We start from the raw sequence: 144,179 nt of genomic DNA on the forward strand, positions 1-144,179 counted from the left end.
TCTGCCTCCACCCACCTCCTCTGTGGCTCTATTCCCCGCAGTAGCATCAGGAAGTAAAGTTAGCAAGACAATTCGGCTGGGCTGGGTCCTAGACACGAGTGTTTGTTATAAGTGATACTGTGGTAGAGTCCCGTGCAAGCCCCCAAAGGCTTCACGCTCCTTGACCGAGAACTGATTCTCTAGGCTTTTCTCCAGATACTTTGCTGGAACAACAGCGAGGCTGCAACATCTACAAGAACTGTTAACGTCATGGTTTCCAATCTGATGACCGCAGACAGTAAAGAGGAGCCTGGAGGCATCACATATGTTTTTACGTATTTTAAAAAAAGGACCCTTGACCATCGTCCTTCCAAATATCAGTACAGAGTTTAGCAGCCTGAATCCAAATCTTCCTACCCCTGGACGGTGAGCTTCTGGAATTACCAAAATAATTCCCTCCCATTCCCAATATTTGGATAATTGAAAGAAATTCAGATAACTGAACCGCTCGTCCCTGTGCTTCATACATTGACACATATCATACATTTCGATGTAGTTCTTAAGTAAGGCTCAAATTGTTAGAAGTCCCAAATGTGAAACCCTACCTCTAAATTTTGTCAAGTGGAGTAAGAGGTCAAATTTACCTCAACAAAGTCAAAGGTTCCTAGGTAATGCCTAGTGCACTACAATCTGCTCCATGATTAAATAGTTTTTTTAAATACGTGGTTACCACTTTGTTATTTTTTTAAGATTTTATTTATTTATGTATTTATTTGACAGAGATCACAAGTAAGCAGAGAGGCAAGCAGAGAGAGAGGGGGAAGCAGGCTCCCTGTTGTGCAGAAAGCCTGATGTGGGGCCTGATCCCAGGACCCCTGAGATCATGATCTGGGCCGAAGGCAGAGGCTTACCCCTCTGAGCCACCCCAGCGCCCCCATGATTAAATATTTGTAAGTCAATCATTAAATTTTTCTTAAAGTTATTCTCTGTTCAATATTACTTTTTACCAGGTAGTACTCACTCTTTGGGGGAAGATGATCTATGGTTTCATACAAAGGTAACATAAAAATAACTGCTTTGTTTCCAGTACTGTCCCTTGATGGGGCCCAATATCTTTTGGAGTGTATTTTTGTTGGTGATAGCTTTTCGGGCTGTTTTTTGGGCTTTTGTTTTTGTTTTCTGCCCCAGCCACCACACTGAACTGAAATGCTCAGGGAACAGTATTTCCCAAGTCTGTTTCTTGGTTAGTAATCCTTAATGCAAAGAGTAAAGAGCGTGGTTTCTCAAAGCTTGGCACCACTGACATTTTGGGCTGGGCAGTCTCTTGTTGTGAGGGCTGTCTTGCCCACCGGAGTATGGGTAGCAGCATCCCTGGCCCTTACCCACTCCCGATGGCATCCTTTCTTCCCCATTGGTGACAACCAAAACATCTCCAACAGGCAAAACTGCCCCTGGTTGAGAACCAGAGCCCTAATACATCATTACCTCACTACGGCCTACATCAAAGTTTGTCTGGCCATTTCTATCTCCCTACACTGTAGCCATGAACCAATTCACTCAGTAAATATTTAAAAACATGGGTAAAGTTAAATATTTAGTATTGAGGGTATGACACATGTCAGGAAATTGAAACCACAGATTGTAAATTTAAATTATTAAGCTTTGGTGGGCTCAAAGACAATGTCTAACTTCACTGACTTTGCTTAATCTGTATATGAGCTTACTTGACTTACACAGTTATTAAGTATTCATAGCCACTCAGGTCCCGACCGACAAGCAGGTAGCAAATCCACTCCGAGGTACAATCTTGCATTCTATGAGGCTACCAAAGAGCATACGATGTGGTGTTTCCCCTCAAGGAACTTCTTCCATCAAGTTGTGGGAATACATGGTAACATATCATTCGACTCTGGGCTGACATTTTGAAGTAAAGTATTCAAGTGTCCTTTTTGGTTGGGGGGTAACAAAATCACACATGAATTTCTTGTCATTTTATTTAAATTAAGAAATATAGAGCACCTGGGTGGCTCAGTTGGTTGAGTAACTGCCTTCAGCTCAGAACATGATCCTGGAGTGCCAGGATTGAGACCTGCATTGGGCTCCCTGCTCAGCAAGGGGTCTGCTTCTTCCTCTGACCTTCCCCGCCTCGTGCTCTCTATCTTATTCTCTCACTCTCTCTCTCAAATAAATAAAATCTTTAAATTAAGAAAAATATATGTATATATGAAAAAGCATAACCAAACCACAAGGAACTCCATGTCACAACTCAAATGATCACGATCAAGTATAATTACGACAACAGATAATTTCTTTAATAGCAGTGGACCTAAATAAGGGTCAGAAAGTTTACTAAGATTTCAAATGCAGTGTTTTTAAGGAAATGTCTCATAGTTCAGGTCTCAAAATTTAGCATTCGGTCTTCCACAGTCTGGCTCAGAAGGACGTCAGGGAAAGTCACTTCTCAGATAGGTGTAAATTCACTTATTTATTAAAATTACACAACTCACTCTTAGGCACTTGGGAAATTAAAGTAACTGGAAAGAATTTAGGACACAAAAAATTAACAGTGTAACATATAGTAAAGTGAACAATTTAAAGATTCAACAAGAGCAGTGACCAGGAGGTTAGCCAAGAATCAATTAAAAATACAGTGGACCCATTACTAGCCTAGCACTATACTAACCTCAGTGAACAATTCAAAGGAATCATTCATTCATTCATCATTCATTCATTCAACAAATATCTCCTGAGGGCTTATTATGTGCCACACACTCTTCTAGGCTCTGAGGATACAGCACAGAACAATCCAGACAAAAATATTGCCTTCAGAAAGCTGACGTTCTACCTGAAAAATTTCTAGGTAAGAGAAGCTGGATCTCTGGCCTCAGGGAGTTAATCATCTTGTTGGGCAGACCAAACAAATGAAATCCATGAAATAAGAAGAAAGAACTACAATGTTGAGCACTACTTCCACCAATATGCAAGAGGAGGAGTATCGAAGGAGGATCTGGAACAATGAGGAAGGTTCTGTGGGGTTGGGACTTGAGATTTAGACCGTTGCTACTCAAAGAACCACCTGAGAATCACCCGCACTGGCACCACTTGGGAAACAGTTAGCAATGCAGAATCTTGGGCCCATCCCAGACATGCTAAATCAAACTCTGCACTTTAAAAAGAATCCTAGGGAACTTATTTTTTTTTCTTTAGGATTTTATTTATTTAGGGGCACCTGGGTGGCTCAGTGGGTTAAAGCCTCTGCCTTTGGCTCAGGTCATGATCCCAGGGTCCTGGGATGGAGCCCCACATTCGGCTCTCTGCTCAGCAGGGAGCTCACCTCCTCCTCTCTCTCTCTCTCTCTCTCTCTCTGCCTGCCTCTCTGCCTACTTGTGATCTCTATCTGTCTCAAATAAATAAATAAAATCTTTTTTAAAAGATTTTAAATCTTTTAAAGATCTTAAAAGATTTTAAATCTTTTAAAAAAGATTTTATTTATTTGAGACAGAGAGAGAGAGCATAAGCTGGGGGGGAGGCAGAGGGAGAGGGAGAAGCAGACTCTGCTGAGCAGGGAGCAGGATGCAGGGGCTCAATCCCAGGACCGTGGGATCATGACCTAAGCCCAAGGCAGATGCCTAGTGACTGAGCCACTCAGGTGCCCCCAAAGGCAGATGCTTAACCAACTGAGCCACCCAGGTGCCCCGAGAATTCTAGGGAACCTATAAGGACATTAAAGTTTAGGTGGCACTACAGATTTCTGGCCAGGCTAGCATTGTTAAGTGTGAGCTGGGCTGGTGGAAAATGGCGAGTGGATTGGGGCCTATCATAAGGTTAGAAGTTGTGAGGGCCTGGACAGGGGCAACTAGGAGTAAGGACAATGCAATTATATCCTTTATCATCTGAATGGATAATGAAATGTGATGGCTCTACATGCAATGGAATATTATTCAACCTTGAAAAGGAAGGAAATCCTGCCATTTGTGACAATATGGATGGACTTCGAGGGCATTTATGCTAAGGGGAAGAAGTCAGAGAGAGAGAGAGCGTGTGCCTAAATACTGAATGATCTAAAAAAATACCAGACTTACAGAGAGAAGACTGGTGGTTGGCAGGGGCGGGTGAGAGGGGACATAAGTGAAGGTGGTCAAAGGGTACAAACTTCCAGTTAGAAGATGAGTACGTTCTTGGGATGTCATGTACAGCATGGTGGCTATAGTTTACAACAATATTGTATCCTTGACAGTTGCTAAGAAAGTAAATCTTAAAAGTTAGAGGGACTTGTGTTTGGATTCTCAGCTCTACCACTTCTTAACTGTGTGATATTTGGATCAAATTATTTAACCCCACCGAGGCCTTTTCATCACCTGTAAAATGGTGGGGGAGGCAGTATGACATCAGAGGGCCCTTGTAACGATTCAATCCGGTAATGCATATCTAGCACTAGCCCAGCAGTCCGGGCACAAAGAAAATGACACCCATTAATAATAATTATATTGATAACAATAAGATGCTATCTTTTGAGAAAGATTCAAAAGCACCAAAACCACCACCACAACAAAACAAAAGAAACTTTTTAGCGAGTGTCTACTAGAGCCCCAACACTGTGTTGGGTATAGACTTATAACAACCTGCAATGTAAGGAACTTCACCCTTGTCTTAAATTGGCACTTGGACATGACATTTTTAAATTTAATTAACCCCCGTTGGTCCGCAAAGGTGCCTTCGTGATGAGATTTCTGTAATTGTTACTATTATCATTGTTACTGTTACTATCATTAGGGTAGTCTCAAAAGGACTCCTCTCCCTGCTGGAGTGGAACTTAAGAGCGAGCAGAGGCAAGGAATTGCTGAAACCACGGCGGCGTGTGTGTCGAGTTCAGTAAGGCATACTGCTAATGATCCAGTCTCGTCTTCCATGCCTCTACCATCCTCATTAATTTTCTGTTGATGTACTATCTGTTTTCCAATTTCCCTCTCTCTCTCTCTCTCTCTCTCTCTTCCACGTGCAAACTTGGGAAGAGAAGCCCCAGTCTGGCCGCCTTCCACGAACTGACAGCCCAAGAGGCAGGGGTAGCCTCAGGTTCAAGTCACCTGAAGCATGTCTGGGGGCGGGGAATCCAGAACGCGAGCGAGCGGCTAAGAATCCGTCCAGAGGCGCCGCTCCCCCCCCCCCCCGGAGGGGTGGGGGGGCAGGGACCCGACTGCGGGGATGAGTCGGGGTCGACCGACTCGGTGGTTTTCCGTGCCTCCACCCTCGACTAGATCGGGGAACCCAGAGGGACTTCCAACACTCCCCAACTTTCAACTCAAGTCGTCTCCGAAGCGGCGTGTGCCCCAGCTTCGAACGCCTGCCTGCAACGTGGCCGCGTCTGGGACGCCCTCCTACCCCCAGGGTCACCCAGCCTCCTCCATTCCCTTCCCAGGCCGAGCCGGGTGCCGGGTGCCCCAGCCCCCGGCTTCTCCTCTCCGTGTGCGCGGGGGGAGCCCGCCCCTCCGCGGGCAAGCCCAGCCACAGCCCTGCACCGCGAGCAGCCCCGGCGCTCCTGACACCGCCCGGCGGCAGGGCGGGGGCAGGGCCAACGGCGGAACCGCCCCCAACCGCCTCCCGGCCCGGCGGGCGGGCGGCTTGCTGGGGCTCCTCCACCTCCTCTTCCTAAAGCGGCGAGGCGCAGACGGGCGGCATCACTCGAGCCCAGGTCCCGGCCACCGCCACACGCTGTGCCCCGCGTTCGGGAGGAGGAGCGGCGGCGGAGGCGGCGGCAACAGCGGCGGGCGGGCGCCAGAAAGGTAAACTGAGTCCCGGGCAGCCGCGCCGCCAACCGCCCACCCCCCCACCCCCAGGCCGGGGCTGCGCGCCACCAGCCCCGTCACCCCACTTCTGTGTGTCCTTCCAGGCCCTGGTCGAAAAGCCTGGGAGGGCCGCCGAGCTACCCCCGGAGGAGGAGCCAGTCCGAGCCCCAGGCGCCGCCGCCGCAGGAGCAGTGCGGAGCAGCCTTCGCCTTCATGGCCCACTCACCGGTGGCTGTCCAAGTTCCCGGGATGCAGGTGAGGAAGCCCAGGCCGCCGCTGCCGACCACGTGACTGCTCCGGAGCCCCGAGCGCGGTCCCCGGCCACCGGAGGCGGCCCCGGGACTCCCCTGAAGGCAGGGCCGAGCGCAGGGGCCAGGTGACCCTGGAGTAGGGCTCGAAGCGTTTCCCGGCGTTTCGGCTAGCTGGTGCACTGCGCGGGGGTGCACTGCGCGGGGAGGGCGGGGAGGGACCCGGCGCGCGGCGAGGTGCGGGGGGAGGGGGCGGGGGAGCATAAAAATAGGCCAGATCCAGACACCTGCGTCTGCAGAGCTCGGTCCGCCTGGGGAGTGGAGGTGGGAGGTCTTAACCTGGGAGAGATGGAGGTGTCTCGGAATTTGTGGGGTAAAATGCAAGTCGTGCCCCCCCTCCCCGCACACACACAAGTTGGGGCGGAGCAAGACAAGGGGGTGTCGGTGGCGGCGGCATTGAATTGGGCTCTTCCTGTGTTCGTAGAGTGAAGAGCGAGGTGGCTTCTTTTCCCCTTTTGCTGTTGCTTCTTAAGGGCGAAGTTCTGTCTCGCTCCCCCCACCTGGCCCAGCCCATAGTGTGGCGTGAGAAATGCAGGGTCCTGTGTCAGAGTGGCCAAGGTGATGACTCCCCAGACACCCCCCCCCCTCGGCCTTTCCCACAAGAGACTGTTGCATGTGGTTAAAGGAAGCTTTTTGTCCTGGACAAGGGACTAATGATTGGGACCCACCTCCTTACTCCAGATTTACCCAGACCCCTCCCCCCGTTATATTTTTATTTTTGTTCAAGAAGAAATAAGCGATGTGTCCCTACACTTTTTACGCGGTTAGGTTTTTAAGTTGGTGCATTTCAAGCCATCTACTAAATGTTACTCAGATCTACTAACTTTTTTAAGAATTCACTTTTTTTTCCTTTGCTAAATAGTCTAAACAACCCATTTGTGAACAGATCAGAGACTAGAAACCCTAAAGCCTCAGTCCCTCATTATCTTCTAAAAATGTGAAAGCAGACTTTCAAGTTCAGAAAACACATTTAGAGTAGTAAATAGGCACCTTATGTTTCTAGTAAAAATAAAGCGCTGTGGATTGGGGACTCAGTTTACTAATCGATGCATGGAATTCATCCTTTTTTTTTTTTAGCAACAGGTCATATTTTATGCATGGTCACAAAAAAGTAATTTTAAAAATACTTCATCACAAAAGGACCATTTGTGTGGGACATACATCAATTCTAGGACTCCCGTGTGTACTAAGCACCAGGCCTTTTAGCTGAGTATAGAGCATGTCTGTGTTGAGTCCCAGGAAGTCGGTGTGTATTTAATAAAAAGAGAGAGAGGGAGGGAGGAAGAAAAAGGGAAATGAGAAATATTGGGGCTTTTTAAAAGGTTAATCCATTCAGGCTTTACAGAATGCTTCAAACTTTTTTCTGAGGCCACCCCCCTCCCCGCCTTGCTCGGTCCCCTATCCACCCTGCCCCACACCCCATTCATTCAGTCTGCCTTTGGTTGTAGCCAGAGATTAGTCGTTTGCAATACTAACTCCCAGTTTTGCCCCGTCTGATGTGGAAGAAGTGCGAAAAACTTCTCACCCTGCTCTGCTTTCTTTTATGTGGAGAGTAGAACGGTACAGATGGAAAGTTTGTCTCTGGGGGTCTCCATGCTTGTCTCCATTGTGTGCGCCTGCGTCAGCACAGAGAGTGCCTCGCGTTCATCAAGTTTGCGATTCTGGGGAACTCTGTGTGCTAAGGAGAAAATGGTTTCTGGTCCTTACTTGATTTGTGTTTATTTGATTTATATGGTTTAGGACCTACGTGCTGTTCAGTATTTCTTAATGTTCCTGCTTTGTTTAGTTATCGGAGTTCCCTATCTCTTGAACTTTAAAATCTTAATTAAGGTAGTTTAGAATGTGAATCACATCTTTTAATTTCCAAGTTCTGCTGTTCACTGTACGCCTTCTCAAGGTTGTGGTTACTTTGTCCCACATTATTTGGGGAGGGCATCATCTCCATATTAGCAAAGAAGAGAGGGATATTTGTCACTTTCTCCATTGTAATGAAATGGTAAATTATTAGCTGCTTATTTCTACTTTATTTGTAGATGTAGTCCTTAAGCATTTGAGCAACACAAAAGTTTTCCACTGTTAAAATTGTACGGTACCCTAAAAATAAATTTGATGGCCTTCAGTGTGACTCTTGAGCCTAGACTACTTTGACTATTCTTTTGTTCCCAAATACTGCAGATGATATGCAGAAATATATCATGAGCTTGTAAAATTCTCCTGGACTTTTGTTCAAGACTTAGGAGCAACTTTTAAACTCTTAGAGTAGTAAGAAAACTTGAGTAAGCCATGTGTTCTTGAAATTAATGTCTAGTATTTCCACAAGTCAGGGTGAAGTGGTTGACCGGCCTATAACTTTTTAACAGTTTATTTTAGAGAATTATGAAGATTGATGGAAAAAATGATTTTTCCAGAAATAAAAACAAAATTACTTTATCCGCAGTGTTTTTCTCCCCCTGAGGAGAGACATGAAGTAGAAGCTGAGCTACCTGTTCTATCACTTAAGACTTCCAGCATTCCTGACTTTCGAACAAAGAAATTTCTGTTGCCACTAGTTTAAAATAGAAAAGAAACTTGGAGTGACGAAAGAAAATCCAGGATTTGGTCCAGTTCAAACTCTTCCTTATGAATTAGTTATTCAAACTCATATTGTTGATGTTTCTTAATATTGTGGGAATGAACATTTTTGCCCTATTACACCAAATGTTGAGGGTATGAAGTTGTTTTGTAATTTGTGCTTACTTTGTTAGTGTGTACCTAAAGGAATTTTCCATACCAGGAGCTAAACTCTTGAAAAATATTTAAAGCACAACTTTAAAAAAAATAATAAACCAATAAACCTGTTTCTTTCCACTCGAATATTTACTCTTTAATGATTTAAAACATATTTTTCTTTGAAGTTTTCAGTTATAAGTTACACTTAAGTTTAAGATATTTTCCCTTAGAACCTGCATTAGTATTTATTAGGCAAGTATTCTAAATTGGTTGTTAAATCTTCCATAAAATGTAGGTGGGAGAATAAAGTTAAATGTTGACTTGGAGTACTCAGTGGTATTATGTTATGCTTTATGTTAGGTCTCTTGTGAAAGCTTTTTAAAGTGTCTATTAAAGAATTTTAAAAGTAGCCTTCATCTATCCTTAAGTATGATAAAGGTGGTATGGTTTTGGTTTTTGGTTTTGGGGTTTTTTGCTTTGTTTTTAAGTCCTCTCCACACCCAGCATGGAGCCCAGTATAGGGCTTGAAGTCAATGACCCTGAGATCAACAGTCAGATTCTTAACTGCCTGAGCTACCCAGGCACCCCTAGGTGGGACAGTTTTTAAGTGGTTATTAATTGAGATGTGAAATGGAAATGAAGTTTAAGAATTAATGAACACTTTATTAAAGACTTTTATCTAAGAGATGGAAAACACTGTCTTGCATTGCTGAACCTCATTATTGGGTTCTGGGAAGGACACAGAATTATACTGCATGATCTCTAGCCCTTGAAGGTCTTATGGATGTTGAGGAGTTAAATCTAGTACATGAAATATAAAATAATAAAAATTATTCTAGAATAGAACTTACTGACTGGAGGCGTTGAAGGCTTACAGAAGGTAAACTAACCACTAAGGATTATTGGGGTTCATATTGGGGAGGGTGTTTCCAGGCAGGGACGTATCCTGAGCAAAGGCATGTAGACAGGGAAAAGCGCACCCCCCCCAAGTGTGCATGCACCCAGAATCTTTGAGAGCGACATAAAATCATTTGGATTATGATGAATTCCTCTAGAATAATAAGAGTTGAGATTAGAAAACATGACTGGGTCTAGATCATGGTGGTTCTTGAATGCGAAGGAAGGACTCTGGCCTTTGGACTGGCTGTGAAACTTCTCCAAGTAAAGGAGGCTCAGTGAACAGTTATATATAGAAAGAGAAATCCCAAGATGGGGTGAACTGATGACATGGAGGTTTGAGAGTCTTGAGGCAGTTGGATCTGCTGAGGCTGTTTCAGGGGGATGGTCATCATCTGTACAGAGGCAGTGGACCTTGCATTGACTGATTGCTTTCCATATGCCCAGTACTATGAAGAAAAAAAATATGATTACTAGACTTAATAATTAGCTAATTACAGAAGGAGGCATCGAAGGTGTTATGGTGTTGAATATGGGAAACTGGGAGTTACAGTACATATATGAAAGAAATTGGAAAATCAAGAGGAAGAGCCAGGTCTGGTAGGAAGCTAATGATTTCTGTTCTACAGTTGGGAAGGTTGAGGTAACAATGAGATGATGAAGTGAAAATGTGGAACATTCGTCTGTTACCTTGATTGTGGTGATGGTTTCACAGGTGTATATGTATGTCCAAACTCATCAAATTGTATGCATGAAATATGTACAATTTTTTTGTACCACAGTATACCTTAATAAGGCTGTTTTTTAAAAAATGTCCCGGGGCACCTGGGTGGCTCAATTGGTTAAGCAGTCAACTCTTGATTTCTGTTCAGGTCATGATCTTGGGGTTCTGGGACTGAACCCCGCATCTGGCTCCACACTCAGCGGGGAGTCTGCTTGAAACTTCTCTCCTCTCCCTATGCCCCTCCCCCCAATAAATAAATAATTTTTTTAAATGTCCAAAAATTATTTGAAGATACAGATCTGGAGCTTTAGTCATTAATCAGGCATTTACTGAGCATTTATTATATGCCGGTCTCTTTACTTGAAACTGAAGAGGAGCCACCAAGAAGGGAGAAGTTGCTAAGGCCAGAGAGAATATGTGGCAGGTGTGGGCCCTTGGGAGACAGGAAGTGTAAGTGGGGTCTAGCTTGTAAGAAAAGGAGGGGTGACTTCAAGATCCATGGGAGGATGAGAAAATGTGTCAGCACCAAGAAGGGGTTCACTGGGGCAATGCTTTAACTAACTCTGATCTTGAAGAAAGTTGGAGAGGAACTCAGCTTGGTGCCACAGTCTAGTATGTGTAGTTCTTACCTCCCTCACACCTTCGGAAGGTGTCATTTGAGCTTTGCAGTTTGAGGTGGAAAGAGTTTTGAAAGCATTGGCTTGGACTGATAAAGCCATACCAATGTCCTTATTGATGAGTGGTTGATACAGAAAAGTTGAATATACTAATAATAATGGCTAAGACCAACTGGAACAGAATAATCGGAAACAACTATTCGCTGGGAGAGTTGGAGGTGGGGGAAAGGTGTGGAGGTAGAGGGCCAGGGGCTAGAGGGAGAGTAACAGGAATGGGGGTGGTAGGATACGTGTCTTGAACACTAATGAGGGTCTGGAAATGGCACTTGAGGACAGAGGTCCATCATGTGCGTCCCTTGCTTGAGTCATAGAAAATAAGAGAACATAATTTAACTGGTACTTAGGAACCTATCGGCATCATGATACTGTGTTTTTTATTCTGCCTTTTATTTATTCAGTGACCTTGAGCAAATCATCTCCAAAATGGGACTAATAAAAGCTGCATTTCCTTCGCTTCAATGAGCTGTTATTAGGATGAATTAACTGTCATCTGTGGGGTATATTTCGAGCCCCTTTATAAAAGGTGTTATGATGTATACGGGCTGTTCATCCTGCAAAACAACGCTAGACTAATCACATGAAAACACTCTCATTATCTTATCTCTCTCCTGCTTGATAAGCCACATTTTTCTGCTGAAATCCTGTCTTCCTCTTCTCTTCCCCACACGACCAGTACCATACCCAAAGTCTTCTGCTCAGCTTTCCAGACTTTTCCGTTATCTGGCTCTGGTCTAGAGATGCAAACTTTGCATTATCACTATTTCCCCGGCAAGAAGTCCCTTTTGTTCCACCATGCCACTTACCTTTTAGCAGTTACTGGCTGACCAGATCCTACCTGATTCTCAAGGTCTGCAAACTTACTATCTCTGTGAACTATGCCTGAGTGGTCCAGGCTACAGAAATCTCTGGTATTTCCAGGCACCCATTATATCTCGTCGGTAGTATGCAGTCCAGTCCTTGGCTTTATACACTGCCTTGGATTTTCTCTAACATACTTGTCTTCCAAACGGGGTTGTAAATTTCTTGAATTTTACTTTTTCATACTTTATTTATATTATACTTTACTATATTTATATTTTACTTTTATTTATGCCACTAGGCATGAATTGTATGTAAAATTGTTGGCTAATGAGTCCCATATAGACTAGACTTTTCTAACTTTTTTTCCATTCTTTGTCTTTGAGTATATTGTGTAATGCTTGAATTCTTAACAGGTCACGGAGGCTGATTTATGTGTACACGATGTAGACTTTTTATACTCACTAAAATGATTTTAATACATTATATGTAACATGTCTGACAACCTATACTTCTAACTAATCAGCTGTCCACACAAGGAAATTCTCATTTCTCTTTTCAGGGCCTTTGAGCGAAAAAGGAAACTCGTTGCTTTTCTTGTAACTCGGGCTGATTGCAGACAAATTTGTGTCTTTATGAGAAATTAACCATTTGTCCCTTCTCTCTGTTCCTCTCCCCACCCCACCGTCCTCAAAAGGCAAACAAATAAATAAAAGAAATTGTTTTGCTTCTCTGTCCCAGCTGTCATATTAGAAAGAATCTGATAAATTTCATATTAAGGTATTTTTGATTAATGGCTCAGTGAATGACCTCTCCCATGGATGTTCACATTTTACAGGGGATAATGTCTAAAAAATAAAAAAAGGAAATCCAGTAGTAGCACTTTAGATAGCTTGATGGTTGTTTTTGACTGAACCGTGTCTTCTGAATGAGGGCTGGTTTTATTCATCTTAATTGTTGCTAGAAAATGGAATTAGGAGAACAAAATTAACAGCGGCAACTGCTTTTCATTTCTTGTCATTAATTTTCACCACAGGTACATGTAAAGAAATGTCTCTGGAAGAAAGCTGTGAGGTAATTTCGCTTTTAAGAGAACAAAAATCAATAAAATAGGCACTACTAAAATTTGGACTGTTTCTCATTTTGCCATCTGCCATTTTAGACTACAGGTGTTCCGTGGTCCTCTTTGAATTAATGCTTGTGAAATCAAACATTTAAAAAAATACATTGACTAATCTGGGGCGCCTGGGTGGCTCAGTCAGTTAAGTGTCTGCCTTCAGCTCCAGATCATGATCTTGGGGTCCTGGGATCGAGCACCGTGTCGGGCTCCCTGCTCATTGGGGTGTCTGCTGCTCCCTCTCCCTCTGCTTCTCCTTGTACTCTGTCTCTCTCTCAAATAAATAAACAAAATCTTTTAAAACATATATATTGACTAATTCCTCTCAGTAGTCCTGTGAGCTAGGAAGAGCTATCCAATCGGAAAATGCCTTTACATTTGGATTTTAAAGCAAACCACATTGCTAGCCAGCTCTACCCATCATCCTCTTCGATGTCACTCCCCCAGATCCCTTGTAATTCAGGCGGTTTACTTGACATGCCCATTCAGAGAAGCCAGGAAACCTAGTGCAGCCTGATCGGATCCTTCTCCTCCATTCCTGCCTCTGTCAACGCACCACCTGTCACCAGCATTTACCTAACTGGGGATGGAGCTACGCACCCCCCTCAGCCTGTTCTGGGCTTGTTCCAGCATTTCCCTGACTGTACCCTGCTGGCCTTGCTTTTCCTTCATTTATCATATATACCGTCATGGATTAAAATGATCCGTGTCCTGAAATATCAGATCAGTCATTGGTATGGCATAGCTTCGGCTCTTCTAGCAAAATGAGAACAGAATTGTGGTTCATACTTCCTGAGAAACTAACGCAAGCAAAATTGCAGACAGCTTTAGGTGAAAGAGTTGAAGATACTCTTTCTTTAAAGATTTTATTTATTCATTTGAGAGGGAAAGAGATGGAGAGAACACAGGCACGGGGAGAGGTGGTGGGAGAAGGAGAAGCAGACTCCTATCTGAGCTGGGAGCTCAGTGCGCAGGACTCGATCCCTGGACTTAGAGCTCATGAGCTGAGCTGAAGGCAGATGCTCAAACATCTGAGCCACCCGGGCACCCAGAAATACTCTTTTTTTTTTTTTTTTAAGTGGCTACTTTCCTCCTCTTCGGTCAAGTCACTTCGAGATTGTGCTGCTGAGGAAATGGAAGACATTATATTTTTGTCTTTTTCTCACGAAAAATGTTTCCAGGAAAACTTTTCAGTCTTTCTTTGTGATCCTGGTAGCAGATCGTGTGTTCTTTGTGGTGTTTTTCTGCTCTTCCTCCTTTCACCTGTTCAAAAAATACGTAGGGAAAAGAAACCTGTGTAAAACCCTATCAATTTTAAATGCAAAGGACAGAGAAAAGTAGTGTTCAAATCAGCCACCATTGGAATTTTCAGTTTGTTCATTACAGAACAATAGGGTGTCTAGCTGAAGAGTAACAGTTGCGTTGAATTATAGAAACAGCTCACCAGTACCAACTTAATGAAGTTTTACTGGATTTGAAATCCATACCACACTAGATAGGTTAGGGAATTTCAAAGCATACTAGTGAATTACTCTACCAGGTTTCAGTAGTGCCTGGTAACACAATCCTAGGAGTGAATTTTTGGCAGGTGGAGGAAATACTTTAAGGACATCTAGACGCATCCAGATTTTTTCTTTGAAAATGCATTTTTGAGTTGCTCTGTTAGTGCCCGTTTTATCCCCCTCCCCCCAGCTTTCCATTAAACCTTTGGCTTTGCAACATATCACTTTACAGTATGTTATATTAAGCTAGGACTTCACTGCTTGATGCAGTGTCGTATAAATAACACAGCAGTGGGTGACAGGAAAGGGATGGACAGCACAGATCATCAGGGGGGGGCACAAGTTGTTTTTATAAATTCAAGAAAATTTGGGGAAGCCAAGCCAGTAGAAACCATAAAGTCATTATTTCTTCCCAGAGCCTCTGCCTCCTCTTTGTCACTGCCCACTCGACCTGGGAAAGTTTCTGGACTCCCTGGTCTCAATTTCCTGCTGCCTGCCTTCACTCTGAGCAGAAACACAAAAGAAACCAATCAGCAAAGCATGCACACATGCTACTAAGTATGGTGACAGAAAATAGAACTTTGACCTCTTGTGGTTAAGGAGACTACAGTCAGTGTGTCTGGCGGCCTCAGGGAAAGAAGCATTTTTCAAATATATGCTTTTAAAGTGCTACTGACCCCATGGGTAGAACAGTAAGCAAGCTCATTAATTAGGGTCCTGTTTGTTTCTGTAGTTTTAGTTTAAATCCTTTGTTCGAACTTTTTAACTCTGAGCTTTCCTATGTGTTAATGGTAACATATTAGACTTTCCCAAGTTGGATACTGATGATCCTGGTTTAATGTTTTTAAATCACACAACTGGGTGTGATTTAAGTTCGAAAATTATCAGCAAACAAGTTTGGAAGGCCTACTTTGCGTTGGACACGGTACTTGAAGCCTATCTTTGAGGTACAGAAAGTAGAAAAAAGAATCGCAGGCCTGGAGAAGATTTTGCCATACCTGGAGAGACTAGACACTTACACTTTTAGGAAGCTGGCAAGGTGGAACAGTGGCGATGAATCGCAAATGGGGTAGAAACTGATTCAGGAGCATTCCAGGGTAGAGAAGACTAAGGAAGGGAACGGTCATTTACAGGATGCCATTAAAGGAGAACAGGATATAATGCAAGGGAAAAGCTACAAAGGGAGAACGCACCAGGTTCCCTGCATCACAGATTTGAGGTAGGTGCCACTGGCATCAAATCTTAGGGCCAAACTGTGATAGGCCTTGAATGCCAGACTGAGACAGTTTTTTTTTTTGTTTTTTTTTAAACTCAGTCTACAACAAGGACGTGTTTTCAAGAAAGTGAAGTGATAAAAGCAGTGGTTATTTCGTTTGTTCTTTGTTTTTTTGGAAAGTTGCGTTAAGCTTCCAACCCAACAGGATGGTTTGGAGAGGGGGAAGGCTGGATATAATCAGCGGATGTTGAAATAGCCCAGGCTTTCGTTAGCAAGGGTTTGATTTAGGGCAGTGATGGTCCCACTTGAGCATGCAGCAGAACCACCTGGAGGGTTTGCTAGACTGCCGGGCCCCATGGCCAGAATTTCTGATTCTGTAGGTCTGCACTGGGGCCTGTGTGTTTGCATTTCTAATGCATTCCTAGTTGCTCCGTTGATCTGGCGACCACTCCGAGCACCACTCAAGACGAACAGACCTTGATGAGTGACTTGGTATGGAAAGGAGAGAAACATGATGGGAGGAGCTGAAAGCAGCTTTGTGTTGGAAGTGCTGCAACTTGGCAAAATCTCAGTGTCACCCGTCACTTCCTTTTCCCTTGATCTAGGTACATTTGAAAACTCAGTACTCTTATCTTCAAATGCAAATACGTTTATCAAGAACATGAAACCTTTTTATGCTTGTAGTTGTGAAAATGCAACTTGTCTGAAGTGAAATAAAATGCCAGTTTCCCAAATGCTAGCAAATGGCGATATTTCCCCCCCAAAGATTTATATTCTTAAGAATATGGATGCAGGGGCGCCTGGGTGGCTCAGTGGGTTGAAAGCCTCTGCCTTCGGCTCAGGTCATGGTCCCAGGGTCCTGGGATCGAGCCCCACATCAGGCTCTCTGCTCAGCGGGGAGCCTGCTTCCTCCTCTCTCTCTCTCTGCCTGCCTCTCTGCCTACTTGTGATCTCTCTCTCTGTCAAATGAATAAATAAAATCTTTGAAAAAAGAATATTGATGCATCATATCAATTTTTATTGTTCGGAATCCCCCTTTTTTCCCCACCCTGCTGCTGTTGCCCCCTCCCCTCCCCAAAAATACCCTGCTGGATGTAATAACTCCGGACTGCTATTATGTCAAAAAATGCCCATTCGCGGTCCTGACAGTCCAAAGCCAACTTGTGCTTACATATGTAAATTCCTGGGGCGGGGAGAGGAAGTTACTTCTGAATCGTTAAGGAAATACCAATTCCTAAATGGCCTTTCTGGGTCCAGCTCTTGCTCTCTAAATTGTTCTCTGTACCTGTCAGATTAATATATTCCCATTTGCCAACAGGTACCATGTAGAGAAGCTGAGAGCTTAGTTTAAACAAAGGATTAGGAATGAAAATAAGAGAAGCAATTAGGGCCTGCTTAAAGAGTTTGCCCACACCAAACAATGTGAGCAAACTTGATGGTGCGCCTCATTCTGTGGCCTTGGATCTAAATCACTTTTCAATTTCTAAAATGAACCCAAAGCCAACAGAAACAAAATTATCCTTCAGAATCAAAGATTTGCCCCCAGTGCCCATGTTCAAAAGCATGTACAGAAGAAGTATACCTCTGAACACATTTAAAGCAATGATTATCATGAAGATAAATTGCTTGGGTCCCTAGGTAACTTGCTCCCCCTTGAGGGAATTCAGTTTCTTTGGGTGTAAAAATTCTGGTACTTTTACCTTATACTTCTTACGTCTTGTGTGCTAACTATCTCTTTTCCAGGATACTTAGTTACTCTTGTGACCCATTTTTTTCATTGTTCTGGGTAGTAGATTAACTTTTTGTTGAAAATTGATAGGGGTTGTATATATGCACTCACAATTTGTATTGTGCACAAAGTGTATTCTTCTCTTCAAGAAGATGAGGCTCAATGTTTGCCATGGAATTTTTAATCAGCGATATCAATTTTAGACATAACTGTTTTAGAAGGTAGAAAAGTGGGGTATCCGGGTAGCTCAGTTGGTGAAACATCTGACTTCCGACTCAGGTCACAGTCTCGGGGCCCTGGAATGGAGCCTTACCTCAGACTCCCCACTCAGCAGGGAATCTGCTTGTCCTTCTCGCTCTGCCCCTGTCTGCCCTGCTCTTCCATATAAATAAATAAAATCTTTTTAGAGGGTATGTGCTATGGTGAATGCTGTGAAGTGTGTAAGTCTGATGATTCACAGATCTGTACCCCTGGGGCTAATAATACATTATATGTTAATTTAAAAAAAGGGGAAAAAATAGGCAATAAATTTTAAAACATAGAAAGTAGAAAAGTGCATTGTTGAAATAAAAAATGAATACATGTTAGGATGGTCACTAAAGCCAAAAAGCAGGAAATTATTATTTGGCAATATCATTTAAGAGGGTCTGTGTATAGGGCACCTGGCTGGCTCAGTTGGTAGAATGTGCCACTCTTGATCTGAGGGTTGTGAGTTCGAGCCCCATGTTGGGTATAGAGATTACCTAAAACAATTTCTTTAAAGAATTAAAAAAGTTCTGTGTATAAGGGGAATTCAGTAAAATACATATAAAAATTATGTGCTCAGTAACATTATGATGTCCATGGATTTGCTAAATATTTTTTTAAGATTTTATTTATTTATTTGACAGAGAGATCACAAGTAGGCAGAGAGGCAGGCAGAGAGAGACGGCAGGGAAGCAGGCTCCCCACTGAGCAGAGAGCCCGATGCGGGACTCGATCCCAGGACCCTGAGATCATGACCTGAGCCGAAGGCAGCGGCTTAACCCACTGAGCCACCCAGGCGCCCGCTAAATATTTTTATTAGATAGAAAATACTTAGAATTCTTTACCATCTTTCAAAATATTTACTCTAAGGTAAATACGTATATATATGTGTGCCTTTGTCTGTATATGTAACAGGGTTATCAGGATGCAACACATGCTACATTTTTATCATGCCTAGTTCTTTCTGCCTTTACTGCTAAAACTATTATTATTCCTGAAGAAATTGGGCTCACAGCAGTCTGTTCCATATAGGATACAGATCATGGGAAGTGACTTCTAATGAAATCCAGTACCAGTGTTAAGCTGTTTTAGTGAGTTAGGGTTGAGTTGAACATTATGAAGGATTATATTTATCAAGATTCTCAGTTCTCTGCTTAATTTCTCCCATGGAATAGTTTTACAGAGCATCATTGCATCAAAGGAATTGCTTAGGATAAATAAATAGCAGTCGGTTTACCTGTGAGTAAAATCAGAGTCGTGTGGATAGTATGCAAATGACTTCTGGTTAACAGAAACTTGTGATCGTTGTGTGTAAGCTCTTATTTTGAAGCTAAAATTGCTATAAGTACTTTACACTATAGATTTTAAGATGATAGGGAACAGAGGAGATGGGACATCGGATTCTGTTTCAGGGACCAATAAAATCTTGTACCCAGAGAGCTGCCTTTTTTTTTTTTTTAAACTATTTATCTCTTCATGAAAAATGTGGCTGTCATTGAAAGATCTTTTTTCTTCTGTCACAGCTTTCCAAAGGGCACATAAAATGAAAATGTGGGATTTAACTAGTTAAATAATGAATCAGTTTCGAGGATTTAGCATAAGTGACACTCCATGGTCGTCCTTTTGGACTGTGATTTCTGGTAATGGCAAGTGGGAAAAAAAAAAAAAAAAAACTATTAACCGCTGTTGCTATGGTTCTATCTGCTGAGTTTCAGGCATCGTTTTGGAGGCTGCAGTGCAAACCCTGCTTGAGGAAGGTAGAATTTCATAATACCAGAGGCTTCCTGCCGCCTCACGAGCAGACAGAAAATATAGGTGAGGGGAAAGGTGTGGACTCTGGAAGAAGAGAAAGACAGTGTTTCCAAGGAAGGGGAGAAAAGTAGCCTCTCGCTTTAAAGATTGCGAATTCTCTCTCTGTTTTTGAGAATGGGAAATTTCTCTACTTTCTGCAGAGAGGAGAAAAAGCAAACAGAAAAGGAAATTGGGGAGGTAATAGTCATTCATTTCTTTCTTGTTGCTTATGACTTCTGTGATAACAGTTACATTTACATAATTGATTCGCTGTGGCAAGGGACCGTATGTAGAGTCTTTGGGGTCAGGAGAAAGCTTGGGAAAGATCTGGGGGGGAAGGCATAGGGAGTTCAGCTGCTTTTCTGTTTAAGATGTGCAATTTTGGTGGCATGTGTACTGGGCCAGTAAATGGTTTCTAGATACTTGGAGTCGTTTTGCGTGGCCTTTTACTTTTTTCCTTCTGTAGGCAAAATGAATACCTTTCATTAACAAGGAAAAGCACTAGATTATCACTGGGTTATATTTGGCTCATTTGGACTGTTATTTGGGTGGGGCGGGGAGCAAGGCTAAAGAGAAGGAAGCTTTCTTTGAAATGACTGGCTTTAATATTATTGTTACTTTTCCAGTAGGTGCTGGCCTTAAAAGTCTCCTTCAGAGAATGATTAAAACAGTTCTTTGGAGTATTGCGAGGCTGAGTGGCATCTCAAATTTACTTTAAAATAAGTTTGCTTAATGACTTTTTAGCACTATTTGATTTATGTCTTGGCTAAGAGAAGAGTTCTAAGTGGTATGTAATCCAGTTGGTTTTTTTCTAAGAACACTTACTGGTACTGAATACCATGTGTTTCTATTGTTGGCTGTTAACTTCTCAGGAGTTTAAAAGGTATAAATGTTCTCCTACCTAAAAACCCAACGAAGATTGTTTTCTGCTCAGGGATTACAACCTCCCCCCACCCCAGGTTCCCTGGTTCACCTGCTTGCCAAGGTTCTTGGGAGAGTCCCATCCGTATAACCAGGAGCTTTTTCATTTCTCTTGTGTGTCACACAATGATGGTGTAAGTATGATCCTGATTCAAAGACGAAGCACAGTTTTAAATGATTTTTTAAAAAAACTCTAACTGGAAAGATGATCTGTATATTGTGAAAGAATATTTTTATTTCATATGGGCAGGGGGTTCCAGAATTTGAGAATTTAATTATTTTTTTTCCTGGTAAGACACGAAGTCATTTCCTCCTAGGTACTAGAATGAGGAATGTAGTGTATTCTGTACTATGAAACCATGCCTGCATGCCTGTCCTCGAATGTAAAGTGAGATCTGAAACTGTGAGTGTGAGGGATTCTGCTCGGGAGGCTGGACTAGGTTATTGTTTACAAAGATAAAGCATGTGTGACTGTGTCTATATAGAAGGGATCAGGTACCTGTTCCAAACACATTTTGAATTAGATGTAATTAATTTTCTACTGAGGCAATTAATGTGTAATTACTTCGCTTCTGTGTGTAATTATAGTGAGGGCTGTAGTGTTTCGCTTATGCTTTGGACAAAAGTTTCTAGAAACTTTTGGATTTAACTTCCCCGCATTAAATATTTTTGAATGCCTGTGTCTTTCGAAAATAATAAGGATCATCTTCTTCCAGTAGTGTTTTTGGACCTTTGTTAATGTAATGCAGCCTTTCTCAACCAGGGTTGTCATCTGAACCACAAAGCCGAGAAAGGGATTTAAGTTAATGTTTTCTCAAGCTAAGACCATTCTAGATGTGGTAGAGCAGAGTTTATGTATTACATACATCCAGTGGATTCCTTAAAGCAGCTGTCGGAGAACTGTAGCCAAGGGCCAAGCCCCGCCTCCAGCCTGTTTGGGTGTAGCCTCCAACCTAAAAAATACTTTTTCATGTTTTTAAAGAGTCATTGAACGAGACAAGGCATATGTGACAGGGGCCACAAAATGTACCTGGCCCACAAAGCTTGAGACATTTACTGTTTGGCCCTTTACAGAATAGTTCAATGACCTCTGTCTTAGGTTATGGGACCACACTGAAATTGCTGATCTAAATAAAGGAAACGTTTTATAGCATTTGCTCGGAGGTTAGGGATACAGTAAGATAATAGGAAAGTTGCTCTTTATGAAAGTAACTGACTTATGTATTGGTCCCATTACTGTGATGCTAAATAGATAGACATTTTTGTTTGTTTTCTAGGCAGAAACTTTTGTGGTTGAATTATATGGAAAGTTGTACTGGTAATGATAATACAGATTATATGTAGGTGTGTACATATACAGATAGATTTTAATACTTTTCTTCGTTTCTAAAGCAAGAAAATAAAAGTGGGAGAATTCATATAGGAACATCGTAGAAGGCACTGATTGCTTTCATCACTATTTTAAATTAAAGGGTGGTATCTGTTAGAGAAAAAAGTGAATAGAGTGCTGAGTGTCAGACATAATCACATTTGTTTCCTCCTTGTACTGAATGAGTGCCTTCACCCTACAATTAACGTCTCAGGTTTGTCAGCAGTAAGGAGAATAGTACTTAATCAAAAATGCATTAAAATTATTAGATCATAGCATATGAAATAATCAGGCTCTACCAAATGCCGCTTAACTGCTTGATTTAGTGGGGGAGGTGCTATTGGCCATAAAACTTATATTGGTAAATCACAGAATTATCAAGGGAGAAAAAGACTAGCAGGCACTATTTGTAATTTGCTGCTGATTTCTTTTATCTCCATATTCAGTTAATCATGAAGGTCTATGAGGGCTTCCCCCCCTCCCCCAGAAAGTGTCAGACATCATCTCGTCTTTTATCATGGCACTCTAGCCTTTGTCACAAAGTAGGCTCGGGGCTAGGTGCAGACAGGAGGGAGCTACCTAGAACACAGACTTGATTTTTCCACTTGTCTGCTGACAGCTTTGGGTGACTCCGTCCTAGCCTGTCCAGAAATTCCTAGGAATGATGTGTTAAACCAGCCTGCGGGGATGGTCAGGAAAGGCATCCCTGGGTAGCTGAGCCGGCTTTAAGACTGGGTGCGAAGAAGGGAAAGGAAGGGAAAGAAATTTGCCAAGGCAGGAAAGGACAAAGGGTTAGAAATTTTTCAGAATGTTTTATGGGTCCTTTCGGGGTGGGCAGTGAGGATTTGTTTGGTGAGTGGTACTTTCTCTCTGGTTAGGGCTGTAAAATGATAGGGTACAAGTCAGCTCAAGTTGTAGATCACAGGTCTTTTTGGGTAGCACACTGTTCAAAGCATTTTAATGACCTTGAATTGCTCATCAAGCTTATTTTGGCTGTGGCAATTCAAGAACTAATTAAGGAACTTTGTCATTTGTCTCCGTCTTGAGGTTGTATGTTTGTTTATTGTCCCTCCCCACCCTGCCCCCAGCTGGAAATCACTCGTTATAAAAATCAAAAACCTAAATATTTTATAAGGGTTCCTCCCAGTTCTAAAATAAAATGACACTTTAACATTCCTAAAGAGACCATATAGCATATTTTTTTGGAGGAAAAACGTTCAGATTTTGTACATGTGTTGAAATTTGGTATTGATGGGGCGCCTGGGTGGCTCAGTGGGTTAAGCCTCTGCCTTCAGCTCAGGTCATGATCTCAGGGTCCTGGGATCGAGCCCCACATCGGGTTCTCTGCTCAGTGGGGAGCCTGCTTCCTCCTCTCTCTCTGCCTGCCTCTCTGCCTACTTGTGATTTCTCTCTGTCAGATAAATAAATAAAATCTTAAAAAAAAAAAGAAATTTGGTACTGGATGTTGATTCTCCTTTTTGGAGAATTGCAGTGTTGTTGATTGGTAAATGAACAAAGGCTATAGATTTTAACTAATAAAATATCCCAAACACAGCTGTGTCAAGAACACATAAATAGCCTTATGTTTATAATGGTATTCATTAAAAATTAAAAGATTCAACTCATGTTCGTAGTAGCTCCTTATGTCAGTAGCATTAACCCCCTGTCTTTGAATATTGAGTTTGTTAAATGTTTTGCTTCGGTAACATGAACAGGTGTCAGCAGGGTCAACACAAATCGGTGGGGGTTCAAACTGGTAAGTTTGTACCTTTAGGGATAGGGATTAGGATATTCACGCGGGAACAGTGGAGTGTAGGGTAGGATGGAGATGGGTTGAGAAATTTCAGTTTGGGACAAGTTTGTAAACTTCAAGAGGAGATTAATTGACAACAAAAAGCAGAAGAGGTCTCCAAGCTGGAATCCTTTGGAGAAATGGAAATACTGTGATAAACAGGGCTTTTTTTTTTTCTTTTGGCAAATGAACTGGTATTCCCTATGTAAGGGGGAAGGAGTAATGGTAATAAAAATCCTCAGTGAGGATGTCGAAATCCAGCCCCTGTTTTGTTAGTGTAACAGATTTCTTCCCATAAGCTAATTTCTCATATATGTTGGGTGCACCACAGTGCTGAGCTCAGAGCTAACTTTTATGTTCATTTGTAGTAGCTCTTCTTGCCTTAGGTTTTCAGGTACAGCTGTGACCCACAAAGACACCCACTTTACTTGATTCCTGAATGTATTGTTTATGAATGCACTGCTTCAGATTCTTTAAGGACATAGATATTAATTAAGGTAAAATACGTAAAAATAACAAAGCATTATTCTTGTAGCCCTGCACCCATTCACACACACATAAACAGATGCTCTGATGATATTTCTCACTTTGAGGAACTACAGAGTGGATTATTGAAAATATTACAGACCATTCTTTTAGAGTATTCTAGAATCTTCTCTAGTCTTTGTATTGGCCAGACTTAAAATTCTTTAGTGTTGATACCCATCATCCCATCAGTATGATTTTCTTGGGATCATAGAATGTGAAAACCAGTAGGACCTAAGAGGTAATTTTCCTTAGTCCTAAGATTCCATTGGGTAACTCCTTGCAAATACAATTTGATTAAATCCGTTCAAAGTATAGATTTGATTAAAGAGAAAAATGTTGGAGGGAAATTATACTGCAGCCACTTTCTCATTAAGAATGAAAAGGTAAGTCTATGTAAAATTCCACTTTTTCAATCAGTGTTAATTTTCTAAAAGAACTCGTGGTGTTAATAATTTAGTACTGTGCTTACAAGCTTCAGACCTATTGATTTTAATTGGAGTTCCCCATCTAGAAGGAAGATAGGCAGTGAGCAAATCAATTTTGTTTTAATCTGATGCATTTTAATAAGTGTGCTAAAGATTCACAGTAATATTATCTGCAATAGCTCGATATTTGCTATACGTTGTCTCTGCCTTAGATTCTATCCAAAGATGTGTATTTCTGAAAGTACTTGAATGGCATCCTTTTATTTTACCTCCAGGATGGATAGCGTAAAATGAGGCTCTCAGCGTCCATCATGTTAAAGTGCCCTGTGTGTGGGTTTGATTAAATAATGGCCTGAATAAATTAGGATACCTGTTTTATCATTTCTGTATTAGCAGAATCTTTGTCTTCCTTTCACTATATGGCCTCATCCCCCTTTCCAAATGAATATTTTATAGTAAGAGCTTGTTATCAATCCCAGGCCATATTTATGTAACATCCTGTCTAGTAAGTAATAATCCCTTTACTTTAACATTCATGCTTAAGGTTAAACCTGATCCCTGATGGAATTGTGTATTTCTATATGTGTTTAGCCCAGGTAAATTAAAAGAAATATACAGCAGAATGATACACCGACTGCCACTCTTCGAGACCTTTAATCTTTGCCTTGGAGTATGAAATTGTGCTACTCTCCAGGACACACAGTCATATGGCTCTCATTAATAGTAATTGCGGATGTGCTTCCAGAATCATATTTGCATATATTAGTGACATGCATCCTTGTGGGTATGACTACTACCTACTCTCCTTTGGGTATGGCTGCATATTAATTAAGAATTGCTATTTTGCAACCTAAAGAGCTCTCCAAGTAAGAAAAAAAAAACTCTCAAAGTTGTCACTTTGGAAAGTTTCTATTATGTTAATCACATGCAACAATAGCGATTGACACAGAGAATTTCATACCTGTTTTAACATCCTTCAAGTGTACCGAATGCACTCTCCCTTGCACCAAAAGTCTGAAATCAAACTACAAATGAAAGGATCGCTTCATGCCAAAGATTGCAGGTAAGTTGCACACACCTTGCAAATAACCAAGGACTACAGCCAGTATGCAAGGCGCTGCCCTGGGTGCTGTGAGGGTACCTGGTGCTTACTGAGACAGAGCCCCATCCTTAGTGAGCTTATTCATTTGAAAAAAGAATGATCATGGCAGGGAAAGAGAACACAGAGATAATGAAATGTGTGCTGAGTCCAAGGCTCCAGCAAAGAGCTATGGGAGGGCAGTAGATGAAGCAGTTGATTGTTAGGTGATCAGGTTACCCTGGGGAGTTGGGAAGGTGTTTTGTATGTTTGTTTGTTTTTAAGAGTTGTGGTATTTCCAGAAATGGGGGGAGAGTGAGGGTAGTATTGTTGGCAGAGAAAATGGCATGACTCAAAGGCTCAATAATAAAGTAAGGGGTGCCTGGGTGACTCAGTGGGTTAAAGCCTCTGCCTTCGGCTCGGGTCGTGATCCCAGGGTCCTGGGATCGAGCCCCGCATCGGGCTCTCTGCTCAGCGGGAAGCCTGCTTCCCTTCCTCTCTCTGCCTGCCTCTCTGCCTACTTGTGACCTCTGTCTAATAAATAAATAAAAATCTTAAATAATAAGAATGTAAAATTGTTCTCCAATGGAGCATTGCCTTCAGATTTTTATGTCCAAGCTACTACTCACTGAAGCTTTGTGTTCGATATATGGGAAGCTATCCGTGACGTTTTCCCCTTGGGCACTTAGTTTTGTTGGGCGTTCTAGTTCTGTATATGGGCAAGTACAATTATGTTACTTTTCTGAATATTACTTTGGGAATGAATTTACAATGAAAGGAGAAGGCGACGAATATAACCTTGAGTCCTGTGTTAGCTGAGCTTCTGGCTCCCCTGACTTCCTTAGAGCAGTCGCTCATACTCAATGGGACCTGGTCCCTGTGAGAGGCGAGAGGGCAGTCTGGACAGTAACTCATCCTATTGCTCTCCGTCCGCCCTCGGCTTCTGAGCCTACTTGGTTACGGTATCAGCGAGTTGGGCCCTGAATGCAGTCTGCGAATGAGATTCTGAATTGCTGGCTGCAGCAGTGGGGTAGCGGAAACTTCCCATTTGAGCCATCGTATACCACTACAGAATTGCCAGTTCACCCCCTGCCTTTACGTGATCGCTTCGAAACTAGAGTTGGCAATTGCCAGTGATGCAAGGAAGGGAACAAAGCGACTTGGCTTTAATACCTCACAGATTCGCAGTGTCAAAACAGGAAGCGATCTAGAGATCACCGAGTCCTCTTTCCCTCATTGTACAGATGGTGAAGCCAACATCTAATCTCTGAGTTCTCATAATTTCCAGGATAAGCAAAATGAGGGCAATTCTGCCTGACCTCTCTGCTTGCTTTACCTCTGCAATACTTGTAAGAAACCAGACCTCCTTTTTCCTCTGGATAGCTGTAAGGTCACAGAGAAATGAGCTAACTGATGCAATGGCATTTTGCATCCAGCATTTATTGTGATGATAGCCTTAGACTTTTTGGTTTATTGAGAGAAAAATGTGATTGGTTGCAGAATGTCTCCTTCCCCTTACCCGTGGTTATAATTAAAGGCTTAAGGGAACTGCAAATCCCAGAAAGTTAGTCAAAAAGACAAAATTAGTTATTTCCTTCCATTTAAGTGGCCTTAGACCTGAAGGTGATTTACCTGGCTGAACAGAATAATCTGATGTTTCTACTTTCAGTTAAGATGGCAGGAATTTCAAGATCTATCTAAGATGGAAATAGAACTAATAAAAGCGCCTCTGGCTAGGATTCTGTTTCTTAAGGATTTCGAAGAGGGGAGAAGCTACGGTGAAATTTCTTTTCATGCTTTTCTGCATTTAATTTTTTTTTTCTTTAGAAAAAATGTGGTACGTGGGAAAGTGACAGTGGAATCAAAGAGATGTTTTATTCTTCTTTCCCCGATTGTAAATTGAACTGTCTTACCAACATGTGTAAAGAACTTCATTCTTCACATCCCAGAATGTGTCCCGCTTACTCCTTTGTTCTCTCCCTCTGCTCTGAGCTTAAGTACAAAGAAGAAAGCACGTTAGGAGGACAGAGGAAGCTCTTCCCTTACCCTCTCTTGAGTAGGAGGAATTCAGATGGAGTATTTTCAATTATTCTTTTGTTCTTAGAGGTGAAGTAGACTCAAAATTAATAAGGAGAAACTCCTCAAACTGCTGTGTTATTCATGCCACCGTGTCAAAACCTTTTGTAATAATTTCAACGAATTTATCCTTTGCTACAATATTTTCCAAGTATTTTTGCTAATGAGGTACATTTAAAAATAGGAATAATAAACTAAAGGAAGGATGAAAAACTACTTATAAACTTAATTCTATTTCTGCCTTATGAACACATTCTTCTTCTTGTTGTTGTGCACAAAATTGCTGGAAGTTTAAATTGTTGCTTAAGAGTACAAAATAATACTGTATGAGACCTTCGACTTCGTGCTTTTTGCCAGTGAGACCAGGGCTGCCTCAGCTGTCTCAAAACTTCCTTTTAAGTGGTAAGAAAAGAAGGAGACGCCACTGTGAGTTGATAAAATGCCGTGTGATGACCACAAGGAAGACCGGGGTTGTCGTAACAACTTTTTTTCTTTTTTTTTTACTACAGTTCATTTATTTTATTGCATATACATAAAACTGGGCAGTTTGACATGTGCAGTATGTTGGCAAAGCAGATCATGACCTTTGAGAGAGAGAAAAAAATGTGAGTGTGGCATAAAAATAGGCAAACTAGGAACATTTTCTGTATGCACTTAGATAAATATTTTGAGCTCTCAGACATGGAAATAAAAATTCAGACGACTGACTACCTCAAGCCCAACTCTCCATGTTTAATTTGAAACACATACAGACATACCAGTTATTACCTTGGTTCTTATTCTGTCACATACAGAATACAGTGAAGCTAAATATTTTACTCCAGAAATCTAAATCACAGAGGTCTCTTAAGAATTCCATCAACTTTGTTATCAGATACTTGTAATATGAACCTGAGGTTGTACAAAGGAGGAAAACACGCTGCTAACATCACATCCTTCTAAAGTCTAGAAAAAATTATGAGTTTCTTTTATTCTCATTATTAAAGTAATCTGAGTGTTCATATGGTCATGTGAACAGTCTCTGCCCTGTATAAAACCTAGCACAAAAATAGTATTTTTATTCTTGGACCATTTCATCAACCTCAGGGTCTTTTTTTAAAGGAACAGAGCTGAAAGCCCTAGTGTTAAGGGTTATGAAAGTGTTAAGGGTTACAGTAAATCACTGATAAAGCTGGAATTGGAGCTCTTGGTTTCCGGACATTGGATCCTGTGGGACTCATGGTATGGAATACTATCACTACCTTGCCTCCCACACTCCAGAGGCTAGCCCATCCCAGATTAGTTATTGACATGGGAAAAAATGGGCCAAATACAGTACCCTTGCCTGAAAGTCAAGATTACATACAGGTTACTTCTCTGTGGAATTGTAGTATAAAATATTTGGTAATCATGCATATCTGCAGGGATCAGTCAATTGCAGAGTAATTCCAAAATTGTAAGAAATCGTATCATTTGGAGGAGAGGAAAATTCTACTTTTTTTTTCCAAAATTTTTGATGTTTAAAAGTTTTCAGACTCTTTAAATGTAGGGATATTCCAAAGTAGACCTTCAACAGTTACGTGCTCTGTGTGTGATGGAAAATAATTTTGGTTTTATAGCAGAAGAGTATAATTTAAGTTACAAATTGGTCCAAGCTGTAGTGAAGGAACCTTGCACTTAGGAGTCAGGGGACCTGGGTTCAAGTTGGGGCTTTGCCATTAGTTAACTACCTTACATCCTTGAACAGTTTCTGACCTCCATAAGCTACGGAGTTTTTTCCCCGGTAAGAATAGATTTTGGGTCAGATGTTTGCTAAGTTCCTGTTCATCTCAAAGATCCCATCATTCTTTTAGTTTCAGGATTTCTGTTTCCCTTCTTAACCTTTCCCTACCTGTGCCATCATTTTGACTTAGGTGGCCTTAAATTTCTTAGCTTCCATTTGGTGGTATTAGCCTGGGACCCAGTGGGCATACGGTAAATGCTTGTTACTAATGGTGGTGATAAGGAGTTGGTGTGCATGACCTACACACTCCCTTCCAGCTGTAAAAGCCTGTGACTGTTCTATCTATCTAGGGAGCAGTCAGCTGTGCCTGGATAATATATAGCACTTTAAAAAGATAGGTAGTGTCCTGCGGTCTTGAACACAAGCAGTGCTAAGAGATGTGTGGCTGTTGATTTTAAATCTTTACATATTTTTTTCTGGCAGTATCTTGATTAGGAAGCATTCAGTATAACTTTTGAGGCAATATTGATAGGTAGTTGACGAATCTTAACATAGGCAGGCATCATAGAACTAACTGCATTTGAGGCTCATGGAGCCCCTAGAAAATGATTTCTATGCATTCTGCTTGTTAGATGACAAGTAATAGTGTAGACATGGAAGTATTCCAGAAAAGCGTTTCCTCTCTAGCTTGGGAGAACTAACCTGAGCAATTTCAATGGGTAGATTCGAGTCGTTAGTATATTGTTAGGCTACAGTTTTTAGTTACCCTCTGTGACTGTCCAGGCTTCCTGAGTTCACTGCAGGTCACTCATGGTGTTGCACTTGAGACTTTGAAGAGAGTAAGAGGTCTTCTTTTCTAAGCACATTCTTTGCTCATTATTTCCCGTATACCTGTCTTCATCCGTGAGTCACTGGTAGGCCTCTACACAGATCAGTCTTTATAAAGTGCAGAAAGTATCATATAACCAAGAGCATCCATAATATGGCTTTTATTAAGGTAGGGAGGCAAGTGCAAAACCTATGTTGAGGTCAGCTTTGCTCAGCTGGGTTCTTAGTTCTTGAAGGTTCTTCACTTGAGCTCTACCCTTCCTGGTCAAATTCTCCGAGAAATCTACCTTCTCTTCCCTAAATCTGTTACATTTTTACTCTCAGCTGCAGACTAGAGGTTTTACTTTGACTACCTCAGATTCAAAGAAACTAGATTTTGTACCTTTGGGTTTTTTACCGCACCTTTGGGGGTTTTTTTACTGCACCTTTGGCTCTCCAGGTCTCCATTCTGTTAAAACCTCAAGGTTAATTCTAATTCTGTCCACAGTTTTCTTGTTTCTCCAGATTCAGTTATTCTTAATGCCCCTGATGGGGTTCAGGATATGCTACCCCAAAATATAGCACCTTGGCATATTGAATATTTTAAGGTGAAGGTGTTTGAGGAAATAGAAGCAGGAAGGTTACTCTGACTGACTCTCCTCCTTCATTCCCCCCTGCCCCTCTCCCCTGAAGTGGGTCTTAAGACCCTCATGTGGGAGGTGTTCTCATAGTACTTGGAAGAAAGGAGCATCCATATCTCCAAGGACAAAGGGATGCCAGGAAGAGTCTGAACAAACAGGCCTTGCTACGTTTCCCCAGTTTGCTACATTTAGTTCATACTCTTTGCCCGTTTCCACATTTTTTTGCTCTTTTGTCAAACCTAGCTTTAAAACACACCAGTTTAGGGGCGCCTGGGTGCCTCATTCCGTTCAGCATCCAACTCTAGGTTTTGGCTCAGGTCATGATCTTAGGGTCATGGGATCGAGCCCCATGTTGGGCTCCATATTCAGCTTGGGGTCTGGTTGTCCCTCTGCCCTCTGCTCCTCTCCTGCTCATGCCCTCTTGCTCTCTCTTTCTCTCTCTCCCAAATAAATAAATTATTTATTCTTTTTAAAAGGACCCACCAGTTTAACCATTTCTTTGAGTCTTCATTTCCTTATGGAGGATCCAGTATCTTGTAAAACTTATATTAAATCAATATGTATGCTTTTCTTCTGTGAATCCATCTTTGTGAGTTTAATTTTCAGACCCAGCCAGGGACCTTAAGAGGGTCAAGGAAACCATTATCCTTCCCTCCACCCCCTCCACAATTTGTACCCATTTTCTACTAGCTAAACTTTTACTCTTTGCCAGAGTTGACTATTAACTCAAAACGGTCATCAATTAGATCTGAACCTGTTATGTACCCTATTATTACATAGACCATACTGTGTTTTTTTTTTTTTAAGCGTTCAAAGATATACACACCAAGAGTAAGGGAGGTTGCACTTTGGTCTATCCTGCCTCAGTTTTTTGGCACTTCCTGGGGCCCTGGCCTCCAGGTAGTAAAGGAATAAACTGAAGTAATTACCCAAAAAAAACCCAAAAAAGTACAGGATACATTTTGTGTTTTGGTAAATATTACTTTTCTAGCCTTATTTGAGGTTCGACATTAATTTTAGAGATGTGTCATTAGAATTATTACAGACTAAATTTTTTAAATACAGCTAAGTATATATATAAATACCAAAGTCCCTTTGGTTTACTTTTTATCTCTTAAGTTGTCCACCTTCAGTGTGCACAGTTAGAAGAGAGCCAGAGGTTTGTCTGGGAAAAATAGGGGTGATGAGTTCCCTATAATCAAGGATAGAAATTTCAGATGTCTGCTCGGTAGTTCGCAATGCCGATGTCAAGTCTTGTGCCAGAATGACTGCATAGGAAGCAGTTCAGAGTACTTTAAAACAAGAACTTACTGCTGGGCTCTAAGCTCAGAGATTCCCAAATCAGTACTTTGGGGATGAGGCCTAGGTATCTGCATTTTAAAAGTTACACTGCCAGCTCTACTGTGTAGCCAGGACTGGAGAGCCCTTAGAGAACCCTTAAGAATCTTTCCAGCCCTCTTATTGTGTGATTAAAGTGTGCAAGAAACCTTGCATCTGCCCCTGACTTTCCACGGTTAAGATGTCCCTTTTAGAGATACTGAGTATTTCCATACTGAAAGCTTGTTGCTGTCCTTAGTTACTGTTTTAGTAGTAATGACAACTTCTAAGACTTAAATATGTAACACTGTACTTAGAGCCGAAGAGTTCAGATCCAAGCACAATTCACTGAAAATCCTGAGGTGGACCTGTGAGGTTCCCATGTGAAAAGACCGGTTTCCGTGGGGTCATATACAAATTGTCTACCATTAGTTGTAAAAACCATGAGTTAACGTAGCCAGTCCTCCTGTTTGCTGCTACTGACCTGAGAGCTGCGTCCTGTGCCATGGCTTTGAGAAGGCAATGCAAATACGGATCTAGAAGTAAACTGGAATTTTGCAGTAGAGGTGGGAAGATTAGGAGATTTTAATATTCTTTGGAAATGCTTAATATTCTCTAATATTTTAATGTTCTTAAAATTTGATTGGGATGCAGAGGGAGCCGACTTGGTTTTCTTAGAGACTCTGAAGAAGAATGATGTGAACAAGTGGGCAGTTCCATTTCTTCATACAGCTTTTATCCTACTGCATTGTTTGAGATGCTTACCATGTATTTGCTCGATTTTGCCCTTGCACCAAAAAAAAAAAAAAAAAAAAAAAAAAAAAAAAAGAAACAGGAAGAATACCTGTCCTAATAAAGATTTGGTATACTTTGGCTTAAGAAGCTAGTGAGATAGAAGAGGAAGAGATGGAACTTTGGCATTATCTAGCCAAGATTCAGGACTTGATAAGCAGGGCAGGGACCCCTAGCCTTCTGAAGTCAAAGAGGTGAGGTTCTACTCGGGAAAAATTGTTTTCATGATCTCCCCCCACTCTAGATACTGGGGTTCTGTGTGACAAGTTTTCATCTCAAGATAAAGGAGTAGAAAGTGCAAGCTTTGTGTAAAAGCTTTCTCTTTTCCTTTCTCCAATTTGGTATTCCTTGATTTAAAATCCGAAACTATCCCTGAGTGAGGATTCACTTCAGAGCTTGTTTAAATTGCAAAATGTGACTTGATGTTTAAATCTTTGTTTACATACTCTCTGGAACCCATTTTATTATAGAACAGCTGTGTTCTCCCAGGGGTGGATTGTTTCAGTGAAATCCTTTTAAAACTTGAATTAAGGAGATTAGGATTTAATCTTTGTTGCTTACAACAACAAAGAATCTTGTTACAAAGTAAACGAATACACTTCCTAGTCCAGAATGTGTTATCAGAGAGTGCATACTATGTAGTTTTTAATCAGTGGTATGCTTACAACTTTCAGATTTGTTTTGTGATTATATCAGAAAAATGGAAAGATTTGTTCCTTTTATTTTTCCAAATCCACTGTATTTAGCAACTTACAGAGAGGTGAATCTGTCACCGACCTTGGTGAGTATTTTTGCCACAAGATACTGGAAAGACAAGAACCATCACCAAAAGTATGAAGAGGTAACTGGTGGTTTTGCTACTATGTGATATTAATCACAGCAAAGTATAGTGTCTTGCTAAGAGAACACCAAGGAAATCAGTAATGATGGTACTAAAGTGTTAGAGAAGGTATATAATAAAATGTAAGTAGTAAAAACACATTTGCAGCCTACTGGAAATATAAATTATTTTTTTTTAAGATTTTATTTATTTATTTGACAGACAGAGATCGGAAGCAGGCTCTATGCTGAGCAGAGAACCCGATGTGGGGCTCAATCCCAGGAGACTGAGCCGAAGGCAGAGGCTTTAACCCACCGAGCAACCCAGGCACCCCCTAAATTATTTTTAAAAGCCCGTATGGGAAGCTCAACATACATTTGTTCTATGTGGGTACTGGAGATGGGCGGGGATAACAAGTAGCTCGCAGTATCAAGGAGACTACTTCTTGATGCTGCCAAGGCTACAAGCAACTTGATGAGAGACAAAAATAAACTTCGATGATCTTGTCTAGTAACAGAAAATCTAAGGGACCACACTAACTCTATAGTTGTCTCCTGAAATTGTTGATCAGGTGAAATTGTAGTAAGTGAACAGATAAATGTCGGTCCAATGGACAGACTGGATATACAGCTTACCACACCTAGCTAGCAGCATCCTTCTGTATTTTGAAGCATTTAAGTACAAATTAATAACGTGCCTTTTGGGGGAGGTTTGGAAATCCTGTGTTTCTTCTTGATCAGCAGTACGTATTCAGCTATAGGAGTTTTAAGAAAGGACTGAGTCTTCAGTTCAGCTGTATGAGTTTTAGGTAAGGATATAAATACCGTCTCGCGAGAGGAACATTTGAATTCTGAATTGTGGAAGACACAGGATATTTCTGAATCAGGAAGGGACAGTGAATTTTTGAATATCCAAAGCATTGGTTCACCTAAAAAACTATGCTTCATTCCAGATTTTTATTGTAGCAAAATGTTAACTTACTCTGGATTTCTGCTGCAAGATGAGTTGTGGGAGCTCAGCCTGTTACCATTTCCAAGTGCACTTCAATGTCATACAGATAGGATCCCAAGCTAAGAAAAAAGACTCCGAGATTCTTGAGTCTTTTGCATTCCGTGATTACATGGTGGTTCAGGAGTACAGGTGGGGTGACTAGGATGTCAGAGCTGGAAAAGAGGAGAGTGAAACAGTAATGTTCTGCTGGCAGAATGTTAGAATTTTAAGCAATTCACGTGCTTCCGGCTCAAGTTAGCCATTGTGTCACCATCCCTACCCTTGCATTAATGTACAAACTCTTGTCTAGTCAGCTGCTTTATTCTAAAAAGTACCTGCCCCCCTTTTATGGGAGTATATAATTCACATACGATGTTATAGTAGTTTCAGGCTTACAACATAATGATTCATTCATCACTGAGTGCTCACCACAGTAAGTAGAGTCGCCATCTGTCACCAAACAGTGTTACTGTAGGATTGTTGACTCTCTTCCCTGTGCTGGACTTTTCCTCTCTGTGACTGATTTCTTTTATAACTGGAAGTTTGTACCTCTTAATCCCCTTTATATCTCTTTCCCCTGCCCCCAAACCCCTTCTTCCCTGGCAGCCATCCGTTTGTTCTCTGTATTTAAGGGTCTGTTTTTTGTTTTGTTTTATTTAGGTCCCACATATAAAGGAAATCATACGGTATTTGTCTTTCTCTGTCTGGCTTATATCACCTAGCAGTATACCCTCTAGTTTCATCCATGTCGTCACAAATGGCAAGATCTGGCTGTTTCTTTATGGCTGTGTAATATTCTATCGTATATAACATCTTCCTTGTCCATTCATCTATCAGTGAACACTTGGGCTGCTTCCATATTTTGGCAATTGTAAGTAATTCTGCAATAGACAGAGGGGTGCCTATATCTGTTAGAATTAGTGTTTTCATCTTCTTTGGTAATTAACCAGTAGTGGAATTACTAGATCATATGATACTTCTATTTTTTTAAACTTTTTGAGGACCCTCCATACTGTTTTCCACAGTAGCTACACCAATTTACATTCCCACCAACAGTGCACAAGAGTTCCTTTTTCTCCACATCCTCGCCAACACTTGTTATTTTTTGGGTCAGCCATTCTGACAGGTGTGAGGTGATACCTCATCACAGTTTTGATTTGCATTTCCCTGATGATTAGTGATGTGTTGAGCATCTTTGCACGGGTCTGTTGGCCATCGGGATGCCTTTAGAAAAATGTCCCGCATGGGGCTCTCTGCTCAGTGGGGAGCCTGCTTCCTCCTCTCTCTCTGCCTGCCTCTCTGCCTATTTGTGGTCTCTCTGTCAAATAAATTAATTAATTAAATCTTTGGGAAAAAAAAGAAAAATGTCTATTCAGGGGTCACCTGGGTGGCTCAGTGGGTTAAGCATATCAGACTCTTGATTTCAGCTCAGGTCAACATCTCAGGGTCCTGGGATCAGAGCCGGCATTGGGCCCCCGAGCTCAGTGGGGAGTCTGCTTGAAATTCTCTCTCTCTCCCTCCCTACCTGTTTGCGTGTATGTGTATCCGTGCACGCTCTCTCTCTCTCTCTCATAAATAAATCTTAGAAAAAGGTCTACTCAGGTCCTTTGCCCATTTTTAATCAGATTATTTGTTCTTTCTTGGTGTTGGCCTGTATACGTGTTTTAATGTAATTTCAGTATTAACCGCTTATCTTAGGCATATCATTGACAGATCTCTTCTGTTCAGTAGTTCCTTTGTCCCTTGGTTGGTGGTTTCTTTCCATGTGCAAAAGCTTTTTTATGTTGTAGTCCCAATAGTTTATTTTTGTTTCTGTTTCCCTTGCCTAAGGACGTGTATTTAGAAAAAAAATGTTGCTAAGGCCGTTGTCACAGTAAAAAGTACCTGGCCCTTTGGCAGGCAGCAGAGACAGCATTTGTTACAAGGGACTGTTTGTGGTAACAGGATCAGCTAAGCCCAGTTAGCGTGGGTGACCCTGTAGAATATGGACTAGCTGGCTGTTTGGGATTGTAATTGCTCTAACAAAGCACATGCGGAGAGTCAGGGGAGTTTGTATGCTTTTAAAAATGTGTTATTGTCTTATGTGATTTATTTTCCTTTCATGTAAAAAAAACTTGATGCAAAACATTTGTGTTCTTTCTTTCTTTCTCTCCCCGCCACCCCCCCGCCCCTAGAATAACATAGCTGATCCAGAGGAACTCTTCACAAAATTAGAACGCATTGGGAAAGGCTCCTTTGGAGAAGTTTTCAAAGGAATTGATAACCGTACCCAGCAAGTGGTTGCTATTAAAATCATAGACCTCGAGGAAGCCGAAGATGAAATTGAAGACATTCAGCAAGAAATAACTGTTTTGAGTCAGTGTGACAGCTCATATGTAACCAAATACTACGGATCATATTTAAAGGTAATGTGTGTGTTATATTATTTAAGTCATAAGGTATTTTCATTAGAAGTTTTTCTTCCTTTTTTTTTTAATTCTATTTTTTTGAAAGGCAATGTCTTAAATTAGGATTTGGCAATCTTTGGCCTCCAGGCAGAGTCCAGCTCCATTTATAGTGCCAAATAGACTGTTTTTAGATTTAGCAGCTGTATCCTGAATGCATCCCAGCACTCGGCTGCGCCGTTACTCCACACCTGAACTCCGGGTTGACGGGGGAGCAGAAATGCAGCTGGTCCTTGAGACGTATCCTTTGTCAGGAAAGAGCTTTCCCCCTGGGCTTTGACACATAATTCTCAGTGGTCCAGTCTGTCTCAACCTAGAATTGATGGAATATAGAAGTATGTCACTTACTCCGTTGAGCTATGGTGGTTATATACACATCTTTCTCTCCCTCCAGATTATGAGCTCCTCGATGGCAGGGAATTTAGCTCAACAAGGCTTGGTTTTTACATCACTTAGCACAGGACATGGCACATCGTAAGTCCATGATAAATATCTGTTGAAGTAGAGTCAAATGGAATACTCTCTGTTCTCCCCCCCCGCAACAGAAGTTGGAATTTTAGTTTCCAGGATCATGGAATTAGCAGACACCTGAGGTCACGGCAGGTGGAGATGTGATGGCATAACACAATACTCTGGTTAGTAAAACCCAAGAATTCTTGGGTTCCAGAGTTAGAGGTCAGGATCTGGGGGCGCCTGGGTGGCTCAGTCGGTTAAGCATCTGCCTTTGGCTCAGGTCATGATCCCACAGTCCTGGGATTGAGTACCCGTGTCAGGCTCCCTGCTCAGTGGGGGGTCTGCTGCTCCCTCTCCCTCTGCTACACCCCCTGCTAGTGTTCTCTCTCACTGTCTCAAATAAATAAATAAAATCTAAAAAAAAAAAAAGGTCAGGATTTGTGTCTATTGAAATGTGAAGAATAAATCGAAAAATCTAGCTTTGGGTAGAGATACAATTACTTTAAAATTAAAAATTTGTATCCCCATATTTTAATTTTTCAGAGGAAGGCAGTATTATTTAGTTCTTTGCTTTTCAGGGTTTACGGGGCAGGGCAGAGGAGTCTGGTTGGTTGGTTAGTTGGTTGGTTGGTTGGTTAGTTGTTTTTTTTTTTTTTAAGATTTTATTTATTTATTTGCCAGAGAGAGAGAGAGAGCACAGGCAGGCAGAGTGGGAGCAGAGGCAGAGGAGAAGCAGGCTCCCCGCGGAGCAAGGAGCCCGATGTGGGACTCGATCCCAGGATGCTGGGATCACGACCTGATCCGAAGGCAGCAGCTTAACCAACTGAGCCACCCAGGCGTCCTGGTTGGTTAGTTTTATGTTCACCTATCTCTGGGTCAAAAAGAGTGTATTTATAATTCATCAGGCTACTGGCCTGAATAAGAATTAATGCTATCTTTTTTTATTCTGCTGACCGAATAAACCCTAGAATAATCTAGCTATATTAGTTATTACTTGTTTAGAAATCAAAAATTTCACTGCCTTTTTACAAAGCCTGTTTATTCTAGTATTACATGAATTAGATGAATGTGGAATGAATGCATAGTAGAAGAAATCCTTAAACAGGCTGTCACTATGTGTCATACACGGCATTAGGTGCTGGAGATAGAAAAATGAAGAACCTGGGTGGCTCAGTCAGCCGAGCCTCGGGCTCTTGGTTTCAATCCATCAAGCCCTGCGTCTGGCTCCACGCCCAGCAGGAGTCTGCTTGCTGATTCTCTCTCCACCCCTTCCTTCCCTTCTTCTCACTGATAATAAATCTTTTTAAAAAATGAATAACTCAGTCCTGCCTTTAAGGAGCACACAATCCCACATTGCACTAACAGAGTGCAGATTTTGTGATTACGTATGTACAACGTACAGACAGCACAAATAAGCATGTAGTCACTTTTCTTATTTGGAGGGGAGGGCGGTGGCGGTTCCAAGAGGAGATGGTACCATTCAATTCACTTCTCAGTGTTAGCCTTTACTCTCTCTAATCGTACACACAATTATTGGATTCTTCGTGGCATATTTTGCTTGTGAATTCTTACCTACAAAACTTACTTAGCAGGTCAGATTCTTTTTAAGAAATCCTGAAAGGTCACTCAGTCTCAATATATTCAGGTCTCCCTCCTGATTCCCATAGCACACTTGGTTTGAGGCAGCCTCAAGAATCTGTTGTTGTTGTTGTGTGTTGTTTACAGATTCTGGTTTACTCTTTCTGGATTGAATCCTGGTGATTCCTGATCTACTCTAGAGCATGTCTGGTTTACTCTTTCTGGATTGGACTCTGGTGATTCCAGACCTACTCTAGAGCAAACCTAAAGGTTTGCTATTCTTAGGCACTTGTAACAACAGATAAGCTCCCTTTGGTGACTGACTTAAAATATTAAATAAGCCCTATTCCTAATGGGTTATTCTATATTATATTGAAAATGGGTACCAACATGGTTTTGACTGTTTTCATTGGTTGCTTATAGCCTTTGTTGAATCAGACTCAGTACTCTTATGGAAAATGAATTATAGCTCTGTTTGTATTATTTATTCCTAGAACTTTAAAAAGTTTTTTAAAAATTCCCTTCACAGTGTACATGTACCAGTCACCCAATGACTACTTAATATTTAAAGAAACAGATTGTCATGCCCAAATCTTGATTATAGAATGTTTTCAGACTAGTGAATGAATCAGGGCCATTATCCATGATGTCTTCTTAAAGGATTAAACTGAATAATTTTTATCCCCTTTACCATCATTAATTAAAGTCTACTTTGAAAAAACATGTCACTTCTTGATAGAATTGTAGAAATCCACAGCCGGCTGATACTGATTATTCATATCCTGAATTTATTCACATTAGATAGAGTAAATAAATGCATGTGTATTATCTGTCTCTGTGCATATATACACACAGAAATAGCCTATGATTTTATAACCTTGTAATATTTATTTAAGTGACCAACTTAAATTGACCGACTTCTTTATTTTCCATTTATTTTAAAACAGTGAGAGTCTGTAGGCTTGCTTTTCTTTAAACTAAAATCACATCAGATGGAACAGGGTTCTGTTTAATGCAGTCAATATAACTCAAGGCTACATCCTCTAAGTACCATCAGGGGCCTGCATTATCAATCGACTTAGGGTTTATTGTGGCGCATCCTTCCATTTCAGAAGACATGGGGGATTTTGTGAGTCAGGTTAATTGGGTACAGTAGGATAAGGGTTTTTCTCAGGTTGTCTTTACACAGGATATTATACATAACCAAGACCGCACTGTAAGCTGGAGGAAAAGTTACTGCATTTGAGAGAAAATTATATGCTCTCTGAAACTGTATGCAGTTGTAGTGATTTCCTTGAAACATGCAGAAATGTACAAGGTATTCATTTTGACTGAGCTCACTGTATAACTTCATTTTTAAAAACAAGAGTAAAAACCAGACAAACATCAGTATAACCACAGTATTTTCCTTTAATTTTAGTTCACTGCAGATTTTCTTGAGAGACAAAGTTGGTCTTTATGAAGAGTGCTAAAATAAGCAAACCCTTCCCTTCTGATCTCATAATATTGGAAAAATCTTTTATAATCTTTAAATATTTTTCTAGTTCGATGTAAATCTTAAAATGAAGCTCACTCAGGCATTGACTAGAATTTGAATCATGCCTTTATTTGCTGCTGAAAATCGCCTTTAGATTTCTGTTTATGTTAAGGAACTATGCCCCTCCCCCACCACCACCTTGATACCCAAAAAAAAAAAAAAAAAATGATAGAAGTAAAATATTCCAGAACAGAGTCCAGTTTTGTGGCCTTCTCACTGTTTTTCCTGAGACTTTTGTGTGTGTTTATTCCCAGCCTATGGTGAATGTTTCTGGAATGTTCCTTAGTTAAAAATTGTGTTTTGGAGTTTTCTTATAAAACTTAAAGGAAATTGAAGAGGGAAAAATGTTCTCCTCCTTACAGTGTTTTTTTTTTCCTCAAAACAAATACAGCCTTAAGCTTGAAATAACACAGCTCTAAGGAGCCCCCTGTTAGATTCAGTTTCGCAGACATTTGCTTTTCGAATGCCCTACTATGTGTATTCCTTTCATTCTGCATATTTGTCGTGGTCCATCTCATCCACTCTGTTGTGACAGCTTCTTTCTTTTTTTAAGATTGATTGATTTGAAAGGGGGCACGGGCAGAGGGAGAGAATCTCCTGCAGACCCCATGCTGAGTGCAGGCCCCATGTGGGACTCAGTCCCACAACCCTGAGTTCATGACCTGAGCTGAAATCATGAGCTGGATGCCTGACCGACTGAGCCACCCACGCGCCCCTAGGGCGACAACTTCTGAATTCAGGTCTCTGGTTCTAGCCTCTCTACTTAACCCCAGATAGATACATCTAACTTGCTTCATATTACCCACGTATCTATGGGTCCATGAAGTACAGTAACCCTGACAAGGAGGAGTAGCATTTGAACAAGAACTTGAGCGTCATTTTGGTGAGGGTGGAGGATAGAGATGGTCTTCCAGTTTGGAAAAAAGGAACTCAGGGGTGGTAAGGCATGTGGCCAGATGATCTGTCCTGTCCCTCATGGTTCTATAAAATTTTATGTGCTGTTTCTTCTTTATTGCGGTAAAATATACATCATAAAATTTACCATTTTGACCATTTGAAGTGTACATTTCTGTGGCAGGAAATACCTTCCTGTTGTGTAGCCATCACCACCATCCATCTCCAGAACTTTTTCGTTTTCTTCAACTGCAACTCTGTACCCATTAAACTGTAATTTCCCATGGTCTCCTCTCCACAGTCCATTCTACTTTCTGTCCCTATGAATTGGACGACTCTGGGTTCCTTATATAAGTGGAATCAGACAACATTTGTCCTTTGATAACTGGCTGACTTCAGTTGTCCATGTTGGATTATGTGGTCAATGTCATGATTCATAGACCAGCCCATTTAATTCAACATGTACTTAATACATAGTACAATAATCATCTCTCAGATACATACAATGGGTATTCAAAAATTTTTTTTCTATGAACAGATGAATCCCAAATTTCACAGTAGCCCTTCTCCCTCCTTGCTTTGGCCAAATGTCTATTTAGCAGCAAACAGTGGGGTTCGGGGGCCTTCTTGTGGGGTGGCAGAGATAACTTGTTAACACTAGGCTCTAAGTTCTCCCCAGTAGATAGTACGACTCTGGAGTCCTTACGCTTTAGGCATTCTGAATTTTGGATCAGAAAGCCATTTCCTAACCCCTGACCACCCATGTTGATGCAGGACTTTAAACTTACTCCTCCAACCCATTGTGAAACTGTGCGGGTCACTTTATTAGTGGAGAAGTGGAGTTTTTCCTTCAGGGACTTCCTCTGCTTCAATGTGCCGGATGTACGGGCATGGTTTACAGTCCCTGGCTCTTTTGGAATTTTCAGCCGGTATGTAGATATCATCTCAGCCTTTTAAATTATTTAAAAGCAAGCCAAACATACTGATTTGCATTCTCCAACACAAACATCTTTTCACAGAAATCAAAGGTAGAAGTTGTAGTCCTCCAAAAGAACACAAACAGAGAGTCTAGGCTTTTCAGTTTTGTTTGGTTTGCAATTGGTGTTTTCCCTGAGGCCTGCTGTGGACAAGGAACCTGTCAGAAAACGCTCTGTGGACGAAGCTTCCTTGAGCAGAGAAGAGCCCCACGAGCCTCACTTCAGTCCCCACACCTGCGTAGCAATCTTCTGAAGGGCCAGACCTGTGGCCATCATCTAGTGAGACTTGTCCCCAGAAGTGGCAATCAGAAGGAAGCAGGCAGAAAATTCTGTCTGGCAGCTCCCCTTCCTTCCCTGCTGTTTCCAGAGAGTCCTGGTCCCACCCAGTGGCTTGCTTGGGAGGAGGAAGCCGCCTTTTTCAGATCTGGAAGTTGCTTACTCACAACTTTAATAGCATTTTGAGCTCTCTGTGAATATGCTTAAGTGGAGAACAGATGGTAAGTTTCTGTTTTGAGTCAGTAAACCCCCCCCCCCAAAAGGACACACATTGTTTCAGACTCGGAAAACAGATGCTTTCATTCATGAAGAACTGTGTTTAATAAGATCTTTTCGTTTGCCTTGTTAAGTATCAGGTGAATGGGAAGCATTCTGAGCTCATGAGGTAGAAGGTAGGGCTGATTAGAAACAAACTGGCAAAAGAAAAAATTCCACAGGCTGTGCGGCCTTGTGAGAACCACTTCTTTCTTCTCTCGAAAGTCAACTATAAAGACACATGAGGTTGACAATTTTCAGGTTCTGAGGGCCTGATTCTAGACATAAAAACAAGTTACCTGAAGCACTCCCAGAGCTCTTTCTCCTTCCCCACTGTTAAGAGAACATACTTCCTCTCTTTCCTACCCTAGACACCTCCACCAGCAAAGACTCTTGGGAGTGGCTGGTGGCTGTCAAGAGGCACGGGGTGGGGGAGGGTGTACATTGTTGCCGCCCAACCCCCACCCCCCGCTGTGCATCCTACGTGGTGTCAGCATCCAGAAAGAAAGGAGGAATCCTTGCATATTGATTTAACCGGAGCCCTTCCTCCCCCGGCCCCAATACTAAGCCTCTTTTCCAGTCCCTTCACTATAGTGTCACCCATCGTCCTATTACTGGGGTCCATTCTTTTGCCATGCTAAAGCCCCAGCCTCATGGGGACATGTAGACATTTTGATTGGAACTCTTGAGTACTTCCTGAGGAGTTTAGAGTTTGATGGCTCCTGGCAGTAGCTCGAGCATCTTTATCCCACAGCTGAGGCTGTAAGGGTAAAAAATGTGTCCCTGGCATCCCAAGCTGAAGCACAACACTGAATGTGTTTTTCCCCTGGAAACATTATGAGGGTGTAAACAGTCATTTCTTTGGCATTCCTTCTGCTACACTGTGGAGACCGTCGTGTTCAGCTCTCTCTTGTGGGGGACTACCCTAGGAACCTCGACATTATTTTTTATGGGAAAAGTGCTTGCTTTTCAAATTTGAAACACCTTACTTAAAATGGACTTTTAGAACACCAGCCATTCACAACTTGGCCCCTTGCCAGGATAGTAAAATCAACCATTCCACTTATAGCCAAATCTGGGGTCCCACAAAAATGCAGAGAATAACACTCATGAAATGATTTGGGGAGAGAAGTGTCCCTCGTATTTCAGGCTATCGCTGAAAGAGGTTTAATGGTTGATTCCAATTTTTATCTGACAGAGCTGAGTGGTGCCTGTGTGCACGTGTGTGTGCACCTGATTGAAGTTTACATACTTCAGGTAACTTGCCCCATTCCTTCTGTACAGCTCAGAATGAAGTTAATTCCGGAATAATCAAGTAATTCTATGCTTTTCGAGCTACACACTCCCTTTCTCTTAGCCATGTACCTCGGCAATAGGAGTTGGAGGCCAGGAGGAACAATATCCTTTCTAGGTTCCACATGTGTCCGAAAAATGCCCAGTAATCATGGCTGATAGAAGTGGTACAGTACATGAGAACAAAAGCCAAAAACCGTAATAAGGCAAACTAACCAGTGTACCCAAACTGTTAAAATCACATGGGAGGTACCCAGAAGCTCCATTTAAAACTTCTACAAGTCTCCATATACCTCCTCATTCCTTAATGTGACTCTTTTCCTTTCAAAGTCATCCAAAATAATAATTTAAGGCTATGGTTTCTTTATTCCGGGTTTTATAAAAATTGCTAATAGTTCAACAGTTTAAAAAAATAATAATTTCTCTGTCAAATAAATAAATAAAATCTTTTTTAAAAAGGGGGGGGCGCCTGGGTGGCTCAGTGGGTTAAGCCTCTGCCTTCAGCTCAGGTCATGATCTCAGGGTCCTGGGATTGAGCCCCACATAGGGCTCTCTGCTCAGCAGGGAGCCTGCTTCCTCCTCTCTCTCTGCCTGCCTCTCTGCCTGCTTGTGAACTCTGTCAAATAAATAAATAATAAAAAAATAATAATTTGTTCTTCATTTAGCCGTATCACAGGCTGAAAAGGTTGGGAGGAAGATCAAGACTCAGAACTTTACTTTTATTTGTAATGTTCTATGGAAAAATATATGCTGGGCTTCAAACAACTAATTTTAAACTTGTGTTTTAAGACCAGTACGTTAGTATGTCAGATTTAACATATTATGCTAGTTATTTGGCTCAGGTTTACAATGATTAAATTGTTTCATGGATTTTACAGGGTTCAAAATTATGGATAATAATGGAATATCTGGGTGGTGGTTCAGCACTGGATCTTGTAAGTATTTTTAAATACTTAACATATAAATACTTAACATAACACACTTAACATATCTATACTTTAACTTTTTTCTTTTAACTGGCATAAGCAGTGGCTTTTGGGTGAGCTGAATGGTTGCTCTGGTAATATGTTCAAGTTAAACTCTTACTTCGGGACCCCTGCCCTTATGTAGATTGAGCTAGATTGCAGGATTGAGCATATTGCTGATACTCTTAGCATGTGAATGAAACATGAATATCTTAATAAAATAAAGCTCTGCAAATTAGCAGTGTATGTGGCCATTGCTATCAGTTTAGAGTTTTACTTCGCAAGGATTTCCCTGAAAAGACCACGTTCTTGGATTTTTAAAAATGTGATTAAACTGGTTCTTGTGTTCTCACCAAAGAGGCCTATGGACCCAGTTCCCTACAGAACTCTCTGCCCCTCTATAGGCCATTTGGAAATGTGATGGTATTTTTGGTTGTCATAATGACTTGGAAGTGCTAGGGCCATTTTAGTGGGCAAAGATCAGGGTGCTGAAATCCTCCGATGGGCAGGAGAAGTTTCACCCAGTGAAGCTGTGATCACACACATAATGCCTTTGAGAAACACAGGTGGTTTTCCCTAAATTGGTGTGATTCTGTCATTGCTGTCTCCCCCTTTTAAATCTTTATTAATATGACATTGTATTTAAAATTCAGTATGCATTACTAAAGGCAACTTTGTGTAGTAAGATGACCACTGAGCTGGCCTATAGGAATTTGATCTTATGGGGCTGTCTTCATAACTAAATCTGTGCCTGTGAACCAGACACATAAATTCCTTAGACTTGGATATCCTATAAAACGAAGAAGTTATTTCTAAGTTCCCTTCTGTCTTGAATATTATATGACTTATATTTTCTTAGCATGCTTCTGCTTTTGAAATTATAGAGTGTGATGTTTCTAAAAATAAAGTGTTTTCATGATTAAGATCATCAAGTAATATTTTAACTCTTATTTTCAAGTGGAGATGAGTTTTCCCAACCGTGAGTGATTAAATATTTCTAAAAGAGTTTAATCCTCCCTGCTAATGACTCCAAAGTTTCAAATAATCCTATGAACAGAAATGACGGTAAGAGATTTTCTGTCCTTGAAACAGAACCAAATTTAAAGCTTTCTAAAGAAATGGTAATTAAACTTGACGGAGAGTCTCATCTCCTTCTAGGAATTCATCTCATTTTAATCATTTGCTGAGTTAGGTATTACCCTCCTTGTATCTAATCTAATTCTTACACCCCAAAGCTGGAGGTCGTGTTTTCTCTCTCTCCTCTCTAGTGATAGAACACAACTGGTGTTTCTTTGTATAATAATCCTTCACAATAGTGTTTTCATTAGGGCTACAAGAAGCCTGCCAGTTGCTCCACGATCCTCCTCCTTCTACTTTTCATATAGTTAAGAGCCCTTTTCAAATTGATCACAGTTACCTTATCTGGTCCCCCAAGGTGCTCACCATATCCCTTCCCTGTGCTGTAAAAAATTAAGAAACCTGGGTCCTCGTCCTCGTTCTACGATTGACTAGTTGGCTAATACTGGACAAACCATCATTGAACCTCTGTGCCTTGATTTCCTCAAATACTGAAAGAAGAAATTCAATTAATAATTGCTCGAGGTTTGTTTCTCAATTTCAAGAACGCTGTGATTGAATGATAAAGTTCATGTAACTGGCCTTTGTAAGGAGGGCGCATGATGAGAAAATGTGCTGTACAGAGGAAGGCTAGCATTTGGGGAATGGAAGAAAGGATTAGGTGGCAGGGAGGGCACTGCTGTTAGGGACAAGAGGAAATAAGAGGGATGCTGGGCAGCGAGGATTTCTCACTTTAAGGTGGTGCCCAACTAAAGGAGCATGATTACAACTTGTAACTGACATCAACATTTTAGAGTGTATACCTCAAGATTCTCTCCCATTGGAAAAACAAAACGAGTTGTGTATGAACAGACTTTGTGCCTATTGTAGGTTATTTTATGGAATTGATCATATCTGACTTCTTTCCAAGAATTGCGGTGGCTTACAACAAAAACTCATACGATAAGGCTAATAGAATAAAACAGGAGCACCAAAGAAAAAAGTTGGAAACAATATGCCAGCCTTAAGAGAAGACATAATACAATGTACTGCCTTGGGACTGGCTGATTAGGACCGGCTGGAAGTCTAAAGGAGTGGGGGAGAGCCCCAGGCCCACAAGTATATAGTCTGTGAAAGAGCAGATGTCCCTCTATTGCACGCTCTCAGCGGACAATAGAGGCAAAGTACCCAAGGCCGGTATGCGGCCCCAAAGGCATGGGTATTAGCTATTAGAGACATTGTCACCGTCTTCAGTCATTGAGGAGAAGTTCAATTATGCACTCCAAGGCCAGTGAACCAGGATTTCATCATGATCTCTCCCAAGGTCGTATGGCAAAAAAAAAAAAAAAAAATGTCTCTGTTGCATAGACTTTACCTTCGCTTTCTTTCCCAACTCCCTTTTTTTTCTCCTTTTCCCATTGTTGTCAACATGGCTAAGGAAACATTTTAACCACAAGCCTTGAAATAGTTTTATGTCTGATAATGAACCAGAAAAACCCAACTGCAGCACCCCATTCCCAGTTCCCTGCCATGGAGTCTCCCCCTTTTAGCCTCCCCCAGTAGCCCGTTCATTGAGAGTCTGTATTTTAAACCGGTCCTAAATATACCCAATAAGCTAGTGGGTCTGTAGGACCCCTTTTTTGTTTTTGTTTTTGTTTTATGGAAATATATATTTTTTAATTTCTTACTTAATACACTGGCTTATCCAGGCCACTTTTGGAAGTCCTTTAGAATGACAAGTAGTATCCCTTACAGATCTTGCCTGATTTCTTTAACTGAGGATATACGTCTTCTGCCCCCGTCAGCATATTAGGATCAGTGATACTAACTACGAATCCTTAGTATGACCTTGGTCTCTCACTTCCTTGGTAGTCCCTCAGAATTTCATTGCTAGTGATCAGTAAAATGCCATTTTCACCTTTGAGAACAACTTTAATCACTCCTGTTTAAATAGAAACTTTTGGGGTGGAAGTTGATAGATTTATAAGTAAATAGATAATGTTACCTAGGAAAGGCACCTATTGAACTATGGACATCCCCGGAGTATACTGTATATCCAGCCCACAGTTCCTATTCAATGGTGAGACTGAAGTACAGAGTCTATTTTAAGCTGTTAAATTTCAACATGAAAGTGCCCTTTATTCAGAATAAATATGGTATTCATGAAAGATGAAATACACAAGGTGCCAAAGAGCTGTGAATCCCTCCCAGTGTGAGGCAGAGTGGGCGATGTTTGATTTTCACCACCTCGTCCCTCCTTCCAGCAAACAGACCTCTACCTCAGCTCTGACTTTAGATTCCCACCCTTTCCTGTAATAATATTGTACAGTCCACTGTTTGTGCTTTATGAGGTACCAGAACTTTAAAATAACCATTTATTTTAAAGAGAGATTTTCAGATATTCCATTACAAGTTCTCCTGAAACCTAATCATTGCTTTCCTTGTATTCCAGTTGGAACGACTGGCTTTGGTACAGAGATGGGGAAAGAAAGGCAAATGTGTTACATTTATTTGAAAAACCGTATCCCTTCACAATTTGATCTTTTTTTTTTTTTTTTACAGTGAAAGTCTGAATAGATTAATTATCATATTCCTGGCTAACTTTTAAATTTCAGTCTCAAAAATTCTCTCTGCTTTCCAAAGTGATTGAGATCACAAAAGTTAAGAACTGTACTCTGGGCCGACTTACCTCAAAATCAGTTCAGTGTAAATAGTTAGTCATTGAAATAGCCAACACCAAAATTTAAGTAGCTGATTTCTTTTTTTGTAGCCAAAAAGGAAAAGGAATCTAGTTCTGTCATTGTTTAAGCATATTTCTTAAATCTTGGAGGTAAATATTTAGGAACCCTGGAACTTGGAGCTAGTACAGAGGTCACACTGCTTATATTATCTTTCAAGATTAAATCTAATCATTTAAAAACCTTTTCAGGGGGCGCCTGCATGGCTCAGTGGGTTAAGCCTCTGCCCTCTGCCCAAGTCATGATCTCAGGGTCCTGGGATCAAGCCCTGCATTGGGCTCTCTGCTCGGCAGGGAGCCTGCTTCCCGCCCCCCCTGCCTGCCTCTCTGACTACTTGTGATCTCTCTCTCTCTCTCTCTCTCTCTGCCAAGTAAATAAATAAAATCTTGGAAAAAAACGCTTTCCCTTCGACTTAACTTATTTAGTCTCTTCCCTCACCTTTTAAATTATTTCCCCCATTTGTTTCAGTGTTAGCTTAATAAGCAGAATTGCTTCGTATATCTAAGTGATTCCCTGATTTCACAGATAATACCAGGTTTGAACTAGATTGTTCAGTTGTGTATAAAAAGTGTGTGTGTTTTCCCTCCTCAGCTTCGAGCTGGTCCATTTGATGAGTTCCAGATCGCTACCATGCTAAAGGAAATTTTGAAAGGTCTGGACTATCTGCATTCAGAAAAGAAAATTCACCGAGACATAAAAGGTACACAGAAATCTTATATGACCCTGAGAAACATAGCTATATTCTAAGGAAGCTGAGGGGTTTTTGTTTCTTTTTCCCCCCAGCTGCCAACGTCTTGCTGTCAGAACAAGGAGATGTTAAACTGGCTGACTTTGGAGTTGCCGGCCAGCTGACAGATACACAAATCAAAAGAAATACCTTTGTGGGAACACCATTTTGGATGGCTCCTGAAGTTATTCAGCAGTCAGCTTATGACTCAAAAGTAAAGTGTTACCTGTATAAAACTGTTTTGTTTTTAATAATAGCTTTTATATCACATGCTATGCTATGTAAAAAAAAAAAAAAACTGCCCTAATTTTCCTTCTTTTAAAAGTATTTCAAAAGCTAGTATTTTATCAAGTCTTCTGCTAAATCATAAGTTCCTGTATTTGGACTCGATTTCTTCCCTTCAGTAGCCTTCCATCCCACTTAGAATAAAATCCAAGGTCCTTACGATCACATACATAGTGGTCTATGATCTGGCCCTTGTCTGCCTCTCCCGCTTCAGCTCCTTTCACTCTCCTCTATATTCTGTCTCCTTCAACCACAGGGGCCTCACTGCTGTTCCTCAAACCTATCAAGTACTACTCCGGCCTCAGGACCTTTGCACACACCCTTCCCTCTATCTGGAATAACCTTTCTTCCAATCAGGTCTCTGCTTAAACCTTACCTCACAGTAGGGGCACCTGAGTGACGCAGTCAGTTGGATTTCCAGCTCTTGGTTTTGGCTCAGGTCATGATCTCTGGGTTGGGGGATCAGCCCCATGTTGGGCTTGGAACTTAGTATGGAGTGTGCTTGAGATACTCTCCCTTTCCCTCTGTCCCTCCCTTCTAAAATAAATAAATAAATCTTTTAAAAAAATTACTTCACAGAGCAGTCTTCCCTAGCCATCCTGTGTAAAATTTCCAGCCCCTTGACCCCATCATTCATTATTCCCTTACCCTAATTTTACTCTCCTTCACAGAACCTAGCACCATCTGACATCATACTATTTATTTACTCATCTGTCTCTTCTGTTGGAACACAAGCCCCTTGAGAGCAGGGATTTTTTTTGTCTGCTTTATTCACCACCTGAATTCTCAGTGCTTAGAATGTGGTATCTGGCAAACCATAAGGAAATTTGGTCATTTAAAAAAAATAAATTAATTCAATTAATAAAAACGTATTACGTTACATTGCATTTCTTGAGATACCTTGTTTTTTGTTTGTTTGTTTGTTTGTTTAAGATTGATTGATTGATTTCCTCTCTGTCCCCAACGTGGGGCTCAAATTCACGAGCCCAAGACCCAAGACTCACACACTCTTCCAACTGACCCAGCCAAGTGCCCCTCTTAAGACACTTAACGTCTTGTGACCCATAGGCTATTTCATGGCAGTCTGTTGGAATGGAATGTCAGGCTAATTTTTTTTCTCTCTCTTACATCAGGCTGACATTTGGTCACTGGGCATCACTGCTATTGAACTAGCCAAAGGAGAGCCACCTAACTCTGACATGCATCCGATGAGAGTTCTGTTCCTTATTCCAAAAAACAATCCTCCAACTCTCGTTGGAGACTTTACTAAGTCCTTTAAGGAGTTTATTGATGCTTGCCTGAACAAAGATCCGTCATTTGTGAGTATATATTGCTATTACTACTATTTGGTTTTGATTATTAAATCTGCATTAGCAAATGGGGTTTTTCTGCAGTGAGGAATACAGTGACTGTGAAAATTGCCTAAGATCCTTCTAGGAACCTGATTCTTCCTTCTCTCTTAATAGTTCTGTTCTTCCTTTTCTCCTTCCCCGGTGTCTTTTGCACTTTCTCATGGTCCCTAGCTCCTTCATTCTGTTGATTATTTCTTATTTCAAAGGGAAAGAAATTTGAGAAATAAAGTTCCTGTTATAGGAAGTCATTATTAAAGTACACTTGTAACTATCCACAGTGGTTTTTATTCAACTGTGTTTTCATTTTTCTTGAAAAGTGATGTGTGCATTTCACTTCTTAAAGAATTTAATGTTGAGAAATTCCAGCATACGGAGTCATACGCTTTTACTGAAGTCTAGGGGACTCTACTCATTTACCTGGCAGAATTGATCACAGTTGCTTTACTGTTTCTAAAATAAAGCTGCCTGGTGACTTCTAGAAGCTAGAACTGTACAAGAACTAAGTTCTTGATGTAACTGTTTTTAAATTGAGAGTGAATATTCTAATATTAACAAAGCCCTAGGGGAGAAATAGCCCCTATAGCCCCTGGTATTTGCATTTAGATGCACTTTGAATTAATGGGTGATGGAGAAAGGGTTAATCTGGGGATCATACGTGTGTAGTTGATGATCAAATTACAGCCTTGCTAGTTGTCATCCTTTTTTCAACTTACAGTAAATATAATAAGAGTACTTGAAAGCACTATTTTGAAACATTTTTCAGTTTTTAACTTATCTTCAAAATCCTGCCATGTGTTTCTCTGGTTTTGAGAGATTTCCTGCCTGCCAGTTTGCTGGTAGGTAGGCTACCACCTTGCCCACTGGGCTTGAACAAATTGGTACCAAGGTAGTAAATTTAATTTGGTTGCCTTGAACCACTTCAAAAAGTAGAATTAGCTGTTTATTGCCCTATAGCATTTTAGTTGTCCTCATGTTTGTAGACCTCCTTTCCAGGTGTACCTTTCCTGCTTAATGATTGAAATAATTTTTTACCACCCCTTGTAATCATAAAGAGCCTAGAAGTATTCATGCATCCTTATTTTTTTCCCCTAGCGTCCTACAGCAAAAGAACTTCTGAAACACAAATTCATTGTAAAAAATTCAAAGAAGACTTCTTATCTGACCGAACTGATAGATCGATTTAAGAGATGGAAGGCAGAAGGCCACAGTGATGATGAATCCGATTCCGAGGGCTCTGATTCGTATGTACAAATCATTTAATTTTTTATGTAGGTAGCTCATTCTAATATTGCCTGTCTTTTAGCTAGTATCCACTGTGCCTTCTCTAGCATAAAATACAAACCTTATTTTAGAGTTTTACTTTAGAAACTGTGGAAGTCTTTTAAAATCACAGTCTGTGGAGTAAGTACAATGAATTTGGAAACTTTTTTTTTCTTAGAAGTGAATTGCTCTTGTTTTAAATGGTCTCGGTCTAACCCCTAGTGGATACTTGAGTATATTACAAAATTTGGGGGAAAAAATCGATCAAAAGTATTACATTAGTTTGCTTCAAGTGATAAGGTGCTATGTCTTCTCATACTTAGCGGTGGTGGGGGGCAGGGAACCTGCAGAATCCTTCTGGAGAGTGACCTCTGGGCCTTTCCCACCCCTTGGCCACATACTAAACTGTGATCAGACTGATACATTAAAATACTCATCTATATATGATTTCTACCCCCCTAAAAAAGTTCCACTGTTTTTCTAACTGCAGCATTGACATTCGACATCTGAGATGCTAAGTCCATACTTAATGTAGACCAGGGAAGTCTGTAGGTCACACCAGAATTTACTCTTCTACTGGCTGAATCAGCACAAAGGCAACACGAAATTTCTTTCGATAATATTCTCAGAGTCCTGCATTTATGAGAAATTGCCCTACTTTTGAAAAGAATAAAAAATAGCAGGCTGATTCTTGTGCCCCTGTTGGTTTGTTGGCCATGGTTGTCCATGAAAGTGGCCCATGGAACTTTAAAAAAGAAGCAAAAGGCACTCCAAGAGATCCTGATCTGGTCAGTGCGGAGGGGGTGGGGGCAGGCCTTTCTATGTGGTGAGAGGTCTCCACATGCCATTCTGATGCACGCTTAGGATTTGAGGATCACTGCCCTTCGTCAGTAAATAGTCTCCACCCAAAACTGAACGCAAATGCTTTTAAATACTGTGATTTTTTATATATCGGAACAACTCTTCAGAGTCTGGCTGCATTGATTTGGTATCTTCACCAAGCTGAATAATTTAGGAACTTATATCAGTATTTTGGGCCATCTCTTTAGGGAATCCACCAGCAGAGAAAGTAATACTCATCCCGAATGGAGCTTTACCACCGTGCGAAAGAAGCCTGATCCAAAGAAACTCCAGAATGGGGCAGTATGTACATGGCGATGATCACTTTCTCTCGATAGGACTCTTGTGGACTAATACAGTGAGATTGTGATGGCCAGAAATTACTAGAATTTAATACCCCTAAGTGCCCGTTTACCTCATTGTGTCCATAGAATGCTTCATGTGCCGTTAGCTTTGGGCTCATTAAAAATTACTCATTATTTAAATTATTAAATTATTAAAAATTATTGCCATTATTCATGGGAGTCATTTAAGTGGCCATCAGTATGTTTTTAAATGCAACCTAGACATGCATAAACCCAGTGGAATCGTGGGTATCTGTTGTAATCCTAGAGGTTAGAGGTCTTCTGGATGATGATGGGAGAGAGGTTTCCAGTTAGCCCTCACTTGTTAAAGAGTAAGAAAACCGTGACTACTTATGTCAGTTTCATCTGCATAATCTATATTGTTTGTTCCAAGGAGCAAGATCTCGTGCAAACACTGAGCTGTTTGTCTATGATAATCACACCTGCATTTGCTGAAGTAAGTACAGATTCATTAGCTTTGGATATCTATGTTAAGAAGTCTGGCGATTTCAAATGTTATTACTATTGATCTTCCACAGCTTAAACAGCAGGATGAGAATAACGCTAGCAGGAATCAGGCGATTGAAGAACTTGAGAAAAGTATTGCTGTGGCCGAAGCCGCCTGTCCTGGCATCACAGATAAAATGGTGAAGAAATTAATTGAAAAATTTCAAAAGTAAGCTTGAAATGTCATTTAAGAAATTATTTTTACATTTTTCTCTGGGATGTTTATTTTACAATATGATTCAGTCATTTTGGCTCTTCTTCATTATTAAGTCCCTTCTTAATAGTTGTATGCATAAAACTATTTTATTTGTTGCTCATCTTAAACACGAGCTTTTGGAATTGTTATCTTTGGGTATTACAAGGTACTTTGCCCCCTGAAAGAAATGGCCTGCTTTGTCTTTTTTCTCCTTTGCCCGCTAGTTTGCCGGCTAGTAGGGGTACAGACAAAAGGTCATGGAGTGTATTTTTATTTGGGCCCTTATAAATACCATTTAGGAATGCTTTCATTCTTGCCAGTACCCTCATCATACTACTATTCATGCAGTTTGCAGTGCTGAAGTTCTTACGTTTAGCCCCCATAAGAAAAGTTAAGGGAAGGATTGTAGGTAGAGGAAGTCAGTACAGCCTACAGAAGGTTCTTATGATTGACTTTAGTTTCCACACTGTCTCAAATTGTTGGTTTAACTTTGTTCCCATTCAGTAAAGTTCATACATTTAATTTTTAAGTTCTCTTTTGAAACCAGACTTTTGTTTGCAAGCACAAACATGCATACACCTCCTTAGCTCCAACGGAGCCTGAACTCACAACCCTGAGATCAAGACCTGAGCTAGGATCAGGAGTCAGACGCTTAACCACCTGAGCCACCCAGGTGCCCCACAGAAGAGATTTTTGAACTTCTTTATATTTTAACTTCTACTTGATAAGATTCAGTAAAAGAATTAGTTTGCTGAATCAGTACCTTATTGCAGAGTTCATACAGATGAGAAATACAAATGTGTATTTGTATATAGGTTTAAGTTTTTCTTCATTTTATAGGTGTTCAGCAGATGAATCCCCCTAAGGAACTTCTTACTGGCTTCTATTTCATACGGACCCAGAGAAACCCACCAAAGCTACTTCAAGCTTAACAGTGCTTAACTCATGAGCTCCATGTGCCTTTTGGATCTTTGCAACATTGAAGATTTGGAAGAAGCTCTTCAACTATTTTGTGATGGTGTTTATCATTTTATATTTTAAAGAGATTATTTTGTAAGGAATAACTTTTAATACTATAGTTTCACCTGTATTCTACTAAATGTTGAGATACAGTTTTGCTTTTAGGTATCATTATTACTTAAGTTACTGGGATGAATACCTTTCATGTTTTGATCTTTAGTTAACTGTACACTCATGAAACGTACAGGTCTTTCAAAGTCATCCTAAATACCGAATGTTTGCAAGTCATCAAGCATCAAAACTCTTTAAAAAAAAACAAGCATATTCTAAAAATGACTTTTGGTGGGGAGGTAGAAACAAGTCATACTTTCTTAATTTTCTTTTATAAGCTCTTAGAAATGAAACCTGAAAAGTATTGACTCCCTTTACCAACTTGGGATGATTTTCTAGGCAGCTCAGTGATGATCGCATTTGAGAGCCCTGTGTTTGAAGCATGTCTAGGCAACATGTAGCAGCGGAGGTACCTCTTGGTGTGTAGTATTGACCTTCTCTTGCGGAAGAGGCGGTTAACCCTTATTTAACATGAATGGAGATTTCAAGCAGTGCTCATTAACCAAGGATGGGTTTTTGGCAGTCCTGGAGGAATCTGTCAGGCTTCATTTTTAAAGTCTTCAACTCATATCACATACTATATGCTTGGATTGGGGGAGCTTAAGTAAGAGCTGTTATTCGTGTGATTAAGTACCTGATCAACAGGTGTGAATATACCTTAGACACCAGCATATTTTCATTATGGTAGTGAAATGTCCTATAAACTATTTATACATTTTTGTTCTTCGTAATTATCCAGTACAAAAAGCATCATTTGTTCATTTTTGAAAGGGTATTTAAATAAGCATTTTCTAGTTCATGTGAAAATAACCATAGTACGGGATGACCTATGTCCGTAGAGAAGTTGTTAGACTGTACAGTTAATTTTCAGTTATATTTATGGTACTGTTACATGGGTAATAATACCTTTTTTTCTTTAAAGCCCAGTATATATATTACGCCTGCCTAAGTTCCAAACTGGGGCTATATTTCAGTAGTTGTAGAATTATTGATATTAATTAGTTTTGGTAGTTAACGTTTTGTTGTTTGAGTCTGCACAGTTTGGTTTTTGCACCGAAGTCATTTCTAAAAATCTGAATAATTGCCAAATATTAGAAGAAAGGTGTTCTTCAAGTAGAGAATACCGTTTTTACTCAAAGTGGCCATTACCTCTTCTCTTTCTGTAATAATTCAGACACTTGAGTAAGTCGTGGTCATGTCATATGCCAAGAAAGTTCTTTTCATTGGTGCCTATACTGTAACAATTACTTTTAATGCGTTGTATTTTGAAGTAATGGTTCAGTTGAAATTTTCACCTTCTATGTGACTGAAACACAGTTTCAGTTCGTAATCTATTAGAGGTCTAGAAGTAATTTTTCAACTTATATCATGGGTTAAATGAATATTTTTGTAAAAACAAAAGCAGTGAATTTATAAATGGATTATTTGAAACTTTACAATACAGCTGCATCATGGTTAGGAATCATATTGCTTATTCATTAGAGTTATTAGTCCTATAAACTGTGTCTAGGTGAAGCATACTCCAGTGTTGTGGGGGATTTAAAAATAAATATTTAAATTTCATGGCCCTCAGCGTCTGTTTTCTCCAGGTGGGGGTATGAGGCAGAATTTTTATTGTTTGACATTTTGTCTCCTCTGCCTTTTAATTTGTTGTTGGAACTTGGACACCAACATCTCCATTGAAAACTAGAAGGTATTCTTCACACTGAAGCACTGATGGTATTTACAGTGCATATCTGTCCCCCTGTCCTGACACAATTACTGGTAGAGTCGTCTTTCGCTCAAAAATGCCCTAGGTTGGACAGTACATTGTATGGTCACCCCAATTATAGTTTTATTAGGAAGTCATACACAGATTTGAACCCTGTAGTTCTCTGGGGAAAAGGAATTTCAGAGACTTCCAGAAATTGAGAGCTTAAAGGAATTTGAGTTTTTCCTAGGGAAAAAGTCAAGGATGAACTTACTGTAGCTCTGAGAATCTATAGGATTAGGGCGCCTGGGCGACTCAGTTGTTAAGCATCTGCCTTCAGCTCAGGTCATGGTCCCAGGGTCCTGGGATCAAGCCGCACATTGGGCTCCCTGCTTGGGCAGGAAGCCTGCTCCTCCCTCTCCTACTCCTCCTGCTTGTGTTCCCTTTCTTGCTGTGTCTCTCTTTGTCAAATAAATAAATAAGATCTTTCTTAAAAAAAAAAAAGAATCTATAGGATTAACATATAGGTGACTAGGCTTCAGTATATTCTTAAGTTTAAATCACTTTTTTATATTCATGTTACTGGGTAGGAGCAGGGAAGAAAGTGCTAGAGTGTGGGAAAGGGCTAGAGAGAGGTGTATTAAAAGGAATTTTTCTGGGACGCCTGAGTGGCTCAGTTGGTTAAGCGGCTGCCTTTGGCTCAGGTCATGATCCCCGCGTCCTGGGATCGAGTCCCACATCCGGCTCCTTGCTTGGCGGGGAGCCTGCTTCTCCCTCTGCCTCTGCCTGCCACTCTGTCTGCCTGTGCTCGCTCGCTCTCTCTCCCTCTCTCTCTCTCTGAAAAATAAATAAATAAAATCTTTTAAAAAAAAAAAAAAAGGAATTTTTCTGATACAAGGACTAGGAAAGTAATACCATGATGCAAGCTATATATACATTTATATATTGTTATATATAATATATATTTATATATTTATATATATATTTACATATATTTATATATTTATATATTATATATAACAATATATATTTCTAAATATTTATTTATATATTACATAAATGTATATTGAGCTTGCATATTGGCACCTGGGTGGCTCAGTTGGTTCAGTGTCTGCCTTCAGCTCAAGTCATGATCCCAGAATCCTGGGATCAAGCCCCACATCTCTGGGCTCCCAGCTCAGTGGGGCATCTGCTTCTCCCTGTCCCTCTGCCCTTCCCCCTCCACTCCTGCTCCCTCACTCATTCTCTCCCTCTCAAATAAATAAATAAAATGTTCTAAAAAATAGCTTGCTTCTATAATTGCATCGTTTCTTTGAAGTTAGTACCTACCATTATCTTGTAAATATGTTGTACTTAACATTAAAATCAATAAACAAAAGTGCTCAAATGGAATATTGGACCTTCCAGGGGGAATAGTAGGGAAATTTTGAATGGTTCAAGAATGAATCTTGGTTCATGAACTCAGTCTGGTTTTAGCACTATCCTTTTTCTCATCAACTACCCCAATTCTTCATCTTCTCCTTCCCTGACTCTACATTTTCACCTGTCTCCTTCCTTTTTCTTGTTCTCTAACTGTCCCTTCCCTTGATAATAGACCAGAACCAGCCATTTCTGAAATTGACTAAAACAAAATGAAGATCATACTTGCAATTTATTTTTTTAGTAAATGGATTTCCATCACTCTTTATTAAAATACCATTCATCTCATTTCCTTGCCTACGTACATGCAAGAGATGGCAAAACAATAAAGTCTTACAGGAGAAAGTAGAGAAACCAACATGTAAACTTTTATCTGTCACTACATATCATAGTTAAGAGTAGAGAAGTAGTAAGTCAGACGTCATAATATCTTCATTAGGCATCTATCTGGCTTTAGAAATTGACCGATTCATGAAATTCCAGGGTTTAGAATGCTTCCAAGTCCTAGATGCATCTGATGGGAGGTTCTATGCCACCATCTTGTTCTTGAGGTATAGGATGGCCATGTTCCCCCTTACATATGTTAAAAAAAAAATTGAAGTCTTTACCATAAAATAGGACCATTTTTACAGGAACCTTTAGTCACAGTATGGCTTAAAAACAAAATGGCCAACACAGTCACAATCTACCAAATCACTAAAAGACATCAGAGGCCAATGCTATGCCAACCCATACTGTCAACATCATACAATGTTGACAGTCACCGATGTCTCTATGGGGAAATGTATAATGCAGGTGACAAGTAGCCATCTCGCCCCACCACAGTGCTGGTGAGGAGAGGGTATGTTCTAGAGCCCCTTCAGAGGAAACTGAAGAGGGGAGCTTGAGGAATGAGGCAGCAGCTGGATCTTTTCCTGAGCTAGGTGCCCAAACATAGCAGATCCCCTCATTACCAATGAAGGGTAACTAAAAAAATGGTTTGTGCAGAAGGTTCCTTATTTTTTACCTAAGTTGACAACGTGGAACTGGCCCAGAAACGTTCACTGAGTTCATACCTTCAAGCTAAAAAGTAATTACATGGTTTTAACAAAGTCCTGTCTTCAGCAGTTGGCGTATTGAAAGAAACACCTTCATCCTCTTCATCAAGCTGTAGACTACCAGAAGACAAGCGGATTCTGGCCATGGGCGACCTGATTCCTTTGCCATACAAAGAGTAGTAGTCTGGTTTAAGAATTTCTGATTCCGAATCACTGGATTCACTAGCTATGTACCTTTCTGCTGCTCCCTGATCCATTAAAACTGTTGGAAACTCCTGCTCTGCAAACATATATGTAAAAAGGTCAGTTTTACGACTCAGAGTAGGACAAGGCCCTAAAGGTCTAAATTCAGACCCAAAAGGAAAACGCATCGTTTTCATGTCTGACTGGCTCTGGGATCGCTTGGGGGTTTGGTCTTGAATGCTGTATGCAAATGCATCTTCTAAATTTGGGTCTTCCGCTTCAAGATCTACATTGATGTTGCTCCTCCCACTAGTCCTGGCCATAGCTTCTTGGAGTTCTTGAAAGTCTTGCTGAAAGCTCTTCATTCTGACATTCCTTGGGCTTCTTTTGGCTGGCTTCATTGCAGTGGGCTCTAGACAGCTATCTGGCCTTTCCCTTTCCTCTGCCATGACTGGGGACCGTCTGGGCACCTGGGGTGGTCTGTCCACATAAAAAAAGACTTGGGGAGGCATAATATCAACCTGCTGACCCGTGCAAGGAATATAGGGCACATCTGTGTAAGTTAGCTGCCTTGCTGGGCTCACTTTGCTTGCAAGGCCAGAAGATGTGCTCATGTGCTTGTCAGCAAACTTACAGCTTGGTTGGAAGGAGCTCAGAGGACTCCTTTCCTCAAAGTAGTCTCTGGGATCCGGGTCAGTACTAAAGACGGGGTCTGTATAAATAAAAGGGAAAGAGGAACTGCTTTGGGACTGGTGTAACAGTGTGGGATCCGCCTCTGGTTTGGAACGCTCCAGCTCTGCTGCAAACGTCACCTCCACTGCGGAGTTCCTCCTCCTACCATCGAGCACCGGCTCCGACGCGTGCCCTCCATTCACATTTCTGTAATACCCACCGCCGTATGCGAGTCTCAGATCTTCCACCTTGAGAGAAAGGACACGTTGGTGAAAGAAGAGAAAAGCCATTTGCTTGGGGGTGGGGCAAGGATCTCAACTGGCCTTGAATTTCACGAAGGTATTTTCACAAGGTCATCTCAACTCCATGTTCTATTCCAAGTTGATGAATGTATACAGAAAGGGAAATACCTTGTATCCTATCCTAATCCTTGTGCTAAAGAAGACCCACGACAGTCTCCTTTCTCACTGCCATCCCACTCCTTGCCTCCTGAGTTCAACATGTACTTCCACTGGCATGGTACTTCAGGCAGAATGGTGTAGTAGCTCATTTATAAATGAGCCAGGGGTTCTGCTTTCCGGTTCTGGCACTGCCTTGGGACTTGAGGTGGATCTCCTGACCTTTCTGCTCTAGCTTCCTTCCTATTCTCTGTAAAATGCTGGGAAGAAGGGCTACAAATGGCATCAGAGGGTCACTGATAGACCCTCTGATGGCATTATACCTCCGTGATGCCTTTGAGATTAAAAACTGCCTACGATTTGAATGAAGACATGAGAGGTGGTGGGAACTATAATTTTTTTTTTTTTTTTTTTTAGGGAGAGCAAAAGAAAAATAATTAACATGGTTAATGCTTACAAAACTCAAATGAAGCCATCATCTCACGGTTCCAGAATAGCACTTTGTTCTTAAATTAAGTGACAAAATTACACGACAAGAGTACTTTAAAACGTTAACCCAAGACCTTCAAGCTTCCTCTAAGCCTTAAAATTTTTCATTAGGTAAAAAAAAAAAGAGCTTTTAGTTTAAAAAATTCAAAGCCATAGAAATTCACTTGGATCCGCATTTTATGTGACATTAGCAATACAAGTTGCAATTTAGAGATGTGCCAGATCCTTTCAGTCCATAAGGTGCACACCAGTGGTAATTTATTAAACGGTCTTCTATTGGCTGGAAAGATTGAGCTAACAGACCTCCTGAGGAGGCTAGCCTACTCAGAGTCACCTTTTCACACACCGGGAGGTTTCTGGCAGAATCAATTCTTAAAAGCATTTGACATGTAGATGCAGTACATTTATCTAAAGAAGAAGGGATTCTCAGAAACCTTACTTGTTTTGACACATCAGAGAGGAGGTCTGGTGAGGACCGGCACTGTCGCTCATGGTACTCAGATGGGTAATGTTTCCTGTAATCCACAAAAGGAAGGAATTGAAATGCTCTGCAGGCACACAGGGAATACACAGAAATCTCTACATTCGGCTTCAAATCAACATGAGAGAGAGAAAATCCCGTACCTCTCAAAGGGCAAGCTCGTCAACCTTCCTTTCTTTCCATATTCCAAAAGCTGCCGTTGGGTCCTTCCACTGTGATTAAGAATGAGATAGATATTTTATTGACACCACTCCTAAGCCAGTAGGCTACTAAAACTCCAAAGCTTCAATTACTATTGAAGTCAAGCGTCCCCATGAATGACATATGCCCTGAATGGCTGACCATCAATCACAATAATGACAACTACCCGCTTTTTCAACTATTAGGCCTAGAGCAACCTCAACTACTCAGAACCCAGAAGATTTTTAAAAGCTTCAGAACAGGACTATATCACAGTTAAAAATTCTGGCCTTGAAAACAAACCGACTTTCCTATAAAGGCCTTTTCCCTACCTGCAAATTTATATACAATTTCTAATAAGGCTATTTAGCTGGTTTTCCAATTCCTGACAAGGAAAACAGCTAACTAAATAGTAGAAGACGTTTGCAACAGCCAGACATACACCAGCAAAGAAAGCCAGCTGACGGCGGGGAGAAACACAAGAGCCAAAAAAGAAATCAGGAAAAATAATAAAACCCAACAAGTCTGAGCCATTTATCACTGAGGTACAGAGACTGACATGCCTCCCCTGCCCTGACCCGGTGGCCATCACTGGACCACAGCTGCCCACAGAGGATCATAAGTGATGTTTATAATAACTCTGATCGTTAAGAAAAGGGCAAAATATGCCCAGTATCATCTGTTTAAGAAGGTGGGGATTTGTAAAAACACATTTTGGAAAGATTCCATCAAAAAATACCTATGTTTTTGAGATCTCAATTCCTAGGAGGGCTTTCACTGTTTGAAAATCCCCTATGGGAAACATTCAGTTAAGAGGGTTTTGTTTTGTTTTGTTTTGTTTTGTTTTGTTTTAAATCTTAGCTAAGAGTTTTGAAGGCTTCTTCCAAAGAATTCCTAGGCTGGTGCATTCGTGTAAAAATGAGATCTTATTTTGACCTTGCTTCCATTCCTCCAAAGTGTCACCTGCACCAAGGAGCCTCTGCCACCGTATAGCTCGGAGTTCGGCCTCCCTGAGCTCCTCCAAGACTGTCTCCCCACCTTTCTTGCCCAACCATCACCAAACAGATACCTTGCACGTAAGTTGCGATATAAGGAAAACTATAGGTTCATTAAATACATATTCTTAAACAGCATAAGTCCCCCCCCATCTTTGCCAATATTCTGATCTAGCCCCTAGACTAGGGTGCTTCCCTTCTCTGGCCTCCCCCTTAGGAAATATGGACCTCAGGTGTGACACAGAGAAGGAGCAGTAAAGGGGATTCTTTATTGCTTCTAGAATTTAATGCCTCCCACTGCCTTCCACGCTACTGAAAAGAAGTTGTGTGTCCTGTTTGCTTATGTGCAATATTTCATTACCTATAGCGGAAACTGGAACCCTTGCTGCACAGTAGGGTTTTGGGCTTGGATTTGGGCTCTTCGGAAAGTCTGAAGAAAGCATGGTACTCCACACAGGTCTTCCAGAAAGCCTTACAGGCATCTCGACTGGCCATGGTGAACTCCAAGGTGTCCTTGCACAACACCTGTGTAAACCAGTTTCCATCAAGCCAAACATCCTTCAAGACTATCAAAGAACTTCGATTCCTAATGTTTTCCAAACGATTGGTTCAGGGGCCCATGCAGCTTCTGATTTCCCACCTGGCTCCCTACAGTCTTCACACCTACTAAAACCAAACAATTGGCAACCTTCCGAGGAACAGACATGGCCAATGCTCAAAAACAGAGCCTTCTCTGAGAAGCCAATCTTGCTCTGGAGCCCCCACACCTCAAACGCGTTTTTACCCCCTCTTCTCTGCCAGGAACATTTTTATGAAGTTGTAAATTAGGTTAAAATGAACATCAAAGGACATCCTTTCAAGGTGACAAGAAGTTATAAATGACCAACAGGAAAGAGGGGGAGGAGGCGATTTCCTTACAGATGGTAGGCTTTATAGGATGATTACATGTATAGCAGTCTTTCCAACATACCAGCTAGAAGCACTTCGCCCTCCCTGTGCTGCCTTGTTCTGTGATGCTCTGTGTTGCTCATTTAGCATGTCTTCATCTGCTCCAGGGGAGCTTAGCCTTTCAGACCTAAAGGTTAAGTTTTCCCCATACCCCAACCCACTTTATGACCCCCATTTGCGCATGTGTGCATGCAGCCCTGTTTTCTGCTGATTCCCCCTTTCCCTCATTCCTTTCCAGGTTCCCACATGCAGCCCTGGGACACTCCCTGAGTTTTACACTGGAGACAGTCTCCTGAACTGCTCAAATGAACACTTTTGTGTGAGACTAAGATCCAGAGAATGAAGGCCATACTACAGCATCTTCTGGAAGTCAAAAAATGAGCTGATACACATGTTCATTTCCTTTAGAGTCACAAAGCATCCTTTCTAGCACCTTTGTCTTACCCTGTACAATCCAGCCTTGATCAATAAGAGCTGCTTTTGCCTAATCTATACCCCACCCCCTCATACCGCATCCTGCTTTGGCAAATAAGTGTTCAATTATTTGGCACGTACTCAGTGTTCAGTTGTTTTTGTTTAAGGAAAGGAGACGAAAATATAAAATGGGGCAGATAACAGCAATTAAACATGTCCGTAGTCCTAGATCTGGTCACTTGAATTTGACTTATCAAATCCCTGGGGGGAAAAACATGGTTTTTAAAGAGACTTGGCTTTCATTTCAGCCACCCCATTTTCCGACTTAGTTTACTCATTCTGAACTGCCGATAGGATTTCTTGGTGTTTTGCCTCAGGTAAAAATATGACTAATGCTCCGGTTTATTTATGTAGAGGCAAAAAAGGGAGTACCTCACCCCTCAGCTTTCACCACTCACATTCAGACCATTTGCTGAAACAACCAAGAAATCCCAAGTGAACAGAAAGTAAAAGAATTTATTAGAAACTACTTACCAAGATGTTGGCATGAAGTTTGATGAGAAAATGCTTTCTCTTAAAACTCAACTTGCGAATTTTAGCCCAGTTGAAAGTATTGATCTTGGTATTGCCCTGTAATGACACGCATGGCAGATTTCAAGGTGAATGTCAGCACAAGCTGGTTTGGAAAACAATGAGAACCTCGTAGAAAACGTACTTCATGCATGGGACCATCGTGCCTCTTGCACGGGATGATCCTATTGTACTAGGTAGGAGCTGTGGGCAAAGAAGGTATTCCAGGGGGACATAAGGCTGTTCTGAAATGCAAGCAAGAAGGGGTTCACGTGGGAAAGTTCTCTAGCCAGGATAGGGAGACCACGGGAGGAAGGGATGACTACAGTCAGTTCTCTAACTGCACCCCCTTCCTATGTTTCCAGATTCAACTGCCACCGCATTTACTCGAATACGTTCCAGAACTTCTCACTGCAGGCATCATCAAGTCTAAACACGTTTGGCTGGGGTGTCCTGCCTCAGCTGTACTGAACATCCAGCCTTCTATCCCACTGATCCTAGAAAAACACCCTTCCATCCAACTCTGTGCCTTCCCACCCAGAGGGTTCGTCATTCTCCTTACCCAGAATTGCCTTCTCCATAGTCAAGCTGTCTTGCCAGTGTGCCAGCACCCCCTTCTAAAATATTCTGTGTAACTATCCATTTCTAACCGCTCTGAACGCCTTGGGCTCTTCTGGTCTGCTCAAACCATTTAGCTCTTTTGGGTGGTTGGTTGGTTGGTTGGCCGGTTGGTCAGTTGCTTGATGTTTGTTTGTTTAAATGGTCCAAAAATCAAAGGTATACAAAAAATATACACATCGAGAAGTCTCGCTCCCACCACCATCATTCCTGTATCTGTCCCTCTGTACCCATCTGTCCATTCTCTATGGATAACCACATTTATTAGTTTGTTAGGTATGCTTGTTGTGCAGCTTCATGTGTGTAGGATAGATTAGCTTTGGATTACTTATGACTGATTACTGATATTGATCACTATTACTCTGGTCTCTCCAAACTGTGAGAATCTTAATGACCTGAGCCATAGGTCATGCTTAATGTTAGTTTGTTGACTGTGCCATCCTTCACCCTTCTCGGGGCCTTTGTCTTTGTGCCCTTTGTCTGGAATCCGCACCCCGCCCCCAGCCCCAGCCAACCCTATCTCTTTGATCTGGACAACTTCCTTGGGTCTTGGCTTAAATTTTTTTTAAGTTTATTTACTTATTTTTAGTAGTCTCTCCACCCAACATGAGGCTTGAACTCATGACCCCAAGATCAAGAGTCATAAGCTCTTCCAGCTGAGCCAGCCAGGTGCCCCCTTAGCTCAAATGTTAAACCCTTTTCACATGCGTTACCTTAGCACCCCATACTTCTTCGAAAACAAATACATGGCATTTGCTTAAAATTACTTGCTTCATTGTCTGTCTTCCCCCTATTAGATTGCAAGGTCCGTGGGGCGCCTGCGTGGCTCAGCCAGAAATCTTGATTTCGGCTCAGGTCACGATCTCAGGGTGCTGGGATTGAGCCCCATGTTGGGTTCTGCACTCAGCAGGGAGTCTGCTTGAGGATTCTCTCTTCTGCCCCTCCCCCTGCTTACATTCTCTCTCTCTCTCTCAAGTAAATACATCAAGACATCTTTTAAGAAAAGAAAGACTTTGTCAGCATCCCTCCTGTTTACCTCCGCAGCTCTAGTATCCAGCACTGGCTAGCTATACAGTAACTACACCGACAGAAGGATGAATGAATGAAGGAATAGTTGCCGCCAGACTCTGTAAATATACTCAAGCCCATTGAACGGAACAATTAAACCAGATGAATTGTAGATTATGCAAATTATATCTCAATAAAGCTGTTTTTTTTTTTTTTTTTTAAGAATAATGCAATACCGAACACATACAAAGTACTCGGTACACAAGTATTCTTAGACTGCATTTGGGGTAGGACAAAATAGACTGGCTACTTTATTCCACACTGTCCACAGAAGTGCTCAGGCTGGAAGAGCTCCCGACTAACATGACGGCCTCCCCTTCCCATTTTCTCCCACATAGTAGGAAACGGCAAGGACTAATGGGGGGCAGTTAGAGTAGAATGGGCCAAATTCCTTCCTGGGGGAACACTTATTCCTGTGACCCATTGGGTCTTTTGCCCACCTGTGTGACTCTTGTGCTGCAAAATTTACAACCCGAAATAGGAGAAGGCCAAGAAACTTCTAGCCGAGTCTGCACCTGACCTGTTTGGGACTTTCTTCGGAGCTCTCATTGGGTCTCTTTGGGTTGTTTCTGGTGGATCTGGACAAGGTGGGGGTACTTAGTGTCACAGCCAAAGCTTTTAGGATGCCAAAATCCATATTCATATGTAGGGTCTAAGAGTTCCAAAGGGCCTCTTGACTTTCTCCGCCACGCCGGCCCGATCCAGTGATCCTCAGAGTCAAATCAGTCCGTCAGAGACCACAAATGGAGGCAAAGCCCAGGCAGGCAAGAATCTGGACACGGGACACTCATAAGCATCCCCTCCCTTCCTGGCTGGTGGTAGGACTGAGGGGCAAGGTCACCCAAGTTGGAATCAAGATAACCCCCAAAGCCGCAGGACTTGGAATGAAATGGTTGTTACCCGTAACACCAGTACTCCCATGTGAGCAACCGCCAGGTGGATCTGCGTGCCTTCGCCGTCGCTGGCAGGGTGAGGCCTGATGCCGTACATATCCAGCTTCCTCGCTACATCCAGTAGCAGGATGTCAGATTCCGCGGGGCTCCTGCCACTGCAAAGGGAAAGAATTTATGAGCTTAATAAATGAAGCAAGAATGCCACCTCCTCCCTAAGGGATCCTGGAGGAGTTCAGTGTTTTCTTGAGCCCGGAGCTTCTCTGACTTAAGGACTTCCTTTTTTTTTTTTTTTTTTTTAAGACTTCATTTATCCACTTGACAGACAGAGATCACAAGTAGGCAGAGAGGCAGGCAGAGAGAGAGTGAGAGAGGGAAGCAGGCTCCCTGCCGAGCAGAGAGCCCGATGTGGGACTCGATCCCAGGACCCTGAGATCATGACCTGAGCCGAAGGCAGAGGCTTAACCCACTGAGCCACCCAGGCACCCCAAGGACTTGCTTTTAAGAGGCTGACCCCAGCTGTCCCATTCCCTGCTGGTAGAAGTGGGTACTGGTTGAAGGACTCACACGTGCTTCTGATGAAAGTGCACAATCTTGCTCTCTAAACAGTCCTGGTTCGGTAAGTAGCGGGTTTGTGCCAGGTGTTTCTTGTCTGTTTCTTCATGAAAGTCTCCCAGTTCTGCTGCATGATGGAGAAGTGACATTTTTCACATTAGCATTGGGGGGTTTAGCAACAGAGCACTCAGCAGACCCTCCAACCACCCCAACAGCCTTTTCTTTGCAGCCAGTGCAGCCCTAGGCCCCCCTACTCCATGCTTTATATGTATTTATGTTTTAGGATGGGGGGGAATTAACTGGGTCTTTTTCCTTTTTTTAAAGATTTTATTTATTTATTTATTTATTTACTTACTTACTTACTTATTTACTTACTTATTTGACAGAGAGAGAAAGAGAAACAGACGGATAAGCAGGGGGAATGGAAGACGAAGAGGCAGGCTTCCCTCTGAGCTGGGAGCCCGACGCAGGGCTTGAGTCCCAGGACCCCGGGATCATGACCTGAGCTGAAGGCAGACACTTAACAACTGAGCCACCCAGGTGCCCCATAACTGGGTCTTTTTCAAATCAGAAGCAGTGGGTTGCCATGAAGTGTCAGTATAGTAAATCATAGGCACAGTGTGTCTTAAAGGCTCCAGGATCACAGATGAATATTTCTTTGGTTCCTTCTTCCACACTCTGTTTCTGGTCTTTTTCTTCTCACCAGTGCCTATTATGGGTTGAACTGGGTGCCCCCACCCCCTGCCCACAACGGAAGTGGAAGTCCTAAACCCCATAGCTCAGAACGTGACTATATTCAGAGATAGGGCCTATAAAGAAAGGATTAAGTTAAAATGAGTCAGTAGGGTGGGCCCTAAGTGAGTTGGACCTGGTGTCCTTAGAAGAAGAGCAAACTTGACCCTGCAGAGAGAAACCAGGAACCTGGTACCTGGAGGAAAGGGCGGGTGAGGATGCGTCCAGACATTTCTGTTGTTTAAGCCACCTGGTTCCTGGTGTTTTATTATAGCAACCCTAGCAAACTCACACGGGCTCCTAATCTCACTCTACCCCGATTGTGCATTAACAGAAAAGGAGACTATGAATCCCAAGTACAAATGCAAGCCAGCCACAGCCTTTCATCACTGTGGACGAAACGAGTAAAACCGCAGCTATCCAGAATGCCCAGTAAATGAATCATTTTGGAAATCATTCTGGCTTTCCCAAATCACTGGCAGCTTATCCCTGATCATAATCTACTCATTTCTAGATGTCTCTAGCTTATTGTTATAAACACCTGTCACAGCACAATGCCTACAAAGGTGATTGAGGTATACAGGATTATCTGTTCCTATAGTTAATGGCTTCAAAATCTTTCAATTTTTGAATTACTGGGTCTTCCTTATAATTTTTATGCCTTTTCCCTCTCTGTCAGATTGGTATGAATCACTTCTTGGTTACTGACTTCTCCCGAAAAGGTTTCCACACTTGGTCATAATTAGGATTCCTAACCAAGATATAGATATCCAAAGCAATTGGCATTTCATGAATTGTAAGAGTAAATACATTCTCCATGGAATCCTGTGACTAAAATATATGGATATGGGACACTGATTTTGAGGGCTGGAAACTTACTTCCTCTTTTCTCTTTTTTTCTATTACATTTCTTTAAAAGAAATCCTCATAAACAAGTTCTTTTTAAAAAGGCCAAATCAGTGGCTTTTTAATTTATTTTTTGCCAAAATTGATAAATGTACAAATCTCATTAAAACACAATCAGGCCCATATGATTTCACTGATTCATTCTATCAAATATTCAAAGAAGATATGAAGACCAATTCTTCACAAACTCTCCCCCAAAATAGAAAAAATACTTACTAATTCATTCTATGAGGGCTGTATTACTCTGATACCCAAACCAGACAAAGTCATCATAAGGAAACGACGGATCAATATACCTCATGAATACAGAGGCAAAAATCCTCAACAAAATACTAGTAAACATTTGATTCTTGATTTCAGCTCCGGTCAAGATTTCAGCGTTGTGGGATCAAGCCCAGTATCCAACTCCATGCTGGACCCGGAGCCTGTTTAAGATTCTGCCTTTCCCTCTCCCTCTCTCTGCCCCTCACCCATGCTCCTGCTCTCTTTCTTTCTCTTGCTCTTTCAAGAAAAAGATAACAATAAAAAATTTTTTAAAATCCAAGAAACACAGAATAGAAGGGAACTTCTTCAAACTGATAAAGGTTATCTATGAAAAACCTACAGCTAACATCATAATCCTACTAAATGGTGAGAAACCGAATGCTTTCTCTTATGACCAGAAATAAGACAAAAACATCTGTTCTTGCCACTTCTATCCACCATTGTACTGGTGGTTCTAGTCAATCCAATTAATAAGCAAGAAAAAATATCAATAATTTGCACTGAAAAGGAAGAGATAAATCTGTCTTTACTTGCAGTCAACACGGTCATGTGTGTGGAAAATTCTGGGGAATCCACAAAAAACTTCTAGAATATAGGAGTTCATCAAGTTAGCAAAATAGATCAATATACAAAAAGGACTTGTATGTGCATACACTAGCAATGAACAATCCAAAAATGAAACTAAAAAATTTCCATTTCCAGTAGCATCTAAAAAATAAAGTGCTCAGGAATAAATTTAATAAAAAGATGTATAAGGCTTGTATACTGATGATTACAAAACATTTTTAAATTTTTAACAGATTGTATAAATGGAGAGACATTTCGGGTTCATGCATTATAAGACTCAATATAATTAAGGTGGTAATTCTACCAAAATTGATCTATAAATTCAATGCAATTCCCACCACATTTTTTAATAGAAATTGATAGATGATCTTAATTGATAGATTAATTGATAGAAATTGATAGATAATCTTAACATGGAAACACATGGATGCAAAATAACCAGAACGATTTTGAAAAAGAAGAACAAGTTGGAAGATATACACTTCCCTATTTCAAAACTCAATCCAAAGCTACAATAAATAAGACAGTATAATAATGGCATAAGGACATATAGATCAATGGAATATTGTTAGGAATCCAGAAATAAACCCTTACATTAATGGTCAATTGGTTTTTTATAAAGACACCAAGACAATTTAATGGGAGAAATGATAGTCTTTTCAACAAATGGGGGAAAATGGACAACCACACGAAAAAAAGAAGTTGGATCCCTACTTCACAACATACACCATACAAGCAGACAAAGAAAATAAAATAAAATAACTCAAAACATTATATAACTAGATCTAAGAGGTAAACCTGCAAAGGCTCTAGAAGAAAACAGGAAAATCTTTGTGACCTTAGGTTAGGCAAAGAGTTTTTAGGTACACTAAAAGCACGATCCACTAAAACACATTGAGAAATGGGAATTCTGGCAAAATTAAAATCTGTTCCACTCCAAAACCCAGGATTAAGAAACGGAAAGTTAGGTCACCAAGCTGGGGTAAAAATTTTTCAAATTACATATTTCACAAATGATTTTTAATCAGAATATATAAAAATCTGGGGCCCCTGGCTGGCTCAGTTGGGAAAGCATGCAACTCTTGATCTCAGGGTCATGAGTCTGGGCCCCACATAGAGATTATTTACAAAAATAAGTAAACTTAAAACAGAGTATATAAAAATCTCTCAAAATTCAATAAGAGGACAACAATCCATTTTAAAATGGGCAGAAGATCTGAAAGGCATTTTGCCAACAAAAAGGGACTGTTCATAAACAGATGAGAAGGTGCTCCACATCGTTACTCACTAGGAAAATGCAAAGTGTAATTGCAGTGAGATAGCTCTTCATATCCACTAGAATGGCCACAACCAAATAAACACCACACACACACACACACTCCAAAACTCAGATAATACCAACTACTGGTGAAGATGTGGGATGTTAGAAATGTGATACATTTCTGGTTTTACTGTTAGAATTTGGAAAACAGTTTGGTAGTTTCTTACCATTTTTAACATAAATTTACCTTAAGATGAGGCAATTACCCTCCTGGGAATCTATTCAAAAGATATGAGAACGTGCCCAAACAAAGACTTGCACATGAATGTCTATATCATTATTCATATTAGCTAAGCTGGAAACAATCCAAATGTCCACAGCCAAGTACAGAGATAAACAATATGTGGTATGTCCATAAAATGGAATACGACTCAGCAAAAGAAAGGAAGAAATAGCTGTGATTCATGGTGTAACATACATGAATTTCAAAAATATTATACTGAGTGGAACAAAGCCACATAGATGCAGAAGACCACATATTCTATCATTCTGAGTGAAATGTCTAGAAAGGGCAAATCTATAGAAACAGAAAGTAAATTAGTGGTTACTGGGGCTGAGTGTGGAAACAAGGAGTCACTGCAGATGAGCAGGAAAGGTCTCTCAGCGTGATGGGAGAGTTCTAAAACTGGACTATGGCCATGGTTGCACAGCTTTGTAAATTTATTAAAAACTGTTTAGTTGTAGCCTTTAAAAGGGTGAATTTTATGATAAGTAAATTATACTTCAATAGAGCTGTTTTTAAAAATAAATTAGAGGGGGTGCCCGAGTGGCACAGTCAGTTGAGTGTCCAACTTTTGATTTTGGCCTAGGTCATGAACTCAGGGTCCTGAAATCAAGCTCCCCACTGAGTGGGGAGTCTGCTTCTCCTTCTTCCTCTGCCCCTCCCCCCACTCATGCTCTCCTGCTCTCTCTCTCAATTAAATAAGTAAAATCTTTAAAAAATAAATTACACACACACACATACACACACACACACACACACATCTAACCCTACTGTTTATTAAGCACATGACCCTGACCCTATGTTGACCCTTGGAAAACACAAGAACACATAAGACTGCTAGTTTTTCACTCCATGCAAGACTATGACAATCTAGGAAGAGACCTATGAAACTCACATGAGTAAATATCAGCAGTACAAGAAGGTAGCAAATGTTATGAGCATATTCACTGTTACCACGCTGGCCCAAAGTACCATCATCTCTCTCTACTGCTACAGCCTCTTCTCTGGTCTCCCTACTTCCACCATTCCAGAATAAGGTTTTCACCTCGGCAGCCAACAAGTTCCCGTTAAAACCTAATTCCAATAATCTCATTCCTCTGCTTAACATGCATCAATGGTTTCCCATCTCACGTAATGTTCTAGTTCTTTAGTAGGTTTTTAAGGCCCTCCATGATTACTTTCCCCCCAGCTCCAGCCAGCCACAAAGTCTGCTTAAATGTTTCTGAACACTCCTGGCACATTCTCACCTCGGGCCCTTTGCACAGGATGTTATCCCCGCCTGGAACAACCTTCCAGCAGATTTCTGTAAAGCTTGCCCTCTCACCTCCTCCAAATCTTTGTTCACCTGTCATGTTCACAGTGAAGCCTACCCTGACTACTCTATTGAAAAATTGAGTATCCACTCCCTGGATTCCCCATCTTCCTCCCATATGTGATTTTTCCCCGATGCACTTACAACTTTCTAACATACATGCTATATTTCCTCATTTAGGTTGTCTGATTGTCCTCCACTGCCAAAAGGTGAGCTCCATGAGAGCAAGTCTTTGTGTTTGTCCAGCTCACTGCCCGGTTCCCCGTGCCTATAACAGCACCTGCCATGTGGTAGGCACTCAATAAGTTTTTGTTGAATGAATGACAAAGAAGTTACTAAGAGCGTTCGTAAAAGGGATGTGTAAGAGAGACTTAGGCAGATGAGGTCAGCATGTGGAGATTCTGGAGCGCCTAGGATGTAAATATCAGATGAATGACTAAATGGGCAAAAGAACGAGCCACCTGCTGATGTTCTGCACACTGCCCTAGCTTCCAGTGACTTGCCCTGGGAGGATTGGGACTCACTGAAACTTCAGATTTTTCCCTATGGAAAGAACTTGTATTGACAAAGTATTCTCTAGAAAAGCAAAAGTCCTCAATGCTATGCCTCAAATGGCCACTAGGGAATGCCCAAATCCATAATGCTCAGCTATTAAAATTGAAATCGGGCTCCCCCACAGCCATGAGAGGCTGTGGGGGAGCCCCAGTCATTAACAGGCTGATAATGAAAAAGGAGAAGTCTTCCAACATTGTTTTGTCTATGCGCCTTACCCCGCACCCCACCCCACCAGCAGAGCATTCAAAGCCCACCCATACAACGTGTAGTTCTCTGTTACTTCCCCTAAACAGACCCCTATGCTTGACCTATACCTGAGCTATGTCTCTGCCTATCAATACCTATGTGCTCCTTTAAGGTCCAGCACAAAAGCCACCTCCTCCAGAAGCCTTTCCTGATTACTATCGTTCTCACTGCCCACTGCATTCCTGATACCCTGGGGCTGTGGTCACCTATCCCAGGCAGGCATCCCTGAGATAAACAGCGATTTAGACAATGTCTCTCTCCAAGCACTTCATCCTGGTGCTCCCAGTGAAATCAGAAATCGACCAGCTCTGGCTTGTCAGAATGGTCAGGGACAGAGGTCAACACCGAACTTGTAAAACAAGCCAAAAAAATGATGTTATGATTCCGCAAAAGTGGTAAAGAACAGCCTGTTCTTGGAAGGCCTCTCTAGAAAAGGGAGAGAGTCCACTGGCCATAGGAGATGAAATACTGTCTCCAGCCGCCTCGACCCCGCTGTTAGGGGCGCAGGAGAAGACTGGCTTGCCTTGCTTTACCCCCTCCCAAGCAGGCCCCCGCGGTTCCCCCGGTCTCCTTCTCCCTGCCTTCATTATTCAGCCTAGTCCAGCTACTTGGCTGCCAGCAAATGGGGGACCCTAGTAGACCCCTGGGGCCTTTTTCCCTTTTAGCCTCTTTTACTTGCTGTACTCTGTGCTTGGTTCCCCAGACTCAGGATAAAGAGCAATGCAGAAATCCCATCAAACATGATGGTGTGCTACAGAAAGCACATACCAGAAATGTATCCCGGGGCAAGCAGAGGAGGTGGAGCTTGCCTGGCAAAATCCATGCCTGGACAGATGAGTCCAGCCCAGCTCCTGGACAGCAAGCCCCCGGTGGGGGTGGGGGGTGGGGGTTGGTGAGGGTGGAGGTTCCACCATGATGGAAGAAAACCCGCATTGGCTTTTAATCTACATAACCACTCTATGAGAAGAACCTCTTGTCACTATTGTAAAGACTAGGAAACTGAGGCACAGACAGGTGAGGGGACTTCACCCACGCCTACAACAGCTAGAACATAGCAGGGACTGGATCTGGAATCCAAAGCTGAGTGGCTATAATGACCAGCCTCTTTGTACTGGTCCATGCGGATTCCAGACACTTTATGCAGGCTTTCTCTCCTCTGTAAGTCCTACCACAGGATGGGCACAGGGAGGGTGCTCGGCTCCCTTGCTTGGCTCTCGCCCCGAAGCCGCCGTCTGCTACTTACACTGTAGGATGTGAGATACCATCAACGCAGTACAGTTCTCACTGCATGGAAGCCTTCCTAGAGCCAAATCCTTCTTTATCTGAAGAGTAAAAAGATACCTGAAAAGAAGTTGGGGGGAAAAACTCTTGAGAAAGAAACAGGAACAAGAGAGAATTATTTCCTTTCTCCCCGATCCAAGATGTTTCAAGAAAGAAACGGCGACCCCAGGACAGTGAGATGCCTTTTTGGGAGGGTGACTAAGGCAGAGGTCTGGTGCAGCATTTTGGCAGGCCTCCCTCACCCCGGGTAAATCCTCCCGCCAGCCTGGGGGAGTTGGCCAATCATCCTCTCGTGGTTTCTGCCACGGAGCAAAGCCACAGACCCAGGCCGAGAGAAACGGAGATTCAGCAATACAAAGCTGGCTCGGGCCGCTCTGTTTAGCAAATGCTTATCAAGCCCTCTCTATCAAACAGCTTAGGTTGGTGGGGCAGGATCGATCAGACCCATTTTACAATCATAGAAGGGCAGAGGTGAAGGGATTTTAAGCAAGGTGATTTTGCCCAAAGATAGCAAAATTGCGGCCAGATATCAGGTCACCCACTGAGTTGAGGCCTCCTCCTACCCAAAAGATTGTGTTGTGGAAATCAAGGACGTGAGGCGGGGCTTCACCTGTACCACTTTCTCTGTATCCTCAGAGCCCGGCCCAGCACTTGCCATGGGGCAGGTAGGAAATGCCAATGTTCTGAATGGAATGAAGCCACACTGCCCTTTCGCTCACCGAAGGCTCGTCAGGGACCCAGCAAGTACGGGTAGGTATCCAGCATTCATGAGTATCAAAACTGTGGGCATTTCCCAATATAAGATGAGCCTTTCTAAATAACATTTTTATCTGCACTTTTTAATTTAAATCAATTAAGCCTTGAAAACAATGTGGTAAATCAAAATTAATTGCAGGTGATAGGAAAACAGGCAAAATTAGTAGGTGATTATTCAATTTTAAACACACTCATCATTATAATCCTTCAAATTATGAGCTCCCCTAATGGGCTAGAAATGACTCAATTAGAAAATTTATATTTGCAGACCACTCTCAGAAACTCACAGATTGGCCCCAAACGAGGCATCCTTGTGAAGTCAGCTATGGTTAAGTATCTTCAACGGACCACCGAGGAAAAAATAAAGGAAGTCTAACCTTTGCCATTGCCTGCTTTCAAATATAGATGTGAATGAGAATAATAAGCCTCAATTGCTAAAGGGAAAGAGAATCTCATTTTGCTCCTAGCAAGCGAGAAAGGAAACTTCTTGTCATTTGACACGTTCCTCGCTATTAAGAGGGCAGCTGCCTGCTACAAATACCAAATCCTCACTCTGAACAGCTGATGAATCATTTATCATCACATTGATTTTCTCATTCCTTTTTTTTTTTTTTTTTTGGCGGCCAGGGGAGAAAGTTTATCTCCATTAAAATTGGTCATAATTTGAGACTCAAATGGGTTAGCTAGTGCAAGCCGATACAGATACCAAGATATCGGGTTATCTGGGAAAGTGGCCTACAACTCACAAATGTGGGGCAAGGGGCGAGCCAGTGACAGACTTGTGAAAGGTGACGTCTGCAGAGACCCCTCAGAAAACTAGGGCCCCTGTGCAGAAGGGGCGATCCATGTGGTGGGCGGGGCCAAGTCACTCTAGCTCCTGGAACTTTCTCCTCCTCTATAAACCAGGAGGGTTGGGCTAGATGATAACATGCATCCCTTGTAGGGGAAGATTCTAGAGTCTAGCAAGCACATTCAGGTTTGGAAGAGCGTTAGGTTGACAGTGCATTTTTGGAGAAACAGAGTTACGTTGTAATAATGAAGGGCATTGTATGTAAGTATAAATATACTTTTAAAAAATGTTTTATACTGGTGACTTTTTAACTTTTTTATTTTTATGAGTATAAAATATTTTACCTATCAAAAATTATGAATAATGTATAATTATAAATGGTTGTTAAAATGATATAAAACAATGAATAATTTATAATTATTAAAGAATTATAATAAAATTATCAATGATTTATATTATATATGATAAATAATTTATTTAAATCATTTTTTAGACTTTTAATTTTTTTACTTTTTAAATTTTTTATAAGTACACGTCATCATCACTCTCTACCTATGGGATGCACGCGCATGTGCACGCACGTGCGTGCGCGCGCACACACACACACACACACACACACACGGTTTTCAACATCTACGGAAATTGGCTGGTATCACACTTGTGCCATCAAGCTGCCCCCTGACCGGAACACAGATGCACTGAAGGCGAGTGCTCTTATTGTTGTAGCAATTAATGGCAGAACCCCCAAGTGGGCATCCAGGCCGGCTACCCTGCTAGAATGCCACCCTTCCTTCTCCCTGAGGTCCCCACTCTTTGCAAAATTGACGCTTTGGGGACCAGGTAGGCCCACCTTCTCTCCAGCTCCTCACGATCTCCCAGAGAGTGAGAGCCAAGCTTTCCAAAGAAGTCTGGAAGCCCGTTCTCTGATAAATGGAGAATAACAATTCTTAAGTAACAGCATGCAGCAGACACACAGGAAATTTACTCTACCTTGTAAGCTCTTCTCGAAGATGTCCGGGGTCCACTGGGAAAAATTTCACCATAAATTTGAAAACAACCTCCTTAGGATCTTAAAACACAATATCTCCATAAGTTTTATTTAAATGTCCATCACAATAGTTACAGGTTTTTACACACACACACACACACACACACACACACACAGATATGCTTCCCCCCTGTCCTTTCTGCACCCCAGCCCCATCACTTCCTCCCTCAGACTTCTCTTTTAAATTTCAGTCTTCCACTTTTCTAATATGGTGCTATCTCTGGATTGTGTCTTCATGTGGCTAGCAATCGGGAAAGTTCTCCTGCTCCTCTTTCTACCCTCTTTCCCTCTGAGTTTCTTTCTGTAAAGTTGGCGCCTCTCTCCGGAGCCCTAGTGGGTCCTCTAAGAAGTGTCCCATTTAAAAAGATATACACCACTTGCCCCTTGGGCTTCTGCACTCCCGGCTGAGAGAAGAGCTCAGCTTTAGAAGCAGGTGATTATCATCTGGCATCAAGCATCTTATAAGGGGAACTAGAAGTGGACGGATGCTGCTTCTTTGTTGCTTAAAATCTGCTTTAAGAAAACACATCAACTTGCCTTCACTCCTGCTCGGGTTTGAAAAGAAAAAAAAAGAAACTCTTTGCATCAAAAGCAAATACATCCATACACCATTAACACCATTTGTTCAGCAAATATTTGTCAAATGCCTATTACAGGTCAGGCATTGTACTAAGCGGGCACAGGCACCGGGAATAGAAAGACAATTAAGCCCTCAGAAGAGGCAGCCCGGTGAACGGCGGACGGTTGAGAGCACGGAGCACCGAGCAAGCACGAGAGGGAGGACAGAGGGCTCCGGTTAGATCGAAATTGGAGATAAACAATCATAACACAAGGACGTACTTACACCGAGAAATTTTCTTTCTTAATTTGAAATTTCCAATTTAGGTGGACATGTTTTCTTTTCTCCGAGGGCCCTACCCCTGAAGTTAGTTTTGCCGCAGACAGGAGAGGTAGGCATTCGAAGGGGTCAGTGGCAGAGGGAAAACTAGACCGGCAGGAGCTCTTGTGGCTCAGGCGAACAAGTTTGGACTCCATTCTAAGGGCAATAAGGAGCCACAGAAGCCTGTTGAGCCAGAGCGTGATGTGGTCACCTTTGTATCTGCAGTAGTTCCCTTGGGAAGTAGGGGAGGTGACGGATCAGGACAGCCAGTTAGGAAGCGGTTGGAGTAATGTGACAGATGATTACAATGCGGTGGGAATAGACAGAACCAACACGGAGAGGGCAGGTGAGCCAGGGGACACCATACGACAGCGTTTCTCAAAAGTGTTCACTGAAACCCCCCTGCGTCAGAAACACCTGTGGAATTTAACACGCAGGTTGCTGGCCCCCCAACCCGGGAATGAGGCCCGGGAATCTGCATTAGAACAAGTGCTCCTACTCCCCACGGGAATCTCAACCGCTGCACTAGGTGCTGAAAAAAGGGGCGGGGGTGGGGGGGAGGTTTCGTACACTGCGGGCACTCGAATGTGAACTGAAACAAATGGACAATGTCTGTAACATGATAAAACTAAAACATCTTCAGGCCGAGCGTGAATGGCATTATAAGTGGCAAGGTCAGATTGCCTAAAATGGGCCAGTTGGGAATTAAGATTATGTTGCATTAAGGAGCACCTGGGATCGCTCAGTCAGTGAAGGGTCTGTCTTTGGCTCAGGTCATGATCTTGGGATCCTGGGATCGAGCCTGGTGTCAGTCCTCTTGTCCCTTCCCCTCTGCTTCTCCCCCTGCTCATTCTTTCTCTCTCTCTTTCTCAAATAAATAAAATCTTTTCTAAAAAGAGTATTCTGAATTAAAAGCAATCAAAACCCAGACAGTTCAGGAAACGCTCTTCACCGCCCAACCCCAACAGGCTAAACCTACATTGCAAAGGAGAGCCTGTACCAGGAAGAGAGCTATCACCTTAGATAACTACATTATAATATGAACTAGGTGTGGTAGACAGGGAGGGACCTCCCAAGGCCTGTTTGATCAAAGTCCTCCTGTCCCATTGTTTCTGAGTGGCCCAGCAAACATTTGTCTACCAAACATTTACTTCTCCTTTTTCCCTGCGAATTGCTTTCTTTGCTCAGGATGTCTGACTGTCTTTTAATTTCCAGGTCTGTGTGGCCTCCCCCTATGTATGAGATTAAATTTGAATTTCCCCTGTTTATCTGTCTTGTGTCAATTTGATTCTTAGTCTGACTAGAAGGACCTTGAAGGGCAGTGGAAATTCTTCCTTCCCTGGGAACATCAAGGATGCTCCTAAGATCTGAGCCAATCCCCAGGATGCTGTCATTACCAGCATTCTTCCAATCTCCCCAAAGATCCAGCAGCATGATTTTTTCTTCATCTTGGACAACATTACAGTGATTTTTTAAATTGCTAAATTCACTGGACTTGTGAAGGATTAACACGATGCTTCGAAGCCCTTTTCTCCGCTTATATTTGGCGAGGAATAGCATGGTGTCACTGAAACATTTTCAAGTTGTAACTGGGAATTAGATACCTTCGGTGATTTCCCATACTTACTTTTCACTTGCTTTGTAATTGGCTTCAGCAGTTCCAACCAGACCTGTGATAAGAGTAATGAAGAGAAATTGGTAGAACATCGCATTGAGTACAGCTTTTTTTTTTTTTTTTTTTTTTTTTGTAACAGAAGTCAGCACAAAATAATCAAATACCAAACTATTTTGGCCCCCTTCTAAAGACAGTTAGAAACAGCCGTGTCAAAGAGCTGACGTATCTCCACCACACTCAGTTAGCCCCCTTGTATTTTTCCAGTGACAGTGAACGCTGTTGATCTATAAATTCTTTGTTGTTGACGTTTGAATCACTGCTCCCTTGCCTAAGTAGGGTGACAAAGGTGTCACATCCAAGGCTCATTAGTTACTACAAAGACTAATGAAGGCATTTGGCTCTGCATTTGAATCCTATATCCCCCAAATGCCAGCTTAATCGATCTAATGAGCCTTTCTGGGAAGGTGCCAGATAACAGATATGCCAAGGCAGGACACAGGAGGAAGAACACAGAGAAAGCAGGGAGCTTAGAGAGGGGAGGGAAGAATTCACTGAACCCTCACTGGTGAGTTAGGAGTCTTCCTGGTAGAGGCTGAGTCCAGCCTCTGGGAAATCAGAACCGATAAAGCAGAGGTTCTAGTTCTCCGGGTGACGAAAGAGGAGTAGAGGGGAGAAAAGTTGGGGAAACTGAGGTGATTTTAGATAGGCAAGGAGGGAGGAGGGGAAACTTCATTATTAAATCCAGGCACTTTGCAAGGGTTCAAACGCTTTTTGATATTTTCAATCCGATTTGAGCCCTACATCCCTAGCCGCAAACCGCATTTTAGAGGCTACACACAAAAAAACCCTGTAATGAAACCAACTTACATTATTTCCAGAATGGCTACAGAATTCTAATCCGAAATACTCCTTTTCAGCGAGATTTAGGTGGCTGCAACTCAGGTTAAACAGCGCCTTCCCGGATGACTTTTGCTAAAGAAAACAGAGAGATCATAGCACAGTCTGTGTTCCTAACCCGAGATTGTCAGGCCACGTGGAAGAAAGGGTGGAAGCCACCCACCTCTTGGCAGACACCGTTTCCTCTAAGCACCCTTCAGCCATCCTGCATCCTCTCAAACCTCTCAAAAGTTTTACGAATAAATACATGCATCTACCTGTAGCTTGTTTTAGCCCTCCTGCCCCCCTCCAAAAAGCCCCAGACTCATCACAAACCCTCTTGGAAAAAGAGAGCCTTGCATTGAACTATGTTGGCAGTGTTACCCTTTCAGTGGAATTCTTTAATCAATTCATCCCACGGGCAATTTGAATGATTTCCCCCAAACTGACAGTTTAATCAAGAAGCAAATCTGACCTGCTTAAAAATCGTTCTGTGGCTCCCCTCAGTTTACAGTCTAGGCTCTCCATCGGGCGGCTGGGCCCTCTCTCTCTCCCTTGGCCCTGCCCGCCCCTCCAGCTTCTCCTCTTGCCCCTCCCCCTTTCTAAGAATCGAAGCCCACTTGCCCAGGTTCCCCACACCTGTCAAGTGGTTTCGCGCCTCATGCTTTTGCTCCTGTCATTCCTTCTCCACAGACTGCCCTTCCCACCTTTCTTTGGTTTGGCTTACTCCTACTCAGCTTAAAGGCTGTCTTGCCTGGAGAACTTGCCCTGATCCTATGGGCGACAGGTTGAGACAAGGGCCACCTCTGTGCTCCCAAGCACCCTCGCTTGCCTCACACGTGATACTCTCAACTCAGGATGTGTGTCTTCCCCATTGGACTGAGTCCCTTCAGAGAAGGGACCTCGCTTCATTTCTCCTGTGACTCAGCGCGTCTAACTCAGAGCCTGGCACCTAGTAGGGACTCTTGAATGTCTGTTGCTCTGACGTGAAACTGACCCAGTGACGCATGGGAGCTCCTTGAGCAGACTTCACTTTGCAGCCTTTCCCACCACATCTCGCAGCAATTCGTTCCCATAACGCCACACATCATGTTTCCTCCCCTAAAGCCCGCAGACACTGTGAGCACAAAAGAGCCCCTTTCCCAGGTTTCTCTGAGAACAGGAGCTTTGAAGATCTCTTTGCAAATCTCTTTAAGCAGAGCACAGCTTTAAGCGGAGCATCAGACCATTCCAGATTGATCTCCAGCCACCATCAGAGCTGAACCCGAGGGTGGTTGTTGCAAGGACTGTGATGGGAAAATTGGGCCCTGGTGGATGGGTGCAGAGACACGCCACTGAAAACCCCTAGTTAAAGCCAAGTCACGCAGTGCCCATGGTGCTGCTCAGGAAGCCAGGCGAAGGGAAATGTAGCTGGAACTCACCGACCCGTAGAACTCACGGCAACCTTGAGAGGTCAGAGAGTCTGGCCACCCTCCTCCGACCCCCTACCCTCTCCCTGCAGGCAGTGCCACGCTGAGCAGGGGGACCACATCTGGGATTTAATAGCTTCCAGGAAGGTGGCCTACCCCACTCTCTTCCCCCAGTGACCAAAAATCCTTCCTTCTCCCCCGGACCTCGCTCCGCTTGGTTTCACCGTCCAAAGCTGCACGGACTCAACAGGCACGTGGGTTAACCAGGGTCCTATTTTGAAATGCAAAGAGGCCGCCAGGGGCGACACCGACTGCATCCCCAGCACCTGGACAGAGCCCCCCCCCCGGGGGGGGGCACTTGGATTTTTATGTTCGAGGTCACATTGGAGCTGCGGTCCTAGAGAGGGGGGTCAGCCCACACAGAGTTGGGGGTGGAACACAAGGGTGTGAAAGGCCTTGGGGGGCGGTGGAGGAGGGGGCGTCTGGGAGGGAGGAGGGAAGGGGAGTTTTTGCCTATGTGGCAACCTTGCCTAGGGCAAATGCTGACACAGACCATTCCAGACAGATGAAATCGCTCCTATTTTTAAAGTCGTCCAGACAAGGAGCTGCCATGGGATTTTTATTATGAGAAAAAAAAGAAGAAGAAGAATTTCTAAAGAGAGATACGACAGCAATACTTTTTCCGACACCAAGGAAACATTTCAGTCATGAGGACCAAATTCCGTCACAGACTCCAGTTTCTTTGCAAACAATTTAAAAAACTCAAGATTTTCCTTTCTCCTCCTCATTTTTGGATTCTTTTTTTTCCATTGAAGTATTTAATCCTCCCCATCAAGGCTGCCACATTCCATGTGTTTGTATATTTAAAGGTTTCTGCTGTCACAAAGAATATATAGCCCTCTTGTAAGGATGCCAGTCAAGGCTTCCTTTTTGCTCTCTTCCATAAGATTCCCATACCATGTTTATAAGAATAATCTCCTGATTCTTCTGTCCCTGCACATGTTGCCAACTGGCTCTAAAAGCCTTTGGCAATAATGCATTTGGAGGTCAGTGCTCACGTGGCTGGGGCTCTCCACCCCCACCTCGGGAGAGGCATTTCCCTCAGCCCTCCATAATGTACTTGGAAATTGGCCAGCCTTGTGGAACGTGTTGCATAATAGGCAAGCTCTTGGTTCTGTCTCAGCGTGCAGACTTTAATATTGTTTAACCGTTACAATCCAATTCTGTGATTTTTACGTTGCGATTATTTTTCTCATAATAACTCTTTACACGCAACTTTTCAAGACTTTTTTCTTTTTTCCCTTTCTGGACTTCTGATTCTCTTTTCTATTGCAAGTTCTTCTTTAAGCTGACATTGTCAACATTCTAACCCAGTTCTTTCGTGGATCTAAAGTCTTTACTACCAGTCCTCCCACTCAAGGAACTGGAACTACAATCCTGAATCTTGTTTAACCTTCTCCCCTGATTTTAGTAGAACAGGGTTTGTCTTAAAAAAAAAATATGCGCACACACACACACACACACACACGGCACAGAACATACAAAATCTGTATTGTGTTATTGGTAAAGCTTCTAGTCAACAGTAGACTATTAGTAGTTAAGTTTTGGAGGAGTCAAAAGTTATGCATGGATTTTCAACAGTGTAACTCTTGTGTTGTTCAAGTATTGTATCTATATCTATAGATATGATACTTATATATATAATTATTATATATATATTTATAAATTTTATATATATATAATTTAGAACTTTTTAGAACTTCTATCTATAATCTCCAATTTACAAACTGTGTTTTACTCAAAACGATTTCTGGGGGCTCCAAACTCCTTTTCTCATGGGCACAACAAATATTCAAGGTGGTTTCCCATACAAAACAATCTCCCACAGCCTTTCGGCAGCTAGACCTGTCATATAACAATTTGTTAACTCAAACCCGAATTGTAATCCTGCTCTACCCACTTACTAACTGGATGAATTGGGGAAAATCTTTTAGCTCACAGATTGACCTGCCTTTTCCAGGTACCTGGAGACACAGGCCATGTGTTTGAATACCCGGCAGTACGTACAATGCCTGGTAAAGAGCGGATGTTCAATAAATATTTGCTGAATAAGTGGACGGAGCCAAACGATTAACTTGATTCCTATGCATCAGTAAGACAGCTCTTTCAGGAGGAAGAAAAAATTAGTCACTATGTGACCTAGGGCAAATTACTGACTCTTTCTGAGCCTCAGTTAACTCATCTGTAAAATGGAGATAATAGTAGTAGTATCCCCAGAATTAAACAAGATAATTCACATCAAAGCCTTTAGTACAGTGCCCAGCACATCATACGACTTAAGCAATGCACATATATAGATAAATGCATAGGAGAGTCTGGAAAGATACACAGTAAATGGAGGAAGGATAGATTAAAGGGGAATTTTAACTTTTTACTCTGTGAATATCTCGATACGTTTTTAACGAGCATTCAATGATGCACTCAGAATGTTTTACAGTCCCTCTTTACTTATTTTTAAGCTTTTATTTTTAAGTAATTTCTACACCCAACATGGGACTTGAACCCACAATCCTGAGATCTAGAGTCCCACGCTCCACTGACTGAGCCAGCCAGACACCCGTACATTCCCCCTTTAAAACACTGACAGGAGGGGTGCCTGGGTGGCTCAGTGGGATAAGCCTCTGCCTTCGGACAAGGTCATGATCCCAGGGTCCTGGGATCGAGCCCCACATCGGGCTCTCCGCTCAGCAGGGAGTCTGCTTCCCCCTCTCTCTCCGCCTGCAACTCTGCTTACTTATGATCTCTCTCTCTCTGTGTGTCAAATAAATTTAAAAAAATGTTAAAAAAAAAAAAACACTGACAGGACCCTATGTCATGATGAAAGCCCATGACCAGTAGGCTACTCTAAAGGTTGTGTACTTCTGCACCCATCAGTTGAGTTCCATGCTCAATAATAATTGTTTTCTTGAAAGCATTTTTGATAATTCTACCTGTTAATGTAATCACACCATTAAATTGCATGGACCCAGAGAATCATTAAATTGTTTTCTAAAAGCAAGCATTGTTTCTATAAAAACTAAGTTCATCACTTTGCAAAAACTCAAGAGGGGAATCCCCAAAACTGTGCTGTCAAATTAGCTTTAGATATGACAGCAGTAAAATATGGGGGAAGAAAACACCGGAAAGATTCTGTACTCAAAATGCTTTGCAAACTTCCACATTCTTTCTCCACATTAAGTAAGCAAATGCTGGGAATCATAGAGGATGCATCATGGGTGTGGCGTATAGAAGAAAGACAAAAGGAATCAGAAGTCCTTACTCAAAAAAGCTTTGACCCTTGAGCAAAAGATTGGCAAATGAATAATGATGTATATGTTTTATGTCAAAATTAGAATTTTAAGGGGCACCTGGCTGGCTCGATTGGCAGAGCATGAGAGTCTTGATCTCAGGGTTGTGGGTTTGAGTCCCCTGTTGCATGTGGAGATTACTTTAAAAAAATAAAATCTTTAAAAAATAGAAGTTTAAGGTGTTTGTGTGTGTGTACTTATGATTTTCTGCTTTAACAAATTTTATTGATTAACTGACCAACAATCACCTTTGACGACATTAGGTAAAGTAGAGTCTAATGTTTTTACACCTGAATGTGTACTTTAAAAAAATATACACTGTCATTAAAGTTTTGGAAAAGAATGAACTGGAACCGAATACAGCATATTTTTAACACTAGCATAATCAATTATTTTCACGTTTTCCTTATAGTTGTTACATTTTTCAGAAAGATGCAATAGACAGCATAAAATCTAAAAGTGTAGTGCCATACAAAAAGTCTTATAGAAGATGCTTTTCCTGTTTCCAGGGCTGATTCCCACATTCAAAATATTTCTCATGTTCCCCGCAGGAAATTGTTCTTGAAGTCACAGATGGTTATCACTCATTCTCCTGACTTTATGGTTATGTCTTACTTTTATCCCAAAATATGACTGGATTAGATCTGGCTGCGATCACAAAACACCATAGACTGGATGGCTTAAACAACATTTATTTCTCATTTAGTTCTGAAGGCGAGAAGTTTGAGATCAGAGTACCAGCATGGTAGGGGTTCTGGGCGACCTCTCTTCCTGGCTTGCAGATGGCTGCCTTCTTGCTGTGTCCTCACCTAACAGAAAGGTAACAGTCCCCTCCCCACCGCCCCCCCTACTGCTCCCCCTCCCTCCCCCTCCCCTCCCCTTCCTTCCCCTCCCCCTCCTCCTCCTCCTCCTTCTCCTCTGACCACCAGACCCATTGGATCTGGACCCCACCCTTATGATCCTATTTAACCTTAATTACTTCCTTAAAGTCTTATCTCCAAACAGGACCACGGTAGTCCCATTGGGGTTAGGGACTCAACAGACAAATTTGGGTGGGACACGATTCTGTCCATAGCATTGACCCAGCTGGATGCTGGAGGGCCCACTTTAGTTACCATATCCACTCTTTATGACTTTGGCTCTCTCCGAACATTAAATCCACTCTCAAATAACGAAGATTTATGAGGCATTTGGGAAAGAATGTGCCCGGTTACAGAAGGCCAAAACAGAGTTCCGAGACTGTGCTGAGCACCTGTAATAAATACGAGGAGGTGGCTAAGAATGTGGGCCCTGGAGCGGCCAGCCCTAGCTCTGCCCTCTACCTGCTGGAGGGACGATCTCCGACAGGCTATTTCATCTCTCTGAATTTCAATTTCCTTAATTGTAAAATAGGATTGTCAGAAGCCAAACACAAAAGGCCATATGTTCTATGATTCCATTTATAGGAAATGTCCAGAACAGGCAAATCCATAGAGACTGGGGTTGGGGGGGTGTGGAATGGGGAATGACTGCTCATTAGGATGGGGTTTCTTTTGGGAAGGATGGAAATACTCCAGAATTAGGTAGTTGTGATATTTGCACGACCCAGTGAGTCTACTAAAAACCACCCAATCGTACACTTTAAAAGGATGACTCTTATGGCATGTGAATCGCCTCTCAATTTTTAAAGATTCATAGAGAGCATTTCATGAGAATATTGACATTGAGTGCTTTACATAATGTCAGGGCCGTAGGAAGAGCTCAAAAAGAAGTGTTAAGTGTCGGAGGACCATCGTCCAAACTGGCACACTCTCAAGGGTTGACAGGGCTACTAATTGTTATATCGTCACAACAGCTGCAAACCAGGATCGTCCTGGACGAAGCCTGGTGGATGGTCACCTAGCTATTAGAATCTGGATCACCCAAGGGGTCTGGGTTTTTTTGTTTTAATATTTTATTTATTTACTTGGAAGAGAGACAGAGGGAGAAAGAGAGAGAGAGCATGAGAGGGGGGGAGAGGGTCAGAGGGAGAAGCAGACTCCCCGCTGAGCAGGGAGCCTGATGCGGGACTCACTCCCAGGATCTTGAGATCATGACCTGAGCAGAAGACAGTTGCTTAGCCATCTGAGCCACCCAGGTGCCCCCCAAGGGGTCTGGTTTGATGAGGGTGGCACTGAATATTCAAGATCCGGAATATTAAGGATCACCCACGTAAATGTAGGTGTCATAGAGGCCAGTGCCAGTGGATCAGACCTTCATTGGCAAGTGAATGAGTTTCCTTTGGGGACTGTTAACCCTCTGACTCCACAGAACAGCCTCGCAAAAAAAAAAAAAAAAAAAAAAAAAAGACAGGAAGAGAATGCCTTCATCAGTCTTAGCCTTCTCCTTAATAAACCCTCTAAAAGCTAATCCCTCACCTCCCCTTTAGCATGTTTTTCTCCATTCTCTAGTCTCTTTACCCAATCCTTTTTTTTTTCTATTGTAATCATCCCCCTTCCCCTGGCCCCAACTCCGGGCTTACTTCTCACGCCCTTACCTTGGTCCTTTTATGTATGCCTTTATTCTTTTGTGACCTTTCTCCCGTCTTGTCAATGTAACACACATTACTGAGCACCTGCTCTGTGCCAGGTACTTTATGGGGCTCCAGGGATCCTGAGGTGAACTGGACACAGGCATTACCATGAAGGAATACAGAACAGGCTGGCAGGCCAGTCAGGCACTTCAACAGGTAATCGCAGTAGCTGGGGCTAAGTGCCCTTGTGGCAGCATGTAAGCAGAGGGTAATAAAAGATCACATCCAATGGGCCCCTAACCCAGAAAGATGGGAAAGGGCATAGCACGATGGATTCCGATTGGAGTGGACACCTAACCCAAGACAGAAAGCAAGAGTTGGAGTTAGCCAGGTGAAGAGGAGGATAAGAGAAGGCTGTCAGAGGAAGAGCCTAGAAAGCCTGGTGTGAACGAAACTGTTAGCAGTGAGGTGTTCGGAAGGGAGAAATTGAGACACGGGGACTGCAAAAGTGGGTGGGAGCCTTACCAAGATGGGCCTTTTGTGCCAGGGGAAGCCATAAACCGGAAGGCGAGGCTCGAGGTGGGGATCGCTGAATGACTTTAAGTGGAAATTGACATGGTCAGAGCTGGGTTTCCGGAGCACCGTCTGGACAGTGGTTAGGGCAGAGGCTACCAAACTGTAAAGTGCATATGAATCACCTGGGGATCTAGTTAAAATACAGATTGCGATTCGATGGGTGGGAGGAGGGGCCTGAGAATCTGCACTTCTCGCAATTTCCCAGGTGAGACTGGTCCTTCTGCTGCTCTGTTACCAACACCTTGCAGGATGAGGGTGTAAGGAACAGAGGGAGTGGGGGGCAAAAGAGGCAACAGGCGGAGCCGGGGTGGGGGCTCCTTCCACAGCTTGGGTGAGAGAAGAGAGATGGTGGCCTGGACATTGGCAGCCAAGGAGGTGAGGTATGAGACACGTGTCCGCGGCCAGTGCGGTGGGGCTGGGGAGGTCAGGGAGAGTGGGAGGCCTGGAGGTCCTGGTGTTCCCTTCACTTGCCCCCCTTTTGCTCTCAGCCAGGGCCAGAGTTTGCATCAACCATGGCCGAGCTTCTGCTGCCTTTTATTCGCCCTTCTGCATCACCCTGCTCTTTCCTGACATCTGTGTCTTTGCCGGGTGCCTCACCGACCACATGCACAACAAGGGGCTACCGCCCCCCCGCCCCAAAGCTTGCCTCCGTCACTTCCCACCACTCCTCGCCACTGAATTCTGCCCAGACCCACCTATCTGAGAGTGGGGATGCTGGGAACATTCCTCACCAATGTCTGCACATACTTGAGCCCCTCCTTGGACACTCAGAAAATCATGGTTTGTCATACCCAAATTTTCTGCTGATGTACACTTACAAAACATCTTCTTGACACTCCGTCTCTCTCTCTCTCTCTTTTAAAAGATTTTACTTCTTTATTTGACAGAGAGAGCACAAGCAGAGGGAGCGGCACACAGAGGTAAAGGGAGAAGCAGGCTCCTCGCTGAGCAGGGAGCCTAATGCGAAGCTCGATCCCAGGACCCTGGCATCATGACCAGAGCCAAAGGCAGATGCTTAACCCACTGAGCCACCCAGGTGACCTTGACACTCTGTTTCTGAAGTTCTCACTGATTCCTTCTAAGGTCATCCACTTGGAAATTTTTTTTCCTGGTCTTTTATGATGCACCTGAGAGCTTTCTTACGTATTATCCCATTTGCAACTTACCCCAGTCACCCGCTCTGTAACTGGCTGAGAATCAGGTCTGTCCAGGATAGTATAAGCACATTGCCACTCGGCATCTTTATGTAGACGACTGTGAGGTAGTCCCTTCTGGCCAACCTGATGGCTAATTTCCATCTCTCCTTTTCCTCTTCATGTACCGAACTCCGAATGGCATTTCAGAACCCAGAACCACAAAGGCACTCTAGTAAGAGTATGTGATTTGTACTGAGTAGAATAGTCTGGAGATACTTCTGGACTTGGGTACCATTTGGTACAGATCCAGGGCTAGAGTGTTTTCAGTGACGCTGGTTTAGTTTCAATGATGGAAAACCCTCCTTCACCTCAGTCTAGCTCTTTGTTTATGAACAGCAACAGGCATACATCTCATTTACAGAGAGTGTGGGTCCCTCCAGAGGTAAATCTTTTTGTTTCCCTGTCATGCACAGGCTATATCCAAAAAAATCTCAGAACCCCTTAGGGATTAAACCCTGAGATGGCCCCTTTTAAAAGGCTGTTTCACTTTTCCTTAAAACTGAAAATATCCTGGGGTGACTGGGTGGCTCAGTCAGTTAAGCTTCTGCTTTCCACTCGGGTCATGATCTCTGGGTCTATCTCTCTGTCAAATAAATAAAACCTTTTTTAAAAATGCAAATAACCTGAAGTTGCAAAAAATAAAAAATAAAATAAAACAGATAAGCCCATGTCTCACACATTTACCCATGGAGTCAGACGCAACCAGTTTTCTAAGAAAGAAATTGAACATGATTTCAGAGTATGCACTAGGTAAACTCCCCAGGAACCTAGGAAATGGAGCTCCTTCAGGGCAAGGCAGAAGAAATGATTGGCTATGCTGTAACCCTTCTGTGGGAGGTTGAACTCCTGGTAAAAAGAAAGAACCACTGAGAGGCTGATTTCCAGGTAGCAGCCATTCATTCTAAAACGGAGTGCTCTCTGCAGGCATCCGGTGGAGAGCAAGGTGCAGTTAGACACATCAAAGAGCAGAGAATAAGTAGGAAGTCAACCAAGGCCTTTTCCAAGGAGCACAGAGGCTCAGCCATAAACCCTGGAGGGAAGCACAGTTTAACTGGGTACTTACGATTTCCTGGTGGGGCTAAACGGAGAGAACGCCCCTTGTATTTGCTTGTGCATGTGTGACCTTCACACCAAGCTACAAGTGGGTTTTGTTTCATTTCTGAGAACACAAGGCAGTTCAGAGTACTGCGTGTGTGATAGATGGGCGCTTAACGTTGTTTAAGATTAAGTGCTCAGAAAGATTTCCAGCCCACGTGGCGGCCCCGGCAGGGAGCCGTCCGGGAGAATCAAGGAGAATCAAAGTGAGTGGCCGCCTGACTGCCGCCCTCTTTACCGGCCGTATTGATACTGACCAAACCAAGTTCGGGAGAGAACTCTGGAGACAGAGAGCTAGTCTAGTACCTGATAGGTACTTTCTGGCAGACACCTTTTTGAAGCTACCAGAAAATGGTTGGTGTTATTGCCTGAGGCCTTACGGAGGCCTGGCAATGATCTAGACAGGTTGCAACTGATTCACACTCTTTGCTGGATGGTGTCTCAGTGCTCAGAGTTAGCCTTCGTACTAAAGGAATAAAAAGAAAAAAAAAAAACCCAAGAGTACCACTCTAATAGCAATCTTGCCCCCACTCCTGGGACACTGTTATTACCATGCCTATGTTGGAAAGGCTGTTGAAAAGTGACAGGGTAATAATAGCGTTCTCAAGACAGTGCTCCCGAGTCTTGTCGAAATTGCTAGCTACTCCGGGTAATTAAAACAATGATAATTGTTTGTTTCCATGTAATGCTTTAGCACTAAACCCGTGTGGTGTGTGTGATGCACAACCAGATTCCAAATGCTAGCAGGAGTTTTCTTTAAATCTGAATTCGATAAAACATTCTGTATGTATGCAGCAATACGGGACACGCAGGGCACAAGAGAGACCATCAGATGTCATGTAGTCTGGCCCCTTCGTTTGCTAAGTGAGGAGATTTGGATCTAGAGCAAGGAAGAGACTCGCCCAAGGGCTTTCCGCAGGTTAAAAGCAAAACTGGGTTGGGGGCACCTGGGGGACCCAGTTGGTTAAGTGTCTGCCTTCGGCTTAGGTCATGATCTCCAGGTCCTGGGATCGAATCCCACATCCAGCTCCCTGCTCAGCGGGGAGTCTGCTCTTCCCTCTTCCTCTATCCCTCCCCCCTGACCATGTGCTCTCTCTTTCTCTCTCAAGTAAATAAATAAAATCTTAAAAAAAAAAAAAAATAAAAGCAGAGCCCATTGCATTACACCAGGCTGTCCATGGTGGACAAGAAAGAGATAAACACCCAAAACGTCTTCCTTTGATCCACTCTTCCCTTTCATGGTCACTCTTTTCTCCTAACCTCATCTTTTCTCACCTTTTGACTGTACTGTTGACTCCTGTTTCTGTGCTGCTTACAACTCCAACGTCTCTCCATTTCTGTCTCTTCCTTCCTTGAATTAGTTTTATTGCCTTTAGAAAGAGTGCTCAGTATGTCGCCCAGCGGGGCTCTGAACTGGTTGGAAGCCACTCTGTTCTGACAGGTTGTGAATTTCACAGAAACTCTATAAAGAAGCCATTAAAGAATAATGCCTTTTAAAACATCTACTTAATAAGAGGCCACGAAACACAACGTATTAAGGTTACTGTGGAGAAGCTGTGCTGTCTGAACAGAGAATCTTTTAAAAATATATTCAGAAAAGTCTGCCAAACTAAATGGAGTGGGGGAGGCACATGTGAAGTTTGGGGATCCCTAAGAACATAGTAGATCAGTGTATAAAATATATACCAAAATGTTAAAAATCTAGGCGGTGGAGTTTTATTGGGATTTTACTTTTTTCTTTTTGTTGCCAGAATTTTCCAATCTTTCCATAACGAATGTATGTCTTATCACGTATTAAAGCTGGATGTGAAAGTGGAAAAATAATAATGAATTTCTAAGGGCTTCTAACTGATTAGCAAGACGTGAGGTCATATGAACTATCACTCAGGCTAATTTCCCTGCCACCGATCGTCTTGTCCCCACACCCCGTCAACACCCCCACGTTAGCCAGGTGTGCTGGCTTTTTCGACACCTGCGGACTACACCAAGAGACCAGCTCTGCCCTGCAGCCAGAAGCAAGTAAGGGGCTCCTGACTCAGACCCAACTTGGCATCTTGCCAAGCTCCACCCTCAAAGTTTTGTTCCTCTTTCCCTACTTAGACGTCTGTCTGAGTTCCTGACTCTCACTCACCTAGTCTCTGACTTGGGCTGCTGCCGTTTGCTGCTGGCTCCCGCCGTGGCAGCTGGCTAGGTTCCACCAGGCTCCGCCCTCCTCTTGCTTGATCTTCACCTTGCATCATGCACACAGGTGAGATTTGCTGAGCCCGTGGCTTAGCGGTATCACCGAACTCCTGGGCCTGCGGGCTGCATTCTGCCCCTTTCCTGCTAGTCTGCCCTGCGTATAGCCATCCAAGTCCTGAGTGCTGACTCACCCATACATGTGGGTCTTGCGGCAACCTGGGCTCTGCCAACCCAAAGCCTGGTGGTTACATATTCTTCTCAGTCGGACTTAGTCGGGGGCTGATACCAGGTTTGCAGACCTCTGCCATCCTCCCTCCTCCGGGCTATTTCAATATGGCAGATCTGTTGTCGCTGGGATGTGCAGCCTAACTCAAAGCGGTTGTCTGGGATTCTCTTACTGCACGCAGGGACAAGCACGGCCAAGCCCAGAACAATTTGCATTCATATATATTTTTAACTACTGGACCTCTAAAGTTCTAGCATTCAAGAAAGAAAGACAAAGCCTGGTTTCACTTGCAAAATGTAGAACTGGGGGAAGCTGGGAAGGAAGTAGCGGCAGGAATTGTCACCAGCCATCCTCAGTGGGAAACGGGGGTCCCAAGAGATATTAACCTTTGGGTCTTAAAATTAGTTGCACAATCCCAAATCCCACACTCCCATATCTTGCTCCTTATTTCTTAGGTGCGATTATCTGTGCAGAAGGATCTGGTGAAGTTGACTCATTGATGTTTATAAATCAAAACCAAAAATACTCCTCCTTTCTGAATGTTGAACTTGACATCTGCTCGTCCCGGCTGAGGAGGCTCTACCCCACATTCCTACAAATGTGGAATCGAACAGGCATGTTGGTGGCATCTCCAAACAGACTTGGAGAGCTTATGCAGGCTATCAGGAGAGGACACGACCTCTCCTTTGTTGAACTTTGGAGAAGCCCAATCATAGCATTTCTCATCTCTGGCAGTCAGTGACGGTTTCCCGTGACCACATGGTTTTACCTGGGTGCAGGTTTAGTCCAGGGAAATTTTGTTACTGTAGTATATGAAAGGTTTGTTCCACATCCCCCCTGACTTAAGACCTGATTTCCTAGAAGGTTTTCTTACCTGACATTTTATCAGTGAGCTCATCGGAGCAGGGATTAGCTGCCTGGCAGCTGAGAACAAGAAGACAATTCATTCTTTCATTGCTTCAGCGGATAGTTTTTGAGCATCTACTATGTTTCCAGGCTGGTGCTGACCATATACTACAGACAGTCTCTGACTTCACCAGATTAAGACAACTAACGGTGCCCTTTTGGAAGCATACCCCCCACAACACTGAGCCCCAAAGAACGACCTATCCTGATTGCCTCATGTAATTCTCAGACACCCTAAACCTTGTCTCTCTAACCCTGTCCATTTGTGAGAACCGTTTCCATTGTCCATCTGTCCCACGAAAGCCCCTGATAGCTATGTCAGGTCCTGCTTACCCCAAGTCAGTTTCCCCTGAAGCTGCTGAGCTGGTTTTGTGCATCACCTCTCCGAGCACACACACAAGCCCTAACCACTGAGGAGGCATCAATACCAAGATAACACCAACACAGTGACTCCTGAAAGACAAACTGTAAAGACTGGATATGGTGGTCAACTGAATGAGTTCTTAACCCAGAGGTCCCGTGCAAATTCTGTTTCAATCACTCACTATACTTCTCTGCCCAGATTGCTCATCTGTCAAATGGGGATATTAATAGCATCTATTTCACCGAGGATTTCAATGAGCTAATATGTGTAAAATACTGATACTAGTGCCTAGTACATAATAAATGTTCTTGTGATGTGTATTAGCTTTTATGATTACTTTTTAGATTGGAAAGGAGTTGAGTAGTAACTGTGGACTACTGGCAATGGGGTTGATACTTTGAGGCAGGTGTGGGTGTGAGCAGATTGGAACATGTGACCCAGCCATTTTGAAAGAAGTCCCCTAATTTGATTGCTTATGAGGGAAATGGACCTCATACAGCACCATTATTATAGAAATGAAGTTTCTTTTCATTGTTTTCTTTTTAAGTTTCTTTTACGCGCTGGGCCCAACGTGGGACTTGAATTCACCATCCTGAGATCAAGACCTGAGCTGGGATCAAGAGTTGGACACTTAACTGAGCCCCCAGGCAGCCCCTTTTCATTTTTCTTTTTTTAAAGATTTTATTCATTTGACAGAGATCACAAGTAGGCAGAGAGGCAGGCAGAGAGAGAAGAGGAAGCAGGCCCTGCATGGAGCAGAGAACCCGATGCGGGGCTCGATCCCAGGACACCGGGATCATGACCTGAGCTGAAGGCAGAGGCTTTAACCCACAGAGTCACCCAGGTGCCCCCCCCTTTTCATTGTTTTTGAGGGTTCTTCTCCCCTCCTCATTCAGAATCAAAATATGCTCATTAAAAAAGCAGTGTAAAAGAGAAGCAGAAAAGCAAGAGGAAGAAATAAAGTATTTATAATCTCATCCATCAAAAGACAGACAGTATTAGGACCTTAGGGTAAAGCTTTCCAGATAATTCCCAATTCACGTGATATAATAACACTTTCTGGTCACTAGATTTTTAAAAAGTTAGCATTATATTATAAATATCATCATTAGTAGGGGCGCCTGGCTGCCTCGCCTGGTAGAGCATGCAACTCTTGATCTTTGTGTTATAAATTCGAGCCCCACGTTGGGTGTAGAGATTATTTAAAAATAAAATCTTATATAAAAAAACTGAATACCATCCTTGGTTACTGTATAGGAAACCACCTACATGATGGACACATACATCGTTTCCTCCTGTTAGCTATTGCAAACACTATGAAGATGTACCTCCATCTTGGAACACAACCTTAATCATTCCTTAGGAGACATTTATCCAGCAGTAGAGTTCCTCGGCTTATTTAGGTTGCCTTGTTGGCTGTTTGTCTTATTTTTGTCTGAGACTTTCTTTTTTTTAATTAATTATTTTTATTAATATATAATATATTAGTAGCCCCCGGGGTACAGGTCTGTGAATCGTCAGGCTTACACACTTCACAGCACTGACCATAGCACATACCCTCCCCAAAGTCCATACCCCCCCCTCCCCCCCCCCTCACCCCGCAACCCTCAGATTGTTTTGTGAGATTAAGAGTCTCTTGTGGTTTGTCTCCCTCCCGATCCCACCTTGTCTGGGACTTTCAGTGAAATATTAGAGAGTTTAACTTCTGTATCAGATTTTAATTAAATACCGAAATACAAATACAAATCGTGAAAAAGATCATGGTGGCGTCGCCCTTGCTGGGTAAAGCAGCGAAAGCACTTTGAGAACCCAGACTTGCTGCTGGGAAGTCTGGAGGCAGCAGGCTGTAGGGAAAGGAGGGGGAGCTCTACAGTCAACACAAGTACTTACTTGCAGTTGTATGAACTTGGGCTCCTTTTTAACCTTGTTGAACCTTAGTTTCTTCATTTGAAACATCCCTTTGTATGACTTGGCCCATGCTTTTCTCTCCTAACTCATCTCTGCCTCTCATGGCTCTCAGAGAACCCTCTGCCCTCCGCTGCAGGATCCGGTCAGACTGAGCTCCTCCCCGGGCCTTTCCCTGTGTTTCTCCCTTTGTCTGGACCAACCTTCAACTCTAGTCCAACTCCCTCTCCGTCGCGCAGTAATTAGTACTAATCATGATGGCTTAAGACAGAGATCATCTCCGTCAAGGAAACCTTTCTGACCGACCCCTCAACTCTCACACTTTGGTCTGGGTTAGTTGCCCCTCTTCTTTTGTGCCATTCAAACACCATCCTTGCTGCTGTCATTTGCATATGTCACACTGTAGTGTGGGTACCTGTTTGCATTTCTCGCTCTTCCATGAGTCTTTGAGGTCACGCACTATTTCTTACTTTTCTCTGCATCCTCAGTAGCCAACACGGTGCACGGACGCAGGGAAGGCTCCTAAGAACTTGTCAACTGACTGATGAATGAACGAAGTCGTGTAATCATACCTATTTACCACACTTATTAACTCACAATTGAATGGCATAATGTAAGTGGAAATTCCTGGAACACAGGTCAGGAAATGGTATCTCAGAGCACCAAAGGCAATTGACAGTAACTTTGTGATGGATCTTTTGCAATCACTTAAAACGTTCTGGTGTAAAATTCTGGAGAAACTTTGTCTTTGTTCAAGTCTGTTGAAAGGTGAATTTCATAATCATAGAACGAATCTCAGAGGACAAAGGACCTTTTGTTTAAGACAGCTAAGCCCGGCGATTAGTGGTGAGGTGCCGTGTCTAACTGCTTCTAACTGCTTCCAGGGCCTGGGGTCAGCTCACCCAGACAGACCACCCCTCTCTGGCCCCACACCTTGGACCCCGAAGAGAAGGAGGAAGTGGTTAAAGGAGAAGACAGGGAATAGAGCAAAGAGAGCTGGAATAAGATCCTGTGGGGGTAAATAATTGCAGCTTTTGCAGAGCAGCTGTGTTTAGAACAGACAAGTTCTACATCAGAGAGTTCCACAGCCCCCGGAGAAGTGCCCCCCTGAACGCCTGTCACCTTCCATTCTTCCTGAGCTTTGCAGATCTTCCCCGCTGCCTCGCCTAGACACTTGATTGGCCAATCCCCCAGGACCTCCCCAGGTGCAAACGATCAGCTAAGGGTGGATCTCTCCCACGGTAGAACTGGTCTAACCGAATGTTCTTCCAGATCTGACAGTCTGGGAAAAAGTGTTTCGTCTCCCGAAGGCCAGCACTGCTCTCAGCAGCTGGGAGGACAGGCCCCGGGTCCTTTTAAGGAATTGCTGGCTCAGTCACGCCACCTCACAGGTGGTTCTGCTCCTCAGGCCGTCCCCTTTTGATCCCCAGATGGCACTGGCAATTCGAAGAATTGCTATGGGTGCAATTGACAACAGCCTTGGCTTAAAGCGCCCGTGAGGGCTGAGCTCTTATTCGCATAATAGGTTCGGATTCGTGACAGGCCGATAATGCAACTGCGCGGTCAAGGGCATTTGAAAGAAAGAGAGAAAATCCTACAGAATTCAGGGGAATCTTGCCCTTTAGCGTTGCATTCAGAGAAGCCCCCAGAGGGCTTTAGCTGCGGGGCGGGAAGCCTAGGCTAGTCCTCCCTGAGATGGGGCGGGGGTGGTACACACGGTGGGCCGGACCTTGCACCCGGATGAGAGGTGGAGTGGCAAAGCCCCAACTCACTGAAACTCTTTGCAGAGATTCCCACGAGTGCAGACTTGAAGGAGCACCCAACCACCACCCACCCGCTCCAGAAACAGTTCCCAGTTCCCGCCCCCAGTGCCTCCAGCGCTCTGGAGTTCAGGTTCCCTCCTCCTTTCAGATGCAGGGATGCGGGGAGAGGGGCCGGCAGCAAGCAGGGGGGGTGGGAGGCTTGAGTTCAGGCCTCTTCTCTGAGATGCAGCATCTAGAGGGAAGGCTGGCAGCCAGGTGACAGCAGAAGGCCCGGGGCCCCTAAAGGAGTGGGCGGGGCAGCACCTAAACCCCTCTTGGCCTGCTGCTCAGCCTGGCCCCGGGCCAGACGAAGCACAAGCACTTTCTTTCTTTTTCAGTTCAATTTATTCTCTGAATCAACAAACCTTAGGCTATGAGGGGCAAAGCAAACTCAGTAGTTTAAACAAAGGCATTCATCAGGCAGCTGGGGCCCCCTGTAATGACAAATAAATCCCTGGCAAAGAAACGGCCTCCATTGGCTAGGCTGGGATGCTATGAAGATTGCAGGATAGTTTTTCTGACGTGGTTTGGATGCTCCTCGGAGTTCTTTGCACAGGCATGGCGTGGTATGAGTTGAGACAGGCAGTCTGTCATCTGGCACCGATGGAACGCCTGCCTGGGCCAGGCTGCTCCGAACTAGAGGGTACATCACGAGGTTCCGGAAAACCAGGAAGCTTCACGACTCCTACAGTGACCCCACTTGAGCTGTAAACCACACCTACAGCGACCCCCCCCCACACCCCGACTTGAGCCCTAAACCAAACCTAGAGTGATTCCGCTTGAGCCGTAAACCTACCACCTAAAGAATGACAAGCCAAGGTTTTCAAGCTACGCGGACTGGGGCTTGAACCCTGGCTCACCCATGAACTTAAACAGCACAGTGACCTTGCCTAAGTTGACCTCTCTGTACCTCACTTTACATGCTTGTAAATTGGGGACTTTTATTATTTTTATAATAATAGTCCAGGCCTTATCCTCATTCCAAACCTTCCTCCTGCTTGGACATAAATATCAGTACATGTGTTCACCATCTAAATTTGGAGCCAGGTTCCATAAGGCATTGGTGTGGCAAACACTTTTATAGCACTTACTGGTGTTGTTCTAAGTGTTTCATGTGTATTAATTCATCCAACCTTTGTAGCAATCCTGTGGAGTGGCTAACTAATGTTATCCTCATTTTACAGATGAGAAAACCCACTACAACAGAGAGTTATATAATTACCCTAGACAGTGCTCCTTCGTTGATTTGTGTAAAAATTACACGCGATAGTCCAAGCAAAACATACATACAACGTAGGCTGTGAATATATCAGATCTGTGGTTATTAGCCAGGGGTACTGTTATCATGATTAACTACCTTAGCATTACTATGAGTAGTGACCACAGACTAATTTAAAATGTAGGTAAACACAAAGGGTTTGGCAATTTCCATCTGCTTCCTTAAAGGAAGCCTAACATTATTTTAGGTAACTCTAGACAGTTCTTAGGGACCCTCCCAGGATTAATGGTTCCAGGGGGAAGAGCAAATCCCCTCCCCCACAGGGGATGCTGACTAAGCAAAGGGCAAACTGCTAGAAAGGCAGGATAAATTAACCCCAGGAAGTCCCAGAGGAAGGCAGACCTGGGGAAAGAGTTATTTGCCTGGAGGTAGGCTGTAAAATCAGGGCTGATCCCTGTCGATTTGCCAAGTGTAGAAGTCCAAAGGTCTGTAAGCAAGGGCTGGGTGGGGGTGCAGAATTAACATGCTTTGACTCTGTACTTTGGGTCAGGAATCTGGTCATTTCATTTGTCTTCACAGCGACTTCATGAGGTAGGTGCTATGATTATCCCAGAGAGCTAAGGGGACTCACCCCGAGATCATGACGTTCCTCTGCTTAAGGCTGCCAGGGCTGGGACCAGAACTCTTTCTTTCCATAACTCCATCGATAAATCCAAACAGAACTCATTATTGCCCACCCTAAACATGCTCCTTTCATTCTGTTCTTCATCTTGGTGAATGGGGCCCCCATGCAACTGGTGGCCTGAGGCAGGAATTTGAAGGTCATCTCCTGTATCCGGACCAGCATCATTTGCTTCTAGAAATTCTACCTCATTAGCATCTCTGTATCCGTCCTTCCTGTCTCCACCATTCCCTATCAGGCTGGAATACTGTGATAGTGGGCAGTATGGGTTAGCACAGAGGCTGACTAACATTGGCACCACTGAACTTGAAACTATCATCCAGACTCTCCCTGGCACCTCCAGCATGTAGAGAGTGAGCACGATCAGGGGGGAAGGGCAGAGGGAGAGGGAGAAGCAGGCTCCCCGCCGATCAGGCAGCCCAACAGGAGTCTTGAGCCCAGGATCCTCAGGTCATGACCTGAGCTGAAGGCCGCTGCTTAACCGACTGAGCAACCCGGGCGCCCCAGTCCAAGTTTTCAGAGTTGACAGAACTCAGTTTCAGATAGGCCAAGTGACTTGCCCAAGGCCACACAGCTTATAAGGGGCAGAGTCTAATTTACCCTGTTTTATGAGATTCCAAATGCACATTATATAATTTCTATGACTTCTCACAACAGCTCAGGGAGTTAAGGGGTTAAGTGACTGGACCAAGATTACACACTAAAACCATGCAGTTCTTGTAGCCCTAAATCCAGGTACATTCTACTTACACTGGCGCAATTCCATCTCATTGGGAGTTTGCAAAGCTTTGCCTTAGGAAGGGGTGGCATGTCTATTGACATATAACATCTAACTGTTGACAGAGGTACAAAAGATCCCTCATCATTATAAATTGAAAAACCACCTCCTGGACAAACAACCAGAGGTAAATACCACTACCAAAAAAAAGAAAAATTCCTGGACAGTTCTTTGCTTTCTTATTTAGCTTGAATAGTGCTTAGTCCTGGCACGGCCTCCCCTCTGCCTCTTCCAGAGCATGAGGCCCGGTGGCCTTTTGAGGGGTTCCCAAGGGATTGAGGTAAGCTGACTCGTTACCTTCTCTCCCTGGGTAAGCCACGAGGTACCCAGTGCAGTGGTCAATGCTGTCACTTAGCAATTGGGTAAAATGTAAGATCTGAGAGGTTTCAAACCTCTTCTTTGGACTTTGGGTTCTAGAAACCATTGAAACAAAGTGTGCTTTTGGAAATTCACCAACAACAGCTTTTCTTCCCCTCCACCATGCTTCTACCAAGGTAGAACTGTGTCAGGTTCAGGGAGTGGGGTGCAGGGAGGTGGGCAAGATATCAGACAGAAATTTGTCAGATATGGTGATGGGATTATTTACCTTGAAATCACGGTCTAACCCAGAGATAAACAAACATTAGGCTTAAAGGAAGGTCAGCCTCCAAGGACACAACTGCACCTGGCACCTGTGGGTGTTGGGATGATTCAGCCTCGAGCCGGACACCTGACCTCCTCTACTTTTTCTGAAAGCTCAGAAGGCCTCAGCTTTGGTCTCATCCTCCCTTTTTCTCTCACGAAGAGTCCTGGTCCTCATGTTGAAGAGGCAAAACTGAATTTACACTAAAATCTGAAATTATTTTTAAAAAGTAATGACCTTGTTTCATTTCTCCTCCTGACTGTCTGCTCCCGTCATCATTCTGTAGATCGAGTCCTTCTCTGTCATTGAAGGATCAGGGCGACACTCGGGATGGTGTCGATATTTGAAAATGGTCAATTTTATCAAATAAATATGACACCTTGAAAAGTAAGATGGGGTTTCTTATCACTAAACACATTTTTCCTCATTGGATTACAGTTTAGTAGGCACATGCCAGCAATTCTGAATTGTATCTGTATCTACCCTGTATCTACCCTGCATCGCCCCAAATACTCTTGGAAATGCATAAAGGAAAAGTTTGACTAATATTTTCAGAGAGTTCATCTATAAAATCAATACATAGAACCTCAAAGTATAGATATGCAAAGAAACTTCGAAGAGCCAGGCTGTCTCAGGGGCCAGAACAGAGACTAAATGAATGAATGGGTGACTGGAAGGTCTCAGTGACAGGGCCTTGGAGGAAATGGCTGCCCTATCAGCTCATCAGGTATTAGCATCACGGGTCCGATTCCTTTAAATCGGACTCTTCTGACACTCGGCATCAGATGTAATTGAGGGGGGATCCTAGCGTCCCCGGTCCCACTGTAAATGGTGCCACTGGCATCCCAATTGTAAATATCAAGATAATGTTGGGGGGGGTAGGAGTAAAAAACAGAGGGTTCTGGATGTCAGTTAGTCTCATCCGGGAGATATTATTCTACCTGAGCATGCATCCTTGTTGTATTTCTACCATGCTACTTTCTATAAAATCAACACCAGTGCTCAAGACACCATTCTTTTCCCCCGTGCAGCCAATTCTTTTCTTAAATTCCATCTTAAAGAACAGTTCTCCCTGGGACTGATCCATGCCTCTAGAGACTTCAACTTTGCTACCAAAAGCCCTTCTGCGTGGCTTTCTGTCACTGTTAATGGTTCTCTTTACTATGGGTCCAAGCATTTCTTCACCTGTTTTAGATATTAGTACTAATGGGGCCACCTGGGGCACTCAGACTTTTAGCTTCGGGCTCTTGATTTCAGTTCAGGTCATGACTGGGGGGGCGGTCTGTGCTCAGTAAGGAGTCTGCGCCTCTCTCCTTTCTCTCTCTCTCTCCCTCTGCCCCTCCTCCCACTCACACTTCCACTCTCTCTTTCAAATTAATACATAAAATATTTAAAAAAATGATATTAGTACTAATGAAAGAGGATGTTTAGGTTGCCTTTCCCCCCCTTTTCCCACTTGAAGTCTCCCAACGTATGGTGCAGGGGTGTATTTTAAGGAATTATTAATAGGATTGAGGGACTTTTTAAAAAGATTTTATTTTTAAGTAATCTCTTCATCTAATGTGGGGCTCGAACTCATAACCCCGAGATCAGGAGTTGCATGTTCCACTGACAGCCAACCAGGTGCCCCTGAGGGACCTTTTTAAGCTTCTGAGTCAACGAAAAAAATTCACACCAGGGTCTTCCTGGCCTCTAGAAACCACTCTCTCTCATAACTCCTCAAATATGTGTAAGGAAGGAAGGACCTACTCATTGGTTTACAATTGTCATAAAAGGCTCACTGTAGGCATGACCTTTGAGGGCAATAGAAAATAAATACTGTGCATGAGCAGTAATACAGGACTAGAAGGCTACTGACAGATGAGCCTTCCAGATAGAACACTGTGTATGAACTAGTGGAGAAGACTTCTGCATTGGAAGTCCCCACTCTGTATTTATCTGCGGCGTAATCTAGCACAAGTCACTTCAGCTCCCGAGGCTTTACCTGTTAATTTGCAAAATGGGCAACGATGAACTTTCCCCCTACCCTCCCTCACAGGGTGGAATGGAGGGTCAAGGGAACTAATGGAGGCGAGATTGCTTTATCTATTTTAAAGTGTTAGCCACTCGTGACTCGATGCTGTTGCCGTCATCCCCACCATCATCGTCAGCATCATTACCGCCCCCTTCTCATCAGTCTCCCGTCGTTAAGGAGAAAAGACGGTGTTGGACGAACGGATGCTAAGTTAAGGTTCCACGCCCCTCGGGACGAAGCTGCCCGTGGGACTGCCGTCAGTGCTCTTGCCACTCTGGGAGACACCACGATTGCTACTTACAGAGGAGCCTTCCCAGGGCAGAAGGGATCAGATGCTCTGACACCCGAATTGCTGGGTATCAAATCTCTCCCATTATCTTCCCAAGGAACACAATGTGCCGCAGCTGGAAAGAGACAGACCGACTCGAAGCAAAGTCAGGCTGGCTTCCAGTTACTGTTACTGGTTCCCGTTCCCCAGAAGGTGAATTTTATAAAGCTCTGGTGCTCTGTCCCCCGCCCTCCCCCCCTCTCATTTAACTGGATATGAATTTAAGCTACACATTCAGAAAGCTCTTCTGTCATTTTTGGTCAAAGATTTCTCTTTGAGTCGCTTGAAATCTCTATTAAAAACTTAGCCTAAAGCAATGTCTTTTGAATTCCCAGCTCACTCATTCAGGTCCGGGAGCACGACGAGCCTACACCACCAGCCTGCAAATGGATAAACTACTCAAAAGATATTTTCCACCCTTTAAATAGAGTTCCAAGAAAGACTAGGAAATGCCTCATCCCTATAATGGAAGCTATGTGCTACAAAAACAAATCATTCAGGTCCGTGGACCTAGAAATGCCTTTTGCAAATAGAAGTGAAAGGAAGAGACAGCCATGAAGTCATCACCCACGAAGCACATGATTCAAATAAAAATGAAATACTCATTTGAAAAATGGGTTACCCACACACCCAACAGCCGTTGTTAGTTTGTGTATAAAAGAAAACAAGCGGCGTTTTGTACGAATTTCAAAGAACATGAACTGCTTGTTCCTTGTTAGTAGCTAATATAAATATGAGAGCAAAATAGCATCTTTTGTTCCAATAAAATCACAGAACATTTCAAAATGCTCCTACATAAATCCTTACATCAAAATGTACGAATCTTAAGATTCTGGAAGACAAGCCCCAAATGATGTGCTTAATACATTTGTTCTTCCTTGAAGAGATGAGGTATAATTGTACGCAATCATCTCGTAGCTAGGAATTATATTAAGAACCCTGAACTATAAGTACTAAATCAAACTAAATAGTCTCTTATCCTATTTTTCTCTTCATACTTGTCATTACTTCCTGAAGTTCTCATTACGACTGCATAATTCTACACCCCCCCCCCCCCCCGCCGAACCCCCAGGTTTCCTTCAGAAAAGGAGGGTAGCCTTCGGCTTCTCCTTTCCCTCACAACCATACTTTTCTCCCCACAAATGTTCCTGGGGTGAGACTCACAAGTTATTTCAGTGAGCACTAATACCGTTCAGGGTAAGACGAATAAGTTATTGCTGCTTTGTCTTTTTACAAATATTTAGCATCTCTTCCAAACTCGCTGTTGTTGTCCCTTGAGGAAAGAGAACCTGTTCTAGAAGAAAGGTTAATGGGAAAACACAAGCTACACTGTGATATTAAGCACAGATTTCTTTTTCCAAAGCTAAAAACCACAGTCCTCCTTCATTTGGTCCTAAAGAAGACATAACATCGCCGGCTAATGGGCTGTCCACAAATGACCACTATTGAATGAATAATAAAGGAATAATAGCAATGTGATTTCCACTTACATCAACCACAAAAATCTTCTGGGAATCATCCAAAAACTGTACTTTTAAATGTAGCATTCTCGGCGAGGCCGTTGGGCTGCAAGCAGGCTTGGAGTGCTGTGGGAGCTGTGACAGGAAGAGGGGCTTTCTCCAGCTGGATGCCGTGCGCTTGGGGGCCCCCACCCCCACCCAGCCCCCCCCATCCCAGCAGGGCGTTTGTGCTGCACCGCGCTGGTGATCGATAGCATCTGGGCAATCTCGTCTATTTGGTCAACATCAAATCCAACTGGACTCTCTCTAGCCCTCTGAAACTAGTTCCTTTCTTCAAAGGAAAAGAAAAAGAGAGAAAGCATTCGCAACCCCTGGGGATTTTCTTTATTTCACAAGAGCACGGTCTGAAATCCTGAGGTGAAGCTTGAATAAACTGAGAACAGCTCTTCTCCAAAGTCAAGGGATTAGGTACTCACCTTAGTCTCATAGGGTACTAGAAAGCTCATAGCCAAACTAGGAAGCTTTATGTAGAATGACTTTAATTGTCTTGAATTTACATGATCTAGAAACAAAAACCATGTGAAAGGGAATGTACTGAAAAGCTTTGTTTTCCCCTCTGCCCCCCGTGTTCTGGGGGCTTCCCATGCACCCCTATCAGTAACCAATTTTATTAGGGTTTTTTTGCTGTTAGTTATTTAGCTTTCAGTGTTTCTTTAAGCAAATGCTGTACAAGCACATCCGAACATATTTCTTCTATGTAGGTAGCATGCTATTACACTGCTTCGTGTCTTCCTTTTCTTCGTATGTCGCTTTAGCCGTGCACGGAGAGAGCTTCCTCATTTCTATTGACAGCTCTGTGATTTTACACCACGGAGGTAAAACACAGTTTATTCAAATGTTTCCTCATCGGTGGCCGTGGGTTGTTTTCAACCTTTGGCTATTATAAACAAGGGTGAAACGAATATCCTCATCCGTATGTCATCTTACATGTGCGCAGCTACAGCGGTCGGATAACTCACTGGAAGTAAGATGGCTGGGCAAGAGTTACATGTTGGTAATTTTGATAGCGATTTCAAAGTTTTCCTCCATAAACTTGTTATGGGTTGAATTGCATCCCCCTAAATTCATGTGTTGAAGTCATAACCCCCAGTTTCTCGGAGTGTGGCTGTATTTGGAGATAGGGTCTATAAAGAAATAATGGAACTGAAATAAGGCCATTAGGTTGGGCCCTAATGCAATCTGACTGGTGTCCTTCTAAGTAGAGAAGATGAAGACACACACACGTACAAGGGCAAGACCATGGAAGACATGGGGGAGAAGGGCGCCTGGGTGGCACAGTGGGTTAAGCCTCTGCCTTCAGCTCGGGTCATGATCCCAGGGTCCTGGGATCGAGCCCCACATCGGGCTCGCTGCTCGGCAGGGAGCCTGCTTCCTCCTCTCTCTCTCTCTCTGTCTGCCTCTCTGCCTACTTGTGATCTCCGTCTGTCAAATAAATAAAATCTTTAAAAAAAAAAAAAAGACATGGGGGAGAGAAGATGGCCACCTACAAGCCAAGGAGACTGGCCTCAGAAGGAACCAACCCTGCTGGCCCCTCAATCTCAGATTTCAAGCCTCCAGGAATGGTGAGAAAGTAAATTCCTGTTGTTGTAAGCCACCCACCTCATCTCTGATGGGAGACCTACCAAACTAACACACGGGTTGTAGCAGGGCACAGTCCCACCAACAGTGTATGACGGGGCTTCTTTTCTCCAGGCTCACCGACAGAGTGTGGTGTCAAACTTTGGGGTTTCTGCAAGTTGATAAGTGAGAAAAAGAAAAAGAATCTCAGTCCAGTTTTTTTTTTGTTTTGTTTTCTAAATAGTATACATGCCCAGGGTAGAGCCCAACGTGGGGCTTGAACTCATGACTCATGATCGATTCCTAACCTGAGATCATGAGTTGGACACGCAACTGACTGCGCTACGCAGGACCCCCTCTCAGTGCCGTTTGAACTCTGAATTTTAATTTTTCATTTTATGAGAGAAGTTGAGCATCTTTTCAGGTGCTTAAGGGCTGTTTAGATTTCTTTTTGTGTGAACTCTCTGTTCACACAGTTCCATAGACCCTCTTTAAAATATTGACTATTGTCCTTTTCTCTTCAATCTCTAGGAACTGTTTTAACACTAGCTCTTTGCCCATGATGTGAGTTACCAATATTGTCCCCTATTCGTCCTTTGTCTTTCAACTTTGCTTGTGGTGTAGGTGTGTTGTTTGCCATGGCAAGTTTTTGACTTTTCAAAATTAAATAATTAATCAATAATTTAATTAATTAATTAATTATTTTTTTATAAACATATAATGTATTTTTATCCCCAGGGGTACAGGTCTGTGAATCACCAGGTTTACACACTTCACAGCGCTCACCATAGGACATACCCTCCCCAGTGTCCATAACCCAACCCCCCTCTTCCGACCCCCCTCCCCCCAGCAATCCTGTTTGTTTTGTGAGATTAAGAGTCACTTATGGTTTGTCTCCCTCCCAATCCCATTTTGTTTCATTTATTCTTCTCCTACCCCCCAAACCCCCAATGTTGCATCTCCACTTCCTCATATCAGGGAGATCATATGATAGTTGTCTTTCTCCAACTGACTTATTTCACTAAGAATGATACCCTCTAGTTCCATCCACGTCATCGCAAATGGCAAGATTTCATTTCTTTTGATGGCTACATAGTATTCCATTGTTATAAATACCACATCTTCTTTATCCATTCATCTGTTGATGAACATCTAGGTTCTTTCTATAGTTTGGCTATTGTAGACATTGCTGCTATAAACATTCGGGTGCACGTGCCCCTTCGGATCACTATGTTTGTATCTTTAGGGTAAATACCCAGTAGTGCAATTGCTGGGTCGTAGGGTAGTTCTATTTTCAACTTTTTGAGGAACCTCCATGCTGTTTTCCAGAGTGGCTGCACCAGCTTGCATTCCCACCAACAGTGGAGGAGGGTTCCCCTTTCTCTGCATCTTCGCCAGCATCTGTCCTTTCCTGACTTGTTAATTTTAGCCATTCTGACTGGTGTGAGGTGATATCTTATTGTGGTTTTGATTTGTATTTCCCTGATGCCAAGTGATGTGGAGCACTTTTTCATGTGTCTGTTGACCATCTGGATGTCTTCTTTGCAGAAATGTCTGTTCATGTCTTCTGCCCATTTCTTGATTGGATTATTTGTTCTTTGGCTGTTGAGTTTGCTAAGTTCTTTATAGATTTTGGACACTGGCCCTTTATCTGATATGTCATTTGCAAATATCTTCTCCCATTCTGTCGTTGTCTTTTGGTTTTGTTAACTGTTTCTTTTGCTGTGCAAAAGCTTTTGATCTTGATGAAATTCCAATAGTTCATTTTTGCCGTTGCTTCCCTTCCTTGCCTTTGGCGATGTTCCTAGGAAGATGTTGCTGCGGCTGAGGTCGAAGAGGTTGCTGCCTGTGTTCTCCTCAAGGATTTTGATGGATTCCTTTCTCACATTGAGGTCCTTCATCCATTTTGAGTCTATTTTTGGAAATATTTAAGGAAATGGTCCAATTTCATTTTTCTGCATGTGGCTGTCCAATTTTCCCAACACCATTTATTGAAGAGGCTCTTTTTTCCATTGGACATTCTTTCCTGCTTTGTCGAAGATTAGTTGACCATAGAGTTGAGGGTCTATTTCTGGGCTCTCTATTCTGTTCCATTGATCTATGTGTCTGTTTTTGTGCCAGTACCATACTGTCTTGATGATGACAGCTTTGTAATCGAGCTTGAAGTCTGGAATTGTGATGCCACCAACTTTGGCTTTCCTTTTCAATATCCCTTTGGCTATTCGAGGTCTTTTCCATATAAATTTTAGGATTATTTGTTCCATTTCTTTGAAAAAAATGGGTGGGATTTTGATAGGAATTGCATTAAATGTGTAGATTTCTTTAGGTGGCATAGACATTTTCACAATATTTGTTCTTCCAATCCATGAGCATGGAACATTTTTCCATTTCTTTGTGTCTTCCTCAATTTCTTTCATAAGTACTTTATAGTTTTCTGAGTATAGATTCTGTGCCTCTTTGGTTAGGTATCTTATAGTTTTGGGTGCAATTGTAAATGGGATTGACTCCTTAATTTCTCTTTCTTCTGTCTTGTTGTTGGTGTAGAGAAATGCAACTGATTTCTGTGCATTGATTTTATATCCTGACACTTTACTAAATTCCTGTACAAGTTCTAGCAATTTTGGAGGGGAATCTTTTGGGTTTTCCACATATAGTATCATATCATCTGCGAAGAGTGATAGTTTGACTTCTTCTTTGCTGATTTGGATGCCTTTAATTTCCTTTTGTTGTCTGATTGCTGAGGCTAGGACTTCTAGTACTATGTTGAATAGCAGTGGTGATAATGGACATCCCTGCCGTGTTCCTGACCTTAGCAGAAAAGCTTTCAGTTTTTCTCCATTGAGAATGATATTTGCGGTGGGTTTTTCATAAATGGCTTTGATGATATTGAGGTATGTGCCCTCTATCCCTACACTTTGAATAGTTTTGATCAGGAAGGGATGCTGTACTTTGTCAAATGCTTTTTCAACATCCATTGAGAGTATCATATGGTTCTTGTTCTTTCTTTTATTAATGTGTTGTATCACATTGATTAATTTGCGGATGTCAAACCAACCTTGCAGCCCTGGAATAAATCCCACTTGGTCATGGTGAATAATCCTTTTAATGTACTGTTGAATCCTATTGGCTAGTATTTTGATGAGAATTTTCGCATCTGTGTTCATCAAAGATATTGGTCTGTAATTCTCTTTTTTGATGGAATCCTTGCCTGGTTTTGGGATCAAGATGATGCTGGCCTCATAAAATGAGTTTGAAAGTTTTCCTTCCATTTCTATTTTTTGGAACAGTTTCAGGAGAATAGGAATTAGTACTTCTTGAAATGTTTGGTAGAATTCCCCTGGGGAGCCGTCTGGCCCTGGGCTTTTGTTTGTTTGGAGATTTTTGATGACTGTTTCAATCTCCTTACTGGTTATGGGTCTGTTCAGGTATTCTATTTCTTCCTGGTTCAGTTGTGTTAGTTTATATGTCTCTAGGAATGCATCCATTTCTTCCAGATTGTCAAATTTTTTGGCGTAGAGTTGCTCGTAGTATGTTCTTATAATTGTTTGTATTTCTTTGGTGTTAGTTGTGATCTCTCCTCTTTCATTCATGATTTTATTTATTTGGGTCCTTTCTCTTTTCTTTTTGATAAGTCTGGCCAGGAGTTTATCAATCTTATTAATTCTTTCAAGGAACCAGCTCCTGGTTTCGTTGATTTGTTCTATTGGGTTTTTTTTGTTTGTTTGTTTGTTTCTATTTCATTGATTTCTGCTCTGATCTTTATTATTTCTCTTCTCCTGCTGGGTTTAGGCTTTCTTTCTTGTTCTTTCTCCAGCTCCTTTAGGTGTAGGGTTAGATTGTGTATTTGAGACCTTTCTTGTTTCTTGAGAAAGGATTGTACCACTATATATTTTCCTCTCAGGACTACCTTTGCTGTGTCCCACAGATTTTGAACTATTGTGTTTTCATTATCATTTGTTTCCATGAATTTTTTCAATTCTTCTTTAATTTCCTGGTTGACCCATTCACTCTTTAGAAGGATGCTGTTTAGTCTCCATGTATTTGTGTTCTTTCCAAATTTCCTCTTGTGATTGAGTTCTAGGTTCAGAGCATTGTGGTCTGAAAATATGGAGGGAATGATCCCAATCTTTTCATACTGGTTGAGACCTGATTTAGGACCCAGGATGTGATCTATTCTGGAGAAATTTCCATGTGCACTAGAGAAGAATGTGTATTCTGTTGCTTTGAGATGAAATGTTCTGAATATATCTGTGATGTCCATCTGGTCCAGTGTGTCATTTAAGGCCTTTATTTCCTTGTTGATCTTTTGCTTGGATGATCTGTCCATTTCAGTGGGGGGAGTGTTAAAGTCCCTTACTATTATTGTATTATTGTTGATGTGTTTCTTTGATTTTGTTATTAATTGGTTTATATAGTTGGCTGCTCCCACGTTAGGGGCATAGATATTTAAAACTGTTAGATCTTCTTGTTGGATAGACCTCTTGAGTATGATATAGTGTCCTTCCTCATCTCTTATTATAGTCTTTGGCTTAAAATCTCGTTGATCTGATATAAGGATTGTAACCCCCCCCTTTCTTCTGATGTCCATTAACATGGTAAATTGCTTTCCACCCCCTCACTTTAAATCTGGAGGTGTCTTCAGGTCTAAAATGAGTTTCTTGTAGGCAACATATTGATGGGTTTTGTTTTTTTATCCATTCTGATACCCTGTGTCTTTTGATTGCGGCATTTAGCCCATTAACATTCAGGGTAACTATTGAGAGATATGAATTTGGTGCCACTGTACTGTCTGTAAGGTGACCATTACTGTATATTGTCTCTGTTCCTTTCTGATCTACTACTTTTAGGGTTTCTCTTTGCTTAGAGGACCCCTTTCAATATTTCCTGTCAAGCTGGTTTGGTGTTTGCAAATTCTTTCAGTTTTTATTTGTCCTGGAAGCTTTTTATCTCTCCTTCTATTTTCAATGATAGCCTAGCTGGATGTAGTATTCTTGGCTGCATGTTTTTCTCATTTAGTGCTCTGAATATATCATGCCAGTTCTTTCTGGCCTGCCAGGTCTCTGTGGATAAGTCAGCTGCCAATCTAATATTTTTACCATTGTATGTTACAGACTTCTTTTCCTGGGCTGCTTTCAGGATTTCTCCTTGTCACTAAGTCTTGTAAATTTTGCTATTAAGTGACAGGATGTAGACCTATTCTTGTTGATTTTGAGGGGGGTTCTCTGCACCTCCTGGATTTTGATGCTTGTTCCCTTTGCCATTTTAGGGAAATTCTCTCCAATAATTCTCTCCAATATACCTTCTTCTCCCCTCTCTCTCTCTTCTTCTTCTGGAATCCCAATTATTCTAATGTTGTTTCATCTTATGCTGTCACTAATCTCTCGAATTCTTCCCTTGTGGTCCAGTAGCTGTTTGTCCCTCTTTTGCTCAGCTTCTTTATTCTCTGTCATTTGGTCTTCTATATTGCTAATTCTTTCTTCTGCCTCATTTATCCTAGCAGTAAGAGCCTCCATTTTTTATTGCACTTCATTAATAGTTTTTTAAATTTCAACTTGGTTAGATTTTAGTTCTTTTATTTCTCCAGAAAGGGCTTTTATTTCTCCAGAGAGGGTTTCTTGTCGATCTTCTGGGGGAGGGGCCTGTTGTAGTGATTCTCAAGTGTCTTTGCCCGAGGCAGAATTGCACCGCCCTTACCAGGGGCCGGGCTAAGTAATCCGCTCGGGTTCGCTTTCGGGAGCTTTTGTCCCATGAACTCTTTCCGTAGAGTTCCGGAGGACAGGAATGAAAATGGCAGCCTCCCAGTCTCTGGCCCAGAGGAGCTGAGAGCTGGGGGCCCCACTCCTCAGTGCACCCTCAGAGAATAGTGCCCAATCACTCCTGTCTCCCTGGCCTCTGGCCACTCTCAGAGCTCTCCCAGCCTGCGGCCTGTTCAAGGTAACCCCGAGCTGAGAGCTCACTCCTCGGCTCTGTCTCTTTAGCCGGCTTCCCCACTCTAATACCTGCGAGCTCTGTCACACTCAGACACCCCTGATCCTTCCGTGACCCCGCGGGACCTGGGGCCACGCTGACCCCATGTGGGCTTTACCCCAGTTTAGCCTCTAGAGCAATGTCCCTCAGTGGAGCAGACTTTTAAAAGTACTGATTTTGTGCTCTGTTGCTCCGCTGCTTGCCGGGGGCTGGCCCCTCCCCCCACGATCTATCTTCCCGTTGCTTTGGATTCACTTCTCTGCAGGTCCTACCTTTCAGAAAGTGGTCAATTTTCTGTTTCTAAAATTGCTGTTCTTCTTGTCTTCAATCCCCCGTTGGATTTGTAGGTGTTTGCAATGATTTGATAAGCTGTCTAGCTTATCTCCTGCTACCTTATGTAGTTTCAGCCTGCTACTTCTCCGCCATCTTGACTCCTCCCCCAAGTTTTTGATTTTTGTGTTGTGAAATTTGTCTTTCATTTTCTAAATGGCCTCTAGATTTTCAGTCATAGTTAGAAAGGTCTTCTTCACTCCAAGGTTTTCTTTTAGTACTTTTATGGTTTTTTTTATCTTGATATATGATGTGACTTATGGATCAACTTTCACCTTTTTTCTGAATGGCTACCTAATTGTCCTGATGTCATTGATTGGAAAGTTTGTTTTCAACCCTTTTATTTGAAAATCTACCTTTATCATACATTTTTTAGAGATTTATTTACTTATTTGAGAGAGAGAGAGAGAGAGAGAGCAAGCACAGGTGTAGGGGCAGAGGGAGAGGGAGAGACAATTTGGAGCAGACTCTGTGCTGAGTGCAGAACCCAATATGGGGCTCAACCTCCAGCTGCTAAGATCAGGACCTGAGCCGAAACCAAGAGTCAGATGCTTAACTGACTGCACCACCCAGGTGCCCCATGCCTTTATCATACACTAAATTTCCATGTACATTTGGGCCTGTTTAGAGATTTTTATTCTCTTCTGCTCATGCACCAATTCCACACTGTTTTAATGTTTTTTACATTGTTTTAATTTTTGAGGCTCTAGAGTGTGTTTTGTTTTGTTTTTAAGTTTTTAAACTAATTAATTGATTTTTGGGTAATCTCTATGCGAACTCAGACCCTAAGACCAAGAGTCACGCACTCTACCAACTGAGCCAGCCAAGTGCCCTTCTGGCCTATGTTTTGATATCTAGCAAGGCTGTTCTACACCGCATTGATCTTCATTTACAGAGTTTTCCTGGCTTTTCTTGTTTACTCATTTTTTCTATACAAGCTTGTTAAAAATTTGTTAAAATGATAAATTTACTTGTGGAAAGTTGGTATATCTCAGATGGGAGGTCTTCTCATTCATGGGGTGTGTATGTCAATTTTCTCAATTTTTTGCCATTTTTTCTCTCTGTCTGCCTCCCAGGAGTTATTATTGTTAATATTTTTTAAAAAAGATTTTATTTTTAAGTAATCTCTATACCCACCCTGGGGCTTGAACTCACAACCTTGAGACCAAGAGTCACATGCTCTACCCCCTGAGCCAACCAGGCTTCTCTCCTAGGAATTATTTTAAAGCAAATGCCAGACATCACGTCATTTCACTCCCTTCATATGCTTACTCTTCATCTCTTAAAAATAGGGGCATCTTCTCATATAACCCCAAGACCATGAACACAACTAAGAAAATTTTCTTGTCATATTGTACCCAGGCCATATTCAAATTTCTCCAACTGTTTCAAATTTTTTTTTAAACAATTGGTTGGTTTGAATCAGAATCTAAACAAGTTCCATATGTTGTATTTAATTGTTACATCTATTAATTTTCTTTTAATCTATAACAGTACCCTTGCTCTCATTCAATGCCTTTGATTAAAGAAACTTGGCCAATTGCCCTATGGAATATTCCGTGTTCTGGATCTGTCAGCTTGCTTCACTGTGTTGTCATTTTACTTGTTATCCTACACATATTCCTTATAAATGGAAGGTAGCTATAAATGCATGATGAGATTCCCATCCAAACTTTTCTGGTAAGGAGACTTCATAGTTGATACTGTATACTTTGTATTTCATCACATCAAGAGGCATATGTCTGGTCGTTTTTAGTGAGACCAGGATTGATTAATGGGTTTAACTAATGAACATCAAAAGTGTTCAAAAGCATTCCTCACATAGGTTTTGTGCATTTCTTATACATTCACTCCTAAGTATTTATACCTTGTGGTTGCTTTTTAAAATGGGGATCTTCTCTTCTGTTCCGTCTTCTAACTGGAAGCTGTTGGCACATATGAAGGGTATTTTTATATATTAATTTTCTATCTTTTTTTAAGATTTTATTTATTTATTTGACAGAGAGAGATCACAAGTAGGCAGAGAGGCAGGCAGAGAGAGAGAGAGGAGGAAGCAGGCTCTCTGCTGAGCAGAGAGCCCGATGCGGGACTCGATCCCAGGACCCTGAGATCATGACCTGAGCTGAAGGCAGCGGCTTAACCCACTGAGCCACCCAGGCGCCCCTTAATTTTCTATCTTGTTAACATATTGAACTTTTTTGTTTTTTTAATTGTGTTATATTAGTCAACATAAAATACATAATTCGTTTTTGATGAATATTTGTAGTCATTTTTCATTTGATTCTTGAGTTTTTAGATATCAGACAACAAGGGGTACCCGGGTGGCTCAGTGGGTTAAGCATTTACCTTCAGCTCAGGTCATGATCCAAGGGTCCTGGGATCAAGCTTCACACTGGGCTCCCTGCTCAGCGGGGAGCCTGCTTCTCCCTCTTCCTCTGCTGTTCCCCCTGCTTATGCTCTCTTTGTCCAATAAATAAATAAAAGCTTTTTAAAAATAATACAATAAAATTCAAGTTTAACTGAATTCCAAACTTTTGAACTGTTCAGTGAGGAGTCTGCTTCTCCCTCTCCCTCTGCCTGCTCATCTCCTCCTGCCTCTACTCTCTCTGGCAAATAAATAAAATCTTTTTTAAAAAGATATCAGACAGTTATATTGTATGTGAATGGAAATGGTTTCTCGCTTCCTCTCCAGTTCTTACAACATTAATTTCTTTCTTTTCTCTAATTGGATTGGCTAATATCTCCAATGAAATGTGAAATCATAGTGGCAATAGTGAACATTCTTTTCTTTCTCCTGACATCAGTGGGAATGCTCCCAGGGTTGCCACATTAGGTAAAACACTGGTTTTTGAAGGAGACATTTTTAAAAGTGCATTTCAACCTGATTGGGCAAGATGCCCCCAAAACACCGACCTTTGTCTATACTGAACTAACTTATTTTATGTCACTAAATAAATAGGCTGGTAAAATTAAACCAATGAAATGCCATCATCTGATGGACAAGAGTATATACCTTTGCTAGTATTTTGACAGTTCACAGTGCCATCTCCTCAATAGCTCCAAGTGGGGAGGCAGCTGCAAGGCTCATGGAAAAAACAGTAGCTTTGGTGACCAAAGAATCTATTTTAAATCTTACCGACGATGTGACCCGAGGCAGGTCACTTCAGCTCCCTGTACCTCAATTTTCTAACCTATAAAATAAGGTGACAGTTCTAATCCATAGGGTTGTGAGAAAGTGCCTGGTACACAGTTGGCACTCAACAAATGTTTGCCAAGCTGGTGAGTATTAAGGAAATAAATATGAATAAATCACTCTTTGCTGAAGTTTCAAATGGTAAATGAAGGAGTTCTCTCTTTTCCTCTCTTTTTCCACCTAGACTTGATTCCTTCAGTTATTGCTGGCAACGCATTATTAATAGACTGTGATCCAAAACAGGAAACTGTCCTAAAGGAAATTTTCAGATTCTACTTTAAAGTTAAAATCCAAAGTTGAGCTCACCCTTGGAAAAATTAGCCTGGCCGGTCTGTCTTCACTTAGTTCCCCCACACATAGGGAGGTGGAGAGGGAGAGCTGGGCAAGGGGCCAGAATAAGAGGGAACGGAGACTGGGGAATGGACTCCAGGGTTTGTGAGCTAGGATGGAAATCAAAGACTATACCTTGTAGCGTTTACCGTTATCTTGTTGAAATAAAGAGAATGAACCAAAACCAAAAATAAAAAGCACCGTACAACTGCTTTCTCCTAAGATTCAAACAATGATCTGTGGCATGACTTAAGGGACAGAAGTTAAGAATTCTGACCAAAGGGCCACCTGGGTGGCTCAGTGGGTTAAGGCCTCTGTTTTCGGCTCAGGTCATGATCCCAGGGTCCTGGGATCGAGCCCCACATCGGGCTCGCTGCTCGGTGGGGAGCCTGCTTCCCCTCCTCTCTCTCTGTCTGCCTCTCTGCCTATTTGTGATCTCTGTCAAATAAATAAATAAAATCTTCAAAAAAAAATTCTGACCAAAATTATGGCCCCAGTTCCTGTCATTTCATTATCAGTGCCTTATTTCTCTGGGGCTGTTATTCTTTTTTAGGAGTCCCTTATTTTTCCCCGGGTTTATTGAGATATAATTGACATCTACCATTGTGTAAATTTAAGGTGTACAACGTGATGACTTGATACACTTACATACTGCAAAATGATTACCTTAGCAGTGCTAGTTAACACCATTACCTCACTGAACAACCATTTCTTTTTTGTAATGAGGACATTTAAGATCCACTGTCTTAGTAACTTTCAAGTATACAATACAGTATTGTTAGCTATAATCACCATGTACATTGGATTTCCAGAACTTATTCATTTTCTAATTGAAAGCTTGTACCCTATGACCAACATCTCTCTACTCCACATGCCTCCCAGCCCCTTGCAGCTACCACCATTTTTTCTGTTTCTGTGAATTTGGCTCTTTTATATTATATACATAAACAATATTATATAATATCAGTCAATTCTGTCTGGCTTATTTCACTTAGCATAATGTCCTCAATGTGCATCCAAGTTGTCTCAAATGGGAGTTCCTTCTTTTCCATGGCTGAATAATATTCCATCATATATATATGATGGAATATATATATATATACACACACAAACATATCTTCCTTACCTATCCGTCTGTAGATGGGTACAGCTAGAACATAGCTATTCTGAATAATGCTGCAGTGAATATGGGAGTTGCAAAGTCTCTTTGAGATCTTGATTTCATTTCCTTTGATATATACCCAGAAATGGAACTGCTAGAACATATGGTAGGTCTACTTTTCATTTTTTGAGGAACCACCATACTGTTTTCTATAGTGCCTGTACTAATTTTCATTTCCACAAGTAGTGCACCAGGATTCCCTTTTTTCCCACATTTCTGCCAACACTTGTTATACCTTGTCCTTTCGATAATAGCCATTCTAATAGGTCTGACATAATATCTCACTGTGGTTTTGATGTGCATTTCCCTGACGACTAGTGATAATAAGCATATTTTTATGTACCTGTTGACGATTCATAAATCTTATTTGGAAATATTCCTATTCATTTCCTTTGCCCATTTTTTAATTGAATGTGTGTGTATGTGTGTGTGTGTGTGTGTGTAGGAGGGGTTTTGCTATTGAGTTGTATGAATTCCTTATATACTTTGTATATTAACTCCTTATCAGATATATGATTTGTAAATATTTCCTTCCATTCTATCAGTTGTCTGCTTGTTTTGTTGTTTCTTTTACTCTGCATAAACTTTTTAGTTTGATGTAGTTTCACTTATTTATTTTTGTTTTGTTTTTGTGCTTTTGGTGTCATATGCAAAAAATCATTACTAAGATTGATGTCGAGTAGCTTTTTCCCTATGTTTTCTCCTAGAAGTTATATGGCTTCAGTCTCATCTTTAAGTCCATTTATTTTTATTTTTTTTTTAATTTACCTATCTTAGTGAGAGATAGAGAGAGAGAGAGAGCACAACTCAGGAGAGGGGCAGAGGGAGAGTGTGAGAGAGAATCCCAAACAAACTCCCTGCTGAGCATGAAGCCCAGTGTGAGGCTGGATCCCAGGACCCCAAGATCATGACCTGAGCAGAAATCAAGAGTCAGATGCTCAACCTACCGAGGCACCTGGGTGCACTTTATTCCTGAGTCCATTTGAAGTTAATTTTTATAAGTGGTGTAAGATAAAGGTCAATTTCATTCTTGTGCCTGTGATTATCCAATTTTCCCAACACCACCAATGAAGTTATTCTTTCCCTATTGAATATTCTTAACTCCCTTGTCAAATATTAGTTGACTGTACAGGCTAGGGATTATTTCTGGTCTTTTGATTATGTTTTAATGGTTTATGCATCTGTTTTTATGCCAGTATCACACTGCTTTGATAACTGTAACTTTGTAGTATAATTAAAGTCAAGAAGTTGGATGCCTCTTGTTTTGTGTTATTCAGGATCATTTGTGTTTCCATATAAATTTTAAGATTTTTTTTTTCTTTCTGGAAAAAATGCCACTGGAATTTTGATAGGGATTGCATGGAATCTATAGATGGATTTGGATAGCATGGATATTTTAACAACACTAATTCTTCTAATCCATGAACATGTAGTGTGTTTCCATTAATTTGTGTCCTCTTCCATTTCTTTATTCAATGTCTTATAGTTTAAAGTTTACAGAGCATTCACCACCTTAGTTAAATTTATTCTTAAGTATTTTATTATTGTAGGTGCTATTGTGACTGTGACTGTTTTCCTCATTATTTTTTTAGATATTTTATTGTTCGTGTATTGAAATGCAACTTTTTTGTATGTTGAGTTCATATTTTACAACTTTACTGAATTTGTTGATCAGTTTGAATAGTTTTTGGAGTCTTTAGGAGTTCTCTGTGTAAGATCATATCATCTGTGAACAGTGACAATTTTACTTTTTCCATTCTGATTTGGACACTTTATTCCTTTTTCTTGCTTGAGTGTTCTGGCTGGGACTTCCAGTATGATGTTGACTAGGAATATGAGAGTGGACCACTTTTTTTTTAAAGATTTTATTTAATTATTTGACACAGAGAGAGAGACAGTGAGAGAGGGAACACAAGCAGGGGGAATGGGAGAGGGAGAAGCAGGTTTCCTGCTAAGCAGGGAGCCCTATCCCCTGAGCTAAAGACAGACGCTTAATGACCGAGCCACCCAGGTGCCCCCACTTGTCTTATTCTTGATCTTAGAGGAAAAGTTTTCAAACATTGAGTATGAAGCTAGCTGTGGGATTGTCATATATGGCCTTTAATATGTTGTTATGGTCCTTCTAAACCCAAGTTATTGAGAGTTTTTATCATGAAAGGGTGATTTCTTTGGTCAAAAGCTTTTCTGCCTCTATTGAGATGATCAGATAATTATTATCTTTCACTCTATTGATATGGTGTATAACATCTACTGATTTGTATATGTTGAGTCAAACTTGCACCCCAGGGATCAATTCCACTTGTGCATGGCATATAATCCTTTTATTGTGCTGTTGAACTCACTTTGCTAACACTTATTTTTTTGCACCTATATTTATCAGGGATATTAGCTTGTAATTTTTTGTGGTGGTTATCTGGCTTTGGTATCAGGGTAATGCTGGCTTTGTGAAATGAGTTTGGAAGTGTTCTCTCCTCTTCCATTTTTTAAAAGATTCATTTATTAGAGAGAGAGAGAAAAAAACACACAAGCTGGGGGAGGGGCAGAGGGAGAAGAAGAGAAATCCTTAAGCAGATTCCCTACTGTGCATGAAGCCAGACATGGGGCTCAATTCCAGACCATGAGATCATGATCTGAGCCAAAATCAAGAGCCGAATGCTCAACAGACTCAGCCACCCAGACACCCCTCACCGCTTTAGTTTTTTAGAAGTGTTTAGAAGGATTGGCTTTAGCTTTTTTTTAATAGTTTGGTAAAATTTCCTGGGAAACCATCTGGTCTTTGGTTTTTTGGGGAGATTTTCTTTCTTTCTTTCTTTCTTTCTTTTTTTTTAAAAGATTTTATTTATTCATTTGACAGAGAGAGAGATCACAAGTGGGCAGAGAAGCAGGCCGAGAGAGGAAGAAGCAGGCTCCCTGATGAGCAGAGAGCCCGATGCAGGGCTTGATCCCAGGACGCAGAGATCATGACCTGAGCCAAAGGCAGAGGCTTAACCCTCTGGGCCACCCAGGCACCCCTGTTGGGGAGATTTTCCATTACAGATTGAATCTTGTTACTTGTTATTGGTCTGGTCAGATTTCTATTTGTTCATGATTTTGTTTTGGGATTTTGTTTCTAGAAATTATCCATTTCTTCAAGTTTATCCTATTTTCCTAGTAATCTCCTATGATCCTTTATATTTCTCTGTAATGTCTCCACTTTTATTTCTGATTTTAGTTTTTTAAGTCCTCTCTCTTTTGTTATTTAGTCTCACTAAGGTTTGTCAATTTTATTTATATATTTTTTAAAAAGAACTTTTAGGGGCACCTGGATGGCTTAATCAGTTAAGAGTCCCTTCAGCTCAGTTCATGATCCCAGGGTCCTGGGATTGAGCTTTCTGCTCAGCTGGGGAGTCTGCTTCTCCTTTCCCTCTGCCTGCCCTCTGTCTGCCACTTTGCCTACTTGTGCTCTCTATCAAGTAAATAAATAAAATCCTTAAAAAAATAAATAAAAATAAAAAATAAAAAGGAGCTTTTAGTCACATTGATCTTTTTTATTGTTTTTCTGGTCTCTGTTTCATTTATTTCTTTTTTAAAAAATTTTATTTATTTATTTGACAGAGAGAGATTGAGATCACAAGTAGGCGGAGAGGCAGGCAGAGAGAGAGGGGGAAGCAGGATCCCTGCTGAGCAGAAAGCTCAATGTGGGGCTCGGTCCCAGGACCCTGAAATCATGACTTGAGCCAAAGGCAGAGACTTAACCCACTGAGCCACCCAGGCACCCCTGTTTCACTTATTTCTGCTATAGTCTTTATTTCCTTCATTCTACTACATTTGGGCTTAGTTTGTTCTTTTTCTAGTTCCTTCAGGTATAAAGTTAAGTTGTTTGAGATCTTTCTTTTTTCTTGATGTAGGTATTTATTGCTAGGAACTCTCTCTTAGAAGGGTTTTTGTAACATCCCATAAATTTTGGTATTCGATGTTTCTATTTTTGTTTGTTTCAAAATATTTTTTCTTTTGATTTCTTCTTTGACCCATTGATTGTTCAGGAGTGTGTTGAATTTCTGCATATTTGTAGGCTTCCCAGTTTTCCTCCTGTTATTGATTTTTGGTTTCTTAGCATTGTGGTTGGAAAAGATACTGGGCATGATTTTTGTCTCCTTAAATTTTCTAAGACTTGTTTTGTGACCTGTGATATGATTGATCCTGGAGAATATTCCACATAAACTTGAGAAGAATATCCTGGTGCTGTTGAATCAACTGTCCTGTGTATGTCTTTTAGGTCTATTTGGTTTAGAATATAGTATATGTCCAGCATTTCCTTATTGGTTTTCTATCTGGGTAATCTATCTACTGTTGAGAGTGGCATTTTGAAATCCTCCACTATTGTTGCATTGTCTATTTCTCCCTTCAGATCAGTTAGTATTTGCTTAATATATTTGCATGCTCTGAGATTGAGTGCATATATACTTATAATTGTTACATACTTTTCATGAATTGACCCTTTTATCACCATATAGTGACCCTCTTTGTCTCTTGTTATAGTTTTTTTTTTTTGCTTGAAGTCTATTTTATCTGCTGTAAGGACAGCCATTCCTGCTCTCTTTTGATTTCCATTTTCATGGACGACCTTTTTCCATCCCTTCACTTTGAGCCTACGTGTGTCCTTATAGTTGAAGTGAGTCTCTTGTAGGCAACATATTCTTGGGTCTTGTTTTTAACCCATTCAGCCACTGTATGACTTTGGAATGGAGAATTTAATCCATTTACATTTAGAGTAATTGTTGATGGGTAAGAACTTACTAATGCCTTCTTACTGTTTTCTGGCTGTTTTGTATTTCCTTTGTTCAAGAGTTCCTTATAAAAGTGCCAGTAGTCTTTGATGTTAATCACTTTATTACAATGGATTTAATAGAAAGTCAGAGCTGAAAGGAACTTTCTTAGGTGTACTGATTTATCATTTCCTGTATCTCTCATGAAAATCGTTTTTATGTACATACAAAAATAAATGCTCATTTTTTTCAAAGTTAAGCAACATAAACAAAGAAGGAATTAGAGTCACCTGAATTTAATTAAACCTGAGATAATCACCATTAACATCTCAGTAAACCATCTTTTAAAAAAAACTATAGTAGCAGTTCTGGTACTATCATTTGCCTGCTGGGTGATGGTTGGTATTTTCTGAACCTGTTTCCTCACCTATAAAATGGAATAACACACACTGGGTAGCAAACATTGACAGTGTGTCAGTGCTTTGCACCGATCCCTCAGATACCTTTTACTACTTTTGCGTACCCATCTTCCTAGCTTCTGTGCATTTTGCTCTTAAAGGTCCGCACTTAAAGCTCTTTTTAATAGAGTGGCCCTTTGGTGACTAGTGCCACTTACCCTAAAAGAGCAGAAAATGGGAAAAGCCTAGGAGTTTACATCCCCCCAGGACAGTTCTTAGCCTATGGCTAGTGCATAAATATAAAAGTCCACCTCCAATGGGTAATTTACATGTCAGAGCTCGCCTGAGGATAAAGCTTAGGCTGGGCCTTAGTCCAAAATTGCACCATTTTTGGCTTCTTCTGTATCCCACTTTCCTTATTCTTTCTAGTTCTTATAGGAGAAATTGCTTAATAAACTACATGCATGCATGAGAAACTTCATCTCCTTATCTTCTTGTGGCAAATCCTAATCTAAAACACCCCAGTTGCTTACCTCATATGTTGTTGTCAAAATAACTCAAGAAAGTGAAAGTGACTATTCTTGCTAGGTTATGGGTCCTGCCATGACCATCCTTTCTGTTTTCCTCTTCAGGGATGAATTCTATGTAGGACTGACTCTCAGGATCCATGCAGAACTACCTCTCTAGAAGTGAATCTTTGCCTCTGATTTGAGTTGAAGAAACGACCACTTTTTCTAATGCAGTCTTTCTTCCCAGGCATTTTATTAATTTAGCTATTTTTAAAGATTTATTTATTTATTTGAGGGGAGGGCAGGGGCAGAAGGAGACGGGGAGAGAGAGAATCTCAAGCAGACTCCCTCTATCCCACAACCCTGAGATGACCTGAGCTGAAACCAAAGTCAGATGCTCAATGAGTCATTCAGGTGCCCCTCTTTCCAAACATTTTAATCCCAAGAATACTAAAAGTTTTAACTTACACATATTGAGCTCTTCCCATATTCAGAAGATCTGAATATGTTATCACATTTTATGCTCATAACAGCCTCTGAAATAGGAATTCTTATTATTATTTCCATTTTACAGATAAGAAAATGGAGGTTTGGAAAAATTAAGTGTCAGCAAATACCAATACTGGGATGTTAACTCGGGTCATACATTCATGACTTCAGTGCCAAACTCTTAATTGCTATACATATTGTCTCTCACTTTTCACCTACTTTTCACTCAGGCAACTCAGGAATCCTGGTTTTCGTCCCCAGAATCTCATCACAGAACACATGCCTCCATTAGATCTTGACACTCTCCCCTGATCAAGGTTCTGAATTTCTGTAGTATCCATCCTTGATCTTTGCTTTGAGACTTCTGTGTAAACAATTTATCTTTAAATGATTGTTCTGAGACTTCTGGGAAAATGAGCTTTTGTTGAATGTTCACTATGAGTTAGATATTTCGCTAATCAGCTAATCATCTCATTTAATCTCCACACAAAGCTATCATGAGGGTACTATTTTTATCAGATAAGGAATAAAGATTGTTTTGCAAATGAAAAAAATGAGGATCAGGGTGATCTTACCCAAGGATCACCTAAGCAATAATTGGCAAGCCTGGAATTTAGAGCCAATTGACTCCAATCTTTGAATTTGTTCTTTTTCCATCAGGCTGCCTTTATTTTTTTTTAAGATGTTATTTATTTATTTATTTGAGAGAGAGAGGGAGTACAAGCAGGCACAGTGGCAGACAGAGGGAGAGGGAGAAGCACGCTTCCCAGCGTGCAGGGAGCACAATGTGGGACTCAGTTCCAGGATCCCAGGATCACTACCTGAACTGAAGGCAGATGCTCAACTGACTGAGCCACCCAGGCATCCAGCTTTATTTGTCCTATTCTTAAATATAACTTATTGGCTCCAGAGCTGAATATGTTGCCTCAGTTCTTACCGAAGCACTATCATTGAAGAGGGTGGCATGCTTTGGGGGCACATACTTGTGTTTCACCAGGAGCTCAGTTTGAATTTTGCAAGTTGTGTCATTTGCCCATAGGTTTTTGAGAAGGGTGGACAGAAGTGATGAGGCCAAAGTCATGCTCTCTGGAGTCTTTCTGCTCCCTGCACAATCAACTCCCATTACACACCTAACTGTCCTAGGAGAGGAATGGCAAGAGGGATAACAGGGTAGGTGGGTGACAAAGGAGGATGTGTTTCTTATTCCAGTTGGAAGGTCTTATTGTCACACCAACATGTCACTCAATTTCTTTTAGGGTATTAATTAAGAGGTGCTAAGATTTTTTCAGCTGTCTACTATGTGTGAGCCTTCTTCACATGCTATTCACCCATTATTCATTAAAAAATATCTGTTGGTAAAGGGCTAGTGTCCAAAATCTATAAAGAACTTATCAAACTCAACACCCAAAGAACAAATAAGCCAATCAAGAAATGGGCAGAAGACATGAACAGACACTTCTGCAAAGAAGACTTCCAAACGGCCAACAGACCCATGAAAAAGTGGTCCACATCATCCGGCATCAGGGAAATACAGATCAAAACCACGATGAGATACCACCTCACGCCATTCAGAATGGCTAAAATTAACAAGTCAGGAAACGACAGATGTTGGGAAGGATGGAGAGAAAAGGAAACCCTCCTACACTGTTGGTGGGAATGCAAGCTGGTGCAGCCACTCTGGAAAACAGCATGGAGGTTCCTCAAAAAGTTGAAAAGAGAGCTATCCTATGACCCAGCAATCACACTACTGGGTTTATTTACCCTAAAGATACAAACGTAGTGATCCGAAGGGGCACGTGCACCCCAATGTTTATAGCAGCAATGTCCACAATAGCCAAACTATGGAAAGAACCTAGATGTCCATCAACAGATGAATGGATAAAGAAGATGTGGTATATATCTACAGTGGAATACTATGCAGCCATCAAAGAGGTGAAATCTTGCCATTTGCAATGATGTGGATGGAACTAGAGGGTATTATGCTGAGCAAAAGAAGTCAATCAGAGAAAGACAATTATCACATGATCTCACTGATATGAGGAATTTGAGAAACAAGACAGAGGATCACAGGGGAAGGGAGGGAAAAATGAAACAAGATGGGATCAGGAAGGAGACAAACCATAAGAGACTTAATCGCAGGAAACAAAATGAGAGTTGCTGGGGGGTTGGTGGGATGAATGGGGTGGCGGGGTGATGGACACTGGGGAGGGTATGTGCTATGCTGAGCGCTGTGAATTGTGTAAGACTGATGAATCACAGACCTGTACTCCTGAAACAGATAATACATTATGTGTTAATTTAAAAAAGTATCTGTTGAGCCCCATTAATATGAGTCACCGTTGTAGACCCTGGAAATGTATCAGTGAACAAACCAAGCAAAATATCTGCTGCTCTAGTGGAAACCAGACAGAATCTTGCTTTTTGTTCCCCCACTCCAGTCCCAGCTCCAACCCCTGTGTCTTTGTTTTTCTTTATTTAATATATTGGGGTTCCGGGTGAGAAGTCATTTGAAAAAGGGATCTTGCTGCCTAGATTAAAAAAAAAAGTTTGAGAAAAACCACTTTAAACAAATCAGATAATCAAAGCTAAATTAGAGCCATAATTTAAATACAATTCTTTAGATCTTTAGAAACTCCCTTTTGTTGGAAAGAAAATGGATGCTCTTTTCAGCGAACACCATTCCAAGTATGAATCAGTTCTGAGTAAAGGCTTTTGTCTTAGCGAGGAAAAGATTTGAGCTCTTTTATTGTCAAAACTGCAATAAAACCCCAAATAAATTACAATATTGTATTTTAAAATTATCCAGTGAGGGTTAATTACAGCAACATGGTGCTGTCATTTAATTTTCACTGACACTGAATAAAGTAGCTGCTATGATTACCACATTTAGCAGATAAGGAAACTAAAGCTCGGCGAGACTGAGTTACTTGCTTGCTGCTCAGAAACCGCGGTCACGGGGCTTGGGTGGGGACGTGTGTCTGTGCTTCGTCCACACAACCTGTATGTGGAAGAGCTGGGATTTGAATCTGAGTGTGTTTAACTGCAAAGTTGAGGCATTTTTCACTCGAGTAGGTCCTTTCCTTTAAGCCCGAATGTGCCTGTGCTTCTGCTCCTCGCACTGGTACTGATGAAAGACAGTGTTTGAGAGACTGCGCCAAAGCTTTGGCTGAGAAAGGAAGAGTGGAGTGAATGCCACAGTATGGGTCTTGGGTGGGCTTTTCACCCAAATCACCTTGGGGTGATTTGATCCAAGGTCCCTAGGATTGACCATGCCAGGCAGCGCCTATATTTGAAGGAAGGCAGTCTTGTCTCCTGTCAGATTCCCGGGATTGAATTTCAATCAGCTATGAAGGAAAGGACGACCATTAATTAGTTCCTTTCCACTCCTTGAAAGTTTCCTGTGATCCCTGCAAAGACAATCCAGGTTCATGGAGGCATAATGAAGCCCCTGAAGGGAAGGGACACGGGGGCATATTGTGTTGCTGAGAAAAGCCAAGAAAACAGTATTTATCCAGCCGACTGTGTGCCAAGGGTTTAGCTCAGAAGCACGAAGCCTAGGATATTCTTCCTTATTTGCCCCTCAGCTCCGGCTTCCTCAAATACCAGTCCCAGAGTCAGCGGACCGCTGAAATATTCAGCAAGTAATGGATGCCCTCCATTGGTAGAACACAGCCAGGCCTTTGAGAGCAGATACAGTGAGATCCAGCAGATGGTGATGTTTCCAAACAAGGTGATGTAGAGCGTGACTCGGAGCAGCCTGGGAGGTCTGAAGTGTTTACCGATGCCAAACTACAGAAAGCCTTCGCATGCTGCTCAGAAGTCAAAGGGCATCTCTGAAAACCAGGAAGATGATGGGTCTATGCAGAGGGGAGAAAACAACTTGGGGAGGGCTGCTTGCAGCCAGAAATCAATCATTTCTCCTCTAGACAAGGAGCCCTTTAGCCTACTGGGGACCCAGCCTGCGCCCCCGCCCCTGGAGGGCCTCTGGTACTTTCTGTCTTGGAGGACGAGCTACATGACCAAAAATTAGAGCTGATGTCAGACATTTCGGCGAGAAAGCAAGTCCTAATGTCTGTCCTAAGATCAGCCCAGATGAGGCCCCATGTCCCACATGATCTATATCAGTGGTTGGCAAACTTTCAGGAAGGGCAGGCCACAGCTTTATTTAGCCCCTCTAATTTAAGGTTGTGCATGCCAGGAATACATTTGAGCATTTGAGGTCTCTTGACTCAAGCCTTCACATATGTACAGTAAATACGATTTCTTAAGGGTTCAAGGACTTTCTTCTAAAATTCAGCGGCAAGGGCCATTTGGCCACTTTGGTGCGCTTCCCTGCCTTGACTTTTCCTTGCAGATCGCCTTCTTGGATCCTTTCATCTACCCTGACAAAACGGAGCCCGTAGCTGTCACCTTCCCCCTGGCCTCTCCCTCTGGCAGGGAGTAGAGGATTTGTCTCCAGAGGTCAAGCCACTGGTACTCTTTTCCCTGGCCCCCGAGGCCCTTCTCTCAATTCTGGAGCACACGCAGTGCTTGCCTGTAGCCTCAATTCTTGCTAGGAATGTGGTGCAGCAGGCTGAGTGCTCCCAGCCTCCTAGAGACTACCACAGCACCACGGGTTCGCTCACCCTCTTCCTCTTTCTCTTGGTCCTCTTCCCAGGCCAATTTACTCATTCTCCCTGCCACGGCTTAAATGTCACTTCTGTAGCAGAGAAGACTTGCCTGATGACCTGGACTAGAACAGATGTCCCTCCTAAACATGCTCATAAGCCCCTTTGGAGCTCTAATCACAACTTTCAATTAAAAATTATTTAAGGAAAAAACGCCTGTGTGGCTCAGTCGTTAAGTGGCTGCCTTCGGCTCAGGTCATGATCCCGGGATCTTGTGATCAAGCCCCACATCAAGCTCTCTGCTCAGCGGGGAGACTGCTTCTCCCTCTGCCTGCTGCTCCCCCTGCTTGTATTCTCTGTCTCACTGTCTCTTGCTCTCTGTCAATTAAATAAAAATTTTTTAAAAATTATTTAAATATGGCATAATGTCTATCTTCTGTACTAGACTGCGCAGCCCATGAGGACAGGGAAGTGTCAGTTTTGTTCACCACTATATCCCTAGTAGGTAATAAAATTAGTAATTTCATAATATTCACTAATAACAAGTGCTGTGTGTGCTATATATATATTAATTCAATTAATCTTTGCAACAATCCTATAAGGTGTGCACTATTATTACTACTGTTTGAGAGGCGAGGACATTGAAGTGTGCGGAGGTAGTAGCTTGCCTAAGGTCAGGTGGCTGGGATGTTATAGACCTGGGATTTGAACTCAAATAATACAGCTTCAGAGTTCACATTGTTAACTGTTAAGTCTATCCCTGAGACTAATATGTGAACAGAAATGGGTGAAATGAAAAGACCTGTCTCGACCATATTCCCCAGTTATGATCAAAAGCACTCTTCTTCGTGGACCTCAGAAGCAGCCTTTTGTAGGTAAAACTGGAAGCCATATGGAAGTACGCACGATTTGCTGGCAATCTCTGCTTAGAGGGGTCCATCCAAGTAGAATTGTCTTCTGACAGGCCAGCCGGAGGATCCTTTGGGTTTAACTCGCTTTTTATCACATATTAAAAAGTACATTTCTAAAAGTCCAACAGAGATTTAGGAAGACCATGTCTTTAAGACAAGGCAGAGAAAGACAGAATAATACCATATTATTGGGATTTGGTTTATTATGAACAATAGAAAAATCCCCAAATAACAGAAGTTCATTTCTCTTTCATGTCCAATAAATCCCAAGGTCGTCAGCACAGAAAGGGGGCATGGTGTTTAATGGTGACAGGGGCTGTGGACAGAGGTGTCCATCAGGGAGCAAGAAACAAAAGACTGGCATTAAGTTCAGAGGTCTGGGCTAGTTACGCCAAAGGGAAAGTCATCATCATAGAGATGGTAACCAAAACCCCAGGAGTTGGAGGCCAAGTTCTTTCTTGCTGCTCTGCCACATGTAGCTTCCATTTTGAGTTATCTTACAGTCTAAGATGACAGAGCTCCAGCCACTATTTTCTGTTCTGACCAGTAGGGAAGAGAAAGGAAGAAGAGCACATGCCTTTTAACCTTTTACCTCTAAGGACACTTCCTGGAAGTTGCGTGTGTCACTTTTGCTTGTATCCCATTGTCCAAATGGGCCAGATCTGTCTGCAAGGGGAGCTAGGAAATGCTTTCTTTATTTCAAGCGGTCCTGTTCCCAGCTTAAAATCGCAGTTTCACTGCTAAGGAATAAGAGGAGACCAGCTATTGTGTAACAAGTAGTGGTCTCAGCCATATATACAAGAGATGCTATACAAACAAAGACCCAAGGAGTCTAAAGGAGCAAAGGTCATATATGGTTAAGGGATCAAGGAAAAACTTGATGGACAAGTCAATGACTGAAATGGGTTTGAAGCATGGGAAGAATTTCGTTGGGGTAGATGTGTTGTCATAAGCACATTTTAAAAAATTTATTTGACAGATGGAGATCACAAGTAGGCAGAGAGGCAGGCAGAGAGAGAGGAGGAAGCAGGCTCCCCGCTGAGCAGAGAACCCGATGTGGGGCTCGATCCCAGGACCCTGGGATCATGACCTGAGCTGAAGGCAGAGGCTTTAACCCACTGAGTCACCCATGTGCCCTCAGAAGCACATTTTGAATAGAGAGAAGAATAAAAGCAAGAGCATGGAGATTGGAATGAACAGAACGAGTTGTCTTGTTTGCCAATTAAGGTCCAAGTTGGGGAGCAGTAGAAGGTGAGTCTGTCATGGAAAGATGGATTCATCTGGGGGAATGCTTTGAAAGTTGGGGCAAAGAGTCTGTAATTGGCTGGTCAAAGGGGAGTAACTAAAGACATTTGTGCAGAGCAGTGATGTATTCTGAATGCTACCACAGCGATCGTGTTGCAACTTTTGAGCAGAGGCTGGATGGGATCTGAAGAATATAACATCAAAAATATGTAATTTGGAATAGAAGAAGCAGAAGCACAGTGAAGCTACTGTAATATTCAAAGCAAATGGTAACGTGAGCCTGAATCAAGCAGGTATCGTGGGGGTGCAGAGAAGGAGACACATATGAGGCACAATGGAGAGAAGAAATCTGCTGAAATTTACTGTTGACTGTGGGATGGAAGATGAGTGAAAGATAATCCTGAGATTTCAAATCCAAATGGCTGGAAGGAAATAGAACCATTCATCAGTTAGAGCAAAGGAAAGAAGAGGTCGGGGGTAGGCAGAGAGGGGAGATGGTGAGGTCAGTTTGAGGCATGTTGAGTATGAAGCACCTTTGGGATACCTAGATGAAGATGTGTATCAGGAAGTAAAGCTATAAGCATCTACAGCCCAAGGCAGAGGGCTGGAGTACAGATAGAGATTGGAAAGTCTTCGTTATAGAAGCAATAACAGAAGCCTTTGAAGGCATAAGATTTCAGAATTTGAATGTAAAGGGGGAAGAAGATAGGCCAATATCATGAGGTTTCCAAAATAAGAGACCGTTTCAAGGAGGAGAAGGAGTATCAATAATGTCAGCTGCTATAGAGAGTTCAGAGGATGAAGACTGAGAAGGGAACGCCAGGGCAACTAGCTTACATCAATGGACAGTCTTGGGTGGTGAGGCGCTATGAGAAGTGATGAGGAAGTGCAGCTGAGGAGGCCACACAAGGCAAAGAAGAAGGGGAATGACCCAGATTGCAAGGTACCAAGTGTGGGTAAATGGTCAGGAGTTTGGGGTGCATGCTGTAGACCACGCATTAAGACTGTTATGTGTGAGGGAATATGGGCATCAGATATGCTCACTTTTAAGAAAAGCATAGGATGTCAGAGCTGGAAGCACCCTTAGAAACTTTATCTAATCCTCAACTGAATAGTATTAAGAACAAAATCTATGTCCACAGAGGAAAACCTAAGTGCTTCTGCCACGGGCTTTTACTATCCAAGGGATCAGGCTTCCCTGGACCCCATAGGAAACCATGTGAACAGGACTTGCAAAAACACTCCTCAATCCCATTTAACAATATAGAGAATACTTCCTAGATTCAAAATCTCACACTAGGGAACGAATTGTAGTCTTCTTTATGGAGATACAATAACCCCTGTGGGGGTACCTGTAGAGATAAACTTTCCATTTACTAATTTGGGACCAGAAAACATTATCCCAAGGCAGACAGAATTTTTAGAGACCTCATGGCCTTGAAAACTGGAAAGTGGACTCAGTTCACTTACCACAACTTACCAAAAGTCTCACTCTCATTAGTCCTTGGATATCAGTGAGGTAGTTGAGGACAGAAACCTCTATGGGTTTCTAGAAGACACGTCTATCTAGTTCATGAACATAGGACCTAGAGAGCAGACAAGAGCTTTGTTCTTTACACGTGTTTCTTTCTGAGAAATCGCAAAAGAAAGAATCGGATCTCAAGGTCCCAGCAGACCTTGATAAAAGACCACACATGCTCTTACAGGCTGAAAATAAAGGCCCACACAAGGAAAGAGCAATGTAATTTCTTATTAATTCAGAAGTTTTTCACTCACCTGATTTTTTTTTTTTTTACCATTTAGAAGAGGAAACATACAACCTCTATCCAATAAATGAAAAAACAACAAAAAACATACCTTAGGTGACCCTAAACAGAAGCTCTGTACCCATTAAACAATAACTTCTCATTACCCTCTCACCTCAGCCCTGGGGGCCTTTAATCTACTTTTTATCTCTGTAAATTTGCCCATACTAGATATGTTCTATCAATGGCACCACAAAATATGTGGTCTTTTGTATCTGGGCTATTTCATTTAACACCATGTTTTCAAGGTTCAGATGAAGGGAAAAAAGTGAAATTTGGAATGTGAGTAGGGGGTCACAGAGTGAGAGAAAGGACATGCAAGACCCTAAGGGAGATGGAAGGAGAGAGACAGAGACAGATTTTACAAAACAGAGACAGAAAAAGAGGGAACGGGAGGGAATTCCGTCTTGGAGTTGTGGAAGGGTATTGGTCTATGGAGAGGGTGGCTAAAGATAAATGCTAGTCTGAGATGTAGCTAAGATGTATCAGAGTCATCACGTGACCTCTAAAAGACCCACAGACTCTACAAAATTTCAGGAACCATCTTCTTCCCACTGGGAATGGACTTCTGCATTTATTTTCAAACTACAGGTTTATTTTCTTAATTTTCTTCCTACTTTCAAAAATTAATTATTTTAATTAACATATAATGTATTATTTGCCCAGGGGTACAGGTCTGTGAATCATCAGGCTTATACACTTCACAACACTGACCATATCACATACCCTCCCCAATGTCCATAACCCCACCACTCTCTCACACCCCCCCACCCCCAGCAACCCTCAGTTTGTTTTGTGAGATTAAGAGTCTCTTATGGTTTGTCTCCTTCCTGATCCCATCTTGTTTCATTTTTTCCTTCCCTACCCTCCAAACACCCCACTCTGCCTCTCAAATTCCTCATATCAGGGAGATCATACGATAATTGTCTTTCTCTGATTGACTTCTTTTGCTCAGCATAATACCCTCTAGTTCCATCCACATCATTGCAAATGGCAAGATTTCACCTCTTTTGATGGCTGCATAGTATTCCACTGTAGATATATACCACATCTTCTTTATCCATTCATCTGTTGATGGACATCTAGGTTCTTTCCATAGTTTGGCTATTGTGGACATTGCTGCTATAAACATTGGGGTGCACGTGCCCCTTCGGATCACTACGTTTGTATCTTTAGGGTAAATAAACCCAGTAGTGTGATTGCTGGGTCATAGGATAGCTCTCTTTTCAACTTTTTGAGGAACCTCCATGCTGTTTTCCAGAGTGGCTGCATTCCCACCAACAGTGTAGGAAGGTTTCCTTTTCTCTCCATCCTTCCCAACATCTGTCGTTTCCTGACTTGTTAATTTTAGCCATTCTGACTGGCGTGAGGTGGTATCTCATCATGGTTTTGATCTGTATTTCCCTGATGCCAAGTGATGGGGAGCACTTTTTCGTGTGTCTGTTGGCCATTTGGAAGTCTTCTTTGCAGAAGTGTCTGTTCATGTCTTCTGCCTGTTTCTTTTTTTTTTTTTTTAAATACTTTATTTATTTATTTGACAGACAGAGATCACATGTAGGCAGAGAGGCAGGCAGAGAGAGAGAGAGAAGCAGGCTCCCCACAGAGCAGAGAGCCTGATGCGGGGCTCGATCCCAGGACCCCGGGATCATGACCTGAGTCGAAGGCAGAGGCTTTAACCCACTGAGGCACCCAGGCGCCCTCTGCATGTTTCTTGATTGGCTTATTTGTTCTTTGGATGTTGAGTTTAATAAGTTCTAAATACATTTTGGATACTAACCCTTTATCTGATATGTCATTTGTGAATATCTTCTCCCATTCTGTCAGTTGTCTTTTGGTTTTATTGACTGTTTATTTTCAAACTACAAGTTTATTTTTGAAATAAATTTTTACTTACCCACAGAATTCTGAATGTTTTCCATATTTATATAAGAATGACTAGAAATCTCCTTTAGAATCTTAGAGGTGTGCATTTTCTAGGTTAGTCTCAAATTATGTATTCCCGGAAAGTTTATTTCCTAAAACAACAATGAGATACCGTGACACACCTATTAGAATGGCTAAAATCCAAAACAGAGATATCACCAAATGCTGATGAGGGTGTGGAGCAACAGGAACCCTCATTCGTTGCTGATGGGAAAACAAAATGCTATGAGCCACTTTGGAAGCGAGCCTGCAACTTCTTACAAACTAAACATACTTTTACCGTCCTGCCCAGCAATAGGACTCCTTGGTATTTACTCCCGAGATGAAAAGTTACATCCACACAAAAACCTACACATAAATGTTTACAGCAGCTTTATTTATATATAACTGTCCAAACTTGGAAGTAAGGAAGATATCCTTTGATGAGTGAATGGATAAACAAACTGTGACACATCCAAACACGAGAATATGATTCAGCATGAATAAGAAAGGAGTTATCAAGCTTCAAAAAGACAATTGCACTACTGGGTGTTTACCCCAAAGATACAGATGTAGTGAAAAGAAGGGCCATATGTACCCCAGTGTTCATAGCAGCAACACCCACAGTAGCCTAACTGTGGAAAGAGCTGAGATGCCCTTCAACAGACGAATGGATAAAGAAGATGTGGTCTATGGGGTGCCTGGGTGGCTCAGTGGGTTAAAGCCTCTGCCTTCAGCTCAGGTCATAATCCCAGGGTCCTGAGATGGAGCCCCACATTGGGCTCTCTGCTCATCGGGGAGCCTGCTTCCTCCTCTGTCTCTCTCTGCCTGCCTCTCCACATACTAGTGGTCTCTCTCTCACCTACTTGTGATCTGTCTCTCTGTGTCAAATAAATAATTAAATTCTTGAAAAGGAGATGTGGTCCATATATACAATGGAATATTACTCAGCCTTCAGAAAGGACCAATACCCAACTTTTGCATTAACACGGATGGGACTGGAGGAAATTATGCTGAATGAAATTAGCCAAGCAGAGAAAGTCAATTATCATATGGTTTCACTTATTTGTGGAACATAAGGAATAACATGGAGGACATGAGGAGATGAAGAGGAGAAGTGATTTGGGGGAAACTGGAGGGGGAGACGAACCATGAGAGACTGTAGACTCTGAGAAACAAACTGAGGGTTTTGGAGGGAGGGGATAGGGGGATGGGTGAGCCAGGTGATGGGTATTAAGGAGGGCACGTATTGCATGGAACATTGGGTGTTATACACAATGAGTCTTGGAGCACTATATCAAAAATTAATAATGTACTGTATGTGACTAACATAATACGTAATAAAAAAATTAAAAAAGACATGTATTTAAGGTATCTTAAACACATATTTCTAGGTGAAAGAAGCCAACCTGAAAAAGCTACATACTGTATGATTCTATCTATGTGAAATTCTGGAAATGGAAAAACTATAGAGACAGTAAAAGTATCATTGGTTCCCAGGGGTTCTGGGGGAGAGAGAAATGAGTAGGTGGAGCACAGGGGATTTTTAGGGCAGTGAAATTATTCCATATGATACCATAATGGTGGACATACGACATCATCCATTTGCTAAAACTCAGAATTGTACAACACATTGTGACCCCTAACGTAAACCGCAGACTTTGGTTAATAACTTATTGCTATTGGGTCATCATTTGTAACAAATGCACCACAACTAATGTAAGTTATTAATAATAGGAAAACTAGGGGCACCTGGATGGCTCAGTCAGTTAAGTGTCTGCCTTGGGCTCTGGCGATCTTGATCTTGGGGTCCTGGGATCGAGTCCCATGTCAGGCTCCCTGCTTAGCAGGGAGTCTGCTTCTCCCTCTCCCTCTGCCTGTCTCCCCCACTCGTGCTCTCCCTCTCTCTCTTGTGCTCTCTCTCTCACATCAATAACTAAAATCTTTAAAAAATAAAGATAATAGGGATAACTGTAGCAGAGAGTGTTGGTGGTGGTGGACAGAGTAGAGTATATGGGAACACTCTGTACTTTCTGCTCAAATTTTCTGTAAACCTCAAACTGCTCTAGAAACAAAGTCTGTTAATGCAAAAAGATAGGCAGTTATAAAGGTCATTCACCCACCCCAAAAGTTTATTTCTCCTTTACATATTTTGTGGTTGTTGCAATTTATTATCTCTGCAAGGATACTACCTCCTCCAAAAGTCTGGATTCTACTGTGAGAAACTACCCAAAACAAAGACACAGATTTTAAATTCCAGTTCAGATGTCAGAAATTAAGCGGTATCTTCCCTCTCTCCAAGAGGAAAAACCATCTAAAATCCTTGGAATGGCACCCAGACTTCTAGCTCTCTTCACAGCTTATCAATTCTTCTATCAGGTGGTCAGAGGATTGAGTCTGAGGGGATCTTCACAGCAACCCCTCTTGTGAGGGCTTCTTCTCTTGACTGGAAGCTTGTCCCTGGAGCAGTACATTCTTTCACACTAGTTAACTGGCTTTGTTTCTGAGGGCTGCCCTGACAAATCACCACAAACTGGGTGGCTGAAAACAGCAGAAATTGATTCTCTCTTCGTTCTGGAGGCGAGCGGGCTGAGATCAATGTGTCAGCGTGGCCACACTCCCCCGAGACTCTGGGTACAATCCTCCTTTGACTCTGCCCAGCTTCCGGTGTGGCCACCAAGCCTCGCCATTCCTTGAGTTAAAGCTGCAGCATCGGCTCTGCCTCTGTCATCCCATGGCACTCTCTTGTCCTCTTAAAAGGACACTAATCATAGTGGATGAAGGAAGGGCCTACCCTACTCTGCTGTGACCTCATCCTAACTTGATTACCCGATCAAAACCTTATTTCCAAATAGGGTCACCTTCTGAGATACTGGGGGTTAGGACATCAACCCATCCTTACCGGAAACAGTTTAATTCGTAATGCTAACGCAGTGGTGAGGTCAAGCTGTGAACAGGTTTTGGCCTTTGGCCTGTAGCAAGGCCTTCTCAGAAATGACACCTTCTGCTTAGAATAGCCTTGGGACTCTAGATAGACTGAAAGTTCAACTCTTATTATGCTGTCCAGTCATGCTTCTTCAGACATCAGGCTGAACACTCATTCAGAGTTTCCAGCTAAGCCAGGAGCTCTGAAGGGGCTCTTCTTCTCAGCCTCACTGGGCAGGACTGTGTGCCTCCTTGAAGCCATTGAGACTGCCAGCTCATACCACATAGGGGTCACCATCTAAAAACAGGCCTCTGACCCTCTAAATTATCCACAGCCTTAGTTCAAACTCCCTTCCCTAGCCATTTTTTCCCTCTTCGTTCTGATTCTTTCAGCTTCTGATCCCATGGTTCCTCTCACTGATGATGGTCACATTTGTCCTTTGGACCTGAAGCTCAGCACCATTTCTCTGGCTTTGACCAATATTAACCACCCTGGGCTCCAATTTGAACTTACCATAGACTATATTGCCACCATGCATTGTGGGCCAAGACTCTCCAATGTCCAATGTCCAATGGACTCTCCAATGTCCATCTCTATGCAGGCACTGTCATCCACAGGCAGTGCTCCCCTTGGAACATACCACCTTGTGAACCAAAATCAAACACCAAGGCATGACCTCTATGGTTCTAGGTCATCCCCTGTGTTGTCATGGAAAAAAAATAGACTTTTTTTATTATTATTTTATTTTCAGTATAACAGTATTCCTTGTTTTTGCACCACACCCAGTGCTCCATGCAATCCGTGTCCTCTCTAATACCCACCACATGGTTCCCCCAACCTCCACCCCCCGCCGCTTCAAACCCCTCAGATTGTTTTTCAGACTTTTTTTTTTGACCTAGGCAGGACTATCCTTTTCCCACTGGGAACACATTTCTACACTCATTGTTAAAACTGAATTCTGAAGGTTTTTCACAGTTATGAAAAAATGTCTTAGGAGGTAGTAATGTCTTTCAAAAGTGGTCTTCTGCCCTCATGCCTGTCCTGGGACAATCCAGGAAAGATCCCCAGTATCCTCCAAATGGCGGCATTCAATTGATTTTTTTTTAAACCCTTCACTCCTCTTGAGTGCACAGTGCCTTTTGACATTACTGACCACTCTCCATTTCTCAAGAATCTGCTCTCCTGACTTAAGAAATCTAACTTCTGCTGTTTTCTCCAACTTTGAGGATCACTCCTTCCCAGTCCCCTTTGCTCTCTCCTCTGCCTCGGATCGGGCACTCTCCTTGGCTTTGACCTAGAGCTACACCCTCTGTGGGTGATCCACTTCCTAGCTTGGCTCCAGCATTATGTTAATGACTACCAAACCTCTATCTCCTGCCTCAGCTTCTTTCCTAAGCTTCAGACCTGTGTTTCCAATTACTCATTGGACACTCTATTAGGATCATCTACGGGCACCGCCAAATCAACATGTCCAAACAAACCTCATTTACTGCCTGGCCTGCCCACCTCAGTGAAGGGAGTAGCATCGGCCTACGTTTGGCGCCTTCTCCCACCCTCACAGCTGATCTACAAGTTCTCCTTCTCTTAACTGAGCCTTTCTCTTTGGACTCCGTACCTTCACCCAGTTTCAGCCTTTAATATACTTTGGACTATCTTAATAGCCACTCGTGTGGTTCGTCTCTCACTCCAAACCATTCTGCACTTGACTTCCAGAGTGGAAATGTCACAGCATGAAGCTCTGCAGATGTTCTTCTTTACTTCCAGGATAAAGTCCAGTTTCCTCAGTGAGGCACTCAAGAGGCGGCCTTTTGCCCTTTGAACCTCATCTTTTGGTTTCTATACCTCCTCCCCAAAGCTTCAGTCACATCAAACATGATTTCTACTTACAGAATCCCAATGGGTATTATTTTCTATGCCTTTACTAAAACCTCTCTTTCCTTCTGGAAGGCTCCCCCTTCTCCATCCCGGACTACTTAGAAAAGGCACAGGGCCAGACCCACGGTCAGAAGAGGTGATATGGAAGGTGACCTTTGTGAGGTGAGGGCTGAGCCCCAAGGGAAGTTCCAGCAGACACTTTGCTGGGCAATTGCTCCCTTTGCCTCTTGGCCCTGGAGCACCACAACGCCGGGCCCCTGGAGCCCTGCCAGAGGCTGCAGGGCAAAGACAGCTTCTGTGGTGGACTCTTCCGGATGTGTGTCAGTTCCGGGTGAGGCTTTAAGGCTGCCAACTTCTCAGGCTGGATCTCTTGTTGGCAGACTGACAGTTTCTCTATGCCCTAGGGGCCAGCATTGTGAAGGTTTCTGCCAGGGCCTTCCAGTTTTCCACAGTTCCACGCACAGCAAGGCCTACCTTCATCTTGCCTGACTCAAGAGCAGATGGGCGAATTGGACTGTTACCCCTTTGGCTCGTGGGCTGCCTTGTGGCTTGCTCACAGTATCTAATCTGCAAGGGGCTTCTTTCTCTAAATCACTTACAAGATGGCCCCCGTTTCTCTTCTCTCTCTCTCTCTCTCAGCATTTATTCAACCAACCAATATTTTTTGTCTGAGATCTACAACCAGGCACTCCACTAAATACCAAGAACACAGCAATGTACAACACACACACACACACACACACACACACTCACACTCACACACACACTAACTGCCTTTGAGCTTACAGTCAGTGTGGGAGACTGACATTAAGTACAAAGACATACAGAGATTTCCTTCCTACCAGTTGCAAAGGAAAGAGTCCAAGGGAGAGTACACGTTCCATGAAGGAACCGGGCCTTTGTCAGCCTGCTTTGCTGTGAAGAAATGAAATGCCTCAAATGATACAAAGCAATTGCTCTTCTCTTGAAGTTTTAAGTTCTTATCCTCTGCTTGTATGAGATTTGGATACATAAACGTTATTAATGCCCTCTTATGTTGGTTCCAATCATTTTCCAAGTTCCTAAAATCTAGTTAAATCTAAAAACCTGATACATTTGATCATTACAGGCCAGTTATGTAGATGTCCTTCATTTGAGTTTATGTAATGTTTCCTCATGATTAGCCTCTGTTTACACATTTTGGGCACAGTTATCATAGAAGGGGACACATGATTTCAGTGTGTTCTCTTCGTGGTCGTGTTCACTTTGATCACTTGGTTAGGGTGGTTTCTGCCAGTGCTCCCCACTGTGAAGTTCTTCCTTTTCCCTTTATATTACTATCCTGTGGCCCCCCTTCGCTCCCTGCATGGACCCCAGCACCCCACACCAGGAATGGATGGCCTCCTCAGGCCATTAGGGCCCCAGCACTCCACGCCCGGTCTTCCCGGCACACAGATGCCCGCCCTCACCCTGCTCTGGCTCTGACACTGAGTTTTCCCCCTTCATGGAGGTCCTTGTCACCCACTTGCTTCCCACATCTTACAACAGGTGCCCATTTCACTGATGGCCACCCTCTGTTTGGGGCCGGACATCTCATGCCGGGTCTTTTTCCCCTGCCTGGACACCCTGCTCACACAGCTCAGGCCGACCCCCTGCACCTGCTTGGCATCCGATTGCCCAAATCCTGGCTCTGCAGGGACACCCCTCTCCCTCCGCTCTGGCTCTGACTTCTTCCTCCAGGCTGTCTCTTCATGCACCTTGCTCCACCCCTTTTACAGACATGGGGACTGACCTGCTCAGGAAGCGGTGGGGGGGGGGGGACGAAAGAGCAGAAGTAGAGTTCTACCCACTTAGGACCTTCTTAGAACCCCTTAGAACCTTAGAACCCTTCTTAGGACCCACTCAGAACCCCTACGATACTTTCATTCATTCATAAAAAGCATTTACTGAGCCCTAACCCTGGTGCCAGGCACTGTACCGGATGCTGAAGATACAGGGACAGGTGAGACTGCCCCTTCATGGAGCTTTCGTCCTGCGTAGTTAGGGAAACAAGCAAGTGAACAGGGGCTAAGCGTTGAGTGCTCTGATGACAGACTTGCAGTCAGGAGAGCATGAAGGGAGGCGGGAAAGGAGGAGAAAGAGTTAGGTGAGGGCCTTTCCAGCTACTCATCCAACATACACTGATGTAGCAATTCCTATGCGCAGCCACGGTCCTGAACACTGGGACTACAGCTATAAGCTACGCAGAACTCGGCCCTCACGTAGTTTACCTTCTGGTGGGGGAGACAGCTGATGAGCCAACTCAGTAAGCGAAATGTCTAGGACATCATTTGGTTTTAAGCACTATGGAGAAAAATAAAGCAGGGGAGGGGAGAGAGAGCCCGAGCGAGGGGCCAGGGACATTAGCAGGTGGGGGGTGGTGGTCACAATTTAAGTAGGGTGAGCAGAAGAGGCCTCACTGGTAAGATGGCAATTTGTTTCCCTTATTGCAGTAAGTGCAGGAAGAAGCCACGCTCGTGTGGGATGCCACCTTTCAACCCGGGGGAAGGGTGAGCATCAAGGCCATGAGGCAGGAGTGAGACAGAACAAGGCTACCATGCCAGAACAGAGAAAGGAGGGGCAGCGGGGAATTAGGGCAGAAGCTCAGAGGGAGCCAGCACACTTAAGGATGTGTAGGCCCACATAAAGGCTCTGTATTTTATTCTATTTTGAAGAGAAGAGAAAGCCATTGGAGAGTTTGGAGAAGAGTGGCAAGGTCTGCTTAAACCAGAAGAGCAGCTGTGTGGAAGATCCACCGGAGACATGGAGGGCAAGTGTGGAGGCACGGAGAGTGGTTCGAAGTCCACTGCAGGAATCCAGGTGAGACGCAATGGTAGCCTTCTGCTCCGGTCGGAGAGAAAGTGGCTCGGAAAAAGAGCCAGGAGGAGTACTGATAGATCGTAGGGGCTTGGGAGAGGGTCAGGTGCTGGATAGGGAGTGAGAGGATTCAGGGAGCTCTCTAAGGGACTTTGAAATTTAAACAGGAAAGTGATACGCGCTCTGCACTCTAAACCGATCACTCTAGCCATTGGGCACAGGAAGGGATCAGGGAAGGTCAACGTTGAATGCACGCAGGTAATTGCGGGCCCTTCCAGAAGTCTGTCCAAATGAGCCTGTTCTGGACTAGAAAGATAGCAGCGGAGATGAAGAGAAACAGAAGGGTGTAGAACACATGACAGATGGGCAATTGATGGCATTAGCGGATGGAATGGATGTGACAAGGGAAGAAAAGAATCAAGAATGATTGCCTTCAGCACCTAGTTGGTGCCAATAACTGAGCCAGGAAAGATGAGACGAGACACAGGATGGGGTGGAAGGAAATGGAGACTAGCAAGGAAACATGTGGAGTTCTGTTAGCTACCCACGTGGAGACATTAAGTAGGCAACCGGACGTACCTCTTGGGAGCTCAGACGAGAGAGCTCCAGCTCTGAAACTTCTCATTGGGAGGCTCCCCCCACCCCACTTCCTAATCACACTCTCCCATCCCTTTACCTGTATCAGAATCAACTTGTTTTTCAATTTTATCGAGATCTCCATTTTCATGCCGCATCTTCATCCCCTAAGTCTGGCAGCCACCTGCTAACTTCCTGATTTTTTCTCTGGTGCAAACTTAATGATCTGCTTTGTCAAACAGCCCAGCTGAAATTCGCTCTACCTTGTAATTGCTGTCATATCTGTCTTGCTAATGCTCAGTCTTGGACAAACACGGTCATGTTTTCTTTTTCTGTTCCTATTCCTTTTATGGGTTCATAACCTGGGGTCCAGAGATGGACTTCAAGAATCCTTT

The 144,179-nt window shown here is 42.4% G+C and overlaps 2 protein-coding genes across 5 annotated transcripts; one reads left to right on the plus strand and one right to left on the minus strand.

Moving 5' to 3' along the window:
• The first annotated feature begins 5,563 nt into the window (after positions 1–5,563).
• STK26 (serine/threonine kinase 26) lies at positions 5,564–60,087 on the plus strand. 2 transcript variants are annotated; one of them, XR_004282480.1, is made up of 13 exons: positions 5,564–5,759; positions 5,867–6,017; positions 36,909–37,139; positions 45,320–45,376; positions 49,792–49,900; positions 49,984–50,141; positions 51,346–51,531; positions 52,657–52,805; positions 53,874–53,967; positions 54,403–54,465; positions 54,548–54,684; positions 55,552–55,729; positions 59,999–60,087. XR_004282480.1 is itself a non-coding variant. In XM_032330297.1 (12 exons), exons 2-12 carry the CDS (start codon positions 5,976–5,978, stop codon positions 55,574–55,576), a joined length of 1,251 nt encoding a protein of 416 aa, XP_032186188.1. In that variant the 5' UTR covers positions 5,564–5,759; positions 5,867–5,975; the 3' UTR covers positions 55,577–57,345. The 2 variants fall into 2 exon arrangements, 1 of the variants encoding a protein (XP_032186188.1); XM_032330297.1 differs by lacking the exon at positions 59,999–60,087 and having other exon boundaries at positions 55,552–57,345.
• On the minus strand, positions 59,111–106,662 carry FRMD7 (FERM domain containing 7). 3 transcript variants are annotated; one of them, XM_032330294.1, is made up of 12 exons: positions 106,393–106,662; positions 81,753–81,857; positions 80,898–80,940; positions 78,333–78,411; positions 75,759–75,856; positions 68,402–68,516; positions 67,845–67,992; positions 65,223–65,318; positions 63,688–63,851; positions 62,295–62,363; positions 62,110–62,185; positions 59,111–61,031 (listed from the first exon to the last, which is right to left on the minus strand). In XM_032330294.1, the coding sequence occupies exons 1-12, from the start codon at positions 106,447–106,449 to the stop codon at positions 59,949–59,951; spliced, it is 2,133 nt and encodes a 710-aa protein (XP_032186185.1). In that variant the 5' UTR covers positions 106,450–106,662; the 3' UTR covers positions 59,111–59,948. The 3 variants fall into 3 exon arrangements, with proteins under 3 accessions (XP_032186185.1, XP_032186187.1, XP_032186186.1); XM_032330296.1 differs by lacking the exon at positions 106,393–106,662 and adding an exon at positions 82,401–82,943; XM_032330295.1 differs by lacking the exons at positions 75,759–75,856; positions 78,333–78,411.
• Positions 106,663–144,179: the final 37,517 nt, after the last annotated feature.

This window comes from Mustela erminea, chromosome X (genome assembly GCF_009829155.1).
Source record: "Mustela erminea isolate mMusErm1 chromosome X, mMusErm1.Pri, whole genome shotgun sequence".
Lineage (NCBI taxonomy): Eukaryota > Metazoa > Chordata > Mammalia > Carnivora > Mustelidae > Mustela > Mustela erminea.

Bases quoted from the DNA above. Each gene is read 5' to 3' on its own strand.
- STK26 (XM_032330297.1), top strand. From the start codon at position 5,976: ATGGCCCACTCACCGGTGGCTGTCCAAGTTCCCGGGATGCAG. The intron at 53,968-54,402 runs GTATGTACATGG...GTTTGTTCCAAG, and splicing joins AGAAACTCCAGAATGGGGCA to GAGCAAGATCTCGTGCAAAC. The intron at 54,685-55,551 runs GTAAGCTTGAAA...TTCATTTTATAG, and splicing joins TTAATTGAAAAATTTCAAAA to GTGTTCAGCAGATGAATCCC.
- FRMD7 (XM_032330294.1), bottom strand. From the start codon at position 106,449: ATGCTACATTTAAAAGTACAGTTTTTGGATGATTCCCAGAAGATTTTT. The intron at 75,857-78,332 runs GTAGAGTAAATT...ACTTCTTTTCAG, and splicing joins CTTCGAGAAGAGCTTACAAG to GTATCTTTTTACTCTTCAGA. The intron at 62,364-63,687 runs GTAATGAAATAT...TCTTAATCACAG, and splicing joins GGTTCCAGTTTCCGCTATAG to TGGAAGGACCCAACGGCAGC.